Below are 109,273 nucleotides of genomic sequence, written 5' to 3'. Positions count from 1 at the left end.
AAACAGCGGAATCCGTTAACGGATTCCGCTGTTTCCCATAGACTTGTATGGGTGACGGATTGTACCAAAAGGACCTGCGTTGCTTCCACTGGGCGACGCTCCGTTGCTTCCGCCTAGCGGGAGGAACGCAGCATGTAACGTTATTTTGAGCAGCGGAATCCTCTGGATTCCACTGCGCGTGCTCTTTTTTTTTTTAAATCAAAGTTTATTTTGGCTCGCGGTGGCCGAACAATCAGCTGAGCGCCCGGCCGTCGGAAGCGACAGCGCTCAGCTGAGCGACCGGCCACCGGCATGCCCGGCCGCTGGCAAGTCACAGCGCTCAGCTGAGCGCCCGCCCGCTGGCATGCCCGGGCGCCGGCAAGTGACAGCGCTCAGCTGATCACCCAGCGGCCGGCTGCAGGGAGCGATCAGCTGATCACCCGGCGGCCGGCAGCGATCAGCTGATCACCCGGCGGCCGGCTACTGGGAGCGATCAGCTGATCACCCGGCGGCCGGCTACTGGGAGCGATCAGCTGATCACCCGGCGGCCGGCTGCAGGGAGCGATCAGCTGATCACCCGGTGGCCGGCTGCAGGGAGCGATCAGCTGATCACCCGGCGGCCGGCTGCAGGGAGCGATCAGCTGATCACCCGGCGGCCGGCTACTGGGAGCGATCAGCTGATCACCCGGCGGCCGGCTACTGGGAGCGATCAGCTGATCACCCGGCGGCCGGCTGCAGGGAGCGATCAGCTGATCACCCGGCGGCCGGCTACTGGGAGCGATCAGCTGATCGTTTACAATAGTCTGCCGCTGGTAAAACTGTAAAAAAAAAAAAAAATCAAAACGAATTGCGTTGTTTTGCAGCATCCGTTACACAACGCAATGCAACGGATACCGTTCAACGCAAGTGTGAAAGTACCCTAAGAAACCCCTCAAACAAGTAGACCTGTCTAATGCAGTGAATCTAAAGCTGGTGTCACACATAACGACGACGACAACGACGTCGCTGCTACGTCACCATTTTCTGTGACGTTGCAGCGACGTCCCGTCGCTGTCGCTGTGTGTGACATCCAGCAACGACCTGGCCCCTGCTGTGAGGTCGCCGGTCGTTGCTGAATGTCCAGCTTCATTTTTTGGTCGTCACTCTCCCGCTGTGACACACACATCGCTGTGTGTGACAGCGAGAGAGCGACGAAATGAAGCGATCAGGAGCCGGCACTGGCAGCTGCGGTAAGCTGTAACCAGCGTAAACATCGGGTAACCAAGGGAAGACCTTTCCCTGGTTACCCGATGTTTACGCTGGTTACCAGCCTCCGCTCTTGCTGCCAGTGCCGGCTCCTGCACTGTGACATGTGGCTGCAGTACGCATCGGGTAATTAACCCGATGTATACTGTAGCAAGGAGAGCAAGGAGCCAGCGCTAAGCAGTGTACGCGGCTCCCTGCTCTCTGCACTGTGACATGTAGCTGCAGCACACATCGGGTTAATTAACCCGATGTGTGCTGCAGGAGAGCAAGGAGCCAGCGCTAAGCGCGGCTCCCTGCTCTCTGAACTGTGACATGTAGCTGCAGCACACATCGGGTTAATTAACCCGATGTGTGCTGCAGGAGAGCAAGGAGCCAGCGCTAAGCGCGGCTCCCTGCTCTCTGCACATGTAGCACAGCGACGTTATGATCGCTGCTTCTGCTGTGTTTGACAGCTAAGCAGCGATCATAACAGCGACTTACAAGGTCGCTGTTACGTCACCGAAAATGGTGACGTAACAGCGACGTCGTTGTCGCTGTCGTTTAGTGTGACACCAGCTTAAGCCAGACCATGACATTGGAGCAGTGTTCCCTTGAACTATTTGGTACATACTACTATCCTAAGTAGATAAGTGCATAAAGGTGTTCTCTCCCCTACAGCAAATGGATGTCATAGATGAACCAGAGCAGATAGTTACTGCAAGCAGCTCCCATTCTTGAAGACTTGCAACCATGTATACACAAAACACTATTCTTTAACCCCTTCACGACCGGCCGATTTTTCGCTTTCCGTTTTTTTTTTTTCGTCATTCTTTGTCTGAGCGACGTAACTTTTTTATTTTTCAGTCAATATGGTCATGTGAGGGCTCATTTTTTGCGGAACGAGCTGTACTTTTAAATGAAACCATAAGTTTTACCATATAGTGTACTGGAAAACGGCAAAAAAAATTCCAAATGCAGAAAAATTGCAAAAAAAGTGCGATAGCACTATTGTTTTTGAGATATTTTATTCACTGTGTTCACTATATGGTAAAACTGATGTGTGGGTGTGATGCCTCAGGTCAGTGCGAGCTCGTAGACAGCAAAATGTATAGGTTTACTTTTATATAAGGGGTTAAAAAAAATCGGAAGTTTGACCGAAAAAAGTGGCGCACATTTTACGCCATATTCCGTGACCCGTAGCGTTCTCATTTTTCGGGATCTATGGCTCAGTGGCGGCTTATTTTTTGTGTCTCGAGCTGACGTTTTTAACGGTACCATTTTTGCGCAGATGCTATGTTTTGATCGCCTCATAGCATTTTGCGCAAAAGTTGTGGCGACAAAAAAGTCGTTTTGGCGTTTGGAATTTTTTTGCTGTTACGCCGTATACTGATCAGATTAATTGATTTTATATTTTGATAGATTGGGCGTTTCTGAACGCGGCGGTACCAAATGTGTGTATATTTTTTATTTTTTTAACCCTTTAATTTTCAATGGGGCGAATGGGGGGTGATTTGAACTTTTTAGGTTTTTTTGTTTTTTTTTTTTAAACTTTTCTTTTTAACTTTTTTTTTTATTTTACTAGTCCCCCTAGGGGGCTATTGCGATCAGCATTCCGATCGCTCTGCACTATCTGCTGATCACAGCTATACAACTGTAAATAGCAGATACGCTCTCTTTCTCTTTTGCTGTGCCGCTCGCACAGCGAAAGTGAAAGCAATTCATGTGTAGTACAGGAGTCATCACATGACCCTGTGCTACCATGACAACTAACGGAAATCACGTGATCGCGTCACGTGACTTCCGGTATCGGGCGGTAAGTAAAGGTTTACCGCGATCGCGCTTATAATGGCGCTGTCACATATTGACAGCGCCATTTAAGGGGTTAAACGGTACGAGCAGATAACGATTCTGCTTGTGCCTAGCAGGCACACATCTCAGCTGTGAAAATCAGCTGAGATGTGTGCCGATCGCGGCATGCTGCCGCCAGCAGACCGCGGGCAGTAACATTATGACCGCTAGGACGTAATTTTACGGCCAGCGGTCGTTAAGGGGTTAAGCCGCGCTCACACTTAATTATAAAAAATAGGTCCCGTGCTCATGCAGAAAAGGTGGATGAGTGAAATCCGGTATTCTTTGTTGTTTGAGTGTGTGATTGATTTTTTTTTCCTCTCCTAGCATCTATATGCCATCCGTATGACATCCATTTTTTTTCTCAGCATCTATTATTGTAGTCATTTACAGGACCATTTATAGTGTTCTATGCAACAGAATGGTGATGTATCCATAGAAATTGGATGCCAATAAGATGGTCCGTGTGCCGTTCGTAATTTTTCTAGCACCCATTGACTCTAGTCTGGTTTATGCGTCCATTCGGAGCATACTGCAATTTTTTCCTCAGGTAGAATACAACTGAGGAAAAACTCACAGATCAGCACTGCCTCATTGAATAACATTGGTGCGAGTGGAATCTGATTTTTTTATTGGATTGCACTCGGCGTATTTATACACGGCGTTTACTGTATATACAAGTGTGAGCAAACCGTTAGGAGAGTATGAAATACACAGTGCGCATCTTTTTTTACAATATTTTCTTGTCTTTTTTTTCCTACAAATTTGTTTACAATGCAGTTAGAATAGAAATTGCCAAACGATGACCTAGATACCTGTAGCAATTAGATATGCACCAAATACATAATTTAATTACTTAAGAACATTAAGGGATGGGTGAAGGATTCATATAAATATTGATATGCTTGTATCTACATATTATCACCGCATTTGTATTTAATTTGCTATTTTTTGTCTTCACATTTATTGGCCTTGTAATCTTTATATGGATTTTATTTTCTAGTATCTGTAACTACAATTAATAGTTAGACAAAATGATTATCTATGTGCTGCCACATTCCCATTGATCAGATGAAAATCAGAACCCACAGCGAAATGTAACATGACATACCAAACTTTTTAATTTTGAGAAATCCTCCATAAAATGTTTATATTTATATACTATATATTATATACACACACACACACACACACACACACACACAGTATGTATGTATGAGTATATGTATATTTATATATACAGTGCCGAGCAAAAGTTTGGACACACCTCATTCAAAGAGTTTTCTTATTTTCATAACTCTGAAAATTGTAGATTTACTTTGAAGGCATCAAAACTATGAATTAACACATGTGAAATGAAATACTTAACAAAAAAGTGTGAAACAACTGAAAATATGCCTTATATCCTAGGTTCTTCAAAGTAGCCACCTTTTGCTTTGATTACTGCTTTGCACACTCTTTGCATTCTCTTAATGAGCTTCAAGAGGTAGTCACCGGAAATGGTTGTCACTTCAGAGGTGTGCCCTGTCAGGTTTAATAAGTGGGATTTCTTGCCTTATAAATGGGGTTAGGACCATCAGTTGTGTTGTGCAGAAGTCTGGTGGATACACAGCTGATAGTCCTACTGAATAGACTGTTAGAATTTGTATTATGGCAAGAAAATAGCAGCTAAGTAAAGAAAAATGAGTGGCCATCATTACTTTAAGAAATGAAAGTCAATCGGTCCGAAAAATTGGGAAATGTTTGAAAGTGTCCCCAAGTGCAGTGGCAAAAACCATCAAACGCTACAAAAAAACTGGCTCACATGAGGACCGCCCCAGGAAAGGAAGACCAAGAGTCACCTCTGCTGCGGAGGATAAGTTTATCCGAGTTACCAGACTCAGAAATCGCAGGTTAACAGTAGCTCAGATTAGAGACCAGGTCAATGCCACACAGAGTTCTAGATTCAGACACATCTCTAGAACAACTGTTAAGAGGGGCTGCACCTCAATGGGGAAGGTGCAGCTGTGCTGGGGGAGAAAATGGTCAGACGGATGGAGGAGCTTTTAAACTAGGATCGGGGGGGAGGGAGGGTAGTGGAGCAAAAAAGGGGATATATAGAGCAGATAGAGACAGTGAGACGGTAGGGGTCAATGAAGGATTAGGGGGGGATGGGACATACAAGGAACGTAGGGAGGCTAGGAGTAATAAAGGTGTTAATAGGATTAAATGTCTACTGGCAAATGCAAGAAGTCTTGCAAACAAAATGAATGAATTGGAGACTCTTATGTCAACCATGGATTATGATGTGGTGGGCATTACGGAAACCTGGCTGGATGAAAGCCATGACTGGGTGACAAACATACAGGGTTATAGTACATTTAGGAAGGACAGGAAAGGCCAAAAAGGTGGTGGGGTGTGTATATTTATCAAATCTAACCTAAAACCTGTGTTGTATGATGACATTGAGGGGAACAGCAACAATGTAGAGTCAGTATGGGTAAATGTACATGGGGAGGGGAATAATGGAAAAATGCTAGTTGGAGTTTGCTATAAGCCTCCTAACATACCTGAACAAATAGAGGGTGAAATGCTGGAACAAATTGAAAAGGCAGCTAATAATAATAATCGGGTTCTTATTATGGGGGATTTCAACTATCCAGACATACAGTGGGACATACAGCTTTTAGCAGAACCAGAAGATTCTAAGTTCTTATCTACCATTCAAGACCATTTCCTCTCTCAGATGGTAGGTGAACCGACCAGGGGAGATAATTTGCTAGATCTGGTCCTGTCAAATAGACCGGATACAATTTCAGATCTACAGGTCCGGGAGCACTTGGGCACCAGCGATCATAATATGGTAAGCTTCGACATAATTTTCAATAGAACATTTCAAAGGGGGAATGCTAAAACCTGGAATTTTAGGAAAGCTGATTTCAACAAATTAAGGGAAGAGCTTAAATGTGTAGATTGGGACAGAGTCATGGTAACTGGGGATACCGAACATAAATGGGGTAAGTTTAAGGATATACTACTAGAGTCCTGTAAAAAACGTATACCCTCTGGTAATAAAATGTCCAGGAATAAAAAGAAACCACTATGGATAAATAAGACTGTACAAAGTATAATAAAACAAAAACAAAGGGCGTTTAAAATCTTAAAGGCTGAGAATACAGAAATAGCATTGCAGGAGTATAAAGATATCAATAGGCAATGCAAAAAAGAAATCAAACAAGCAAAACTAGCTACTGAAACAAAAATCGCCAATGACATTAAAATAAATCCCAAAATCTTTTATAAATACATTAATGCCAAAAGGAAAACAAAGGATAGTATCGGACCCTTAAAATATAATAACAAGTTAGTTATAGAGGACAAACAAAAGACTGAGATATTAAATAGGCATTTCTCATCTGTATTCACCAAGGAACTGACTGTACCAGGGATCATTCAACAAGTGAAAAATCAAAGTCCACCACCCGATATAATTAAATTAACACAAGATGAAGTACGCCTACGTCTGAGTAAATTAAACATTGACAAATCCCCAGGGCCAGATGGCATTCATCCACGAATATTGAGGGAATTGAGCTCCGTAATCGACAGACCGCTGTATCTCATCTTTTTAGACTCACTTGTAACAGGGTTGGTGCCTCAGGATTGGAGGATTGCTGATGTGGTACCGATATTTAAGAAAGGTAAGAGGGTAGATCCAGGCAACTACCGTCCAGTAAGCCTGACATCAGTAGTATGCAAAGTTTTTGAGGGCATTTTAAGGGATGACATGCAAAAATATATTGCAGAAAATAATATGATAACTGACAAACAGCATGGATTCATAAAAGATAAGTCGTGTCTAACCAACCTGTTGGGGTTCTATGAGGGGGTAAGTTCAAACCTGGATATTGGTAATGCAGCTGATGTGATTTATTTGGACTTTGCAAAGGCATTTGATACTGTACCACATAATAGCCTTATACTAAAGCTCCAGAAGCAAGGACTAGGGGACACAATATGCAACTGGGTAAGGAATTGGCTAAAAGATAGGAAACAAAGAGTAGTCATAAATGGTACATTTTCTAAATGGGCTATAGTCAGCAGTGGGGTGCCGCAGGGATCTGTGCTTGGACCGATTCTTTTTACTCTCTTTATTAATGACCTTGTGGATGGGATTGATAGTACAGTGTCAGTCTTTGCCGATGACCCCAAACTATGTAGGATATTAAAAACTGACCTGGATAGTACAATATTACAAAAAGATCTGGATAAGATGTCAGAATGGGCAGATACTTGGCAAATGAGATTTAATGTTGATAAATGTAAAGTAATGCACCTAGGACGGAGTAATCCTATAGCTGCGTATACATTAAATGGAAGTAAACTCGGGACTGCAGAACAGGAGAAGGACTTGGGTATTCTCATTACAAATAAGCTGAGCAGCAGCACTCAATGTCAAGCAGCAGCTGCAAAAGCAAACAAGATTTTAGGGTGTATAAAAAGAGAGATTAGATCCCGTGATCCCAACGTATTGTTACCCCTCTATAAATCACTTGTAAGGCCACATCTGGAATACGGGATCCAGTTTTGGGCTCCACATTTTAAAAAGGACATTCAGAAGTTAGAGTCAGTTCAAAGGCGGGCAACTAGACTATTACAAGGAATGGAAGGCCTCCCATATGATGGCAGGTTGAAAAAGTTAGATATGTTTAGCTTAGAAAAAAGACGTCTCAGAGGAGATCTCATTTATATGTATAAATACATGTGTGGTCAATATAAAGGACTGGCACATAACTTATTTCTTCCGAAAACAATACTAAGGACCAGGGGGCACTCACTGCGAGTGGAAGAAAAGCGATTCCGACACCTAAATAGGAAAGGGTTCTTTACAGTTAGAGCGGTCAGACTGTGGAATACACTACCACAAGAGGTAGTAATGGCAGATACTATAACAGCTTTTAAAAAAGGGCTGGATGATTTCCTCAGTACACAAAACATTGTTGGTTATAAATGACTTAGTGACTAAATGTAGAACTGGTGGAGGAAGGTTGAACTAGATGGACCTAGGTCTTTTTTCAACCTAAGTAACTATGTAACTATGTAACTATGTAAGAGGAGACTTTGTGCAGCAGGCTTTGATGGTAAAATAGCTGCTAGGAAACCAATGCTAAGGACGGGCAACAAGCAGAAGAGACTTGTTTGGGCTAAAGAACACAAGGAATTGACATTAGACTAGTGGAAATCTGTGCTTTGGTCTGGTGAGTCCAAATCTGAGATCTTTGGATTCAACCACAATGTCTTTGTGCGACACAGAAAAGGTGAACGGATGGACTCTACATGCCTGGTTCCCACCGTGAAGCATGGTGGGGGAGGTGTGATAGTGTGGGGGTGCTTTGCTGGTGACACTGTTGGCGATTTATTCAAAATTGAAGGCATACTGAACCAGAATGGCTACCACAGCATCTTGCAGCAGCATGCTATGCCATCCGGTTTGCGTTTAGTTCGACCATCATTTATTTTTCAACAGGACAATGACCGCAAACACACCTCCAGGCTGTGTAAGGGCTATTTGATGTAGAAGGAGAGTGATGGGGTGCTACGCCAGATGATCTGGCCTCCACAGTCACCAGACCTGAACCCAATCGAGATGGTTTGGGGTGAGCTGGACCGCAGAGTGAAGGCAAAAGGGCCAACAAGTGCTAAGCATCTCTGGGAACTCCTTCAAGACTGTTGGAAGACCATTTCTGGTGACTACCTCTTGAAGCTCATCAAGAGAATGCCAAGAGTGTGCAAAGCAGTAATCAAAGCAAAAGGTTCTTCATTTTTAGTAAGTCATCAAATTATTGCGTATATACAGTACATATCCTGTGTAATTCCGCAATAAATATCAATGTTTCCAGTATCTCTTGTGTTTCCAAATATACAGGCTCAATAATAGGTCAATTTCACACATACATATATAAAAAAAAATGTATTAAGTTACAAGATCAATTACAATTTCCTTTGTTCAAGAATTGCACTGTATCTGTAAAAATCGGAATCTATATGGTGGCTCTGTATTGAGTCCAATTTTTTTGTGCAAGGATGAGTCTCTTCCGACACGCAGAAACTAGTGCATGCTGTGATTTTCACATGCAGATTTGGTCAGTGAACTATATATATAGTATCACTTATTCACACTGCCCCATTGAAGAAAATTTCTCCTAATGACATCTTTGTGATGTCCATTTTTTATGGACAGCAGTGCACTTGGTCCAAAAATATGGTTGTGTGAACAATTGCTTATTCATATGAAAGAAAAAATAAATATGGTTTATGATAAGCTTATCTTAGACCTGGGCTACAAAGTGACTTTCTGTAATGTTACTGATTGATTTTATTCACTATGTAACAGGTGATGACCACAGAAATACATACAACTTAATGTGTTTCTTGGACAATTTCTCATGTAGCAGTAGTCTATTGTTCAACAAAACCAAATTGGTTTCACTGTGAATTGCAGTGATTGAACAAAAAAAGAAAACCAAGGAAGTTTATTTTGCAAAAGATCTGCAAGCAATAGTCACAGTAAAAAAAGAGCAATAATTAAAAAAACAAAATGCACATTATTAGCCAGTACCCAGCCTTTGAACTGCCGCTTTGGGCCTTATTTAGATGTCCGTTTTCCATGTTCTGTCCATGGCGAATATATAATATATTACATTATAAATAATATTTATTCACTTAAATAGTTATCTTAATTTCACAACACTTTACATACATCAGCAACACTGTACCCATTGGGATTACAATCAAAATGCCCTATCTGTATGTCTTTAGAGTATTACATAGGTAAGGATGATTGACCTTAGGGAGATCAACATCCAGCACTGCGGAGACACCATCACGTGTTTCTCAACGCAGTGATTCTAGAGCAATGCCCCCTGGGAAATATGCAAAACAAGGAAGCCGCGGAGACACCATCACATGTTTCTCAACGCTGGCAGGAAACTAGCCAGGTCTTTCACCGGGAAGGAAAAACCACGGGACGGGCAGTCTCCAGTCAAGGAAACCACCTATGCCAAACATGGTATCCATCTACAGACAGCTGTTTCAGGGTATTTGCCCTGGACTCACAAATAGCAATTTCTCCAGATTAACGCAATGCTAATATCCTAAGCCTATGAGCCAGACCATAATAATCGTTCACTCATCCAAAGTGGTGCCCAAGGAAAATGTTCTAATTTATCCATACTGGGTTTATCTATATAACTGTTTAATACCCCTTATCTATACATACTCTTGTCTTGGAGTAATTACTATATGGGAGTTTTTTTCTATAGAGTTCCCACTTTTAGGGGCCCTTTGCACACTACGACATCGCAAGCCAATGCTGCGATGCCGAGCGCGATAGTCCCCGCCCCCGTCGCACATGCGATACCATGGTGATAGCTGTCGTAGCGAACATTATCGCTACGGCAGCTTCACATGCACTCACCTGCCCTGCAACGTCGCTGTGGCCGGCAAACCGCCTCCTTCCTAAGGGGGCAGGTCGTGCGGCATCATAGCGGCGTCACATGGCAGGCGGCCAAAAGAAGCAGAGGGGCGGAGATGAGCAGGACGTAAACATCCCGCCCACCTCCGCATAGCCGGCTGGGACGCAGGTAGGAGATGTACCTCGCTCCTGCGGCTTCACACAGAGCGATGCTACACCGATGATACGATTACGACGCTTTAGTGCTCGTTAATCGTATCAAAAATGCTTTACACACTACGATGACGACAGCGACGCCGGATGTGCGTCACTTTCAATTTGACCCGACCGACATTGCACCTGCGATATCGTAGTGTGCAATGTGCCCCTTAGCATATGGCTGTTTTGTAATGTATGGAAACAATGCTGTATAAACATGTCTAGAGGTTTTATATTTTAGTAATCTAAATTATCCTTACTGGGTTTACCCATATAATTATTTAATACTGTTCATTTATACATACTCTCGCCACATGTGGGGTGTGGGCCCTATGTGATTTGCAATCAGTCACACTCATTAAAAGCCTGATAAATTGTTATTTGATTCTTTGACTCTTGTTTTGGTATGTCACTTCTTGTAATTGAATTATGTAATAAACACTTTTTATATTTTTGCAAATAGTTGTTTTGATTTGTCTTTGACTATTTGGTCACGTATAGGACCACGACTACGTTACCCCTTAGTTTTCTTGTTATACAAATTATTGTTTAGGGTGTAGTCTCTACAAATGTTGAATATGGTGTCATATTCTGCCCTCATCCATGTAATTTAAACTCCTTGCAGATGTTGTCCTTGGTGGGATTTGAACCCAGGACCCCAGCGCTGCAAGACTGTATTGCTAACCACCAGTTCCATACATTATAATGGGTACATGTTCTGTAATTTTTTGCTGACCATAGAAAAATCATGAATACATTGTCGTTATTTGATCCCGTCACGGATCATAATTGACAACACATCTATGAATTGGTAAGAATCAGGCAGCACCAGTGTGCAGTCTATGTGCTATATGTATTTAACATTGCAATGCAAAACCTAAAAAGGTTTTAAGTTTTTTATTCATTGCATCATATGTGTACATCATTGATGGTAAAAAATTGAGACATTTACCAAATACTGAGGAAAATTGGATGAAAAACGCTGATGACACTTGGACCGTTTTTTTGCATACAAGAAAAATAACTGATGTCTGAATGAGGCTGTAGTTTGTTAAAATCAATCAATAGCACTACAAAAAGTCCTATCGTAATCCATGCCTAAATATGTAACCTTAAGGCATCCTTTAAACGTCCGTGTTTCTGGTATGCATGACGCGTCCTACGTTATACACCCTCTCCAGCATTAAGGTCCTGCGCAGGCTCACTTTAATCTCCCCTGAGCAGGGCAGATTAAAGTATTCTAGTGCGCCTGCACGGGACCTCAATACCGGCCTATGTGCATGACTTAGGACGCGTCATGCACCCAGGCTTCAGAAGAAGGATGACTAAGATGACCGAAAAAGGAGGTGCCGGTCCCGGGGAACAGCTCCACCCATCAGACCAGTTTGCAACACACCGACCCCCTAGGTGAGTATTATAAAGTGTTTTTTATGTTCTACACAGCGGCCTGGGTTCTTATATACGGCATGTTAGAATGCTGTATATAAGAGCCCACTGGTGGTGGCCGAAGCTTATAGGGCCCAAATCTGCTGACAGGTTCCATTCAACAAAATAAATAATAATAAAAAAAATTACGTGGGGTTCCCCCATTTTTCATAACCAGCAAACATTTTGTTCTTGGAATCCTCCCTGGATTACGTCGGACCAGCTGCGAATTTCTTTTTATATTGAATAAAGTGGTGAATGAGGGTAAGGGTACGACCGCACTTTGCATTCACCTACATGCAGTTCAAAACGCACCTTTTTGCCTTAATTGATTTGACCAAAGTTGCCTTTTCCAGAAATTTAGCGCTGAAAACGCATGCGTATTTTCCGCGTTTTACATGCGTTTTCAGCGCTTTTTGCCTGCTTTTTCACTTGCGTTTTGATGGATGCATTTTAAAGAAGACACAGTCAAATAAAGTTGCATTAGTCAAAATAAATGAAAAAATAGAAAAAAATGGTTTAAATAAGCATTTATTAAAACTATAATAAAAATGTTAATTTTTAATAAAATTATAGCGGTTAAACACAATTTTATGGTAAAATATGTATATTTTATTAATATAAATCATTTAAATTGTCGGGTTTTGTGTGTGTGTGTGTAAAGGAACATTATAATCCTTTAATTTTATGGTTGAAAAGCATGCATTTTTGGTCTCCAAAACGCTATGGAAAAGCAGGTAAAACGCAGGAATTTGGATTTTGGGTGCATTTTGCCATTTCTCATTGACTCCAATGTTAGCAAAACTGACCGAAAATGGCAAAAACAATTGACATGTTGCTTCTTTGAACGCATGGTTTTTGCCACAAAATATGCAAATTTTAACTAGCGTTTAGAAACGCAAAGTGCGGTTGGGAAAACTACTTTTGCCATTGGTTTTAATGGAAAATGGAAACGCATGCATTTTGGCATGAAAAAGGTGCTTCTGTAAACACAACCAAAAAGCAATGGAAACGCAGTTGGAAACGCAAAGCGCGGTCGTACCCTTAGTGTGTTGTTTTATTTCTCTGTCTTTGTATGTTTGTGAGGTTTTTTTTTTCTTCAGAAATGCTTTTTTGGGCTAGGATGGCTTTGGTGGAATACGGTGGATTCCCTGGACTACAGCAGCACTGCATAGGTTTTCCTTTTTAATAAAATTGCAAAAAAAGGGAAAGTTTTGGGTAGTGATTATTGAAATAAAACATTTTATGATGTGTTGGTGTCTGTGTTTGTTTTTTTTATTACTGGTTTAGTAATGAGGGTCTCTGATAGACACCCTCCATTACTAACCCCTGGTTTGGATGCCAAATGACATTACACAGCTGACATCAACCCCATAAATTATTACCCTGATTGCCAATGCACCAGGGCAACCTGGAAGAGCCAAGGCGAGGCAGAAGAATTGGAACATCCAATGTGATGTGTCACTTCTTGGGCGGCTGCAGAATGGTATTTTTCGGCTGGAAGGGCCCAATAACCATTGATTTTCCCAGTCTGATAATATCAGCCCGCAGCCATCTGCTTTACCATTGTTGCTTATAAAAACTAGGGGGGACCCCACATCATTTTTGGCTAATAGACTACAGATTGCTAAAAAATTTATATCTTTGAACTTCTTTAACTTCTTTAACACATAAAAAAATAATAATTTCAGAATTTATCGTTCCATAGGATCTGTGGGATGGGTAATAACGCCTTGATTGGTGAGGTACCGACTATTGGGACCAGCACCTATTGTGAGTACTGGGAACATTTATGGTCCCTTTATGCTAAGAGTGGGATCTGTTTTTCAAAGATGGGGAAAATAAAAAGAAAAAGTTTCTCCACATGAATGGCAGATCGCCATCTGATTATTGAAAGCAAATCATGCATGCAAAACAAAACAAAAAAAACCCGCCAAAAAACCAACACAATTTGCACTGCTTCATTGAATAACCATGGTCCAAGTGAAATCTGAATTTTTGATGCAGACCACTTGGACCGAAAATATGGTTGTCTGCATAAGCCCTTAGAATGAAGCTGCAAAATACATACTCTATCAGCACTCCATACATTCTCTATTAGGCTGCACATCTTTTTCTAGCAGCCTTAGGCCAGAGTTCCACTTGTGAGTGACTTGCGCCAGTCTTGCATCGCATCACCCGGCCCGGCCTGTGGATCCCCGGAGAGGAACATCTCAGCTGCATAGAAATACATAGAGCTGACCCACTTCTGTCTGGAGAGCCACAGACTGGGCCAAGTGATATGATGTGAGACTCGTGTGAGCCACTCGAAAGTGTGACTCTGGCCTTATAGAGAATGAATGGAATGGATGGCGGGCGTATTACAAGAAAAAAAGTTTGTGCAGATAAGTGATAGTGTTTTAATTGACAATCCCTTTAATACTTCACACAGATTTATGTAACCCATTTTTGGGCTTTAAAAAAAAACAAAACAAAAAAAACCCCATGAATTAATGTGCACTTTTTGGGTGTTTTTTTTAAGTCAAATAGAGAAGACTATGCAAAATTTGTGATGAAAAACCATACCTGCAGCATATGTTTGTAAAACAGATACCAAATACAGAATTCGATACAAAATTGAAAAAAATGCACAACAAATATAAAATATTGGTAGAAATAAAAAATAAAGACTGTTAATCTTTGAATATTTGCTTTCAGAGTACATCTGGCCATAGCATTTTTTTTTTAATAATTTGATTAAAAAAAATAGTGCAAACAAAAAAAAATCTTCGTTAAAAACAAACAAACCTGGAATTAAAATGTTTTCCCTAAAACACCAGATGAGAAGACTAGTGTTGAGCGGACCCGGATCTGAAAAATCCGGATCCGCACGGTTCGAGGTTCCGATCCGAGTCCGACCAGTACCCGGGATCCGTGGTACACGATCCGGATCCGTTTTTTTTCTCTCTCTCTCTCTCTCGTCCCGGATCCGACTCCCCATTCATTTACATAGCCGCGGATCAGATCCGGACTTCAGCGGCAACCCGATCCGGATCCGTCGGACCCGGATTATAGCCGATCCGCTCAACTCTAGAGAAGACACCTAAAGTGTATGTGCAGTTGTGTATGCGACATCTTTTTCAGGCAAAATCTGCCTGAAAAAGCCCAAGAAAAAAATGAACAAATGTCAAAACGACACATGTACAGTCTTTTGTCACTTCTTTTAGCCCATTCAGGATTAAGAATCCGTAAAAGAAGTAGCACAGTCCTTCTTCAAGTGGATTCCACTAGGAAACTGCTTGCTAGTTATACACCGTTTGCAGAATTATTAGGCAAATGAGTATTTTGATCACATAATAATTTTTATACATGATGTCCTACTCCAAGCTGTATAGGCGTGAGAGCCAACTACCAATTAAGTAAATCAGGTGATGTGCATCTCTGTAATGAGGAGAGGTGTGGTGTAATGACATCAACACCCTATATAAGGTGTGCTCAATTATTAGGCAACTTCCTTTCCTTTGGCTAAATGGGTCAGAAGAGAGATTTGACGGGCTCTGAAAAATCCAAAATTGTGAGATGTCTTGCAGAGGGATGCAGCAGTCTTGAAATTGCTAAACGTTTGAAGAGTGATCACCGAACAATCAAGCGTTTCATGGCAAACAGCCAACAGGGTCGCAAGAAGCGTGTTGGGCAAAAAAGGCGCAAAATAACTGCCCATGAATTGAGGAAACTCAAGCGTGAAGCTGCCAAGATGCCATTTGCCACCAGTTTGGCCATATTTCAGAGCTGCAACGTTACTGGAGTATCAAAAAGCACAAGGTGTGCCATACTCATGGACATGGCCAAGGTAAGGAAGGCTGAAAAACGACCACCTTTGAACAAGAAACATAAGAAGATAAAATGTCAAGACTGGGCCAAGAAATATCTTAAGACTGATTTTTAAAGGTTTTATGGACTGATGAAATGAGAGTGACTCTTGATGGGCCAGAGGCTGGATCAGTAAAGGGCAGAGAGCTCTACTCCGACTCAGTGCCAGCAAGGTGGAGGTGGGGTACTGGTATGGGCTGGTATCATCAAAGATGAACTTGTGGGACCTGCACAAACAGATATCCCCCTAAGATAGCCAAATCTAAAAAAAAAAACAACACTCCAACTTCAAAAAATATTAAGCTTTAATATTTGAGTCTTTTGGGTTTATGGAGAACATAGTTGTTGATCAATAATAAAAATTCTCTAAAATACAGCTTGACTAATAATTCTGCACACAGTGTAGTTTACAATATAGAAAAAAGTTATCACAACTGTAAGAAAAAGTGCTACAGGATTTTAAAAATGTAGAATGTAAAATAATGCAAAATACATATATAAACGGTGCAAGCCTCCTGGACCAACAATCCCATAATCCATAAATATAAAAGAGGCAGCACTCCATAAATAAATAAAATGTGGACTTTATTAGTCCATGTGCCGACGTTTCAGTCCTAACACAGAACTTTTCTCAAGCAAGTGAATACAAACCTCAAGTGCCTAGAAGTATAGTGGATAATTAATGGTTTACATTAAAGTTTCAAATCTCACATACAATTCCATTATAATACATTGAGGTTATCTACCATAGAAAACAAGTGACCTAGCAGGCCTGCGAGGCCCCAGGTATGCGTTCTAGGGTTAAATACTGTAACCCCTTACATTATGAAATACCCACCTCAAATCCATTTTTTACATAGTGTATATTTATGATACAGTGGTTTTAATAATACAGGTCATATATTGATTATTAACTAATGACTCACTCAGAAAAGTAAACATAGACTCCAAAGATTAAAGGTAAACCACGCAAACTGTGTTTTCAATTAGTTAGTAGACATGTCTGTGTTTCTCCGGTCATTAAGTACAGTGGAACCTCGCTCAACGAGTAACCCACTTAACGAGAATTTCGCTTATCAAGCAAAGCTTTCTGTAAATTTGTAACTCAGTTTACGAGAAAGCTTTGCTGTACGAGCAAAATACTCACTGCACACACTTCCGGTTCTGTACATCCACCGCACTCTGACCCGCTCTTGCAGTACACACACACACACACATGTCGTGGGCGGAGGAGGGGACGCTGCGCTCTCCCTCTGCTCGGGTCCGGCTGCCGCTGCTGCTGCGCCCTCTGCTGCTCGGTGGCTCGAGCGATGTGCCGGATCCCGGGGACTCGAGTGGCGCTCCTCGCCTGTGAGTGAAAAGGGGATTGGTTTTGGGGATTTATTGTTGTCCGTGACGCCACCCATGGTTGTGGTGATTGCGTGGACACCACCGCTGCTCTGTATAGGGATCCTGGGAGCGGTGACAGAGAGCAGCTTTGTTGTTATTCCTCCCCTCCGTGGGTAGGGGGTTGATTGTCCCGGGGCCCGATGATGGGGTAGGGATGGATGGCAGGCCGGGTGCGGAGCCTGGTGAGGTGCAGGGTCGCGGGGGCAGCGCTGTGCCGCACGGCACGGTGGTACTCACTCAGCCTGAGACATTGACACAGTTCTCGGTAAAACACACGGCTGGAAAGACGGTTCCCACGGACGGCTGCTGTTGCTTTTCCCCGGTAGTTGGCGGTGACGGTCTCTGTCCCTGCACCTAGTGTAATGTTGGTAGCGATGGGTTCCCACCGGTAACCCGCTCCCCGACTTGGATATGGGCCGGAGGAGCCCCTCTTTGCCCGCAGGCGCTGGCCCTGAGAAACTGGTGCCTTGGCGGTGGCGGTGTCTCTCTCCTACGGTTGGACTGTTGCCTTCAATCGGGACTTAGTTGTTGGGAGATCCGGAGGTACCCTTCACTGACGGATTTGGCAAATTCACGGCGACTCCTAGCCTTGCCGGGATCCGAAAGGCCCCTGCCAATGGTGCTGGCTTCTCCTTGTATACCGGTCCGGTACCGCCGGGCCACCACCCATCTACGGTCCTTTCTGCAACCTCCGATCAGCCTCTCCTGCAGACGGTCACCACCGTCTGCTAACCTTGCTGTCTCAGTCCGGGGCACACACCCGGACTAACTTCAGGCTCTCAAACTGTCACTTTTTCTCCTTCCACTTGCTCCTCTACCACTCAACTCCTCTCACTTCCTCCTCCAACACTAATCTGCCTGTGTTTTCCTTCCTCCAGGACTGAACTCCTTGGTGGGTGGAGGCCAACTGCCTGGCTCCACCCCCTGGTGTGGACATCAGCCCCTGGGGAAGGCAACAAGGATTTCTGGTCTAGCTTAGGTGTACCTAGCCGGGGTGTAGGGTGTGGTGGTGTCATTACCTGTGACCCCTGGCTTGCCCAGGGTGTCACATTCCCCCTTAGCAAAATGTAGACCGTCCGCGGGCTGCCCGTCCAACACCGGTTTTATTTTTCTGAAAAAGATAAAAACATAATACAAATAAAATAACATCATCCCACAACGGGAGGCACTTTTCTTAAACGTTGCAGTAACGGTTTTAACGGTTGCGGCTGCCGCTCTCTCCCACCCAAGTAACCTGGCCCTGATGCTGCCCCTAAGAAACAGGCAGCACCCCTTGACCCCAGTCCTGAACCAAGTCACCCGAGCGGGATCTGTCCTTCCCCTCCAGAGGGTAGCCACCGGTTCCGGTGGTGGCTGGGCCCCAGCCTGCTCCACTGCGGGCCCTCCCTCCAATCTGCCTCTCCGGAGGCGGTAACAGTAAGCTGCAACAACAACATTATTTACAAGCCACTAACGTTTGTGGTTGCCCTGCAAGTTCACGGGCTTGTCCGTAAGGAGTCCCTTACGCAACTTTAAGCGGTCCCCACGGGGACAACGGTGCCGGCAACGGCCGGTTTCAAATCACAGTAGCAGGTTAATCAGATGAGGCTTCGGTAATCATTTTCATCACTTTTCAAACTTTCAAAACTTTTTTTAAACAGTGCTTTCAACACACATAGTGGTCCCAACGGGGACTGTGACAATGGCATTCCGCTGCCCTTACTGTGCACTTTCGTCCTCCCCGCCCAGTTCTGGGTGGAAGAACACGGGCACCAGCCCCTCCAGCGCATAGCAAGTACGACAGGGAAGGGCCGCCCGATACCCGTTATTTCCACTCCGGGGGATGTATGTAGCCTCCATGCCATGCAGAGCGACCACTCCTTCATCTTCTTACGAAACGGGCTCGGTGTCAGGCCCGGAATCACTATCGTCTGTCCCTGCGCCAGGCGGGTTGCCGCCAGCTGCCGCAGCTTCCAGGCTCGCCACTCTCTCGGCCACTGTTACGAAGGGGTGTACGCCCGACGGGCCAGGCGCAGCGCGGTGCACGGGCAAGGAGGACGGAGGCGGCATGGGGGCCAGGGGTAGACCGGGTCCCTCAGCCGCAACGGCCGGTCCCTCGGGGACACAGGGGCGTGGGTCACTCACCAGCTCCTCCATCATGGTCTCCATTCCATACACCCGTGTAACTGCAGCTACCTCCTCCACCTCCGCGGTCCACTGCTCCATCAGTCTACAGATCTGGCTCCGCTAGTGTCGGCAGATCCCCGCCGTTCGGGCCCTCAGCCATGCCGCTGTCCCGGGCACCGGCTCTGTAGCCTCCGCATAGCTAGGTGGAGCGGACATTCTTTGCAGGGGTCAGCGGGTCGTGGGGTCCCGGCATCCCTATCTGTATAGCCGCGGTTACATGCGACCAGTCGCCATTTCGTCCCCCTTAGCCTCTTTCCGGCCCTTCCTCTCTCGGGGCGGGGTCTTGGCCTTCGCGCCTCCACTACTCGAGGAGACGCTCGAGCGGGAACTTTTCGCGCCAAAGATGGCGGCTTCCGAAATTTTCTGGCCGGACACCTCCGGCGGTAACAAAGCGCACCTCTACCAGACGGCAGAGCGGTAAGATCCTGTTCGTGATGCCAAGTTGTCGCGGGCGGAGGAGGGGACGCTGCGCTCTCCCTCTGCTCGGGTCCGGCTGCCGCTGCTGCTGCGGCCTCTGCTGCTCGGTGGCTCGAGCGATGTGCCGGATCCCGGGGACTCGAGCGGTGCTCCTCGCCCGTGAGTGAAAAGGGGATTGGTTTTGGGGATTTATTGTTATCCGTGACGCCACCCATGGTTGTGGTGATTGTGTGGACACCACCGCTGCTCTGTATAGGGATCCTGGGAGCGGTGACAGAGAGCAGCTTTGTTGTTATTCCTCCCCTCCGTGGGTAGGGGGTTGGTTGTCCCGGGGCCCGATGATGGGGTAGGGATGGATGGCAGGCCGGGTGCGGGGCCTGGTGAGGTGCAGGGTCGCGGGGGCAGCGCTGTGCCGCACGGCACGGTGGTACTCACTCAGCCTGAGACATTGACACAGTTCTCGGTAAAACACGGCTGGAAAGACGGTTCCCACGGACGGCTGCTGTTGCTTTTCCCCGGTAGTTGGCGGTGACCGTCTCTGTCCCTGCACCTAGTGTAATGTTGGTAGCGATGGGTTCCCACCGGTAACCCGCTCCCCGACTTGGATATGGGCCGGAGGAGCCCCTCTTTGCCCGCAGGCGCTGGCCCTGAGAAACTGGTGCCTTGGCGGTGGCGGTGTCTCTCTCCTACGGTTGGACTGTTGCCTTCAATCGGGACTTAGTTGTTGGGAGACCCGGAGGTCCCCTTCACTGACGGATTTGGCAAATTCACGGCGACTCCTAGCCTTGCCGGGATCCGAAAGGCCCCTGCCAATGGTGCTGGCTTCTCCTTGTATACCGGTCCGGTACCACCGGGCCACCACCCGTCTACGGTCCTTTCGGCAACCTCCGATCAGCCTCTCCTGCAGACGGTCACCACCGTCTGCTAACCTTGCTGTCTCAGTCCGGGGCACACACCCGGACTAACTTCAGGCTCTCAAACTGTCACTTTTTCTCCTTCCACTTGCTCCTCTACCACTCAACTCCTCTCACTTCCTCCTCCAACACTAATCTGCCTGTGTTTTCCTTCCTCCAGGACTGAACTCCTTGGTGGGTGGAGACCAACCGCCTGGCTCCACCCCCTGGTGTGGACATCAGCCCCTCGGGAAGGCAACAAGGATTTCTGGTCTAGCTTAGGTGTACCTAGCCGGGGTGTAGGGTGTGGTGGTGTCATTACCTGTGACCCCTGGCTTGCCCAGGGCATCACACACGCACACGCACACGCACGCACACACATACAGTATTATGCTCACCTTACCTTCCGTTCCATCGCCGGCCTCATGGTGCTTGTAGTCCGCCGGTACATCGCGACTAGGGAGGAATCCTCGCGGCGAACTACAAGACCCAGGAGGCCGGCAATGGAACGGAAGGTAAGGCGAGCATAATATGTGTACCTTCCGTTCCATCGCTGGCCTCCTGAGTCCTGTAATCCATCGCTCCAGGATGTGCATCGGCAACCATAGCGAAGAGGCAGGAACTTCCTCTGTCACCGCTACTCAAAGGCAGCGCGCTGGCCAATCAGAGGCAAGCGGCTCCTGCCTTTGACGTCAGCGCTCTGGCATCGGAAGTTCCTACCTCGTCGTGATGGTAACCCGATACACAGCCCGTACTAGCGAACAGCAAGTCCCAGGACACCGGCGATGGAACGGAAGGTAAGGTGAGCAAAATATGTGCATGTGTGCTTGTGTGTGTTTGTACGTGTGTGGAATGGCACAATAGGGGACCAGGATGGGAAATTTAACAAGTTGTGGAACGAATTGTCTGCATTGCAATGATTTCCTATGGGAAATCTTGCTTTGCTGAACGAGTAACTTGGTCAACAAGCACACTCCCAGGACGGATTTTTCTCGTTAACCAAGGTTCCACTATAATACGAATTAAATCAATGGTGCTTCTGGAGCATGCTTTCTAACTTTGGAACTCACGTCTGCCATTGTAGGAAAACGTCCCTTGCAATATAATAGTGTGCATGCTAATAAATACAAAAATCCCTATATGTAAAAAAATCTGCGAAAAACCAAAAACCATCTATATTTGGATTATGATTAGTATTTTATTTTCCACTCACAAATAAAAATATTATTTTTATTTGTAGTGGAAAATAAAATACTAATCATAATCAAAATATAGATGTCTTTTGGTTCAGCGCAGATTTTTTACATATAGGAATTTATTTCTATATACATAATTCTTCTCATTTTAACCTAGGCAATAAGGTTTTTTTTGCCTTAGAAATCTAGCTGCAGAACCATTAAAACATTGGGTTTTAGCGCTGACCCTTTTTTCATACGGATTTTAATAAATACCAAAGCCATCATGTTTGTTATGGGAAACTTTGGGATCAAGCCCTTAATAGTATCACCAGTATAAACATACAGCTTAAAAATGTAGGCCTCACATCTCATAGTATACATTATATATTCTACTCACAAGGAGATAATCCTTATCAAAAACACAATCTCGTGGTCGTGCATCTCAGTCAATAATCCATATAAATCACTCCGGTGACCATTTCAAAACATATAATTGATCTTTATTAACATGATTAAAAAAACATATACACAAAAGACAATTTAGTACATAATTAAAAGGTAGATGAGGTGTAAAACGGAGGGTCTGTCAAAATAATCACTAATCAAGGTTATAATATGAAACCATACAGCTCCATGAGGCACACCATTGATCCTCAAGTGTATTACACATAAGGTGATTTCGTTCAGCTAAGCCCATCAGGGGTCAATATATGGTGGTTTTCATAGAGCTTTTAGGTAAAAAACATCAGTCAGATTAACAAACAGGAGAATCAAATGGAGAGATACATTTGATTTGAATACTATTAAATGCAATGCACATATCATAAGTGCATCAATCCATATAAAGCTAATATTCACCAATTTGTTAGGGTATAATACCACTAGTCAATGTTAGCATATGAGACCATACAGCTCCATGAGGCACACCATTGATCCTCAAGTGTGTTACACATAAGGTGATTTTATTCAGCTGAGCCCATCAGGGGTTAATGTATGGTGGTTTTTATAGAGCTTTTAGGTGAAAAAGCATCAATCAGATATAACAACCAGGAAAATCACATGGAGAGATACATTTGGATTAAACACTATTAAATGCAATGCACATATCATCAGTGCATCAATCCATGTAAAGCTGATATTTACCAATTTGTTGGGGTATATTACCTGGTAAAGACAGACCCCCCACACCACTCCAACGATCGTTTCACGTAGCTTCGTCAGGGAGTGATGTGAGGGGATGTTAGGGCACTTAATATAGCTCCCACACAGCTGAAATATCAATTCAATTAAGCGCTTTGCTTACCGGACGCTGCTGACACGCGTGCCATGGCGTCCCTCCCCCACCACGAGACGCAGGCGCGTCAGGAGAGGCGACACAGTCGCCCGTGATGACGCATCGGCAATCTGAGGTAGGGGGAGGAAAAGCCACGCACGCGCACAGCAGCGTCAGCACTCATGATGCTGTGCATAGAGGGAGTGAGCGCCATTTTATTGAATACTTCAGGGAATCTTCCCAAAAATGGCAGCCATTACATAAGCTTTACAAACTTTAGTAGATAAGTATTTATCATATCAATTATAAGAAAAAAATTCACAAAGTCATGATGTGCCCGGCTATGTGTAGAAAGAAGGAATAATAAAAAGACAAACACACAATCACTCCCTCTATGCACAGCATCATGAGTGCTGACGCTGCTGTGCGCGTGTGTGGATTTTCCTCCCCCTACCTCAGATTGCTGATGCGTCATCACGGGCGACTGTGTCGCCTCTCCTGACGCGCCTGCGTCTCGTGGTGGGGGAGGGACGCCATGGCACGCGTGTCAGCAGCGTCCGGTAAGCAAAGCGCTTAATTGAATTGATATTTCAGCTGTGTGGGAGCTATATTAAGTGCCCTAACATCCCCTCACATCACTCCCTGACGAAGCTACGTGAAACGATCGTTGGAGTGGTGTGGGGGGTCTGTCTTTACCAGGTAATATACCCCAACAAATTGGTAAATATCAGCTTTACATGGATTGATGCACTGATGATATGTGCATTGCATTTAATAGTGTTTAATCCAAATGTATCTCTCCATGTGATTTTCCTGGTTGTTATATCTGATTGATGCTTTTTCACCTAAAAGCTCTATGAAAACCACCATACATTAACCCCTGATGGGCTCAGCTGAATAAAATCACCTTATGTGTAACACACTTGAGGATCAATGGTGTGCCTCATGGAGCTGTATGGTCTCATATGCTAACATTGACTAGTGGTATTATACCCTAACAAATTGGTGAATATTAGCTTTATATGGATTGATGCACTTATGATATGTGCATTGCATTTAATAGTATTCAAATCAAATGTATCTCTCCATGTGATTCTCCTGTTTGTTATATCTGACTGATGTTTTTTACCTAAAAGCTCTATGAAAACCACCATATATTGACCCCTGATGGGCTTAGCTGAACGAAATCACCTTATGTGTAATACACTTGAGGATCAATGGTGTGCCTCATGGAGCTGTATGGTTTCATATTATAACCTTGATTAGTGATTATTTTGACAGACCCTCCGTTTTACACCTCATCTACCTTTTAATTAATTACTAAATTGTCTTTTGTGTATATGTTTTTTTAATCATGTTAATAAAGATCAATTATATGTTTTGAAATGGTCACTGGAGTGATTTATATGGATTATTACATTATATATTCATCTGATTTAATTTGTGATGGCAATCTTAAAGCAACTGGATCACTTTTCTTGTACAGCAAGTAGTATATCAGGAGCACAGTAGAATGACCCCGATAGACCCACAAAACTACAGTTGAAGGATTCGATGGGAGTCATGATGTTGTGCAGATCACGTCCTTCCATCATATCACAGCGGATTGTCATAGATATATAATAAAGGCGTACAATTCGACAAAGTACCCAATGATGAGCATTATTAAGGTGGCATAAAGTATTGGTTTCCACATGAATTACTCCAGGAGAAAAACATGAAAGATTTACAAAAAAACCCCTTTAATAATATTTCAAAGCTGCGTTCTTGTTACATTGTGTTTTAAAGTCTCCTGTGATTGATCTGTGAAAAAAAACAAAAGAATATTAAAATTAAAATATCCAAGATCACGTGAATATAATTGATCTAAATATACCAGTTATAAGTGAAAATCCTGCAACAGGTAAGGGCAAACATATACTGCTATACTATAACATTGATCTTAAACATTCAACCATTAGATTTTAGAATACTGGGTTTGTGAATCCAAATATTTCTATGTACTATGTCTACCATGTCCCTATTCTACTTTTGTCTTGTAGTGTCTCTTCCAATGCTGTTCGTAATTCCTTTATATAGATTGTAACCGTCTCTTTAAATTTTTCCACTCTTCTTGTTTTGAAATGTTCAATAATTTTGGATCGATAATACTAGAAGAAAGTTTTCATATTTTTTCTTGAAGATATTTTATATGAAGCATAATGTTTATTGCATATTTATTGGAAAAAGTATGCAGTCTGCTTGAACATTTAAAAGCAGGTTTCACAAAAAAAATGACTAAAAATCATAAATAAAAGACACTGCCAGCCTGACTGTTTCTAGCCACACTTGCGATTGGAAAAATATCTCTGATATATAAAAATAAGGTATACAGATAGGGGAATGTAGTTTAAAGTATTTTAGCAGTCTTTTGTGATTATAAAATCGAACCTAAAGTAAGATCTAGTCACTTTATTTTTTTAGCTTTTTCCCCTAATATGGACAACATATCTATCTATATATATATATATATATATATATATATATATATATATATATATATATATACACACACACACACACACACATGAAATGAAAATAAAAATTAAGCCCCAGGAATCTTGACAAAAGGGGCAAATATTATTTGAATACCCGAATGAGTAAAAATCTTACATCAGTTAAAAGCACATTTGTGATAAAACCTGAAAATGTGTCTCATCAGGAAGGAGGGTAAATAGCAGATCATGGACTTTTTAAAAAGCATCAAAAAACAAGCAAAAAAGTGCCAAAACATCATAAAAAATCTTATGTCTTTGTAAAACAGTGCAAAAAACACTTGTGTTTCTAAAGGCCCCGTTACACATAGCTATGTCGTTAGAGAGATCGCTGAAATGTCACAGGTTTTGTGATGCAACAGCGACCTCGCTAGCGATATCGCTACATGTGACACATAGCAGCGACCGGCCCCTCGCTGCAATATCGCCGATCGTACCTGAACGTTCTGGTTCATTTTTTGATTGTTGGTGTCCCGCTGGGCAGCATGCATCTCTGTGTTTGACGCCATAACAATGACAAGCGACCTTGTTGGCACGCCTGGGTGGAAACACTACGCCTCTATCGAGGTCTGAGTCATCAGAATAGCTGCTGTGTGACAGGGTTCCAACGACCGCCGAGGTCGTTATATGGATCGCCGTATCATTGCTGCGTCGTTAATTAGATCTGCCTGTTTGCCAGCTCACTAGCGATCATGTAGCGACGTACCAGCGATCCTGACCAGGTCGCATCGTTGACGGGATCACTGGAACGTCGCTCGTGTAACGGGACCCTAAGAAGTGTTTTTTTTTTTATGTGGATTATTTATTCCCTGTGAGCACGCTGCATTTTTTGCCCCGTTTTTGGTGCAGTTTGTGGCCAAAAACTGCACGTATTTCCTTCTCCAGCAAAGTCTATGATATTTGCTGTGCGCACGTTGCTTTGTTTTGTCTGCAGTTTTTGTGTGTTCATTATGTGTTTTTGTCCTTCATTTTTTAGTTGCATTTTCTACCTGAAGGTGCAGTTTTGCTGTAACAAAAAAACTGCAGCGTGCGGACATAGTCTTAAGCCTGAAAAATCCATGTTAAAAAAACCTCTGTGATTATACCCAAAGGGTCTGGTATTATGGTATATGTAGGATCCAATAGAAGTGGCATTCTGTGTTATGAGTAATAGCAGTCCTAAGTAAGGCTCGGTTTAAATTTCATTCACAGTTTAAATGTTGGAGTGTCCTTTTGGTCTCTGTAGGGCGAGTGTGTTTTCCTTTTTCTGCAGTTTGGGTTAGCGGAGTAAAAACCTATGGAGCACGAATAATTATTTTTCAATGGGTGTCTATTAGCATTGTATCATGCTATGTACCCATATAGTGATATGTTCCAGTGGGACAAGGCCTAACTATATCCATATAATAAAGAACCATGGTACTTACCAGCATACTGCAAATAGGTTTCAGTATGTGTGATTAAAGGGGGCAATACAGGGTAATATTGTGGTACCGTGTTAGCCAGAAAATCATTTGTAATTTGCCTGAAGAAGGAGCCTTTGTGCTCTGAAAGCTTGCTAATATAATTTTTCTGGTTAGCCTATAAAGGTATCACTCCTAATATACTTTTGTCATTCTTGGGACATAGTATTTCATGTGATTAAAGGGGAAAGATAGGGCTGCTGGTCTGATTGTGATATTTTATGTAGATACTGTACTTCATTAAAAATCTACCCCAATATATTTGTCTTTTTTTCTAAGGTGTAACCAAGGTCAGCTGCTCATCAGATGATTATTTATAACATGCAAGGAAATAAAGCATGTTGTAATAAGTGAGGCTTATAACGTGTGTCTTTCAGCAGTGTTTTCCCTGTGTTCCGGATATGTCTAGACTTCATGCAAAACCAGTTTGTTGCATATTTGACTGAGCTGCGCCATGGCCTTTGTTTCTCTTTTACCTCTGGCCGCCTGTGTTTGCCTTTGTGTCTGTGTTTGCCTACCAGCTTGTCATTCTTTATTTGTCCTCCTGTTTTGTCCTGTCCACTAGGACCTTTGTTGCTATTCTAGAATGTCGGTCATTGTATCCAGAGACTGCGCCCATCTGTTTAGGATTAATCCCCATGGGTTGGATGAACTGTGTGTGCTAGCTTTTTCCTGTTACCTCTGCAATTCTGTATTTTTATTTATCAGGCTATGTCATAGTTGGTGTCTTGTCTGTCTTGCTTACTTGTTATCTTTCGTCTTCTGCTTGTATCTCTATTACTCATCGGCTTGGTCAGAGCATCTGCCTGTATGTCATCCTGAGATAGGAGAGGGCAGACAAAGACACCCCAACAGGACAAAGGGACACTGACACATTCTGAGAGACAGTGTAAATTGGGGAAGAGGCAGACACAAAGGGCAAGAAAAAAATAAAAAAAAATAAGGCCATGTATAAGGGCACATTATCAAATTAGACAGACATAAGCCTAGGATTAGACAATGATTCAGTTCGCCGTATAGACTGGCTGAGCTGACAATAAGCAGACAGTTCTCTCATGTTACCCACACATGCCTGTCTGCGTTTTTACTATGAGGTTTAGGATTTCCAGGTAAACGTTAGTCATTTGGTGAGATATATGTTGCCGTAAAATACTAAGCACATACATGACATTCCTTTCCATTTGATTTATTTCACACTGTTTGGACAGTCGCCATTACCTGAAGCTTCCAAATCCCTGTTCTCTAGTTTATAGGAATTCTCTGGTTATTAACACTAGAAGTCCCAGAGAGGGGTCATTTAACATTTCTACCTTTGGAACCCAGAGATGGGTCGAATGACCTGAAGGATTTTAGCGAACATCCTATAATCACCGTCTTTTGTTCTGTAATTAAGGCCATTACTGTCGCACCATAGGAGGTTGTTGTTTTCGATTGAGTTTAGCCATTCAAGGCCCCGTCACACACAACGAGATCGCTGCTGCGTCACCATTTCCGCGCTGCAGCAGCGATCTCGTTATGTGTGACATGTACCAGCGATCAGGCCCCTGCTGTGAGATTGCTAGTCGTTGCTGAATGGTTGGGACCATTTTCTTCAAAGGCGATGTCCTGCTGGGTAGGACGCATTGCTGTGTTTGACACCCACCAACGACCTCCTAACATGGTCCTAATGGCCGCCGAGATCGTTATACAGGTCGCTGATCGTTACTCCATCGTTGGTAACGTCTGACTGTGTGACATCTCACCAGCGACTTACCAGCGATCCTTATCAGGTCACAACGTTTTCGGGATCGCTGGTAAGTCGTTAAATGTGACGGGGGCTTCAATTTCTAGTTAGTTCTATTCAGTTTGGACTAAGGGTCATTTGACCCTCTTTCGGGACTTCGGGGGAGCTCGAAATTTCTGGGACTTCTAGTGTTAAAAGCATGAATAACTCAGTGAATGTTTTTCTTTTAAGATGAGTGAAATATGCTTAAAATTAACTGCTGGAGAAAAATATAATAGGAAAGTACTGAAAAAAGTTCAATCTCAGAATATGCATAGGATGATAATACTGTACATTACAGGCAAGATCAGCTGCCCGACTGGTATTTGAGACCAATTATTTAGAGGAAGCAGACTAAAACAAAAACATGTATGCTATCCCCTAGAACAGACTTAAGCGGGCTTTACACGCTGCGACATCGCTAATGCGGAGTCGTTGGGGTCACGGATTTTGTGACGCACATCCGGCCGCATTAGCGATGCCGTTGCGTGTGACACCGATAAGCGATTTTGCATCGTTGCAAAACAGTGCAAAATCGCTAATCGGCGACACGGGGGTCCATTCCCAATTATCGTTACTTCAGCAGTAACGAGTTTGTTCGTCGTTCCTGCGGCAGCACACATCGCTCCGTGTGACGCCGCAGGAGCGAGGAAGCTCTCCCTACCTGCCTCCCGGCCGCTATGCGGAAGGAAGGAGGTAGGCGGGATGTTACGTCCCGCTCATCTCCGCCCCTCCGCTGCGATTGGGCGGCGGTTCAGTGACGTTTCAGTGACATCGCTGTGACGCCGCACGGACCGCCCCCTTAGAAAGGAGGCGGTTCGCCGGTCACAGCGACGTCGCCGGACAGGTAAGTATGTGTGACGGCTCTGGGCGATGTTGTGCGGCACGGGCAGCGATATGCCCGTGTCGCGCAACAGATGGGGGCGGATACCCACACTAGCGATATCGGGACCGATATCGCAGTGTGTAAAGTAGCCTTTAGGCTGCAGCCGCAGACATTACATCTGTGAGTATTTTATAGCTGGTGGTAAAACTGCAGCCAAAGGTTTCTACCATGATTGTTCCCCAAGTAAATGGACAAAATCAGCATGTCTAGTGCGTATTGACCCCAAGTGAGGGAGATCTATACCTGGGAATAAATAGTTTGATGAAAACTGAAATTGATATTTGGGTTATTGAATTCCCCATCAAAGGGGATGTTCAGACAATGTATTTGTCAGGCAGACTCCATCTGGAACCCACCTGAAAAAGCGCAGCAATCCGCCAAGAAAATGATCATAGTATGCAGCAATTGATAAACTGTGTTCCATCATTCACTACTTACTTCTGTCTGCTTAGGGTTCTGAAACCGTTAAAAGAAGTAAGAAGTTCACTTTGCGGGTTCACCGCTATAGTGGAAAGTATAGAAAGCAGCAGCCGCAAAAGGGAAAAGACCACCAGCATTTTCATTAAGTGGCTATGGCTATAAAAACTTAGAAAGGAAACCCATTGTGTGCATGTATCCTGAGATCAGTTTCAACAGTGTCTGGCTGTTCCCTTTAAGAACTATACATTTTATGTTTCCTTAGATGTAGACATGAATAGTGCTTCCAAACCTGATGCAAATGTAGTGCCCCTGAACTGCATCCTGTCACAGGGACCTGGAAGCTCAGTGCCAGTACCAATCAAAACACATAACATCCCCAGTTCCCTCATCCAGACAGGGATAACTGATTACTTGGGGACCCAATGGATGGCCACCTAGGGGTGGAGCCGATGCAGTCCACTAGCCAACAACCCGGGAGGAGGAGAGGGACAGTAGTGAGTAGGAGAGTTGATTCTGACAAGTTGAGGAGACGGTCGTGTCTCAAGACGGTGTCGTGTAACGGTGACCTGACTGGTACAGAAGAGTGGTTGCCAGGGAGGGTACGATGAGGTACCCCTGGAACCAAGGCACCGACGGGGCACAATTCCCTAGGTTAGGTGAACGCTGCAAGCTGCCTGACAAATACCTGTACATTGAGGGGACCTTCATGGACCCAAGAATCCAGGGGTACCAGCAGTAACGATTGAACCAGGGACCAGAACAGAACACCGACCCTACAGGGTTCACACTGCCAGCCGTACGGTCCAGAGCCTGACGACTAACAGGAGGGGACTCCCAGATGTTCCAAGCTATGGGGTTCCACAAAACGACAGAGGTGTGCAGGGGAAAGAAGCCATCAGGGTACCACACCGGCATTGGGATTACAGGGACCGGAGGTCTGAACCAGCCGTCCAGCGTCACCATCTGCTGTGAGTAAAACCAAAGTTGCACTGCATTCCCATCGTGTGGTCTCCGCTCTTTCCACGCCGCAACCCATCATCTACACCCTGGGGCTCAGCCCTACTTGCAGAGGGCCCAACATCCCAGCTGCCATCACCACCAGCCCCAGTGAACATAAACTGTGCAGTGGCGGCTCCAACTACTTAGCCGCAACCTGCAAGTGGCATCACGACATAAACTTTTTCATCTCCCCTGTATATATCCCCCTTTTAAAAGCTACCCCCAGGGTCACGGAAACGGGCAACGGCCATTGCACACCTGTAACACAGCATCTCCTTACATCTTGCATATACGGCCCGGGACCGAGTACTCCATAGCCCTGGGGCGCCACACAAACCTAGGCGAATTCTGTGGATTTTAGATAGCTGTTTTCTTGTAGTACACAATTCTGACACCAAAAACAAAAAAAAACACAGCTTCCTTACAGTCAAGAGATCAGGTTTTGCTGCCCCCCCAAACAAAAACACCCTGTGTGAAATTAAACCCTTTGAAGTTACCACCACCTGTGTGTACAGGCCCATTGCTGGATTCCCACACCTATCATGCACAGACTGTTCACAGGGCTCCTGACATCCTTAGGCTATGTTCACACACAGCGTTTTTTACCTGCGTTTTTGGTCCGTTTTTGCTGCAGAAATTTCTTGAGAAATTCTTGTAACCTTTCTGCAGACATTCCCCAGCAAAACCTATGGCAAAAAAAATTAGCTGTGCGCACACTGCGTTTTTCTTAAGAAAATTCTTTCAGTAGATTTTCTTAAGAAAAAGAATGAGCATGTCACTTCTTTTCTGCAGCTAACTGCGTTATTTGCAATAGATAATTGGCACAATAACGCAGGGAGCACCCAGCGGTAAAAACGCACCGAAAACGCACCAAAAACGCACCCAAAACGCGGCAAAAGCGCAGGTGCATTTTTGGTGCGTTTTTTAACGCAGGTGCACTAATCCTTCACTCTTAAGAAATTTCTTAAGAAAAATCATTTTTCTAGTGTGAACATAGCCTTAAGGTCCCTTTACACACTGCAACATCGCTTTAACGTCACCGGTTTTGTGACGTAATAGCGACCTCCCCAGCGACATTGCAGTGTGTGAAACGCATCAGCAACCTGGCCCCCGCTGTGAGGTTGCTGATCGCTACAAATCTTTCAGGACCATTTTTCAGTTATTTCCTGCTGCGCAGCATGCATCTGTGTTTGACACCGTTACAACGACTTAGTTAGCGACTTCCCTTTCAAACAGCTGCTTTGGCACGTCCCCAATGACCAGCGAGGTCGTTCTGCAGGTCCGTATCACTGCTGCGTCGTTGGCAAGGTATGCTTGTTTGACAGCTCACCAGAGACTTTGTAGCGATCCCGGCCAGGTCAGGATCGCTGGTGGGATTGCTAGAAAGTCTGTGTGTAAAGGGGCCTTTATATAGGGATCTGAGGCCACAGTTAGGCGATGTGCGCACGTAGCGTTCTGTCCCTGCAGACATTTCTGCAGCGATTTGAACAGCACACGTGTGCTTCAAATCGCTGCAGAACGAGTCCGTAGTGAAAAAAAAAAAAGCCGATTTCATGCGCTCTGAGTGCAGCCCCTCCCATAGATAGAGCGGGGGGATGCATGCAGAGCGTACGGAATAAGTGACATGTCACTTCTTAGAACGCGCGCTTCGGGCCACGTGCGCACGTCTCCTGCATAATCTTCATAGATTATGCTGGGGACGCAGGACGCATGCAGTTACGCTGTGGTGCAGATCGCAGCGTAACTGCATGCAAATACGCAACGTGTGCACATAGCCTTAGGCTACATGCGCACGCTGCAGTTTTTTCTGCACTCAGAGAGCGCCTGGAAATGTAAAAAAAGCTTGTAATGTAGGTGCGTCTTTGGTGCATTTCCAATGCTTTTTTGGTGCCTAAAAAAGCACCAAAACCGCAACAATTTGATAGCATGCGTTTTTCCTTGCGTTTTCATGACAAATGTTGACAAAAACCGAAGAAGAATGAACATGCTGCTTTTTTTTTGCCACAAACTTTTGTCAGAAAAAACTGCTGACATATAAACTGCAATGTGCGCACACAAATTTGACTTCTCATAGACTTTGCTGAGAGGTCAAATGTCAAAGTTCTGACAACAAAACTGCACCAAAAAAGTGACAAAAAACGCAGCGTGCGCATGTAGCCTTAGGATTGGGGGTACTTGCAGTCAGTCTGTTCATCCTGGACTGTGGCACACTACCAAACTGGTACTAAGAGCTGTCTCTCTTCTGTGAGGGATGGGACGCAGCACCCCTGAGAGGCGGTTGTGGTCTCTGAATGGCTCCCACGGGTGTAAAATGATGGCGCGCGGCTGCCCATGTGACCGACACCCCGCCCGGAATGTGCCGTCATTGGCTAGCTGGAGGTGGGTGGTGATTTTACCATTAATATTATGTGCACCTGCCCACTGTGCACACTGTCTGCTGAGCCAGAAGCAGTGCAGTGGCCCGACAACACAGCACGGTACGTGCCCCATGGCGCTGCCCACAAGCAAGGGTGACTATGGCCCCATCACACCTGGGACACTTGCCTAATTTTCTATGGGATTATAAGGCTATGTACATGTAAGGGGTGGGCAGACCCCTTACAATGAGGTACAGTTTTCCCGGAATGTTGATGTTATCTAATAAAAATGTTTTATTGTTATTGCACTGTTTTAGTGGGATCCCCTAGTGGCCGGGTGGGACGGCTGTCCCCGTAGGAACAGGGTAGAGGAAAGGAGGAGCCGGCAGCAGAAAGGGGAGGGAGAAGGAGAGTTGTTCAGAAAAGATTAGAACCAGAGGCAGTCGAGTCCGGGACGGGAGAGAAGAAGCAGAAGGGGCAGAGTGTGGGAGCTGGGTGAATAGGAAAGCCGGAGAAAAGAGGAGAAGGAGTAGCCTCAAGTGCGAAGCAATACTGGTGTGGGTCCAGTATGTGTTAGCCGGAGTGGGAGCCAGGTGAAGTGGATTAGCCGGGCACATCCCTACTGGAGGAGACGTCAGGAACAGGTTTTTTCCCCTCAGCAAAAAGTGTGAAGTCACCTGAAGTGTTGTGCCTCTGTGAAGAAGTCTTTAATAAAAATGCCTGCTGGTTCAATTGATCCATGTCTGCAGAGTCTCTGTACAACTGACGACGGCGTCTGCACCACCACACTCTGCCCCACCAAGTCATCTCCTGTCCCCAAAGTGACGGCGGCACCAGGGGTAAGCCTAGCAGAAGGGGCCACGACTACAATCCCCGAGGCACCCCTGGCACCCAGTTACATGTGGCGTAGTCGGCAGGATCCGGATTGTATGCAAGGGGTCCCGACCCAAGAAGATGGAGACCAAGTGGTGCCTAGGGCACAGGATCCGGATTATTGGAGAAGAGTCCCGATCCCTTGGTGGGAAGAACAAGTGGTGCCCAAGGCGTTGGACCGGGCACAAGATGGCGGCAAGATGGCCGTCGTCTTTATGGACACAGTGAGAGCGCGAAGAATTGGCGCCAAAAGAAAAGCCTTGGGCTGGCCAGTGAAGAAAAAGAAGTGCGGAGTGCGCCGCTTAAAGAGGGGAGGTGCTGGCCCCAGGATGTCGAGAAAAACATGTGAAGTGGGCGGTGTTGCGGCAAGAAAGAAGAGCCGCCTTGGCCGGGTCGACGTGATGTGCGAGACTGGGGGTGGAGCGTACCCAAGAGCGGGATAAGAAGGCCCGCCTCCACCTTCCCCAGCATCTCCACTGTCCCCGACGCCATTACAAGAAGCGACTGCTCAGAAAGTGACGTCGAGCAAGATGGAGAACTCAGAAAAACAGCAAGCTGCGGTGGCTGCGTTGGTCGTGACTAGCCTAGACAGAGGTCACCCGAAGCAGACTGCGGCTGCGGAAGGACTCACCCCTAACTTACCGGCTGTGCCCGGAGGACCGGAGCGGCCCACGAAGGTTACCTGGGTTACTACCTGGGACGCCGCGACCGGAGAGACCACGACCGAGGTCCGAGCTACTTACACGGCACAGCTGCCGTCGGGAAACAGACTCCTGGGAACTCCCTACCGGTGCCCGGAGGTACCCCCGCCGGTCGCGGTGGGATCTTCAACCCACGCAACAGTTCCGGCCCCGGAAGAACCACACGCCCGGGAGCTAGAAAAGGACGAGTGGGGGTTCTTCTGGGATCCAGTGAAGCCGTCGTCCCAGACTCGGCGGAAGTCCCCATCACCTGAACCCGACCCGGTACAGGAGAGGTTGCTGGCCGAGACCGTGGCCCGCGAAATGATGGCCGGTCCCCGGAGTGATGAGTTCGAACGACAGTGTACCGTCGGTACCGTAGTAAAGTTAAACCAGAAAGAGGGCTATGGTTTCATCGAGGATGAAGAGACCGGTGACCATTTCTTCAACAACCGGGTGAACCTGAACACTGAGGGCCTACCACAACGCCTTCATACCTTATACCCGGGAGAGAAGGTGAGGCTCATGAGAGAGGTGGGATGCCGGGGCCTATTTGCGGTAGGAGTGACCCGGATGCCCACGACCCAAGAGGCTGCCCAGTGGCAGCAAGAAATTGAGTGGGAAGAGTGCCAATACCGGCGGCGTGCACAGCAAAGACCGGTATTGGCTGAGATTTCCCGCCCGAGAAGCACACTGGCAGTAGCACCTGAAGTCATGACCGGACCGAACGCTGACCCAGAGAAGGGGACCCCGGCGGTGCTGGCTATTCAACAGAGCCTGGTTACTCACCCGGTAATCGTCATGGGCAGCCCCCAGCCGTCCCGTGCGGCGACCCCATCACCCCCGTCGGGGGTTGAGGAGACGAGACCGGAGATCGAGACACCGGAGCCAACCATCAACTATGAACCCTTCCGGAGGCTGCGCCGCTTGCCAGGTCAGTCCCTGTCTGATTACGTGAGGGCTCAGCGGGCTGAATGGCAACGTGCTTATCACCCTGAGTGAACTGTCATGACCGGAAGATGAGTGACCTGTTTGTATTGATTACCGGTATTGTTGAAGAGCCGGAAAAGTTCTATCGTTTTCAACCTGTTCAAGCTACGGAGCCCGGAAGGAGCCTGACGCTGGACTGAGCCAGGGGTTCCCTCCGTGTGGTTAAAGGAAACTTTGCTATTTTGTGTTCCTGCCGTCTAAGACCGGGAGTGCTGCAAAAGCCTCCGGGCAGAAGACCTGCAAAGACCGGGAGTGCTTGCTGAAGGCCTCCGGGCACGTTACCTACTAAGACCGGGAGCTCCCAGGAGGGACTCCGGGCGCCGGACTTGTGCGCCCCTTGCGTGGGCCCGAAGGTGGACATGTCTGTAGTTTTATTAAAATGACTTTATTACTTAAATGTGGTTTTTAGGTTTGTGCCTTGCCGGGAGGCTTAGGCTTAAAGAGGGGAGGTATGTAAGGGGTGGGCAGACCCCTTACAATGAGGTACAGTTTTCCCGGAATGTTGATGTTATCTAATAAAAATGTTTTATTGTTATTGCACTGTTTTAGTGGGATCCCCTAGTGGCTGGTTGGGACGGCTGTCCCCATAGGAACAGGGTAGAGGAAAGGAGGAGCCGGCAGCAGAAAGGGGAGGGAGGAGAGTTGTTCAGAAAAGATTAGAACCAGAGGCAGTCGAGTCCGGGACGGGAGAGAAGAAGCAGAAGGGGCAGAGTGTGGGAGCTGGGTGAATAGGAAAGCCGGAGAAAAGAAGAGGAGTAGCCTCAAGTGCGAAGCAATACTGGTGTGGGTCCAGTATGTGTTAGCCGGAGTGGGAGCCAGGTGAAGTGGATTAGCCGGGCACATCCCCACTGGAGGAGACGTCAGGAACAGGTTTTTTCCCCTCAGCAAAAAGTGTGAAGTCACCTGAAGTGTTGTGCCTCTGTGAAGAAGTGTTTAATAAAAAATGCCTGCTGGCTCGATTGATCCATGTCTGCAGAGTCTCTGTACAACTGACGACGGCGTCTGCACCACCACACTCTGCCCCACCAAGTCATCTCCTGTCCCCAAAGTGACGGCGGCACCAGGGGTAAGCCTAGCAGAAGGGGCCACGACTACAATCCCCGAGGCACCCCTGGCACCCCGTTACATACATACAGTGCATTTTTTTTTTATGCGTTTCTGGGTGCAGTTTTGTCCCAAATCTGCATGTCTATCCTTATGACAGCCAATCCTGAAGTTTCTGAATGCTTTTTTTTCCTTGCAGATTTGGTGCAGAAATAAATCTGTGGCATACCCATTTTTTAAGCGTTTTTGCAGCATATCTCCACACATATTCTCCATGAAATCTGCATTGAAAAAAAACGCATGCAAAAAAATGCATCAAATGCACTGAAAGGCCCTGTGCATAAGCGGTTTTTTGCAGCGTTTTTGGCGAGAGGGTGTGATTTTTTTTCTTTTATGAAAAAATTAAAACTGCAGCGTGCGCATGTAGTGGGTGAGCATACCCCCTACAAAGAGAGTCAGTTAACCGGAGTTATTGTTAATAAAAATGTTTTACTTATATTGTGTTAGGGCATCCCCTAGTGGCCGGGTGGGACGGCTGTCGCCACAGTGAGAGGAGGAGCCGGCAGAAACCAGAGGGGAGAGTGTGTGTATGTGTGAGAGAGAGTTAGTTGGATCCGGGACGTGAAAGAGCGAAGATCAAGGGGCACAGTGTGGGGGCTGAATTAAGAGGGGACGCCGGAGAGAGCGGGAGTGGACGGAACCTCGGAGAGTGAAGCAACCGGTGTGGGTCCGGTGTGTGTGTAACCGCCAGTGGGAGCCCGGTGAAGTGGAGTAATCAGGGCACAGCCCCACGCGAGGGTTCGTTAGGGCAGGTTGTCCCCCAGCCCAGGAAGTGTTTTTTTCTGTCTGCAACAGCCGGATTGAGACTACGTGTGTCAATAAATATGTCTTTTGTTTGCATCACATCTTGCCTGAAGACTGTTTGTACCACTACCGACGACGACACCACCACACTCTGCCCTACCAAGTTAGTTCCCGACCTTGAAGTAGTGATGGCGCCAGGGGAGAGCCTTGAATCTACAAAGGCCACGACTACAGAGCCAGAGGCCCCCCTGGCACCTCTTTACATGTGGCGTAGTCGGCAGGATGTGAATTCCCTGCCAGGGACCCAAGAAGCCGGAGACCAAGTGGTGCCTAGGGCACAGGATCCGGACTATGCGAGAAGATTTCCAGTCCCATGGTGGGAAGAAGAAACAGTGCCTGCAGCGTTGGACCGGGCACAAGATGGCGGCAAGGTGGCCGTCGTCTGTGAAGAAACAGAAAGCGCGCGAAAAAGTGGCGCCAAAGGAAGAGCCTGGGGCTGGCCGGTGCCGAAAAAGAAGTTCGGAGTACTCCGCCCAAAGAGGGGAGGTGCCGGTCCCAGGGCACGAACAAAGACATGTACAGTGGGCGGTGTTGTGAGAAGAAAGAAGTGCCGCCGCGGAGGGGTTGATTTGTGGTGTGGGACCAAGGGTGGAGCATCTTCAAGAGCGGGAAAAGTGAGCCCGCCTCCACTTCCTGTAGTCTCGCCACTGACCCTGACGCACGTACTGAAGCCTTGTGCTGCCAGAAAAATGGAGAGCCTGGACGAGAACCGCCAGAAGCAGTTGATGTCCGCGGAGGGATTCCCCGCCTACTTGCCGGCCGTACCCGGAGGACCGGGATGAGCCACCAGGGTGACCTGGCTCACGACATGGGATGCGGAGACCGGTGCGACCACCACAGAGGTCCGGGCGACCTACGCCGCCCAGATACCGTCAGGGAGCCGGCTGCTGGGAGCCCCATATCCCTGCCCAGAGAGACCCCCGCCAGCCGTGGTGGAGTCTGAAGCGCCTGGTCCAACTCGAATTCCGGCGGAGGTATACGCCCAGAAGCTGGAGCGAGATGACTGGGGTTTCTATTGGGATCCGGTGCTGCCGTCTCCCCTACCAACCCGAAGAGCCCCGTCACCTGAGCCGGACCCAGTGCGAGAACGACTGCTGGCTGAAACCGTCGCTCGGGAGATAATGGCCGGTCCTCATGGCGAAGAATTCGAATACCAGTATACCACTGGGATAGTCGTCAAGTTAAACCAGAGGGAAGGATATGGCTTTATCCGGGACGGAGAGACCGGCGATGATTATTTTTATAATCGCGTCCACCTCGATACAGAGGGCCTTCCCCAGCGGCTGCATACCCTGTACCCTGGGGAAAAGGTCCGATTCCTGAGAGAAGTGGGCTGCCGGGGCTTGTTTGCGGTGGGGGTGCATCGTACGCCCACTGAACAGGAGGCTGCCCAATGGCAACAGGAGGTAGAGTGGGAAGAGCACCAGGCCCGGCGCCAAGTACAACAAAGACCGGTGCTGGCTGAAGCCTCCCGACTCCGACATACCGCAGCTGTAGCTCCGGCCGTCATGTCTGTGCCAAGTACCGACCCGGAGAAGGGAGCCTCGCCGGTGCTGGCAATTAACCAGCACATTACGACCCATCCAATGATCGTTATGGGTAGCCCGCCTCCGTCCCGGGCAGCGACCCCCTCACCTCCATCAGAGACTGAGGAGTTCAAGCCGGAGGCCGAAGCGGCGGAACAACTCACCCGTCCTGAGCCTTTCCGGCGGCTGCGCCGACTACCTGGGCAGTCACTGTCGGAATACATCCAGGCGCAGAGGGCCGAGTGGCAACGGGCCTACCACCCAGAATAGGCCTCTAAACCGGGAGATGACGGGCCTGTTTTGTTGGATGCCGGCGTGTTTGAGCCGGAGAAAGCTTTGTGTTCCAGTTGTTGATTCCGGAGAAAGCCTGCTTGCTGGACTGAGCCAGGGGCTCCTCTGCGTTAGTAAGGAAGAAGTTGCTGTGTTCCTGCGCTGACCACCAAAGACCGGGAGCGCTGTTGAGCCTCCGGGCACATCGAAGACCGGGAGCGCTGCTAAGCCTCCGGGCATACACCAAAGACCGGGAGCGCTGCTAAGCCTCCGGGCGCGGGACAGGTTCGCAGTTGATTGCACATGTTTTATATAGTTTTAAAAGTTGTAATTTTAGAATGGAGCCTTGCCGGGAGGCTCGGGTTTTAAGAGGGGAGGTGTGTAGTGGGTGAGCATACCCCCTACAAAGAGAGTCAGTTAACCGGAGTTATTGTTAATAAAAATGTTTTACTTATATTGTGTTAGGGCATCCCCTAGTGGCCGGGTGGGATGGCTGTCGCCACAGTGAGAGGAGGAGCCGGCAGAAACCAGAGGGGAGAGTGTGTGTATGTGTGAGAGAGAGTTAGTTGGATCCGGGACGTGAAAGAGCGAAGATCAAGGGGCACAGTGTGGGGGCTGAATTAAGAGGGGACGCCGGAGAGAGCGGGAGTGGACGGAACCTTGGAGAGTGAAGCAACCGGTGTGGGTCCGGTGTGTGTGTAACCGCCAGTGGGAGCCCGGTGAAGTGGAGTAATCAGGGCACAGCCCCACGCGAGGGTTCGTTAGGGCAGGTTGTCCCCCAGCCCAGGAAGTGTTTTTTTCTGTCTGCAACAGCCGGATTGAGACTACGTGTGTCAATAAATATGTCTTTTGTTTGCATCACATCTTGCCTGAAGACTGTTTGTACCACTACCGACGACGACACCACACTCTGCCCCACCAAGTTAGTTCCCGACCTTGAAGTAGTGATGGCGCCAGGGGAGAGCCTTGAATCTACAAAGGCCACGACTACAGAGCCAGAGGCCCCCCTGGCACCTCTTTACACGCACATAGCCAAACTGGCAAAAAAACCAAACCGCAGATTTATGAAATACTCCAGGTGCGCATATAGCAAACAGTGAGGTGAAGTAACCGCATCCACCTAAAAAGCTGACAAGTGTGCACCAGGCTATACCATGCTACCTCTGGGCCGCTGTGAGGCAGCCATGCCGCCCGGTGCTCCCCACACACGGTGAGAGCAGTGGGGCAGACGTGGGCGCCAGTGGTGAGTGAGAGGACGCGCCCACACGTCTGCTCCTTCCCAGCGGCACCTGACACATTCACGAGCAGTGAGACGTACACACACGTCACGTGACCAGCGCGTCTGCCCTCTGCTCACCCGCTCGCCCCCGCTCCTCCCCCTCCCAGTGACGTCACCATTTCCTGCGCCCCGCAGACTGAGCCGACAGACGGCATGAGGGAGGTGGCTCGTGTGCAGCGGTGACGTCACGCCCCGTAGCCCGGGGAGGGAGGAGGAGGAGGGTGGCTGCCTGACTGACACCGAGCCAGAACGGGAATGGCACCGGAGCAAGAACTGGACCGCCGGAGCTGCCAAGGTAACGCGGTTCGGAGCCGGGCTGCGCTCGGGTGGTGGGAGGTCAGTGCTGTCAGTCAGTGGGACACCTGGTGTCAGTGTGGCCCCGGAGCACAGGCTGGCACACTGCCGTGCCAGGGATGGTGCTGCCTCAGGCGCTGTCCGTGCACTGTGGCATAGAGGAGCCTTGTGGGGGTGCCCCATGCCACCCTGCCTGTACCTCACCCGTCACTGACCTCCCAGGGGCACAATGCACGGCCATGGGGAGATGGGCCACTACTGGGACTAGTCCCGCGTCTCCTCTCACCCCAGGATAGGCTTGTGGGGTGCTGGGTTAATGGGCCAGCTGTATGCTCCATGTGGCTAGCAGCGCTGCTCTGTGGCCACTGGCTGCCATCAGTCATTGATTTGTCTGCCGCCTCTTCGGTGTGGGGATTCCCTCTCCTATTGTCTTCTCCCTGTTCCATTAATGACCTGATGATGCACCGTCCGCCTGGCAGAAGCGTGGGATTATTGGGATTAGCTGTACATTGGTTCTGTGCATTGTTTGCCCTGGTTATGTAAGCCGTCTGCGGGCACTGACCTCCAGCATTGTGCCCTCACATGATTACCCGCTCCTACAGATAGAAATGGCCGTAATCTGTCGCTATTGTGCGTTGCTTTCCTTGTCTAGGTATTTTTCGGTCTCTTCACCGTGTGCGGTCAGTGCTGCTCTGATTATTTTATTTTAACTTATCGTCATCTTTCATCTGTAAATATTTCATTACTGTATTCTCATCCTGTGATTGTTACTGTATAGAGAATCCAGTTTGTGCTGCCTGTGTTCCCAGTCCCTGGATGCTCAGGGTTAAATGCCTGGGGGCAGCGTAGCGCTGGGTGATGTTTGCGGGCGAGGATAGATGGGAGCCGCTCATTCCTGGGGTCCTGCCATCAGCATCTCAGCCTCCTGCCGGACTGCGGTGAACTGTAAGCTGGCTACATAGGATTATCACATGACAGTCTTCGGGGAGATTTCTGTTCCTTTTTTTTTTTTTCCTTCCCACTCATTGGGTTTAACCAAGTATTTCCATGTGTTTTAGGCTCGCCGTCACGTTCCTGTTCCACGGCTTGTCATTAAACGGGTCTTTATTGTGTGTTTGAAATACAGCTTGCAGCACCTCCAGCAATGTGAGCACGGCGCGTAGATCAGAGAAAGCGAGGCTTGGCACGCCGATTGATATGCCTGAGATTTACAAAGCCAACACAAAGGATAATCGTGGTGACCTTCTGGTACATACCGGTGCATCCACACGATATACCTCCTCACCTACCCAGCAGATTACAGGGTCCGACGGGGGCATCTTCATACGACGTAGTACATAAAGATGTCATACATATGGAATAATGCTTGTGCACATTTTCTGAATTTGACCTTGACAGTGTAAAGGAACACATTTTTTCTTTCTCCCCATTTTTCTTTTCTAGATAAAACCGCACCGTATTGAAATAAACCACCACCACCACCACCACCACCAGCAGAAGACGACGACGACGACTCTTTGTTCTTGTATGTGTGCAGAAATAACTCATATTAACTGGATCCTAGAAAACCCCACGCTGGAGGCTGTCGCCATTAGATCTCCATCTCACAAACTGACTTCACTCTCCTCTATGTTGGAACGGGAATGAAATTTTCTTGCGTGAATTTGACCAAATAGAAGATTTAAAAAAAGCCATTTAATATACATTAACTGTACCCAGGCACTTTGTAAAATCTGTTGCACTTGTGATTTAACGATCAATTGGAAAGCTTCAATTCTGATTTTATTTATTTTCTCACTAGGGCGGAGGTGACATTTTATGCTGTTTCTGTGCAGCTTTTTCTAGATATTTATAAATAATGTAGCATTGATGATCTCTGGAAAAAAGTAACTTGCGCTTCAGTTTTGGATGCAATGTTGGTGTCGAGAGTTTAAACTCCTAACGTCTTGCTGTTTGAGCTTTGGTATCTGAAGCAACTGCAGATATGGGGGAAGACGGAAGTCCCCCATTAAAAAAACTGGCGAAGGAGGTTGATCGTGTAGATGTTCCAAACGTTGCAAAAAAAGTTCTAGCTATAAAGATGGAGATGGATGACTTCAAAGACATGGGAGAGGGGAGTAAAGAGGGCGTTTCCAAGTCTGCCAGTGTATCACTCAGCGGGTCATCTGAACTGAACCCTGGACTCAAGCACACTTTGGCACAGTTCAATCTAAGTAGTCGGAGTTCCCTCGGTGGTCCTGCTGCATTCTCTGCTCGATTTTCTCAAGAAAACATGTCGCCAACAGTGTTCTTGCCTCTTCCTTCCCCACAAATCCATCCCGGCCCGCTCCTCATTCCACCTGACAGCTCCACTGAGCTCACCCAGACAGAGCTGGAAGGAGAATCGATTTCTTGCTTTATGGTGGGAGGTGAGAAAAGACTCTGCCTTCCCCAAGTCCTAAATTCCGTTTTACGAGACTTCTCACTCCAGCAGATTAATATTGTGTGTGACGAAATGTATATATACTGCTCGCGCTGTACATCAGACCAGCTTCACATATTGAAAGTTTTGGGAATTCTTCCATTTAATGCCCCTTCTTGTGGACTGATCACTTTGACAGATGCTCAGAGACTATGCAATGCTCTTCTGCGGCCACATACCTACCCACAAAATGGAAGCCTACTCCCTGCGAAAAACTCTTTGGCTCAGTTAAAGGAAACAGGTAGTGCCTTTGAGGTTGAACATGATTGTTTAGGGAAGTGCCAGGGTTTGTTTGCACCTCACCTTTATGCCCAGCCGGATGCCCCCTGCATTCAGTGCTTGGAGTGCTATGGGATGTTCTCCACACAGACTTTTGTCATGCACTCCCACCGATCACCAGATAAGAGGACCTGCCACTGGGGCTTTGATTCTTCCAAGTGGCATTGTTATCTTCACCTGAGCCCAAAGTATCAGCATAATCCCGACCTCAAAAAAATCAAGGGTCTCTTTGACGAGATGAAAGAAAAGTTCAGCAAAAAGAATCAACCCAAAAGAATACAACCCAAAGTAAGTCTGGATTTGTTTTATCTTGACCTGAAAGATGGACATAAGGCATGCTTGATGTATGGTCCAGAACCAGCCACACATGTCACTGGTACTGGAAGCAATTAAGACAGAACTTGTAGTAAACTGTTGATTGAGTGCTCATTATGTCTTGGGCTATCTTTTCTATAGATGAAGAACTGTTATTTTGCAGATATGAAGGGATACGTTTCTTGCCTATGCTTTGCCTGCTGATCCGTAGAGATCAATGGTGTTGCTTGTGCTGTAATAAAACAGCAGGTCTTTGAAGATGGGTACTAAGGAGCAGCAGAGAATACATTCTCATTGAATTCTATAGCCTTTGTAATTCTGCTTTCCTCAGATGTGTATAAATAATTGGATGTCGACTTCTCCTTTAAAGCAAAAAGCAGTTTGACTTTTATTAAAGGGGTTGTCCGAAAAAAGTTCTTTAGCTTTTGTCAATAAGTATAATTGTAACTTTTTTTTAATTTAGGCTCCTGTCCCTGAACTTTCATTTACACATTTGTTCTGACATGGGCAAAGAGCTGTCTGCCTCCTTCCTTGTCAGTGAGGTGATAAAGGGGCTGTCCTGTCTGGTGCAAGTCATTAGCTGAGCCAGCCCCCTGCCCTGCAGGAGCCATGAAAAGGGGGCTTGTTTAGCTAATGACCTGAGCCAGACAGCCCACCCTCTCATCGCCCCTCCCTGGCCATGTCAAAATGGGACATACAGGAGGGTCTGTGATCAGGTCAACAGGGCAGGAGTTGGTATACTTTTTATGTTACTGAGACTGGTTACATACCAGGAAAATTGGACCCCAATGTAAGGAAGATTTCACTGTTTTTGTGTTGGGATCGTACCCAAAGACATATTACCATAGGGTTTTTTCCATTGTAGGATATATTGTACATTGTATCACTCCATGTATATAAACAGTAATTGTAAAGATTTGGCACTAGCTGATAAATATTATGAAAATCCTTCTGCTTAGTGAGTAGATTTATGTAAGTCAGAGCATATTCTAGAAAAATACATGTCAAAGAATTGCAGTATGCTGGGGTCTGGAGGGGCAAGGGGCTGTGCGTGAGGCTGGGGTCTGGAGGGGCAAGGGGCTGTGCGTGAGGCTGGGGTCTGGAGGGGCAAGGGGCTGTGCGTGAGGCTGGGGTCTGAAGGCAAGGGGCTGTGCGTGAGGCTGGGGTCTGGAGGCAATGGGCTGTTGCTGTGCGTGAGGCTGGGGTCTGGAGGCAAGGGGCTGTTGCTGTGCGTGAGGCTGGGGTCTGGAGGCAAGGGGCTGTTGCTGTGCGTGAGGCTGGAGGCAAGGGGCTGTTGCTGTGCGTGAGGCTGGGGTCTGGAGGCAAGGGGCTGTGCTGTGCGTGAGGCTGGGGTCTGGAGGCAAGGGGCTGTGCTGTGCGTGAGGGTGGGCTCTGGAGGCAAGGGGCTGTTGCTGTGCGTGAGGCTGGGGTCTGGAGGCAAGGGGCTGTTGCTGTGCGTGCGGCTGGGGTCTGGACACAAGGGGCTGTTGCTGTGCGTGCGGCTGGGGTCTGGACACAAGGGGCTGTTGCTGTGCGTGCGGCTGGGGTCTGGACACAAGGGGCTGTTGCTGTGCGTGAGGCTGGGGGCTGGAGGCAAGGGGCTGTTGCTGTGCGTGAGGCTGGGGTCTGGAGAGGCAAGGGGCTGTTGCTGTGCGTGAGGCTGGGGTCTGGAGGGGCAAGGGGCTGTGCGTGAGGCTGGGGTCTGGAGGGGCAAGGGGCTGTGCGTGAGGCTGGGGTCTGGAGGGGCAAGGGGCTGGGGTCTGGAGGCAAGGGGCTGTTGCTGTGCGTGAGGCTGGAGGCAAGGGGCTGTTGCTGTGCGTGAGGCTGGGGTCTGGAGGCAAGGGGCTGTTGCTGTGCGTGAGGCTGGGGTCTGGAGGCAAGGGGCTGTTGCTGTGCGTGAGGCTGGGGTCTGGAGGCAAGGGGCTGTTGCTGTGCGTGAGGCTGGGGTCTGGAGGCAAGGGGCTGTTGCTGTGCGTGAGGCTGGAGGCAAGGGGCTATTGCTGTGCGTGAGGCTGGGGTCTGGAGGCAAGGGGCTGTTGCTGTGCGTGAGGCTGGGGCCTGGAGGCAAGGGGCTGTTGCTGTGCGTGAGGCTGGGGCCTGGAGGCAAGGGGCTGTTGCTGTGCGTGAGGCTGGGGCCTGGAGGCAAGGGGCTGTGCTGTGCGTTGGGCTGGGGCCTGGAGGCAAGGGGCTGTGCTGTGCGGGAGGCTGGGGTCTGGAGGCAAGGGGCTGTTGCTGTGCGTGAGGCTGGGGGCTGGAGGCAAGGGGCTGTTGCTGTGCGTGAGGCTGGGGTCTGGAAGCTGGGGTCTGGAGGCAAGGGGCTGTTGCTGTGCGTGAGGCTGGAGGCAAGGGGCTGTTGCTGTGCGTGAGGCTGGAGGCAAGGGGCTGTTGCTGTGCGTGAGGCTGGAGGCAAGGGGCTGTTGCTGTGCGTGAGGCTGGGGTCTGGAGGCAAGGGGCTGTTGCTGTGCGTGAGGCTGGGGTCTGGAGGCAAGGGGCTGTTGCTGTGCGTGAGGCTGGAGGCAAGGGGCTGTTGCTGTGCGTGAGGCTGGGGTCTGGAGGCAAGGGGCTGTTGCTGTGCGTGAGGCTGGGGCCTGGAGGCAAGGGGCTGTTGCTGTGCATGAGGCTGGGGGCTGGAGGCAAGGGGCTGTTGCTGTGCGTGAGGCTGGGGTCTGGAGGCAAGGGGCTGTTGCTGTGCGTGAGGCTGGAGGCAAGGGGCTGTTGCTGTGCATGAGGCTGGGGGCTGGAGGCAAGGGGCTGTTGCTGTGCGTGAGGCTGGGGTCTGGAGGCAAGGGGCTGTTGCTGTGCGTGAGGCTGGAGGCAAGGGGCTGTTGCTGTGCGTGAGGCTGGGGTCTGGAGGCAAGGGGCTGTTGCTGTGCGTGAGGCTGGGGTCTGGAGGCAAGGGGCTGTTGCTGTGCGTGAGGCTGGGGTCTGGAGGCAAGGGGCTGTTGCTGTGCGTGAGGCTGGGGTCTGGACACAAGGGGCTGTTGCTGTGCGTGAGGCTGGGGTCTGGAGGCAAGGGGCTGTTGCTGTGCGTGAGGCTGGGGTCTGGACACAAGGGGCTGTTGCTGTGCGTGAGGCTGGGGGCTGGAGGCAAGGGGCTGTTGCTGTGCGTGAGGCTGGGGGCTGGAGGCTGGAGGCAAGGGGCTGTTGCTGTGCGTGAGGCTGGGGGCTGGAGGCAAGGGGCTGTGCTGTGCGTGAGGCTGGGCTCTGGAGGCAATGGGCTGTGCTGTGCGTGAGGCTGGGCTCTGGAGGCAATGGGCTGTTGCTGTGCGTGAGGCTGGGGTCTGGAGGCAATGGGCTGTTGCTGTGCGTGAGGCTGGGGTCTGGAGGCAAGGGGCTGTTGCTGTGCGGGAGGCTGGGCTCTGGAGGCAAGGGGCTGTTGCTGTGCGGGAGGCTGGGCTCTGGAGGCAAGGGGCTGTTGCTGTGCGTGAGGCTGGGCTCTGGAGGCAAGGGGCTGTTGCTGTGCGTGAGGCTGGGCTCTGGAGGCAAGGGGCTGTTGCTGTGCGTGAGGCTGGGCTCTGGAGGCAAGGGGCTGTTGCTGTGCGTGAGGCTGGGCTCTGGAGGCAAGGGGCTGTTGCTGTGCGTGAGGCTGGGGTCTGGAGGCAAGGGGCTGTTGCTGTGCGTGAGGCTGGGGTCTGGAGGCAAGGGGCTGTTGCTGTGCGTGAGGCTGGGGTCTGGAGGCAAGGGGCTGTTGCTGTGCGTGAGGCTGGGGTCTGGAGGCAAGGGGCTGTTGCTGTGCGTGAGGCTGGAGGCAAGGGGCTGTTGCTGTGCGTGAGGCTGGGGTCTGGAGGCAAGGGGCTGTTGCTGTGCGTGAGGCTGGAGGCAAGGGGCTGTTGCTGTGCGTGAGGCTGAAGGCAAGGGGCTGTTGCTGTGCGTGAGGCTGGGGTCTGGAGGCAAGGGGCTGTTGCTGTGCGTGAGGCTGTTGTCTGGAGGCAAGGGGCTGTTGCTGTGCGTGAGGCTGGGGTCTGGAGGCAAGGGGCTGTTGCTGTGCGTGAGGCTGGGGTCTGGAGGCAAGGGGCTGTTGCTGTGCGTGAGGCTGGGGTCTGGACACAAGGGGCTGTTGCTGTGCGTGAGGCTGGGGGCTGGAGGCAAGGTGCTGTTGCTGTGCGTGAGGCTGGGGGCTGGAGGCAAGGGGCTGTTGCTGTGCGTGAGGCTGGGGGCTGGAGGCAAGGGGCTGTTGCTGTGCGTGAGGCTGGGGTCTGGACACAAGGGGCTGTTGCTGTGCGTGAGGCTGGGGGCTGGAGGCAAGGTGCTGTTGCTGTGCGTGAGGCTGGGGGCTGGAGGCAAGGGGCTGTTGCTGTGCGTGAGGCTGGAGGCAAGGGGCTGTGCTGTGCGTGAGGCTGGGCTCTGGAGGCAAGGTGCTGTTGCTGTGCGTGAGGCTGGAGGCTGGAGGCAAGGGGCTGTTACTGTGCGTGAGGCTGGGGGCTGGAGGCAAGGTGCTGTTGCTGTGCGTGAGGCTGGGGGCTGGAGGCTGGAGGCAAGGGGCTGTTGCTGTGCGTGAGGCTGGAGGCAAGGGGCTGTGCTGTGCGTGAGGCTGGGCTCTGGAGGCAAGGGGCTGTTGCTGTGCGTGAGGCTGGGCTCTGGAGACAAGGGGCTGTGCTGTGCGTGAGGCTGGGCTCTGGAGGCAAGGGGCTGTTGCTGTGCGTGAGGCTGGGGTCTGGAGGCAAGGGGCTGTTGCTGTGCGTGAGGCTGGGGTCTGGAGGCAAGGGGCTGTTGCTGTGCGTGAGGCTGGGGTCTGGAGGCAAGGGGCTGTTGCTGTGCGTGAGGCTGGGGTCTGGAGGCAAGGGGCTGTGCTGTGCGTGAGGCTGGGGGCTGTGTGAAGCTGAGGTCTAAGAGGGGTGCTGTGCATGATTCCGGGGGCTGTGTGAAGTTGAGGTCTAAGAGGGGTGCTGTGCATGATTCTGGGGTTTGAGAAGGTGCAGGCTGTGCATGACGCTGGGGTGTGAAAGGAATTCTTCTATCCCGTTATTGATGCCCTAATCAAGCATTTCCCAGTGGGGGAGATTTATTATTATCCTGAAGTTAGACAGGATAAACCTAAGCCAGACAGTCGGAGACTGTGCCAAATTTGTCACACTGGCTCATGCTGTATGATAAATTTAATGCGACTTTACCAGACATTTCAGACATTTCTCCTTGCAAGACCTTTTGGCTGGCTTACTGTACACCAGTATTTAGCCTTAAAAAAAACAAACCCCTGCCTGCAGTCTGGTGCATTTCAGGCTGGGTACACTGCTCAGCAGGGCTTTTGTGACTTCAGACAGGCCCCTGATGGATTTGACATTCATTACATTGAGACATGGACTGTTAGGGTATGTGCGCACGTTGCTTTTTACCTGCTTTTTACCTGCTTTTTTGCTGCTTTTTCTTCTGCGCTGTTTAATGCCAAAATGGTTGTGTTCTTCTATTCAAGCAAAGTCTATGGGAATTTGGGTTTCTTGTTCACACTATGTTGTTCAAAATGCAGCCTTTTTGTGGCAGAACTTTGGTCAAAAACTCAGCTTTGCAGTGCAAAACCCAAATGGCAAAAACAATTGACATGTTGCTTCTTTGAGGCTGTGTGCACACGATGCGTTTTTTACCGCGGAAACGCTGCGTTTTGAACCGCAGCGTTTCAGTGGCAAATTGCATGCGTTCAGCTTTCCCAGCAAAGTGTATGGGAAAGCTGAAAAATCAGTGCACATGCTGCGTTTCTTTCCGCAGCGTTTTGGATGCCAAAAATCGGTGCGGAAAGAAAAGCAGCATGTCACTTCTTTTGTGCGTTGTGGCTGCGTTCTCTCCCCCATTGAAATCAATGATGTGGGGTCAGAACGCAGCCACAACGCATGGACCTGCTTTTTTGTTGCGGTCCGCGGCCTTTGTCGGCATGCCAGAACGCAGGCATTTACCTGGAAGTGAGGTCAAGAGGCTTCCTGTTGACCTCACTTCCTGGCAAAGCCCCCGGTGTCGCCAAAGTGCCCGCCCCGACCCCCGAGTCCCCGACCCCCCTCCCGAAAATCCAACATGGCCGCGCGCACAGTAGCGCACCGGCCGCCCTGCTCCTATGATTTCTGTCGCATGTGCAATAACACATGCGACAGAAAACTGTTCCCCAGGCCCTGCCCGTTCACCCCCTATTCCCCCCGGTGTCATACATACCTGTCCGGTCGCAGCGCTGATCCCCCGCGGCTCCCTCCTCCTTCACAGTGCACGCCGGCCGGTCACATGTGCAGAGCAGCTGACAGCCAGCACAGTGTTCAGAGAGCTGTGCTGGCTGCTCGCACTCTGCAGCTGTGACCCGGGGAGAGTGGGTGCAGATTTTTGCACCCACTCTCCTCAAATGGAGGGTCTGCCCTCCTAGAAAATGGGGGATACGTTTCCTGAACGTGCCCCCATATTCTAGAAGGTCCAGAGGCGACGTGGGACATCCATATGGATTTCTGCGGACCCATTTTTTTTTATTAAATTGGAGAACAAGGGAATGATTTGGGGAGTGTTTTTTCTAATAAAACATTTTTTGTTGTCTTTTTTTGCTTTTGTTTACTGTCAATTAGTTATGTCTGGTATCTGATAGACGCCGTGACATCACTAATTGCTGGGCTTGATGCCAGGTGACATTACACATCTGGTATCAACCCCATTTATTACCCCGTTAGCCAACGCACCAGGGCGCGGGATGAGTTGGGGCGAAGCGCCAGGATTGGCGCATCTAATGGATGCGCCACTTCTGGGGCGGCTGCGGCCTGCTATTTTTAGGCTGGGAAGAGTCCAATAACCATGGCTCTTCCCACCCTGAGAATACCAGACCCCAGCTGTCAGCTTCACCTTGGCTGGTGATCTAATTTGGGGGGACCCCACGTTATTTTTTTTTTGTTCTTTATTTATAAATAAAAAAAAAAACATGGGGAGCCCTCCAAATTGATCACCAGCCAAGATGAAGATGCCAGCTGTGGTTTGCAGGCTACAGCTGTCTGCTTTACCCTGACTGGCTATCAAAAATAGGGGGGACCCCACGCCATTTTTTTCATTTTTTTTTTTTTTTTTTTTTTTTTTTTATTGGATAAATACTAAGCTAGGCACCCTTTAGTGCCACATGAAAGGTACTAAAGGTGCCAGCTTAGAATATGCAGGCGGGGGTAGGACGTTCTATATATTTGACATCCCTTCATCCATTGACGCTTTTTAGGCTGTGTGTCCACAATCAGGGTTTGCAGCGTTATGGGCGCTGAGTGTTTTCCCTGCGTCCATAACGCTGCGTTGTGCAGTAGAAGCACAGTGGAAGGATTTTTGGAGATCCCATGCCCACTGTGCTTCTTTTCTCCGCAGCATAAACTGACCGGTAGCGTGGCTTCCCGAGCCTCAGCATGTCAATTTATGCTGCGGAGACGAGAGTGTTTTCTGCAGGTAGCATAGAGCTCCACAGCAGCCTGAACCCAAATCGTGGGCATGGGCAGCTGCAGGAAGGCTGGCACTGTGTACTAGACGCCGTGTTGCTGGATCATGGCCACATAGCCTTAGGCCCCTTTCACACGTCAGTGATTCTGGGACGTTTGTGCTTTTTTTTAAACGTACCAGGATCACTGACATACGCAGACCCATTATAATGAATGGGTCTGCTCACACGTCAGTGATTTTTCACTGCACGTGTCTCCATGCGGCGTACCCGCGTGCGCGTGATTGCCGCACGGAGACATGTCCATTTTTTTCTGGCATCACTGATGTCCCACGGACCACGCAGTGGTGTGATCCGTGAAACACGTGCCAGAAAAAAACGTGCTTTTAAAATAAAAAACATTTTAACTCACCCGGCTCCAGCGATGTCCTCTGCAGCCCGTCCTCCCTGTTCCTTCTGTGCCGGCTCATTATTGTCGCGCATATTCATGATGCACGACACAGCCGACCCGGAAGCAGCTGCTGCGGGGGTCAGCGGCGGCCGGATGCTGCACCGCGGGAGCGATCAGCACCATGGAGAGCGGGTGCAGGTGAGTTAATCTCTAAGTGCAATCACGGGCCACGGAGAACGGAGCCCGGATTGCACTTAGACAACCCACGTGTGCCGTGATTCACGGCACACGGAGGGACATGTGCGTGTTTTACACGCCAGTGAAAAACGTCAGTGTTTTTCACTGACATGTGAAGCGGGCCTAAAAGTGAGAATATTGTTGCTACAGCAACATTTTGGGTGAAGTAGCTGTGGATTCAAAATGCTTAATATACTCCTGAATAAAATCCTTGATGGGTGCAGATTCCAAAATGGGGTCACTTGTGGGGGTTTTCTGACGTATAGGTACCTAAGGGGCTTGGTGACCGAAGTTTATTTCAACTTTTCCAAAATTCAAATGGTGCTCCTTCCATTCCAAGCCCTCCCATTTATCCAAACAGAATGTGGAGAAGGAAATGACATCACAGGTTTTTTTTTCCAAAGGTCTGTGTTCAACCAACTTTATTATCACTGACAAGTCTTAAAAAACGCACCTAAAAAAACGCATGAAAAACGCATGAAAAACGCATGCGTTTTCAATGCGTTGTTTCTCAAAAAGCATTGTTTACAATTCTCCCCTCTGCCAGAGGGTGCGTTTTTTTCCGCGCGGAAAAAAAAGCAACGTGTGCACATACCCTGAAAAGCTGAGTTTTTGACCAAAGTTCTGCCACAAAAAGGCTGCATTTTGAACAACATAGTGTGAACAAGAAACCCAAATTCCCATAGACTTTGCTTGAATAGAAGAACACATCCATTTTGGCATTAAACAGCGCAGAAGAAAAAGCAGCAAAAAAGCAGGTAAAAAGCAGGTAAAAAGCAACGTGCGCACATACCCTTAGTGCTCCTTTTTGGTGAGGGGTTTTTTTTTTTTTTGTTTGTTTGTTTTTTTTGGGCACAAGAGCAGAGTCTGCTTACACTTATCTGACAATGCCCTCTTCTCTAGTCACTTTTTAAAAAGTATCTAGTGAGGCATGAACTGTCTAAAACACTCAATAAGTTTAGCACAAGACATGCCCTTCACTTTTTTGGCACATTTTCTTCCAGAGTTCTGGTGTATTGCTTGGTATCAGTGATGAGCGAGCTCTACTGTGTCCGGTACTCATTAAGAGCAGTTAGGTGCTCGGCTCAAGTGCTGAGTATAATGGAAGTCAATAGGGGACTTCAGCAATTTTTTTTTTTTTTTTTAAAGGAAATCTTCCGGAAAAATGCTAGTCCCGTATTGACTTCCATTATACCTGGGTACTCGAGTCACGTCCATCCGAGCATCTAACTGCTCTTAATGAATACCGAACACTCGAGCATGGTAGATCTCGCTCATCACTACTTAGGATATCTCGGTATGAGTTTTCCAGGAGCGTTTCTTTAGGGCCTCAAGTGCATGGCCTTATTACTTCTCCTTGCTAGTTAACGGGTGTGGAGACACGGGGCTCAGTGGGTGCTCTCGTCCACTAAAACCCGCTGCCTTTAGAAAGACAGCGTGGCTCAGGGCTCATCCCAACTGAACGCCGGCCTCCTTAACCGTGGGCGTAACACTACTCAGACAACACAGGGTGAGGGAACCACAATAATTAGACTTTATTGGATCCCCAAACAATTAACGGCACATAACACATAACCAGCAAAACACACAAATGTAACAGGCAACAGAGTCTCACCCTTCCGCTGGCTCACCAGGGATTTAGAATGTCCATGCCTCACAGGTTCCAAGCTGTCTGAGGTCTGCAAAGTCTGTAACAGGTGACTGAACTGTCCCAACCTGAGTGTCCTCCTTAGGTAGTCCTGGTATGATGATACAATCCTGGCAGGCGGGGTCGAAATCCCTAGGCTGTGGATATGGTCTCCAACCGGAATCGGAGTCCCTAGATTGAAGCCATAAGATATCCTGATCCTCTAGTCAGCTCCAAAGAGCTTAGACTGGATCCATCAGCATCCATCAACCTTCATCAACCCTGGTAGCTTAAAGAAGTCCCTTTTATAGCCATAACCTTCCCTTAGGATACACTGCGTCCTCATCGATTGGTTGGACAAGATTGCTTCTCCCATTGGATGAATTTCAAGCTGCTTGGATAATGTTCATTTAAATGATGTGCATAGAAAGACTCACTATATCTACATGGAGTCGGCAAGTCACCGACTAGACAATGGTACTAAGGTAATTACATTATCAATTCACAACTATAATACAATGAATGCTCCGCAGAGTCTGGTCCCAAACAATAGTTAAGCAAACATGAGTTAGCACACATAAGAACAATAGTCTGGCTGAATGTTAAGAAACTTTATCCCATGAGAGGCATTGGGTGTCCATGTCGGGCACCCACATGACTCTACTAGGGTACTATTGTACCATAAACAAATCCATATGGAGACAATGATCTTGTCTCGTCTCCCCTAGAGATATAACTGTTGCCTACCCCGTGTGTTAATCAGAAATTATGTAGTGTTGTGCAGTGATTTGCAGGACCTCAATGGTACTCGGTGGCAGACAGATACAGCTTCTTGACCTTTTTTACTACCTGTCGGCTTTCTGGTGGTTAGGTTGTAATGATCATGCTTGGTATCTTCGGCACCTCTCCCAATAAGCTGGCTGCAATCAGGTAGTTGGACATTTGCAGGGCTCTGGTCCAGCTGCCATGAAGTATCAATGTGGCAGTTGGACCAGGGTCCTGTGGAATGCTTTGCTCATCTCTATTGTTACGTCTTAGAAGAGTTTCCTCTGGACAGGAGTACCCTTGTTACTGCCACGTGGAGTGACCAGATGACGGCACACGCAGACATGCATGCACACAATGGTCCCTGCTCTGTCTACGTGAGGCCTACCAAGTAATGCACATGGCTGCATTTTTCTGTACATTTTCACACACACACACGCACACGCGCACACACGCGCACACACACACACACACACACACACACACACACACACACACACACACACACACACAGACACAGTTTTAGAAACCCATCTACATGTGAAGTAGTGTAAGTTGTTGCTTTGTGGGGGGTTATGTACTGATTTGTTTTAGCTTTGCTCATATTCTGGTGGGCTTATTCCATGTGAGCGGAGGCATCGTGCCCATGTACTACCCCCCCTTTGACCTCAGTTACTACACTTTTTTTTTTGTCTACCTGTCATCTGAGCCACTAGATTAATAGCTTCGTTGTGCTAATTATCAGCCTCTTTAGGATTTCGTCCGTAAGTATGATGGATATGTCTGTCGCAGGTGCTCCATTGTCTGATCTAGCTACTGAAAGTATTGTTTGTGGAAACGATTCCCAATGAATCTATTAAAGGGCTTTTCTCTTTCTGCGACAAAGATGTGATTACACTGTGGACCGGGGTAATGTACAAATATTTATTGGCTGAAAATGACTGTTTAGTAGAGAAATAATGGGACACAACTAAAATCTTCTGTGATTAAATATGGATGTGACTGCCTTTCATTTATTATACATGTACGCTGAGCTGGAGATTAAGCATTTGTCAACATGAATAATTTGACTGTAGGCTTAACACATGACCACTTCAATCACTAATATTTGGGAATGGCAGAAATATCAGTTGGTTAATATATAAGGGTATTGTATGAAGCAGATGCAATGTCGTAACACCCTACAGGGAGGCCGTGTAGAATAAATCTTGGATGCAGGCACTGCACACCAGAGAGGGATAGTATTAGTAATTTCACTGATCGTTAATACGTTTGTCTGCATTCTGAGGACAGTAGTCCCCCATATTGGACAATGCTCAAAGTCTTATATAGACAATTAGTCATTTATGAATTTTAAGTAAATGTTTTGGGGTTTTTTTTTACTCCATCAATAGGATCCAAATGTAAAAATGTAGTCTACTTATTGTCAAAATCTGATGTCTCCAGGTCACATTGATTCTTTGGTGCACTTTCATATTAAGCTAACATATAAGCTCAAACCCTTGTTTAAATGAACGTTTTATTAATATTCTTTAAAATCCCAAATTTACCACAAAAATTCAAAAATGAAATACTGGATCAGGTAAACCTTGTAATTACTCAAATTAGGGCTAAAAATAATTTGAGTAATTACAAGGTTTACCTGATCCAGTATTTAATTTTTGTGTTTTTGTGGTAAATTTGGGATTTTAATGAATATTAATAAAATGTACATTTAAACAAGGGTTTGAGGTTATATGTTAGCTCCTTAAGTACTCTAGCCATTACATATATTCCTTTGTTAGACACACTTTCATATTAGCATTATATGGGCATGTGAAGAAGACACGGTAGAGGACCATCGCCCTGGTTCAGCTGGATCTACACAGTTGGGATTTTACATCAATTGGAGACTTATCGTTAAAGGGAACATGACACTGGATTCATGCTGCCATAGCCACAGGCAGTATGTATCCGGATCCTGCCACTGGATTCATGCTGCCATAGCCACAGGCAGTATGTATCCGGATCCTGCCACTGGATTCATGCTGCCATAGCCACAGGCAGTATGTATCCGGATCCTGCCACTGGATTCATGCTACCATAGCCACAGGCAGTATGTATCCGGATCCTGCCACTGGATTCATGCTGCCATAGCCACAGGCAGTATGTATCCGGATCCTGCCACTGGATTCATGCTACCATAGCCACGGGCAGCATGTATCGGATGCTGCCACTGGATTCATGCTGCCATAAGCACGGGCAGCATGTATCGGATGCTGCCATTGGATTCATGCAGCCATAGCCACAAGCAGTATGTATCCGGATGCTGCCATTGGATTCATGCAGCCATAGCCACAAGCAGTATGTATCCGGATGCTGCCATTGGATTCATGCTGCCATAGCCACGGGCAGTATGTATCCGGATGCTGCCACTGGATTCATGCTGCCATAGCCACGGGCAGTATGTATCCGGATGCTGCCACTGGATTCATGCTGCCATAGCCACGGGCAGTATGTATCCGGATGCTGCCACTGGATTCATGCTGCCATAGCCACGGGCAGTATGTATCCGGATCCTGCCACTGGATTCATGCTGCTATGGCCACGGGCAGTATGTATCCGGATGCTGCCGTTGGATTCATGCTGCCATAGCCGCGGGCAGTATGTATCCGGATGCTGCCGTTGGATTCATGCTGCCATAGCCGTGGGCAGTATGTATCCGGATGCTGCTGTAGAATTGATGCTGCCACAGTGGAGATCAGGAGAATGGCCTCTTTGGGGTCCAATCAGTGCCTTTAAACTCTGTGGCTCTACTTTACTATATTTTTCTCATTGACAACATGAAAATATTTTGAGGGGTTTTTGCCACTTGTGGTTATATACTGACATCTTGTGGTAGACATTGAAATTGCAGGGTGTTTATTTTTCAGGTGTTCCCCCACCACCCCTCCCCCCCGTGATGCCTCTATATACTAATACTGTTTGTGTATTTCATTGTGATGTTTTTTTTTTTTTTCTTTTCTTCTGATAACAGTTGTTCATATGGTTACATGTTTGATGTCTTGTAAATAATGCCCTTTTTTATTTTATTTTTTTTTTTCATTTGTGGGGTTCCTTGGCCAACACGTGCAGCTATAAGACATACAGCTACATATCATGACTTTTCATTATAGCTCTGCATTGGGAAAGGTTCCTTTTCACGTGTGGAATATAATACATTAGGAGATCCACCTTGTCAGTGCAGCGTGTGCTAGCTATGGGTAGCCATACAGTGTGTGCATGGCATTACTGCTATATAAGGAGCCCCTTGTGTTGCTTCCACTTGCAGGTGCCAATAAAGTAAATGATAATGGGACACAGCAGGCTTCATACCCAGGTGTCTGTACGTGATCATTACCTGCACTTGTACCGTCTTTGTTGAGCATTATTATTATACTTGATGGTTGTGAAAAAAACAATGATATTCAGAGGATGAATATTATTTGATAAAAGCCTCCTGCTGCGGGGGCAGAGTGTTGTAAAAGTAAGCTGGATACTGCAGGCCGTACAGTCATTATTGGCTTTCTTCACTAGTATTATCTCGTCCTGTACTGCAGTTGTAGTGTAATATATAATTATTTTGGAGCAGACTTATAGCCAGATTGGATTTTTCTCTATATTCTCAATGATCGCCCCGAGCAGCCGGTATTCCCGAAACCTTTATGTCCCAATTGCTGCCTCCGCTATGTCACCATCACCCATTGTGAATGAGACCAAAGATTAGTTGCTATGGTCTTCTCTTATTCAGAGATGTATAACTCCCTGGAAGGCCTATGGATATCATCTGTCAGAGCACACATTCACTGGTCTGCTGTAATGAACATTGCCTCAGAGATGGAGGCCACTAGAAAAGCAGACTAAATATGAAGACTGGAAGTCATCGGTGGCATGCTAGCTGGCACGATGAGCCATTGTTAGGACTTGTGCACCAGATCTTTCTTTTCTGTGCATCATACCATGATCAATGGTTTGTATACCTTAGTGTATTGGAGTGACTTGAGCACCTGTATCCGAAGCCTATAGATGGGATGCCCGTGCTTGTGAGTAGGTTTCTCCTGTGACTAGTGCTTGCAGCCCATCTCAGGCGGCTGTATAAACCCTTCTTCTAATCCAGATCTCCTGTAGGTATCCCTGCTGCAAGATGTTAGCAGTGAGCACTGAGTGCAGGTTACACACTACTTAATAGCCTGTAGAATATCTGATTTTACTATTTTTTGCCATTAAGTGAAGATGGCTGTAGCCGTTGATAGTGATAGAAATTGGCTATAAAGTTGGTCACAAATGGCAAAAACAAAACCCTGCCTTTTTTTTTTTTTGCATTTCAATATGGTTTTCTGATATGTTGGGACTGAGGTTGGTTTTGCTCTGATGAAATTATGGTGACAAAAGCGTATTTTTTTTTTTTTTATTCATTTTTTTTTCTTCTTCAAACTTCTGAAATGTTTTTTTTTTCACCACTTAGATAAAAGTAAAACAATACATGTGGTATCTGCAAACTGGTACTGACATGTGGAATCTTATTGCTAGGCCAGTTTTGCGTTATTGTGCATATGGTAAATCACTCCCTTCCCCCCCCCCCCCCCCCCCCCCAGAAAAAAAAAATAGTTGTGAAATTTCACTGCACTTAGAATTTTTGTTTTACAGTACAATATGGGGCAAAATGAATGGTGTGGTTCAAAAGTACAAGAAACAAGCCCTCGTATGGGTATATTGATAAAAAAAAATAAGTTAAGTCTCTTGGAAGAAGGGGAGGGCAAAACTGAAAATCGCCAGGGGGTGAAGAGGTTTTTTGACTTCTGTAAATGCTAGTGTTCCAGATAGGAGGGGGAAGGCTCTATTGGTGGAATACGGAGAGGCTACTACTGATCAGTGTGAAAAATAATGTGGCCGTCGGGAGATACTAGACCAAAATGGCTGGACCGTTGGTGGTCTGGAATGTTTTTTTTTTTTTTTTGTTGGATTTTATATAGGACACTTCAGCAGCTAAGAAGGTGTCTGGCAGTGGTGACAAGTAGTCTAGGAGCCTCTTATATTACTATCCCATATAAAAATTACATTGTCTGTTATTCCAAGTGGACACCTTTTTTAAGTTTTCAGGATTGGAGGACAATTGGCTACATGGGGAAATGTCGGTATCAAACCCATAAGAGGCATTAATCACCGGATGCAGTAAATCCTCCCACTGCTGTAGTGTTCTGTGCTGGTCTAGAGGTCCCCATACGTATTGGAGAATCAGTCAAACCTGAATTTAAACGTTCCCTGCTGCGGTCTGGCAGCGGCTTTCTTTACTTTCCCCAATAAAGCACATGATTTATTGGCCAAGCTGAATGTTCTTGTGTGTGAAGTTGGGAGAGATGGCTTGGTGACCGCCACAGTCTACAGGAGGATAACATTGAAGCCGGTAACTGGATGCAGCAATCATTAGCTAAGCAGATCAGGAGCAAGGTAGATGTCGAACTGTTCCTGCGCTGCTGAAGATATGACCTAAATCCAGTAAAGTTGAATGAAGGTGGTTTTATTCAACGCATTTCGAAGTGTCACCCCACTTCATCAGGAAATTCACTGATTTCCTGATGAATTGGGGAGACACTTTGAAACGCGTTGAATAAAGCCACCTTCATTCAACTTTCCTGCATTTTTCATATCTTCAGTAGCGCAGTAACAGTTTTACATCTACTTTGCTCCTGATCTGCTTCGGCTTTTTTAGCATGTGGACTCTGCAGCAGTTGACTACATGCTTTAATGCTGGTTGTGTGACACACAAATCCATAAGGTGAGCACATTCCCTCATTACTCTTATGTCCATTGGGTAAGACCCTATTGCACATTTTCCCTTCAGCTATTACCTGAGCAGGGCAGATCAAAGTGCGCTTGTGCAGGGCCACAATGTTGGCCTGTGTGGATGATATAGGACACGTCATCCATACTGGGCTGGGTAGAAGGACGACGGCAATCGCAGCAGAGAGGAGGTGCCAGACCGGAGAGTTTGGTTGTTCTACAGAGAATAACCTTCACAATGCGCAGAATACCTTATAATATACATGATATAATTAATTAGCAGTAAATCTACAAAATCATTATTTCAATAAGTGGTGTTTTCTAAAGAACACGTCCTAGCATCAATGGCTGGAATAGTCTCTCTTCCAGTGTAGAGCTTCTGAGCATCTAATCCGACTATTGCAGTAATACACACAAAATGCAGTGTTTGTAAGAGTGATTTTCAAAAATTCCTAACCCTCTTGGGATTAATAGCAATTATTCTCTCCATGAGATTTCTTCCATGTTTTATTCATTGTTTGAACTAGGCTGATAAAATCAGATATGAAGTGTCCTCAGCAATATTCAGCGCTGCATTCTCCTAATGATACAGACTAGACTCCCCCTAAGCAGTTACTGCCATTTACCATGATATTTAAGCTCTGTTATTAGGTTACATTTTAGCTTTGATACAGAAATGTAATCTACCTACCATATGGGCAGGTGACCATATAAAGGCTACATTGGAGTTATGTTCTGCAGTGCACTTTATCGGACGAGTGGGCGAATGCTAGAACATATTGCAGCCTGATCTCTGGGTCCCTGCGGCTCTATAACTTTACATCATACCTGGTATGTTCTGAGTGATTTTCACAGATTATTTTGCCCTTCGAAATGTTACAGATTCTGCTTGAATTTGTTGCAAAATTTGCAGCTGAAGATGTTAGCTCATATCATGGATGAATGGCAGCCATACTGCAGGCGTGGTTGCACGAAGTACAGGAGCCACAGATGTATCTGAAAGGGGTATTCCTAGCTTATGAAGCGATAGCGTATTACTTCTAGTGGTGGTCTAATTTCTGCAAACCCCACCCATCCTGAGAATGAAAACATTTTTTTTTTGCCATTGACAGTGTGGCTGCACCCACCTAGGTACAGGAGACTGCAGTGTGTCCTTTAGTGGCATGGAGCTATAGTGCAGCTCCTATATTCCCAAACATTGACCCTCTGCTAAGCCTAAAGTGATGGTATGCCCTAGATATGTGCCATTCCTTTGCATTGTATTGTATTGTATTACCCTTTAGTAAATTGTTTACAAGGAGATTTAAGTAAGCAAGATTCCTCTACGTGTAATTGGCCAATATGTCAAAACTTGCATTGCGAACGAGCATGTTCCCTTGCATCATGTTTATATACCAAGATGCTAGCGCTGTGCCTGGTCAGAAGTCCACTTTAGGGTAATGTCACATGGGATAGTTTTGTTTCAGAAATTTCTGCAACTGAAAATCCGATGAATTAATTTGGGTTTGACTTAGTACAAATTTCTGCAGCCAACCTATTATCTGCTGCGTGTGAATCCACCCCTACAGCAGTTACTCAGCAACAGTGAAATTGTGTCATGGTGACAACGCATCTAATTAATTGCAGTAAGTCGCGACACTATCGGCAGTCGCACATGTTTCTAATTTTTCTGTGTCTCATCACAAGTTGCACACAACTATCTTTCCATGAAATTTGCGTGCAAGCTTTCTGATTTGGCGGTTATATATATATACTGCAAAATTGCAGCTCTAAAATGGTGAAGCAACAAGTTGCAAAGATGTCCTTGGACTTGGGACTTGTCTGAGTATTACATTGACCTGTACAGACTGCAGAGGGCGCACAATTTGTTTATAGGCGGAGTTTAATTTCTTACAACCATGTGGGCACACTCTAAAACTCCATGGTCCAAACTGAAGAAGCACTGGCACTGCCTGTAATAGTGATAATCACCAGAATATACTCTTCTTGGACATACTGCTCGTAGGAGAGGTGTTCATAAAAAACAAATAGTCTCTTCAGGGAGGAAGAAGACTAACTCTGGTGCCACCTATTGGAGGTAGCAATGCTAGAAGTCAAAGTGACCCTCCGAGTATGACTTAGGATTTATGCCAGATCAGAACCTCAATTTGCAGGCACGGTGTTTCAGGGTGGTTGTCCCTCGTCAGTGTAAAGTATGGTATCATCCCGAAACACTGTCTGCAAATTGAGGTTCTGATCTAGTCCAAAATGATGTGCCATTGACCTAACACCTCAGAGTACAGGACACTGTAGCACACAGAACAGACTAGCTTGAGGCACGTGACAGGTGTGTGTGTGTGTGTGTGTGTGTGTGTGTGTTTTATGTGACTTTGGTGATGGAAACTGATAACTGTGAGTCTCTGTAAAACCTCCATGAGTTGACTTGTTTGTATTCTGTTGGCTGAAGATACTTAACATTTTCTGTCTTTTTTTTCTTAGACTGAACATGTACAGACCTTGGAATTGCCTTCTTGGTACCCAGTCATCAAGCAGGAAGATGATGGCGCCAGCCGACCACATTTGCTGCATCCAAGGTAAAGGCTGCATAAACAAGTGTGGTGAAATAATGATCATAAGCTTTAGTCTCTCCCTTGGCCATAAGGTGGGCATTGTAAATTCGGTCTGCGGGGTTTGAGCTCACCTACTCTCTGCTCATTACCTTTTATCCTACAACTATGATTCTCAGCAAGCAGAATATTGCATGGACGACCCATGGTGATATAACACGTGGGAGTCCCACATCGGCACGGTCCTGGGAGATTCTGCCTTTCAGCTTTCTTGGTCTAATGTTCCTTCTCTGACGTCTGTCTTTGCAAGGTCGGAATACAAGATATTGTCTAGCAAAAGCTATTTTTATTTTTTTTAAACACAATGCTACACACACTCATTATGTACAAATTACAGGCAATCACTGTGGGTAAGGCTATTCTGCGTATCCAACGTTAAGAAATAATTAGTTACATACTATGTGTGTGATGCCTCCGTAGTTTCACTTTTGAAACCCTTCAATATACTACAGAATAGCATAACTATCTCTTAGACCAGATGTAAATGCATTATTTGTAGAGATTTTCACACTTGCATTTGTTTGTATGCCAACAATAGGAGGTCTGTATTATACACAATGGACCCAATTCATCATTGGTGTTTCTCCAGTTTACTGGATTATTTTGCCCCTTATTTTGTATTTGCACATTATTTGCTACACATTTTGTCCAAGTTAAGATTCATAAAATGCATCTAGTACCTAATGTTGCGGGTTTGGTTTTTTTTTTTTTTCTTTTCTCCCCCATTTTCACCACTGGACTGGTATGACTAGTGCATGTCCCCTGCCCCTAGTAAAATACCTACCAGGCTCCAACTTTTGCTCTTCCCAGTCCTGTTCCAGTCTGGTGTAACCACAGCTTCTGACTGGATGAATGGATAAAATTGGGAAAATATGCTATGATTATCTGATGGGTGTAGACTTCATAGATTTGATAGGTCCCAGGACTACCCTTTCTGGGATAAGTGCCCCTAATTTTACCCCAGCATTTCAGAGCGAAGACTACCATGCCTTTTGCTCTCTGGATTGTGTTAACACCTTAGCAGATCACAGCTCCCATGGACTAAAATAATGAGGCCCACGTGGATTACCCAGGGGACACCATTTTCCGGATATGTGAAGCCAAGGATGGTTGAGCAGGTCACCATTGGTAATTACACATCTCTGTTCCTGAGGTGTGGACCACTCCTCCTCTTAACATACAAACTACGTGAGCAGCCACATAAATACAATCAAGTCTATAAACAGATTGGGTCTGCACAGGATGGCATTGTGGCTATTGGGCCATTTAGCCTAAAACCAGAAGGACGTTGGTGCCAAAGTCGAGGTGCACTTAGTTGTGAATGTGCCTCTGTGGTGCCCCTGACCTGGTCAGGCGCCACTGAGTACTGCACCCATGCTGGGTGAGTGCAAACAGGTAATCCTAAAGGCTGAATAGGGTGTTTAAGCACAGGCACATAGTGACCTGGTCTCACACACACCATTGAGGGGACCCCTGGGCAGACCCAGGAGGGGGTGTGGCCTCCACATCCAATCAAGGGGTGCGGTAGAGAGGCTGGAAACTAGGTGGCAGTCAGTCAGAGAAAGGAGTAGGAGAGGAGCAAGCAGAGTCTGAAGTGGAGACGCAGGAGGGTGGACACTAGTTAGACCCTGCACGTGTAGTGGCTGTTGGCGGGGGAGAACGGCCACCAGAAGTTGGACAGAAAGACGCTTAGGAAGAGAATTCAGCTGGTCGTGTACGGAGACTTCTGGATGGCTAGGCACGCACGGGGAACAGGTCCCTAAAGCCAGACATCCATTTAGGGGTCTGCTAAACCTGCCGGTGGGGTGGACAACAACTCCCACACCACGCAACACAGAGTCTGAGCATCAGCAGCAATGAGGGATTGAGCCTGAAGCTATCCACCTTGGTCCACGCTGCCAGCAAACGGGCCAGAAAGGGGAGAAAAGGCAGTTGCAACTTCCATGGATGAATCCCATGGTACTTTAAGTCCGAAACAAGAAGTGCTAGGAAGGCGAGCCAACAGTTACCCCTATATCAGCATGCAGGTTCTCTCTTGGTGTATCTCAGCATCGCTCGGGTACCACTTGAAGCACGTGAAAGTGAGTAAAAAGCAGTTGCAAGGCACTTTAGACTGAGACTGAATTATTCTGCGACCTGTCGTTCTACACCAGAGCCCCTGAGGCCCGTCTCACTCTCGGAAGGCCACACCATCCGACTGCAGATTCCATCAGCCAGTGGCGGTCACCCCTAGCCCTGACCGCAAACCGAGTGTGGCGTAACGACGCAGAGGTAAATAACTGGACGCACCTGTTGCCAGCGGTAGTCAAGTGGAGCCCCTGTGGCCTCCTACAAGTTGGAGTGACGTCCCTGAGGCGACCGCTACAGGTGAGCGACACACCTCCACTATATAGTTCTTGCCGTTCTGGTTGTCCAGCAGAAACCTCGGCGTTCAGTGTCAGGGCATTTTGGCTAATGCTGTACAGCGGCCTTCAGTCCAGTGGTTTTCCTGCGAAACAACTTGGAAGGGTTACACCACATTAATTTAAAATGGTAAGGGATGTGACAAGTGTCTGAACTTCATTATACGCTGACATCACACCTTCATTTTGTAACTGCTGTGCTTGCTCTGTTAATCTCTCCTCTTTCTACAATATTTAGATCAAGCATTAAAATTCATTAGGGAGCTAAACCGAGCCCTGTCAGAGCTGATAGACAGAGCGGCTGCTACTCAATCACTGTCTGCAGCGCCGTCTCATGCACATCCTATTCAATTAAGCCAATAAAGGTTTGGAGTCCTTGTCAGTCTGGCATGTTTGTAAAATGACATGGCTTAAAGGGGTCTTCTCACTTTTTTTTTTTTTTTCTTTTCATGTTTGGACAACATTATTTTGTGGCACTGACTAATGTATGTGTTGCGTGGTAGTACAGCCTTTTTCACAGACTGTCCTGCCCTCCTGTCTACAATATGACGGCTATTGGCTGAGCATGTGACCAGACCTATAGAAAAGCAGCTGTCCCCTGACTAGTCTCATGCTCCTCCTCCGGCAACCAATGTATGATACAGCTGGACTAACAAGTGCAGGGGAAGGGCCACAATCATGTCCCTAACACATTAACTCATAAAACAGGCTCTTTACATTAACTTAAACTTGATTAGTAGTTCTGCATTATTGATGTGCTTATTTAGGAGAGGATTAGGTGCTGTTTGCAGACAGCCTGTATGCCGATGTTAGTTGATAGGACACTGTAAATTGAACACGAATATATTTATGTGAATGTATATAGCCCAACTGTAGCTTTCTCAATGATTAGATATGGGGCCCTCTGCATGTATTCGGTTGGGAATATTTCACAATAGACAAACCTTATTTTCACTGGCCTATTGTTTGCAGGAACAATACTATTAAGGATTTTTTTTCATGACTCCCAAAGTTATCCATCTCGCCATGACACTTCGAAGTGCTATGATTACACCTACTTGTTAGTATGTAAATTATCCAACCAGCAGGGAGCGAGCAGCACGTCAGTCAGGGGCATTGCAGTCGTCACACAATTGGACAACTGGCTAGTCGTACCTCTCCAGACATTACATGTGCCTGTGCACAGTGATTTATTAAATCTGGGAGTTTTTAGGTTTTAGACAAGTTAAACAATTCTTGAGTAACCGTACAATCTCTGGTTGTTGCCTTTTGTTCCCCCTAATATCGTGGCTCTGCCTTTCAGATCTATGCCTTTAGTGGTGGAAATGTGTCAAAGATATCTATGGACAAAATGTTTAATTTGGCTCCAAAGTGGTATAGAAGGGTCAAGGCCTCTTTGATTTCTGAATCAATGCAGGTCCGAGCTTGTGATCTGCCAACAATATGTCACTGATGTATCCGAGGCGGCTGATGAAAGCCATCCTTCCTGAGCTGCTCAGTCTGGTCTGAAATGCCACTTCTTACACATGTAGAGTTTTCCATCTTGTTCTTTTCCCCCTACTTTTTTTTCTTTCCTTTTTAGGGTACTTTCACACCTCCGGTTTTTCTTCTGCGGCACAATCCGGCACTTTGCAGGAAAATCGCAACCGGTTTTTTTTGCTGCCGGTTGCGATTTTCCTGCATAGACTTTAATTAGTGCCGCATTGTGCCGCATGGCCTTGCGTTCCATCCGGTTTTTGCCGCATGCGGCAGATTTAGCCGATGCGGCGGCCGGATGGAACGTTGCCTGGCACGTTTTTTCGTGCGGCAAAAAAAACCGCATCGCGACGCATTCGGCCGATGCGGCGCATCTCTCAATGCATGCCTATGGCGGCCGGATGCGGCGCGATGCGGCAAATACCGCATTCGGCCGCCGCATGCGGTTTTTGCCACTGCGCATGCTCAGTAGCATGCCGCAAGCGGCAAAAACCGGGCGGGCCGCATGGGAAAAACTTATGCAAAGGATGCGGTGTTTTCACCGCATCCGTTGCATAGCTTGCACAGCCGGATTGAGCCGCAGGGCTCAAGCCGGATGTGTGAAAGTAGCCTTAGTGATCTTATTTTCCTTTCCTCTTTCACATTCTTTTTTCTTTTATCGCTCTTTTTTTCAGTTTTCATTCTCTTCTACTCTTTTTCATGTGTTCTACATTTTCTATATCTTCCTTTCCTTCATTTTGCCCCTTTCTTATTGTTTGCTAGCTTTCATTTGAGATAAAAAGTGTGTGTGTGTGTGTGTGTGTGTATGTGTGTGTGTATGTGTGTGTGTGTGTATATATATATATATATATATATATATATATATATATATATATATATATATATATATATATATATATATATATATATATATATATATATATATATAAGCATTTTTTTTTTGAAGACTGCAAAATATGATTGTGTGTGTGTGTGTATGTATGTATGTATGTGTGTGTGCATACTGCATAACATATATATTATATCACATGACACACATAATTATGCACACACACATATATATATATATATATATACACACACACAATTTTATATATATAATATATAGACATGCATATATATATATTACACACACGCACACTAATATATATATATTTGTATGTGTGTGTGTGTGTGTATATATAATATATATGTGTGTGCATAATGTGTCATGTGATATAATATATATGTTATGCAGTATGCACACACACATACATACATACATACATACACACACACACACACACACACACACACACACACACACACAATCATATTTTGCAGTCTTCAAAAAAAATGCTTTTTTAGTACGAGAGATGGAAAATTGCTATTTTGTTAGAGACTGATCCCCCATTATTTTGGTTACAAGAAGAAAATTTGGCGATTTGTCTTGAATCTTAGGCCTATGCATCCTCCCATCCAGCCTGTATGGGTTAACTTTCCATGCTGGCTACCCGCAGTGAGACAAATGCATAGTATAAATATTAATGGATTAAATGAAGTCTGAATTGAATTACACTTTGAAAGGCAGTGAATGCCGATGATTGAACAGATATTCTTCATCAATAGTGAAGGGAAAACAAAGATGTTATTTCATTTATGTCCTTGTAAACGTATCGGAGCGTAGTCATGTGAATCGTGAGCCATATTTCCTCCAAAAGGAAGTTGTTTAGTTCATTATGGGGTTTTACTAATTGCACACAACTTTCTAATCTCAGCATTTCTATTCATTCAGGATCTCTGCTTGCTGTTAGTGGGTGAAAATATTGGTTGGATGGTTTTTACCAATGGGTCAGTGCTCAGAATATGGTAATTATGCAGAGCAGCCTGAAGATAAAATAAACTAAATAAAAAGGCCATGTATCTAAAACCATATGGCTTTTTTAATTTAAAGAAAGAAAAAAAAATAAAAAATAAGCTCAATCTCAGGAATAGTGGTGGGTTTAAAAAAAATAAATATGCTTGAGAGATAGGGGAAAAACTGGCCACTTTTGATGTGTTGACAGATCTTGAGATGAATGTTTTTATTGTGCCAATTTCTATGGTATTTAAAGCATGGTGTATCTCACAAGGTAATAAATGCAGAGCAGCCTAAAGACATCCCCATAGGGTCCTGTGAGCCACACCCTTTTGGTAAAGGCCATAATTTTTTTTTTCTTTTGAAAGTAAGAAAAAAAACATACTGTACTCTATGGGAATGAAATAAGAAGAAAAACTAGTCACTTTTAACCTAATGACTGGTTCTTTTTAAAGGGAACCTGTCAGATGCAATATGCACCCAGAACCACGAGCAGTTCTGGGTGCATATTGCTAAACCGTGCCTAACAGTCCCTGTATACACTGGCATAGATAGAGATCTTTAAAAAAAAAAAAATATTTCTAAAGATATTTTATCATATGCTAATGAGGCCAGGGACTAGTGACAAGGGCGTTAGTTCCCTTGGCTAGTTAGCCCCCTTAGCATGTAAGTACACCCCTGTGGGCGTGCTAACATTCTAATGAATGTGTAGCGTCAGAGATATAGTCGATCTCACCGGGCTCTGCTGCTACCGCGCCAGAAGCTGGATTTCGGCTCATTGCGCATGATCAGAAGTCCTGGACTTTCAGTCATGCGTCCTATGAAGCCGGGTGTACGCGTCCCGGCTTCAAACTGGTGTAGTGCGCATGACCGGACGTCCTCCGGGGACGTCCCCTATCGTGCACACTGAGCCGAAAACCAACAGTGGCAGCAGAGGTGAGCCCGACCGTGCTTCTGATGCTGCGCATTCATTAGCATGTTAGCACGTCCATGTGGGCATGCTAAGGGGGCTGACTAGCCAAGGGAAGTAACGCCCTTGGTACTAGTCTCTGGCCTCATATGCATATTATAAAGAATCTTTAGAAATACTTATTCTATAGATCTCTTTATCTATGCTACTTGATACAGGGACAGTTAGGCAGGGATTAGCAATATGCATCCAGAACTTTTCGTGGTTCTAGGTGCAGATTTCACCTGACAGGTTCACTTTTACGACCTTGTCTAATTATTGACAACAAGTGATCTTAATCTTAAGTGTATATGTATAAATGTATGCAAATATATAGCTATCAGATTTTTCTGAATTTATTTACTTTTTTTTTTTCCCCTTTTCTTTCCAGTTACTATCTCTATATGTACGATAAAGTGGTGGCACCGCCAAATGTGTCCCTTTCTGCTGCTGTATCGCAAAGTAAGGATTCCAAACCCATAAGAAAAGAAATGGAAACGAACAAGCAGTCAGTAGCACAGTCTGAAAACCAGGCCCGGAGCACAAAGCATAAATCTACTACCTCATACCCTGACCTCTCCATGGAGGAACAGGAGAGCGTAGATCTGAAGCCGGATAAAGAGTCCAGTAATAGACAACGTAAGTAAAGCATGTGAACAGCACAAGCCGTGCTCCTCCAAGGAATATTGCAAGATGCCCTGATTAACAGCTTAGTTTTCTGTTGATACCTGGAATTATCTCCCTGATTGTTTTGCTGTCCCTGAGGGATGTGACATAATGTGATAAGACATGGAAACTGGCGTTCAGCTGTACAGGAGACACGATAGCAGAGAGATGCTGAATGATGATCATCAGTCAGTACATAATACACTGAAGATGATTTACTATATTGAAATACATCCCTTTTTTTGCTGAAAAAGCTTTTTTGCACAACGGCGCATATGAGTAATCTGCCACACTTAAGAAAATATTGTTTAGGTGCCAACTATAATGGTGTTCACAGCAAGTGCCATATGCCTGATCAAAGTCTACTCTCTTCTGAACGCATCCTACCAGCTCTGACTTGTCCCCTGCGTAGATAGAAAGCCATTAGGGAGAGCTAAAAGCGTATGTTATCAGTCTCTCCTGCCCTATGTGAGGATGACATAGTATGTGTACACCGCTCTGAGGCGGTTGAGCATCCACCCCCAAGGCTCCATTCTTTTTAACTTTGACTGCTTCAGTTAGCAAAGCACTGTGCTCTCCTATTTTCGGCAGTCCCACTGAAAATTAATGGAACCTTGAGGTGCATGCCTGACATCCTCCTGATAAGGGGATAACTTCAAATCTTGAGACACACACTTTAAAGGGAACCAATCACCAGGATTTTCGTATATAACATAGTGCCAGGATAGCACTGGTTTTATCAGGCTGATTCTATACATACCATTAGTGGTCAGCTCAGGTGTTTAGGTTTTGAAATCCAAGAAAGTGAAGTTTGTAAAATGAGCAGCTTCTTGAGTGACAGTTGCACTGGAGTAGCGAATATATTCATAGTTACCATATTTTTCGCTTTATAAGACGCACTTTTGTTCCCCCAAATTTTGGGGGAAAGTAGGGGGTGCGTCTTATAAACCGAATATACAGATTATATACTGCAGGGTCCAGGGGAGGTGGAGGCCGCTCTGGAGTAGTGCTGGGGGGGTTGATAGAGGCTTGTGAAGCTGCGGGCGGCAGCCTTTGATCTCCTGCACCCGCTCATATAATATGCACAGCCGCTGTCCACCACCATGGTGCTGAAACTGCACCGCGGCGATGGGCTGGGGGAGCTGTGCATATTATCTGCCTGTGCTTACCTTTGATCGCACATGCCGCCTCCCCCTGTGTTAGCTATGGCCCCCATGCTGCTGCCCATAGTAAAATAATAAACTCTTTACTCACCTCCTCCAGCGTGTCTGCCCGGTCTCCCTCCTGCTGCTGTGATCTTGCACGCAGAGATTTCTCTCTCTGCTGTCCCGATCACATGACCGCACCGAGAACCAGGTAGTAGGAAGTGCAGGAGACACTGGAGGAGCTCAACCCCGAGGAGGGTGACACCAGACAGGACACTGCTGCAGAAGGTAAGGAGTTTATTTTACTAAAAGCAGCAACATGGGGGCGATATCTAACAGTGGGCCTGTGCGCCTGCAAACAGTGGGCCTGTGCGCCTGCAAACAGTGGGCCTGTGCGCCTGCAAACAGTGGGCCTGTGCGCCTGCAAACAGTGGGCCTGTGCGCCTGCAAACAGTGGGCCTGTGCGCCTGCAAACAGTGGGCCTGTGCGCCTGCAAACAGTGGGCCTGCGCGCCTTACTGGGGGACGTGTTCAATATAAGGTGGCCATATCCAGATTAAGGTGGCTAATTTTAGGATGAGGGGGCTATGAGGGACATATACCCTATATTATTTGTTAGACGGACACTGGCATTATAAGACGGACCCCATTTATTAAAAAATTCTCTATTCCTTCACCAAATTTGGGGGTGCGTCTTATAATCAGGTGCGTCTTCTAAAGCAAAAAATACGGTATCTCCTTCCTTTGTTAGAATTGGCATAAGCATTACACAAACGACTTGCTGTGTCTAGCAGGACCTGTGGTGAGGTCATACCCATGTACCTGGTATATAGCTTTGGTGGCTGAGGCCCCGCCCCTTCTGGTCACATGGGTATGACCTCACCACAGGTCCTGCTAGACAGTGATTCGTTTGTATAATTCTTATGCTAATTCTAACAGAGGGAGGAGATAACTATGAATATATGATCTGCTCCAGTGCAACTGTCACTCAAGAAGCTGCTCATTCTACAAACTTCACTTTCTTGGATTTCAAAACCTAAACATCCGAACTGACCACTACAAGTATGTAGATAAGCAGCCCGATAGTGCCAGTATAGCACTGGCTTTAGGTTATCTACGAAAATCCTGGTGATTGGTTCCCTTTTAAAAGAGTTGGCCCATACCTAACAACTCCAGCTTAATCAATTCAGTACCTAACTTAAAACCAAACTGTGTATACTCCCCTCCAACAGCAGCAGTTTTCCTGCCACTCGTCCGCTGCAACTTATCCATATTCGATCAGAGCGGACATCCACGCTGATGAAATGGTAAAAGCTGGATGCAGCCAGTATGTGACAGTGTATACACTGGCTTTTTATTTTAAAGGCATTGTCCTCTACTTGGACAACCTCCTTCTCAATCTGGATGTTTGCCCCCCACATTAAATAAACACTTAGAATTATTGCCGTCGCTGCTCCAGCAGTGTTGGCACTCGCTCACAGGAAGTTGTTACAGTTACGTCATGCAAGGCCTGCGCATGAGCCCCAGGAGTGCAAGTGCTGGAACAACAGCGGTATCAGAGCATATGAGCATATGTGGGTTTTCTTGTGGTTAATTTTTTTGTTTTTTTTTTGCGGTAAACACTCAGATTGAGAAGTGGTTGTCCCTATAGTGGATAGGTGATTGTGCCCCCCATTTGGCATTTATAACTGTCCATAAACTCGGTCATCTACTTTATTCTGCATAAGATTTTATCCCCCCCCCCCTTTCGACACACCACTTGGTTTCTACTCCTTAAATAGTATTTGGTGGGATTAGTCTATTCCTGGTGTGTATACTTTTAATGTTTTAGTTTGATTCTGTTACTCCTCTAATGGAGTATTGACACAAGGCGTCCATCTATATATTTGCCGATTGTCAGCTATTTAATAGACATTCAGACAGGCTGCGTACACCTCTGATGTTCACAGATCGTAGATTGTTCAGTGCACATACTCGTTATTCTCAGCAGTGCATGTCCTGTTTACATAGGATGTGTTGCTGAGAATATTCAATTTTAAGCCAGATTAAAAATTTTCACCCAACAAGCTTTTTTTTTTTTTTTTTGTTGTCTTTCGGGGGATCTGCAGCCTGTTTACACTTCCCAATGATCAGCAATAATTCCTATGAACACTGGTTCCTAATAATCCTCTGGTGTAAACTTGTTCTAAAGGATTGGAATCCAGTTGATTTGAGATCACCAGGTAATGGATGAAATATACATGAATCCTTTTTGAGTAGTTTGCAGAGATTATTTGTGATGGCTGCTTCGTGGAGATCTATTTATAGGCTCGCCTTGTGAATCTCATGACACTGCTCACATTATCTCTAGCCTGTTATACTTGGCTAAGGTGAAGGATAAGCCACATGCATTGTACTTTTTTCTGCTGCTTATGGACAGAGGCAAATGGCTGAAAACGATTTATTAACTAATCACAGGCTATAAAGGATGCAGAGAACCTAATGTTCTTTCGTTACTGCCTTCCCAATATCTTTGTGCAATGGGGGCCACCTTTTAGTCTTTGTATTTTTTTTAATGTATTTTATTTCAATGCTCTTTTTCCAACCTACAGATATGATATAACATATTGATCTATTACTGGATTGTCTTTGATTAAACAAGAAATAGTCATACAAATACAGAAGTCTTAAGGAAATCTGTGTTGGGCACAAAGTATTTTTGCTGTTGCCAGGGCCTGATGAGGTAGAATACGAGGAGGCAGCGCGTAATCTGTCCAGCGATGTTTTTTCCTGTGGCATTTAAAGTAAAACTCCTTACTAGTGCCTGACCCAGGGCCGTAGGGTACCCGGTCCCCGGCTTTTAGTTTTCAGGGGATTGTCACAGGTGGCTGTGCCCGGTCCCATGACCCTGGTGACAGTTAAAAGAAGTCTGAAAAAAATAGTAAAAATAAAATAAGTGTCTTGTGACGCCACCTACGGTTCCCGGTAATATTACCGGTGCTGCTTGCAGACCTCCGGGTGATGATAAAGCAGCTAGTTTATCACGCTCCCCGTAGATGTAGCGATGTCCCCGGGGCCTTTGGGAAGGATCAAGATTTTACACACAGGGAGGCAGCTTACCACACGAGTCTTTATACCGGTTTCTTTAAGGCCACTGATGTGCAGCTCCCCATGTTCAGACAAACGAAGTCCATAGTGAGATTTGTACCTTTTGATAACAATAACTATCTCACACACACACACACGGTCTTTCTTTCTGTACCTTTACTGATGTTGTTGGCAAAGTTAAGTCCTGGGTACAATCCGGGTGGTCAGGTGGCAGGTAGGTTTTCCACATTTGTGAGTTATGAGTAGTGTTGAGCGGACCCGGATCTGAAAAATTCGGATCCGCACAGTTCGAGGTTCCGATCAGAGTCCGACCAGTACCCGGGTTCCGGGGTGCACGATCTGGATCCGTTTTTTTTTATTATTATTTTTTTTATTTCTATATTTTTTTTTTTTCTCTCCTCTCCTCTCCTCTCCTCTTTTCTCTCTGATTTATAGCCGATCCGCTCAACTCTAGTTATGAGGCCTCCTTGTTACTGTATGTTTGTTTAAGCCCTGGGCTGTCTAAAACCTAGCCCTGACCTCTCCTTTATCTCTTACTTGTATAGCAGGTGATGAGAACCGTTCTCCTGGGTACCACTAACTCCGCTGTGGTCCCTGGCTCTATTAATGGCGGTGCTACAAGTGTTTCTGCGCGAAGAGACTGAAGTCCCCTTCGCTCTCCGATCTTTTCTGCTGGGCCTGACTGAACCCATGCAGACTCGGACTCCGGTATCTGGGTTGCTTCTTCTGGGTTGAACCGAACTGGTCCCTCCGCCCCCTTTCTGTCTCGCCTCACCTCCGACCCTCACACTGGATCTCTCTCACTTCACTCGACTCGACTGACTCTACCAACTGTCTCTTTTGACTTGCCCTGACTGGAGATAACCGGCTCTGACTGGAAGTAACTGGCTTCCCGCCCACTCACCTCAGACACCTCACCCACTAAGGTCCACCCCCAGGCTGGTGTCATGGACAGTGCCCACCACCATACAAGTTCAGCTGCACTAGACTCTAACCACTAGTGATGGGCAGTCCGGCTCTTTTTGATGAGCCGGCTCATTCGGCTCGGCTCACCAAAAAGAATCGGCTCTTTCGGCTCAAAAAACGGCTCTTTTTTAAAAAAAAACCCCTCTGCTCCACCTTGTGATGATACAGAACCTCACCTGTACATTGGGAACCTCATTCTACACCCTTGTATGTATCTAGTGAAGCAGTAAAAACAGTTTTTAGCATTATTGTTTCCGTTTCCTCAGATTGTCAGCTCTTCTGGACAGGGCCCTCGCTCCTCTTTTATGTGGTGTTTTTTGTACATGTCCTTTCTACATTAGTCAGTGCTCTGATATGTGTCGCTCCTACAAAAGATTATAATTCCTGAAAATAAAGGCGAGTTGCAGTTACTGTGCTGCCTGTCACTATATGTGCAACACACACACACACACACTGTACATACTGAACACAAAGGACACACATACATACACATTGTACACACATACTGTACATACTGAACACAAAGGACACACATACACACACATTGTACACACATACTGTACATACTGAACACAAAGGACACACATACATACACACATTGTACACACATACTGTACATACTGAACACAAAGGACACACATACATACACACATTGTACACACATACTGTACATACTGAACACAAAGGACACACATACATACACACATTGTACACACACACTGTACATACTGAACACAAAGGACACACATACACACACATTGTACACACATACTGTACATACTGAACACAAAGGACACACATACATACACACATTGTACACACATACTGTACATACTGAACACAAAGGACACACATACATACACACATTGTACACACATACTGTACATACTGAACACAAAGGACACACATACATACACACATTGTACACACATACTGTACATACTGAACACAAAGGACACACATACACACACATTGTACACACATACTGTACATACTGAACACAAAGGACACACATACATACACACATTGTACACACATACTGTACATACTGAACACAAAGGACACACATACATACACACATTGTACACACACACTGTACATACTGAACACAAAGGACACACATACATACACACATTGTACACACATACTGTACATACTGAACACAAAGGACACACATACATACACACATTGTACACACACACTGTACATACTGAACACAAAGGACACACATTGTACACACACACTGTACATACTGAACACAAAGGACACACATACACACACATTGTACACACATACTGTACATACTGAACACAAAGGACACACATACATACACACATTGTACACACACACTGTACATACTGAACACAAAGGACACACATACATACACACATTGTACACACATACTGTACATACTGAACACAAAGGACACACATACATACACACATTGTACACACACACTGTACATACTGAACACAAAGGACACACATACATACACACATTGTACACACATACTGTACATACTGAACACAAAGGACACACATACATACACACATTGTACACACACACTGTACATACTGAACACAAAGGACACACATTGTACACACACACTGTACATACTGAACACAAAGGACACACATACACACACATTGTACACACATACTGTACATACTGAACACAAAGGACACACATACATACACACATTGTACACACACACTGTACATACTGAACACAAAGGACACACATACATACACACATTGTACACACATACTGTACATACTGAACACAAAGGACACACATACACACATTGTACACACATACTGTACATACTGAACACAAAGGACACACATACACACATTGTACACACATACTGTACATACTGAACACAAAGGACACACATACACACATTGTACACACATACTGTACATACTGAACACAAAGGACACACATACATACACACATTGTACACACATACTGTACGCACACCAACATATGGAAGCATAGGATACTGAATAGCAAAATCAGTTTATTACAACACAACCTGGAACAGAAATGTTTAAATGCTAACATAGCATGGGTCCAACTTCTGCTGGTGGTGCACAGCACTACAAGTCCCAGCAAGTGGAACACAATATGGCAATGCAACACTAGTTACATACCAACTTTTTTAACAGTTAAGTGACAATAAATGTCATTGAGGTAGTATTGCACATAAAACAAATGTATAGAGGTTGTCCTGACTAACATTGATGGTCTGGCCTTACTATAGGTAATCAATGTGTGATGGCTGGAGGGCGGATGTGCGGTATCTAGCCGCTGTCACTACATACAAGATGGAGCACCTTCATAACAGCAAATCTGGCCAACATTAAGAACAGCTGATCATCCGAGGTGTCGGGTGCGGCCCTACAGCAATCACACATTGATCAACTAAAGCAGAGGTGAGGAACTCCAGGTCTGGAGGGTTGCAGGTCATGTGTCCAGGATTTCCTTATGGTACTGTCACACTGGTGGAGGATCGCCTCTGAACATGCCTGTAGTCCAGGCGAGGCAGGGAGCTATACTTTGTATGGCTCCCGTCATGTGTCAGAACACTATTGCTGCGTCACACGCGGCAATGTGTTCAGATCGCCTGCTCCTCATCGCCAGGTTTCCCAGCAGTGCTAGGCAACCTCCGAATTCAGGAGATGAGCGGTGGCAGCGGGAAATTGCCCTGTCACACGAGGCGACACACTGGCGATGTCATTGTAACTTGACCATGCCTACTAAGTTGCAGCAACATCGCCAGTGATACCTCCCTGTCTGACGGGGTCTTTAGTATTGCACAGTTGATAATTGAATCATCTACACTGTGTGTGGCACTCAAGACCTGAAGTTTCCCATCTCTGAATTAAAGTAAGGGCCCTGTCACACATGTCAATGTGGTGGGCAACGTCGCTGATGACCGTGTGACCCCGCCCACCGCATCAACGTCACGGGTGAGATGTCATATGTGACGATCTCACCTGCGACTTCTCCTGCAATGTCGCTGTGTGATGCCATAGCATCACACCAGTGTCTCCAGGAGCTATAGTGCAGCTCCTGAAGTCGCTGGTGTGAAGGTGTCACATGCAGCGATGTCGCTAGATTGCAGTTGCGTGGTTTTCGGTCCGGACCGAAAACTTCGCGACTGTGACCAGCGATAAATTGTGGGGCGATTTTGCCGGGTCACACGTGGCGATGCACTCACGATATCGCCACAGTGACATCGCTGTGGCGATATCGTGAGTCACATTAGGCTGCGGGGAAACCAGGAGAGGTAAGTACAGATTTATTTTTTAATGAGTACACGCTCGCCAGAGGATTATGGGGGAGGAGGGGGGTGCATTATAGTCTATGGCGAGTTGTGAGGCTGCATTATGCTATGTGGAAGGCTGTGAGGCTGCATTATACTATATGGAGGGCTGTGAGGCAGTATTATACTATATGGAGGATAATGGGGGTGCATTATTATAATTGGATGACTATGGGGGACTATGGGATGCATTATAATATATAAATGACTATGAGGGTGCATTGTGATATATGGAGGAATATGGGGATGCGTTATAATAATTGTATGACTATGGTGGTGGGAGGGGAACACCATATATACCAGGATAAGGGACATATATACACGGGGCCCATACATATGATCTGACTAACATGTGTGCGCACGGAGTGTGACAGGTGGGGGAGTGCCCAGGTCTACATTTCACACTGTGGCTCACCAGACTCTAGTTACGCCACTGATAATTAGGAAGCGATACAAAAAAAAGTGTTTTATAGATGTGTGCAGATGTCAGATCTATTTACATCTAAAAATGCCAGGATTTGTTAACAGAAATAGAAAAAAAGTCTTAACTGCGAGAATTGTGACACCGCAACGCCACAGACACATGCATATAGAGGCTAATGAATATGTTGTATGTAGTCACCAAACTAGTAAAAAAATATCAATTGTGGTCACAAAAAAAAATACACACACACACACACACACTCATACACACACACTCTCACACACACTCTCACACACACATGCACATACACACACACACACACACACACACACACACTCTCTCACACACACACACACACACACACACACACACACACACACACACACACACACACAGCAGCTTCCACTAAACATTGAAGGAATGGAGACATGGCTTATTATCAATAATTTTCTCTCTTTTATGCCAGAAAGAAAACCTTACAGGTTTAAATGAACATGTCAGGGGTCCATTGTTATCAGCAAACAAGCTGAGCCCCTCTCCTCCTACACATTACCATATGTGCCAGTCGAGGTCAGAAAACTAAACCCTAGCACATCATTCCCTGATACTCAATTGTGCCCACTGAACTAAGGAAGAACCACTATGTGTGTATAGCTTTAAGTGTCAGCTCCTGCCCAGAGCTTGTGTTTACTTTACTCTTCTCCTTATCTCCTGCTTCCCCCTGAAGCAGAGAAAAAAAAAAAAAAGCGCTCTTTATGGCTCGTTCACTTTGATGATTCGGCTCATATCGTTCACTTCAAAGAGCCGGCTCAAAGAATCGGCTCGTTCGCGAACGACACATCACTACTAACCACGGTTTAGTGGAGTGTTGTGATGAGTCCGGTCTGTGTGCGTGTCTCATGTGAATTCTCCTAATGTGGAAATCCCTTCCTGCACCTACCAGGTGTTACTGTGGCTACTTAACCATAGGATGCCACACTAGTGATGAGTGAGCACTACAGTACTCTGTACTCATTAAGATCAATTAGTGCTTGGATGGATGCGAGTTCCATTTTACTCTGGTTCCCAAGCCATGCCCATCCAAGCATCATCTGATCTCAACAAGTAACAAGCACCTGACCATGAGGACTTTACTGATAAGAATTGGAGCTGGAAATTGTGATCACATTGTTCTAGAATTACTTAGTGTGTATTTAGAGGAGTTTCTTTTTATGTTACTTTGTTGGCATTTTATTGCAATTGTGATAAATAAAATGGCTCCAGCAGCCACATGGTCCATAGGTAACTGTCTGTAAAATGCTCCAGCTTGTGGCAAGGTACTGTCACACATAACGAGATCGCTAGCGAGATCGCAGCTGAGTCACGGTTTCTATGACGCAGTAGCGATCCCGTTAGCGATCTCGTTATGTGTGACACCTACCAGCGATCAGGCCCCTGCTGTGAGATCTCTAGTACTTGCAGAATGGTCCAGGCCATTTTCTTCAAAGGCGATGTTCTGCTGGGCAGGACACATCGCTGTATTTGACACTGTGTGACAGGGTCCCAGTGACTGCCGAGATCATTATACAGGTCGCTACTGCGACCTGTATTGTTCCTGCATCGCTGGTAAGATCTGACTGTGTGACATCTCACCTGCGACCTCCCAGCGACTTACCAGTGATCCCTATCAGGTCGCATCGTTTTCGGGATCGCTGGTAAGTCGTTGTGTGTGACTGGGCCTTAAGAGTTCACTTCCATTGGCCACACTAGTAGTTTATAGCCACTATTAAAGCACTATCAACCCCCTTGATTAGTAGACATGATATGGGCATTGAATCACAACAATTATTTCCAGCCAAGCCTACAAATCAAAAGTGGTGCCTGAGTTTCCTGCACGTAGAATGTTCTCAAGGTTCTGGTTGATGGGCACACACTACCAATATTTGACTATTTTTGTTACCTGTGCAGAGGTCATTGTGCAGAGAGGTAGAGCAGATTGACAAAGTTAATCACTTATCGGTACATAATTATATGGGTTGACAAAAGGCATAGGTCCATCAAGATCAACCTTTCTCCCAAAGTTATAAATAATTTAGCAATATAAAATGTAAAACCCAGAATGTCATTTGTTGTCAGAAAAGTATCTAGGCCTTTTTTGAATGCTGTTTGTATTTACCATTATTACCTATTGTGGTAAGGCATTCAAGTTTGACTGCCTGAACTGAAAAGAACCTTTTCCTGTTTAGCTGCCGAAGTCTCATCTTCTTCTTTTCTTTGCGAGTAATAAATACACCCCCCCCGTTCAATTAAATGAAATATAATATAAATATATATAAATTTATATATTTTTTTCATACCTGTACACTGTCAGTTTGGCTACATCCCTCATGCTGCAGTGACTGAAATATATGGCACGTTGTGCGGACTGAGTGGACATTGTATTTGCCTTATCCTACTAAGGCTGCTTTCACACATCCGATTTTAGCAGTGCGGCTAAATCCGGCTCTAAAACCTATGCAACTGATGCGGCGAAAAAAAACCGCATCCTTTGCATACGTTTTTACATGCGGCCCATCCGTTTTTTGCCGGTTGCGGTTCGCTACTGAGCATGCGCAGTGCAAAAAACAGCATGCGACGGCCGGATGTGTTTTTTGCCGCATCCGGCGTCCATAGGCATGCATTGGAAAAAGCGCCGCATCGGCCGGATGCGGCGCAATGCGTTTTTTTTCGCCGCACAAAAAAACGTGCCAGGCAATGTTCCATCCGGTTGCCGCATGGGCTAAATATGCCGCATCCGGCAAAACCGGACCCGAACGCCAGGCTTGCGGCACAATCCGGCACTAATGAAAGTCTATGCGGAAAAAACGCAACCAGCGGCAAAAAAAAAAACGGTTGCATTTTTTCTGCAAAGAGCCGGATTGTGCCGCACAGGAAAAACCGGATGTGTGAAAGCAGCCTAATCAGCTTTTGGTCACAGAATGCAGTGCGCTGGAATGCCAGGAGACTTTGGCTGCGTGCACACAGTGCGTTTTTGGTGCAGATTCTTCACAAATCTGCATGCCTATCTTCATGCCAGCGAAGACCATGAGAATTGTGAAGTGCTGTGTACACATTGCTTATTTTGTCCTTGCAGGATTGCTGCAGAAAAACTGCAGCATGTAAAGTGTTAATGCATTTTTGCCTGCGCTTTTAAGGCTCTGTTGATACTAGAAAAAGGATTTTTCTCGAAATTTCTTGAGTCTGAAAGATTAGCGCACTTGCGGTCATAAACCGCACCAATAACTCACTGAAAACCGCATGCGTTTTTACCATGGCTTTGTGCGTTTTTGGTGCGTTTTTTTATGCGTTTTTTCCGCAGGTTGGTCCCTGCGGCTTTTTACCATTTATCTATGGCAAAAAACGTGGGTACCTGCAGAAAAGAAGTGACATGCACGTTTCTGCAGAGAGAATGTTCTTGAGAAAAAAGCGCAGTGTGCGCACAGCTATTTTATTTTTTCCATAAGTTTTGCTGGGGAATGTTTGCAGAAAGATGACAACCATTTTCTTGAGAAATTTATGCAGCAAAACCGCAAAAAAACAGCAGTTAAAACCTCAGTGTGTGAACAAGGCCTTAGCCCTTTCACCCATTGACTGTATTAAGAAAATAGTATGGCACAAAACCACTTTTCTTTCTTTTTTTTTTTTTTTTTTCTTGTGCCTTTCTGTCAGAAGGTAGACTTGATGTAGAACATTTCTGCACCAAATACGCAGCATGCGCATATAGCCTTTAAAACGCGAGCTATAGTTATGTATTTTTATTTATTTTTCTTCATTTTTTACGAAAACTATTAAGATAGATGAGCTCTGAGCTGGCCATTGTGTATATGTAAACAGAGTTTTCACCATGCCTAACCATATAACATTTTCTTGTGGGATCTTTTAGATGAGGCCATTAAGATCACAAAGGCATGTCGCTGCCCTGGTTTTCCGCTGTCCTCTTTTCTCCAATTTTAGTATGTATATTAATCATGTACGCTTCTATCTGTAGAAGCCAGCAATGGGGAGAAAGACCCTCCAGTCTGTAATAAAGACGATATATGTGAGGATGACAAGGGTCACATTATGGAAGAAGTTGTCAAGACCTTCCTTAAACAGCAAGAAAAATTAAATTACATTTTACAGAAAAAGCACCAAATCCAGATGGTAAGTGCAGGACTATTGTGACTTGCGGAAGCTTGGAATTGTTGATATTGTCTGTACCTGGACATTCTTTGTCTTTGATTTATTTTTCTCCATGGTATATCTTTTAATGTCCAATAGCAACTGATAATGCATTGAATTCCAATGTACTGTGCTGATATAAAATGGTCTGTATGCAAATCATAATCTGCTTCTACAAGATTGTTGAATCCGTGATATGCAAATCTGAACCGCATAGAAAACCTGCATTACTCGTCACTGTCACATTCATAAAATGTAAGGGCATAATTAGAGTAAGATGCAATAAGGCTGTATATTCCTCTTTGTTCATCAAGGTATTCTGTGATCTTCATGTTGGAAAATCTTTTATAAGGGTGCATTCAGACATTGGTGTATGACGGTCAGAGTACGGCCCATCATGATGTATGGACTGCCTGCGGGGCGCCCAACCTAAACTCTGCAGTCTCACCTACGCCTATGAAACTTTGTAGTTTTCATCCTGGTCACTGTACCACATAATAGCTGGACATGTCCCATTTTAAGTTTTCTGCGAATTAGATTTCAGTGCACAGGAGCCGGACTGGAGTCTCCTCCTCCCTGTCTGTGATTTCCCCAGTCCCTTCAGCCTGTGAATGACAAGTCACTGCTATTAAAATTGTCTCTCCAGAAAGGAAAGCAACAGACTCTAGCGCCATCTATTGGAATTAGCAATCCTACAATTCACTGCTAAAAATTCAGACTGGAGGCAGGCAGAGGGGGACGGGGAATTGGACAGGGAGAATACCCAGAGTACAGTCTGACCCCGTGTACTGAAATCTAGTTATCCATAAACTTGAGTGGTGATTAAAAAAAAACCAAAAAAAAACCAAAATGGATATCTTCACCAAAGATATCAGTATTACAGTGCCTTAATAGCTGTGTTTTTACTATAAATTATAAAAGCTTGCTGACCAGTTCTCTTTAAAGGGAACCAATTGCCAGGATTTTTGTATATAACCTAGTGCCAGTATAGCACTGGCTTTATCAGGCTGATTCTATACATACCTGTAGTGGTCAGCTCAAATGGTTAGGTTTTGAAATCCAAGAAAGTAAAGTTTATAAAATCGGCAGCTTCTTGAGTGACAACAGCAGAGGAGAAGATAATATCTGGCGGAATATTCAGAGTTATCCCCTCCCCCTGTTAGAATTAGCATAAGTATTATACAATCAATGTAACTTTCTTTTTCGCTCTATTGGGAGACCCAGACAATTGGGTGTATAGGCTATGCCTCCGGAGGCCGCACAAAGTACTACACTTAAAAGTGTTAGGCCCCTCCCCTTCTGCCAATACACCCCCCGTGCTCCCACGGGCTGCTCAGTTTTTTGCTTTGTGCGAAGGAGGCAGACATGCAAGCACAGCTCCACAGATTAGTCAGCAGCAGCTGCTGACTAGGTCGGATGGAAGAAAAGTGGGCCCATATAGGGCCCCCAGCATGCTCCCTTCTCACCCCACTTTTGTCGGCGGTGTTGTTAAGGTTGAGGTATCCATTGCGGGTACGGAGGCTGGAGCCCACATGCTGTTTTTCCTTCCCCATCCCCCTTAGGGCTCTGGGTGAAGTGGGATCTTATCGGTCTCCAGGCACTGAGACCGGGCTTCATCCACAACTCCTGTGGAGCCTGATGGATAGGAGCCGATACCGTTCAGGGACATGGCCCTGCATCTTGGAGGTACTCTGTATCCCTATGGGGACCGTGCACGGCATCACCTCAGCTTTGCTGGGTGTGCTAGTGCACCGGGGACCGCGGCGCTGACCGGGTCTATATGTGCCATTACACACTCAGCGTCGCTGAGTGTGTTTATATGTAAGGGCTACCGCACTGACCGCCGTTGCCACGGGACACTGCGGCGCGGCTGGGACTTGTAGTTCGCCGGGGACTTTCACGCGACCGCGCTTTTACGGCGGCCGCGTTTATTACTACGGTCCCCGGCTTCATTGCGGCCTAGTTTCCTTTTTTCTCTCCCGCCCTCAGCCCTGACAGGCAGGGGAAGGGCGGGACGCTGCACGGAGCGAGCAGCAATGAGGGCTGGAGTATGATTTACATGCTCCACTCCCCTCACCGTGCACAGTGTGAGCGCCCGTTTCGCGCTCTTTCCAGGCCACGCCCACAGCTTCCTCAGCTCGTCAGGACGCCGCAGCCATTCCTGTCAGCTCCACCGACGCTGCAGAGAGGGACATATTCATGGGAGACCCAGACACGGTCTCTGGTGGCCTCACAACCGCTTAGGCGGCTGGTAAGCAGCACATGTGGTGCTAGCCCCATGGTGCTGTATTGTATTGGTACATTATTTGTGTACTGTATATAATTTACACTGTATGAGCACAGTTCTTTCTGGCTATATACCCTATTGTGTTACTCAGGGAAAACTATAGCATGGCGCCCACAAAAGGCAGGGGTGCCAAAACACAGGCTTATTATGTTGCCTGCGCCGCATGTAAGACCCAGCTACCGGCAGGTTCCACTGACCCTCATTGTGTACAGTGTTTGACCCCTGTGACACTTCCTCAGCCGGATCCTCTGCTAAGAGGGGCCCAGGGGGAGCCACCTATTGACAATGTCCAGGTGACGGGGACTGAGTTTGCAGCCTTTAAGGATCAACTCTCTGAGACTATGGCTAAGATACTAGAAGCCTTGCAGTCCAGACCGGTATCTCAGCAAAGGGACTCTGTTGAATCATTGTTCCCTGCCCCCCCTCAGTTGGACCAACAATGTCCTCACGGGGTATCTCATACCTCCCAGACGGAGGGTTCGGACTTAGAACCTAGCCCCAGATCGTCTAAGCGGGCCCGCTTAGAATTTCCCTCGACATCATATTGTTTAGGGTCTCAGCGGGGGGATTCTCTGGTTGATGATGCGGAGACAGCTGATCAGGATTCTGATCCTGGGAGCGCTCTCAATCTTAATTCTCCAGACGGGGACGCCATAGTGAATGATCTTATTGCATCCATTCATCAGCTGCTGGATTTTCTTCCCTCAGCCCCTCCGGCGGAGGAGTCAGATTCTCAGCAGGAGAAATTTCGCTTCAGGTTCCCCAAGCGTACACAGAGTATGTTTCTAGACCACTCTGATTTCAGAGAGGCAATCCAGAATCACCATGCTTGTCCGGATAAGCGTTTCTCTAAGCGCCTTAAGGATACACGTTATCCTTTTCCCCCGGAAGTGGTTAAAGGTTGGATTCAATGTCCCAAAGTGGATCCTCCAATCTCCAGACTGGCGGCTAGATCCATACTTGCAGTGGAAGATGGGGCCTCGCTTAAAGATGCCACTGACAGGCAGATGGAGCTCTGGATGAAATCCATCTATGAAGCTATCGGAGCTTCTTTTGCCCCAGCATTCGCAGCCGTATGGGCGCTACAAGCTATATCAGCAGGTCAAGCGAAAATTGAAGCGGCTGCGCCACAAGTGGCTTCCATTACCTCCCAGACCTCGGCAATTGCGTCTTACGCTATGAATGCCGTCCTGGACTCTGTGAGCCGTACGGCAGTTGCGACCGCCAATTCGGTAGTAGTCCACAGGGCCTTGTGGCTACGGGAGTGGAAGGCAGATTCCGCTTCCAAAAAGCGTTTAACCGGTTTGCCAATTTCTGGCGACAGGCTCTTTGGCGAGCGCCTGGATGAAATCATCAAACAATCCAAGGGAAAGGATACATCCTTACCCCAGCCCAAGCAGAACCTCTCCCAACAGAGGAGAGGGCAGTCGAGGTTTCGGTCCTTTCGGGGCGCGGGCCGGTCCCAATTCTCCTTGTCCAAAAGGCCTCAGAAAGAACAAAGGAACTCTGATGCATGGCGGTCTAAGTCACGTCCTAAAAAGGCCATTGGGAGCACCGCTAACAAAGCGGCTGCCTCATGACTTTCTACCTCCTCTAGTAGCATCCTCGGTCGGTGGCAGGCTCTCCCGCTTTTGCGACACCTGGCTGCCACAAATAAAAGACCGCTGGGTGAGAGACATTCTCTCTCACGGTTACAAGATAGAGTTCATCTCTCGTCCCCCGACTCGATTCTTCCGGTCCTCTCCGCCTCCCGAGCGAGCCGAGGCTCTTCGGCAGGCGCTGGGCACCCTGAAGGCAGAAGGAGTGGTGGTCCCTGTTCCTCTTCAGCAACAGGGCCACGGTTTTTACTCCAACTTGTTTGTGGTCCCAAAGAAGGACGGGTCCTTCCGTCCTGTCCTGGACCTGAAACTTCTCAACAAACACGTAAAGACCAGGCGGTTCCGGATGGAATCCCTCCGTTCCGTCATCGCCTCAATGTCCCAGGGAGATTTCCTTGCATCGATCGATATCAAAGATGCTTATCTCCACGTTCCGATTGCCCCAGAGCACCAACGCTTCTTGCGCTTCGCCATGGAAAACGAACACCTCCAGTTCGTGGCACTACCATTCGGCCTGGCAACAGCCCCACGGGTTTTCACCAAGGTTATGGCTACTGTAGTAGCGGTCCTCCATTCTCAGGGTCATTCTGTGATCCCGTACTTGGACGATCTGTTGATCAAGGCACCCTCTCAAGAGGCATGCCAACACAGCCTCGACGCTACCCTGGAGACTCTCCAGAGTTTCGGGTGGATCATCAATTTTCCAAAGTCAAATCTGACACCGGCCCAATCGCTGACGTACCTTGGCATGGAGTTTCATACCCTCTCAGCGATAGTGAAGCTTCCGCTGATCAAACAGCAGTCACTACAGCAAGGGGTACAGTCTCTCCTTCAAGGCCAGTCACACCCCTTGAGGCGCCTCATGCACTTCTTGGGGAAGATGGTGGCAGCAATGGAAGCAGTCCCTTTCGCGCAGTTTCACCTGCGTCCCCTTCAATGGGACATCCTACGCAAATGGGACAGGAAGCCGACGTCCCTCGACAGGAACGTCTCCCTCTCTCAGGCGACCAAAGCCTCCCTTCGGTGGTGGCTTCTTCCCACTTCATTATCGAAGGGGAAATCATTCCTTTCCCCATCTTGGGAAGTAGTTACGACAGACGCGAGTCTGTCAGGATGGGGAGCGGTTTTTCTCCACCACAGGACTCAGGGTACGTGGACCCGGCAAGAGTCCTCGCTTCAGATCAATGTTCTGGAAATTCGGGCAGTGTATCTTGCCCTGAAAGCGTTCCAGCAGTGGCTGGCAGGCAAGCAGATCCGAATTCAGTCGGACAACTCCACAGCGGTGGCATACATCAATCACCAAGGCGGCACACGCAGTCGTCAAGCCTTCCAGGAAGTCCGGCGGATCTTGATGTGGGTGGAAGCCACGTCCTCCACCATATCCGCAGTTCACATCCCAGGCGTGGAAAACTGGGAAGCAGATTATCTCAGTCGCCAGGGCATGGACGCAGGGGAATGGTCCCTTCACCCGGACGTGTTTCAGGAGATCTGTTGCCGCTGGGGGGTGCCGGACGTCGACCTCATGGCGTCCCGGCACAACAACAAGGTACCAATGTTCATGGCACGGTCTCAAGACCCCAGAGCTCTGGCGGCAGACGCCTTAGTTCAGGATTGGTCGCAGTTTCAGCTCCCGTATGTGTTTCCTCCGCTGGCACTGTTGCCCAGAGTTTTACGCAAGATCAGGGCCGACTGCCGCCGCGCCATCCTCGTCGCTCCAGACTGGCCGAGGAGGTCGTGGTACCCGGATCTGTGGCATCTCACGGTCGGCCAACCGTGGGCACTACCAGACCGAACAGACTTGCTGTCTCAAGGGCCGTTTTTCCATCTGAATTCTGCGGCCCTCAACCTGACTGCGTGGCCATTGAGTCCTGGATCCTAGCGTCTTCAGGATTATCACAGGATGTCATTGCCACTATGAGACAGGCTAGGAAACCAACGTCCGCCAAGATCTATCACAGGACGTGGAAAATTTTTCTGTCATGGTGCTCTGCTCAGGGTTTTTCTCCCTGGCCATTTGCATTACCTACTTTTCTGTCCTTCCTTCAATCTGGACTGGAAAAGGGTTTGTCGCTTGGCTCCCTTAAGGGACAAGTTTCTGCGCTCTCGGTGTTTTTCCAGAAGCGCCTAGCTAGACTTCCACAGGTACGCACGTTCCTGCAGGGAGTTTGTCACATCGTTCCACCTTACAAGCGGCCGTTAGAACCCTGGGATCTGAACAGGGTGCTGATGGTTCTTCAGAAACCACCATTCGAGCCAATGAGAGATATCTCTCTCTCACGCCTTTCGCAGAAGGTGGTCTTCCTAGTAGCAGTCACCTCTCTTCGGAGAGTGTCTGAGCTAGCAGCGTTTTCATGCAAAGCCCCTTTTCTGGTGTTTCACCAGGACAAGGTGGTTCTACGTCCGGTTCCGGAATTTCTCCCTAAGGTTGTATCCCCCTTTCATCTCAATCAGGATATCTCCTTACCTTCTTTTTATCCTCATCCAGTTCACCAATGTGAAAAGGATTTGCACTTGTTAGATCTGGTGAGAGCACTCAGATACTACATTTCTCGTACGGCGCCCCTGCGCCGCTCGGATGCACTCTTTGTCCTTGTCGCTGGCCAGCGTAAAGGGTCACAGGCTTCCAAATCAACCCTGGCTCGGTGGATCAAGGAGCCAATTATCGAAGCTTACCGTTCGGCTGGGCTTCCGGTTCCCTCAGGGCTGAAGGCCCATTCTACCAGAGCCGTGGGCGCGTCCTGGGCTTTGAGGCACCAGGCTACGGCTCAGCAGGTGTGTCAGGCGGCTACCTGGTCGAGCCTGCACACTTTCACGAAACACTATCAGGTGCATACCTATGCTGCGGCGGATGCCAGCCTAGGTAGACGAGTCCTTCAGGCGGCGGTTGCCCACCTGTAGGAAAGGGCCGTTTTACGGCTCTCTTACGAGGTATTATTTTACCCACCCAGGGACTGCTTTTGGACGTCCCAATTGTCTGGGTCTCCCAATAGAGCGAAAAAGAAGGGAATTTTGTTTACTTACCGTAAATTCCTTTTCTTCTAGCTCTAATTGGGAGACCCAGCACCCGCCCCTGTTTTTTTGTGTACACATGTTGTTCATGTTGAATGGTTTCAGTTCTCCGAGTTTCCTTCGGATTGAAGTTACTTTAAACCAGTTTATTATTATTTTTTCCTCCTTCTTGCTTTTGCACCAAAACTGAGCAGCCCGTGGGAGCACGGGGGGTGTATTGGCAGAAGGGGAGGGGCCTAACACTTTTAAGTGTAGTACTTTGTGCGGCCTCCGGAGGCATAGCCTATACACCCAATTGTCTGGGTCTCCCAATTAGAGCTAGAAGAAAAGGAATTTACGGTAAGTAAACAAAATTCCCTTCTTTCACTTCCAGGACTTGTGTGAGGTCATACCCATGTGACCAGACGGGGCGGGGTTTCAGCCAATAGGAAAATGTTGCTTTCTGATATCAGCTTTGTTGGCTGAGGCCCCGCCTCTTCTGGTCACATGGGTATGACCTCACACAAGTCCTGGAAGTGAAAAGTTACATCGATTGTATAATACTTATGCTAATTCTAACAGGGGGAGTAGATAACTATGAATTACCCCCCAGATATTATCTTCTCCTCTGCTGCTGTCGCTCAAAAAGCTGCCAATTTTGTAAACTTTACTTTCTTGGATTTCAAAACCTAAACATCCGAACTGATCACTAAAGGTATGTATAGAATCAGCCTGATAGTGCCAGTATAGCACTGGCTTTAGGTTATATACGAAAATCCTGGTGTTTGGTTCCCTTTAAGGAACACTAAATATATATAATGCACAAAATGAAAAAAACATTTTTTTTTTTAATTTTTCCCTTTCATTTGTATCTTTTTTTTGTCTCGTGTTGCAATTTTAAAATAAGAAATCTTTCCTGAGTGTCCCAGTAAATCAGCCATTTTTCCCTTCTTCCTAAGGACAATCTTGTCTGGCTGTAAGACAACTGGCTACAGCAGGAGCCTCCTCCTTTTTCTGTCTGCAGTAGAACACAGATTTAGGGGTACTTCACACACAACGAGATCGCTACTGAGATCGCTGCTGAGTCACGGTTTTTGTGACCTCATTAGCGATCTCGCTGTGTGTGACACTGAGCAGCGATCTGGCCCCTGCTGTTAGATCGCTGCTCGTTACACACAGTGCTGGTTCGTTTTTTTATTGTTGCTCTCCCGCTGATAAGCACACATCGCTATGTGTGACAGCGAGAGAGCAACAATCCTGAATGTGCAGGGAGCAGGAGCCGGCGTCTGACAGCCTGCGGTAAGCTGTAACCAAGGTAAACATCGGGTAACCAAGGTGGTTACCCGATATTTACCTTCGTTACCAGCCTCTGCAGCTCTCACGCTGCCAGTGCCGGCTCCTGCTCCCTGCACACGCTAAGCTAAGCGGTGTGCGCTGGTAACTAATGTAAACATCGGGTAACCATACCCGATGTTTACCTTAGTTACCAGTGTCCGCAGCTTCCAGACGACTGCTCCGTGCAAGCGCAGCGTCGCTTGCACGTCGCTGCTGGCTGGGGGCTGGTCACTGGTCGCTGGTGAGATCTGCCTGTTTGACAGCTCACCAGCGACCATGTAGCGACGCAGCAATGATCCTGACCAGGTCAGATCGCTGGTGGGATCGCTGCTGCATCGCTAAAGTGTGACGGTACCCTAAGACACAAATCCTTGGTTAAACCCTGTTCCCTGAGCAATCAGATCAGCAGGAAATTACCCATGTGTTCTCTGCAGGATTTTTACTAGACTGCATGATCTTCTACATTTACCTGAAACATTCAAACGGACAGTAGTGAACAGTACATAACCTATACTAGTCCACAATATGGACCTGATACAACAAGACTGACAAAAAACACTTACTGCATCTGGAGCAATGGACAAGTGGCTTGTACATCGTCACAAATCCTGCTTCCGTCATTACTAGTGTAAGGTTTGTGGTGTGGCCGTGAATGCTACCGCACATCAAGCCCCTGTCCTGCCTCAGCTCTGCCAACTTTGGCAAAAAATGTGCAACTTTCCAAAACTTTTTAATTGCCGAATAATTTTCCCGAAAAATGTGTATCTTTTGTGAATACCTTGCTTTGCATATCTTTTATTGATCTCGAGTTACAGCTTGTATTGTAGTCTGGACCTGCATTGCCAAGTCGTTAGGCTTCAAAGCTGAAATCTTATAAGCCTTTCTGTGGGCTCAATGTTTTCGCAGAAGCAGAACTTGTTTTTGGTGATTTTGCATTTTGGGAATGGTATTAATTACACAAGCACTGTACATTATTCAGACACTGTCCCACTGCCCCATAGGAGCCCAGCACAGCTACTAAGGGTATGTTGGCTGCTTTCATCAACAAGCAGCAGATCTATAAAATGCAGTTCTGTGATATGATACAGCAGATATGGCCTGTATTTACCAGATCTGTAAGCAGCATAATGTAGAGAAAGAGACCCTGATTCCAGAGATGTGTCACTTTACTGAGCTGTTTGCTGCCATTTTGATAAAATCAATGTTTTCTCTGCTGCAGATCTAGGAGTTATACAGAGCTCATGAATATGCTGGACTACCTGGTAGCACGCCAAGTAGTCCTCTAATGATAAAATCACTGAATTTAATCAGCAGTAGATTATTAAAATGACACTATGTAGCCTAGTAAGTGAAATACTGCTGGAATCAGGATCTCTGCGCCTACTATCTGCTGCTCTCAGATTAGGTGGCAAAAACCTGTTGACAGATTCCCTTTAATTCTATCGCCAATAAAGAAAAGGCTTTTAATAGACTGTAGCTTGCGTTTATCTTTGGCCTTATATGAAGGTTTCTCTCTGATAGGAGGTTGAGATGCTGAGTAGCTCGAAAGCTATGAAAGAACTGACAGTGGAGCAGCAGAACCTGCAGAAAGAGTTTGAATGTTTACAGACAGAGCACATGCAGAAGATGGAAGAGTTGTATGACGAGCAGCGAGACCTGGAGGAGAAGCTCAAACAAGTTAAGAAGCAGAAATGTTCCTGTGATTCTAATGCAGAGCGGGACAAGGAGACACAGTATGCAAACCAGGTGAGCAGACACCCCATAGACTCCCATCTTGGGGCAGCTTACTTCCCTTCAATGACGCAGAGCTGTAATACCAGACACAACCCATGGCACAGTTTCTGGTAGAAATAAGCCACAAATCTTGCACAAACCTTTTGTCACCCCCCCTCCCCTCACCTACAACCACCACTAATTCTAAGAATGACTGGCACCTGTCACCAGATTTTTACCTATTAAACTAAAAAATCTCCTTCTGCATCTCCTGGGCTGCATTCTATGAAGGTGCACCTTGGCCCTGACTCCCCTTTCAGACCCCAAAAATAACTTATAAATCTTGACCGTTAGGTATTCTAATTACCTTGGTTGGCCAGATGGGCGGGCTCATTTTCTGTTCCTTTATCCCCCTCCTGCTGCTGATCGCCGTCCTCCTTCCTTGATTCACGGGATGACGTCCTCAGTCATCCTCCTCGTTGCATTTACAAATCTCGCGCCTGTGCAGTTAGGCCGGCTCGCGCAGGCGCAGGTCGCTCTGCATATTGCGGGCAGAGCAGAAAACAGTTGCCCTCACTCGTGCCGGAGCATTTTTTTTTTCTTTTTGCAAACTCTATGCTGGCTGTCATATGTCTTGCACTGAGGAGAGGCTTCTGTTGGGCCACTCTGCCATAAACTAAAAAAATAAACAAAAAGAAACTTTCAGCTCACTGATCACAGGAGTCCCAATTCAGTCGGAAGGCAGAGGTAGCCACTAGTAAGGCTGAAAATTGATTGAGAAATTCAGCGCAATCCCATAATAATCTTTACAAATTCCTGCTTTATTTAGTTATATCCATAAAATGCAAGAGTGGGACATCCAACTGAAATACGTGCCAGGGTAAGAGTGACTCATTTCGACAAAGTGTCTTAGTCATGGTCTGAGCCAGAAGAGTTCTGGTGGTGCCAAACTTCTTCCATTTAAGGATTATAGTACCTTGAGTACTGCAGAAATTATTTTGTAACCTTGGCCAAATCTGTGCCTTGCCACAATTCTGTCTGAGCTCCTTGGGCAGTTCTTTGACCTCATGATTCTCAATTGGTCTGACATGCACTGTGAACTGTGAGGTGTTACATAGACAGGTGTGTGACTTTCCAAATCAAGTCTTATCAGTTTAATTAGACACAGCTGGACTCCAATGAAGGAGTAGAAGAATCTCAAGGAGGAACACAAGGAAATGGACAGCATGTGACTTGAATGAGTGTCTGAGAAAAGTGTCTGAATACTTGTGACCATGTGATATTTCAGGTGTTTTTTTTTACTAAATTTAAAAAAAATTCTACATTTCTGGTTTGTTTTTGTGTTTCTTTTTGTCAAGATGGGTGCAGAGTGTACATTAATGAGGAGAAAAATGAACTTTTTTTGAATTTACCAAATGGCTGCAATGAAAGAGTAAAAAATGTAAAGGGGTCTGAATACTTTCCGTACCCACTGTATGCTTTGCAGCTTTTATTAATCTGAAAACATTTTTTTTATAAACATAACCGGTGTTGAGTGAAACCTATCCAAAAAATAGATCCCTTTCTAGTTACAAAGGGGAGCAATACTTGGACATCAGATGAATATTATAATATGGCACCCCTGTGAATGTCCAAGGATTGCTCCCCTTTGTATCTTTGGGATATTTTTTTTTATATATAAACTAGTGGGCAGTTTGTCTCAAGGTCCTCAACAGTGATTGCAATGTATATGCATGTACTATTTTTGTTTTTTCACAGACCATGACGTTGGCTCTGGTCCTATGCTACAGGCCCTGTTAAGGCTATGACTCTGATTCATGAGGGCCTTTTATTTTCTGGCAGTTCTTGATGATGGGGCATGGTAAAGGCAGAGGCTCCTGATTCATGAAGAGGTGCAGAGTGGTCTGTAAACCGCCAGAAATATTGCTCCAGTCATGTGTTGGAGTGAGGTTTCTGCTGTTGGGAGCACCATATCCTGTGAAACAGTAGATGATTTGGGGCGTCACGCCAGCATCCCACTCGAGCTCCATTTTTAGTAGAGCTGGGAAAAACTAAACTTCACCAAAATTTGGAGGCTTTTAGCAAAGTTGCACCTACATTTTGGAACGCTCCAAAAACGTTGGCGTATTTATGAATTGTACCACCATTTGAGGGCTTTAATTTTATTTTTATTTTTTTTTTGTGTGTAAAAGCTTTAATTTATCAGGTCCATTGTGACAACAGTAAATGCTTGATTTCTGTATTGAAGTAGAGAGCTGTATTCATATCTCTGCAGATGTCGAACGAGCAAAACAATTGGTCATTGGGTGCAATGATTTTTAATGATTCCTTTTACACATAAAGATTGAGGCCAATAAATGAATGTCGATTGCCAATCAATTATTAAATCGCCAATTGTTTAATGGCCTCTTTTTAGACCAATGGACAAATATTCTGTGCTCATAGAATATCATATCAGCTGCACAACGTTACACAAGATGTGCTGCCTATAATCCCTTCTAAGACCACTTACAGTGAACCTGTCAGGTGCAATATGCACCCAGACCCACAAGCAGTTCTGGATGCATATTGCTAATCCGACTGTATACACTAGCATAGATGGAGATCTTTAGAAAAAAAGTATTTCTAAAGATCTTTATCTTATGCTAATGAGCGCGGAACTAGTCCCCTGCTTGTTCCCCGGCCAGTCGCCCCTCATTAGCATGTTAGTACGCCCCTGTGGGTGTGCTAACATGCTAGTGAATACGCAGCGTCACAGGATGATCTCACTCACCTCTCTACCGCCATCGCTGGATTTCGGCTCAGTGCACATGACCCCGGAGTTTGGGTCATGCGCATTACTTCAGTTTGAAGCCAGGACAGGCTTCATAGTGCGCATGACCCAAACTCTGGGGTCATGTGCACTGAGCCGAAATCCAGCGATGGCGACTGGGAGATGAGTGAGATCATCCTGTGACGCTGCGTATTCATTAGCAAGATAGCACACCCACAGGGACGTACTAACATGCTAATGAGGGGTGACTGGCCGGGGAACTAACTCCCAGGGGACTAGTGCCCACGCTCATTAGCATACGATATTCTAGTGTATACAGGGACAGTTAGGCAGGAATTACTAATATACACCCAGAACTGCTCGGGGTTCTGGGTGAATATTGGACCTGACAGGTTCCCCTTCAGTAACCTCTCCTGACCACTGGTTGTTCTTCTTTGCCGGGTAATTGTTGGCTCATTTAGACAGCCAGATATTTGGGAGCAAGTGTTCCTATTGGTCATAAGCCAGCTTTAAAATCATTGGCAGCACATGGCCCTGTATAAAAATATTCTGTGGGCACAGAACAAATCATTAACAGTTGTTCTAGGGATATAGAATGCTCACCGCCCTGTCAAAGGGCAGAGATTGACCTCCATTCCACTTCTATATCATTTAGCTGCCTGGATCGGCTCATCTAAAACGGCCATAGCTTGCATCCTTTAGGAATAAAGATCTGGACATGTTAAAATTAAAGGAGTATTTCCATCTCAAAGATCCTATCCCACTATAAAGTATGTGTAATAATGGCAAACATTTCCAATTAGAAATGTAGTATAGTTCTCCTGATTTAGCTATGTTGCTATACCTCATGTGCAGGGCATGGCAATAGGTTTTGTATCCATGGTTACAACCACTAGCAACAAATTCTCACTGAGTGGTTGTAACCATGGATACCTAAGGTGCAATACCCTGCACATGAGTTAAGAGACTTGGTGAATTAGGAGACATATACTACGTTTCTCATTGAAGGTATTTGCTAATATTATACCTACTGCAATTCGGGATAGGATCTTGGAGATGGGAATACCCCTTTTAATCTTGGGCAATCTCACATTCCTGTGACCTGTTGAGGCGATGTTAAGTGACTACTATACACTTTACAAAACTGACTAATTTCAGTAAGGTAGTTGGTTTGAGTGACATTGAAGAATTGAATGGCTTCTGTGATTCCCTTTAATATGAATATGATCCAGAATTATGGATGTGATGCGTTTTCTATTTTCCTGCAGTTGACAGAACTACGACAAAGATTGGATCAGGCAGAGGCCGACCGAAGAGAACTGCAGGATGAACTGAGGAAAGAGCGTGAAGCCAGGGAAAAGTTGGAGTTGATGATAAAGGAGCTGAAGCTTCAGATATTGAAGTCTGCGAAGAATGTTAACGGGGACTAAGAAGATGCAGCTCACTGTCCAGCCATGACACTTAAAACAGGGTTTATATGGCGATCTGGACTGAATTGTGAGTGGGTTAAAGTGCTGCATACATGGGCAGGGACAAGATTTTCCGGGAAGTATGAAATGCTTGATTACACATGCGAAACTTGGAATAATGTCACAGCTGGGATATCTGCCTGCCTAACAAGTACTTGCCCAGCTAAGGTTTTCCCGCCAGTTTTGACCCCTGTAAAATGCAGTAAACTTTTCATCAAGTTGTTTCCCAGATGTCCCTGGTAAGACTCTTCGGAGCCCTTTTGGTGGCCATGGCTCATTTGTGTTTTGAGAGATTTTTGATCTCCATATTCTCCAGCATTACATCATAACTGCACTTTCTGTCCCCATATGTGTGGCAGCTGCTGGACATCTACTAGGTTATCCATACAAAATGCTGCTACTTGTTTTATCTTGGACTGTGTTACCGGGTGTTATAAATGTTCTCCATTTTTGAGTCGTCCCATAACCACGTCCAGCCCTCTGGGTACATTGATGGTAACCTAAGACGTCATGATGTTTCACCATCAGTAAAATTCTTCTATGCATTCATTGACATTCAGTGATCATCTTCCAGCATTCATAATGTTTAATGTCGCCATTTTTAATCCTCGATAAGCTACAATGTCTTTCACCCATGCACCTATTTCCTTTGCTGAGACTTCAGCACCCTAATATGACAAAGGCTGCTGCACCCATGCAATAGGTTAGACTTTTTCATGTCGTATTTAATCCTTTTCACCTGGATTTCCTTTCTATATGACTTCCTGTCTTTCAGTTTCAGGATTGAGTGTGTAATCTACTAGATGCTCAAATACACTTCATGGATGTATAAATTATAGACGAATACTTGCCTGTAGCTAATCATTAATGCTCCTCTGGCATAAGCAATATCGCCCTTTTTGATATCACTTCCTTTAGGTTTCAGAGTACTGCGGTGGACAAAAAATAATACTTTTTGCTAAAGTCTATATACTGAATTTAGTTGGCCTCCTGTATCAATCCTGGTCAGAGCAAAACAGGCCTTACAGCAATACAATGTGAAGTCGCGTTCCCAGTACAGATTGGTTTCTCTGGCTAATTTAGACCATTTTTTTCTTTAGACTATTTTAATATATTGAGGCCTCATTCTCAATTCAGTTTAGATGTATTACAAAGAGGTGGTAGATTGGCAAGAAGACCAAGCCTGGATCTTTCCATGTATTTCTAGTTAACTTTAAGGCCCCCATACACATTGGACTGTCATACGGTACCACTGATATTGATGGTTCTCTGCCAACAGTCTGATGGGTATGTAAATCTCCCAACTCTTCTCCCATGCTCCCAACAGGTGCGGTTGGCCGATATAAGGATCTACATTGTCCCTTTTTGGACTTAGGCTATGTTCCCACGTAACTTTGTACCTACGGATATATCCACAGGTACGTCCGCAGATTTACTGCAGCTGCTCCCCGGAAACCGCAGCTATTCATAGCTGCGGGATTCCAGCAAAATAGCTGCGGTAAACCTGCGGATATTCATGCGGCTTCCTGCGGTAGTCCCGGCCTCTATCTCCATAGTGGAGGGCCGATAATTCCACAGGTATTTCCGCATGAATAATTGACATGCAATTACGTGCGGCTGTGGGACATCCGCAACATGGACCCAGCACTCCCCATGTACCATATGATAACATGGGGAGTGTCTGTACTTGCTAAAACCTGCGGGTTTTATACAGAAAATCCAGATAAATCCGCAGGTTTTCCGTGGCAAATTCGGTGGGTACAGAGTCTTGTGGGCATATCTCCTTACAATCCTTTTGTTCTCCAGGAGATAAGCTGCTTCTATTGGAATCTGGCAGCAGACAGAAGGGCTCGGAAGAGCAAATGCTCCCATGTATGGAGTCCGAGAGACACTGCCGGCTGAACAACCAACGGCCACCAGCTGCCTATTGTGTATACGGCCTTCAGTTACTTAGGTCTAACTTGGGTCCCAAATTTGATATTGGTGCTTTTTTGAAAAGGCCCTAGCTCTTTGTAAATTGTTCATTTTTTACTCAACTCTATTTATGTAGTCAAGTCAGAATTTAAGTCTCAAACTCCTAGGAAAATGTCTCAGTGCAGTATCGCATGGTTTTTTTTATTTCGTTTTGTTTTTTTTTTATTTTCCATATATAAACATTTCCAAGGTTCACTTGTAGTGGTTTCTAATGTGATTTTATTTTTTTTTATGTATTTTTTTATTTTTTTAAATGGGCACCACAAGATCTTGACCAGCTCAGAACTGTCCTACATTTGTGATGTGCCAGCATTTGATTGACAATGTTTTCTCCTAGACTAAGGGGTGGGTTCTACATCAGTCTACTCATAATAATAGCTCCCATTTTGAAAGGTGTATTCACAGCTGAGAGTGACACCGGACATATGAGCGCTGAGCAACCTGCAAAGCTGTAATGCTTTTTTTAATTTTGAGAGAGGAGAAAGCAGATTAGATTCCTTTAGTAGCAACTTGTCTTCCCTGAACAGAAAAGAACCCTCCTCTCCCTCGACATCATGGGGGAAGTCAGGTGACCTCCATACACATCAATGACTTGCTGGTCCTGCCAGCTTTCAGCTAATGTATATTAGGCAGAATTGTAGAATCTTTCACATGTACAGAAATAGGTATATATTTACTGGATAGAAATCTTGTGTTTTATTTTGTTTAAACAGTTTTTTATTAATTGTAATAGAGTTCTATCTAGTGACACCTGGCATCACATACATTGATGGCCTGTAGCCAAGGCATTGTGGTTAACCCACCTACAGACTTCAAGTTCATTATGGCTGGAAATTCATGATCACCTTAAGGACACCGGGCAGATTGTCCAACGACTGGGACATCATTTCAGCTCTAGGAGTGTTAAACGACAAGGTGCCGCACCACTACTCTAGATTCACCTTTCTATAATCAACTTGGCCTATATGTTTAATGGTACATCCACTCTGGATTATGATACGGCAGATTTCATTGTGGATTTGTAGCATTCTTCCCTTTTTGTAGGTTATAATGGAATGGGCTGGACTCAATTCTGTTGCAATCTACAGCATATTCTATACTTGTGAACATGCTCTAATGGTGCATGGTATGACGGCTGCAAATCTGCTTTGCCAACCGGTTGGTTGGTAATGATGGACAGCCTAAGCTCCCATTCACATGGCATTATGGTTTTGTATTGTACAGAGATGAGATGGTGTTGCCGTAGAAGTCCATGGGGCTGTTGTCATACCTCCCTATTCAATAGTCTTGAATGAATAATCCTTAAAGCATGAGACCCAAACTATTTGATTTCTTAAACAATAGTTGCTCCCACTTTTTTTTTTGTCTGGCCCACTCACCCTTATTACTATGCTGTAATAATACTCTATATATTCTATTATGTATATTTTGTTTTTATTGCAAATAACACTTTTTTGGTTTTTATTTATTATCGTCTGTTGTGTAAATACACCTTTTATTTAAGGTAGAATATTTTTGGGCATATAAAATGATATAAATTCATGATCTTCTTTTCTACAGATTCTGAATGATCGTTGACATTTTATTTTGTGCTAGTGGCTTTTCTTTTACTGTATATAGTGTAAAGATTTTGCTGAATCAACATCACCTTGCTCCGAAAGCTTCACAGAACATACATTGATTGCTTATGTATGTAGGCCCCCAAGCCACCTGTAAAGACGATATACTCTGTATTGTCACGTGGTGTATTTGATACAGCATGCTTTTTTTGTATAATTGTGTAAAGTGTTTCGCTTTTGATACTGATGCACAATTCCTAATACATTGACTTTTTTTTTAAGACTTTAAAAATTAATATAAAAGATTGATTTGCCAAGCCCAGCTTATAAAAAGGCTTAAAATGTCATTAGTTTTTATTTTTTAATATTTTTTTTTTTAAGCAGGTGTATAGGCTGGAAAAGGAAACATCATTAATTTTGATACTGGTAATATCTGTAAGAATTCTATAATTGTAAAATATGCGATGCAAACATGCCAATGTTTGTGATTTGAGATATTGTGTTTAAAAAAAAAAAGAAGAAAAAATAGCAATCATCTTCATTAACACAGGGGACTTTTTATGGGGTCCAGATCGACATGTTTATTATTTGATATTTGAGCTTTAATTTAAAATCTCATAGCAATAGATATTACATATGTACACTGGCATGATTAATCCTTAACCAGGGCTCTATTGGAGTAAGAATAAAATAAGTGTCAAGTCCTCAGCTATAAATGTTTAAGGTTTGTCATTAATGGGAATTTGTCTGTAGGTTTTTGCCATGTAATCCAAGAGCATAATAGTGTAGGGACAGAGCCTGATTCCAATGATGGATCACTTGTGTGGTTGCTTGGTGCAGTTATGATTTCCTGATTCTTTTTGTGTGCTCTAAATATACCAGTACAAAGGTATATGGAAACTCTGGCACACAGGCATATAGAAAAAAATTGAAACATACAGAAACTGCTTGCAGTGAAATATTTTAATGTCTTCTTTTTCGCAACCTGTTGGAGGGACTATAATATCTGTTTATCAAAAAGAACACATTAAAATATTTCACTGCAAGCAGTTTCTGTACTTTTCAATTTTTTACATGCCTGTGTGCCAGAGTTTCCATATACAGTGGAACCTTGGTTAACAAGAACAATCCGTTCTGGGACTGTGCTTGTTAACCAAGTTACTCGTTCAGCAAAGCAAGATTTCTCACAGGAAATCATTGCAATGCAGACAATTCATTCCACAACTTGTTAAATGTCCCATCGTGGTCCCTTGTTGTGCCATTCCACACATGCACAAACACACACGCACATATTATATGCTCACCTTCCTTCCGTTCCATCGCCGGCCTGCTGGGACTTGCTATTTGCTAGCACAGGCTGTGTATTGGGTAACCATGACTACGAGGGAGGAACTTCCGCACTCAGAGCACTGACGTCAAAGGCAGGAGCCTCTGATTGGTCAGCGCACTGCCTTTGAGTAGCGTCTGACAACGGAAGTTCCTGCTTCGTTGACAATGGTTACCGATACACATCCTGGAGTGGCGAATTACAGGACCCAGGAGGCCGGCGATGGAACGGAAGGTACATATTATATTATGCTCACCTTATCTTCCGTTCCATCGTCAGCCTCCTGGGTCTTGTAGTTCGCCGCGAGGATAACTCCCTCGTCGCGATGCATCGGCAAACTACAAGAACCATGAGGCCGGCGATGGAATGGAAGGTAAGATGAGCATAATACTGTATGTGTCTGCATGCGTGCGTGTTTGTGTGTGTTTTGTGCATGCTTGTGTGTGTTTGTGTGGACTGTAAGAGCGGGTCAGAGCGCAGTGGATGTACGGAACCGGAAGTGTGTGCGGTGAGTATTTTGCTTGTACAGCAAAGCTTTCTCGTAAACAGAGTTACAAATTTACAGAAAGCTTTGCTTGTTAAGCGAAATTCTCGTTAACTGGATTACTCGTTAAGCGAGGCTCCACTGTACCTTTGTACTATTTGACTCTAGAGCACCACCAACAAGGTAGTAGAGCCAGACTTCCTCAATGTTTGTAAAAATACCAGTAGTCGGAATTCAGAAGCGTGTGTAATCCCACCACTGATTAGCAGCTTGCTGTTGCTGACAAATTTGTAGTGCACACAGGAACCTGCCAATCAGTGGTGGGGTTATACAGATTAGCTTTACTGACGGACACGCAAGACCTAGTCCTCTAATGAGGTCCTGCTGATAACCATGCAGAAACCACAGCACTCAACCAGCCCAGTAAGTGACGCGTACCTGGAGTTGGGCTCTTTGCTCCACAATATGCTTTTCTCAGAATAAATGGCAAAAACTTGCTGACAGAGTCCCTTTTAAGGCATATAGAATATGTAATATATCTCCATTAGTGATCGGGGCAATAATATGCTGCAATGAGCACAGTACATGAAGACTGACTTATTACTCAGGGAAGCAGTAGTTAAATGTTTTAGGGTGTCCTGCTAAATGTCTACTTAAGACACTTATAGCGTGAAATATTGTTGTCTGCTGCACATTTTGACATTTTTGGTCCCCAATAGTTTAATATTGATCTATGTAGCTATTAAAAATGCTTCACCTATATTATAGCCATTTTATTCTTTCTAGTAAAAAAAACCCCCACTCACAATATACTGAGAATAGGAATATTCATTTTGAAGCCTAAAAAAGTAACATGGGAAACTAGCCATGAAGATTATTTGCCATGATGATGATGATTTAGGCCTTGGCTACAATGACTTTTAATAGCGCAGTTAATGTTCATCCAGTTGCATACAATAAAATGTATTGCTTGGACTGTGTGGTTAATATGAATCCATACTGCTATAATAAGTTGCAGTGCTACGGCAATATGCTTCTCTGCATGTAGATTAGTTGTATAAAAGCGTGTTTTGTTTTTTTTTTGTTTGTTTTTTTTTAATTTGTGTAAAGTGCAGGTTTCTGTTGGTCATGTAAAGATCTGCACATGTTTTGGATCGGTGTGCGCATGCGAGCTGCCACTGTGTAAATGGGTTTAGAAATGGATGGCTTTTGCTAATGACAAGAATGTGTTTTTCAGAACCTTTAAACTTTGCAGAATGGGTACAAGGCAAGTATCCTCCTTGTTGTGCCTGTTGGAGGACAAAATGTTGGGCATCTTGGCTTTGTTCGTGACACTTGGTTTCTTATTATACAGGGAAATATAACGGGAGAAGCCCACTTTGTTGGAAAACTGAAAGCGATGTTCTTAGAAATGCCACAAAATGTAATCATATGAAATTGACTTTATGTATGTGTTATAGTCACTCCCTGAATCAATACCCACAGAGAAGCAGTGGCTGCTACCCCCAAACTTGATAGGTGTTTAATAACACGTCACACAATTGAATCTATGCGCACTGTAAAGAATGGGTGATGAAAGAACGAAGTATTTTTTTCTGTGGATTGTGTTCCCCTTTTTAGAGCAAACTATTAGTTTGAAATGAACTAGAGGCTACTGCTCTATTAATATATGGAAGCTTTGTATTTGTTTAGGTAATTGAGTTGCCCATGAGACCCCAATAGCCATTTACTTATGACTTTGCATATATGTAAATGTGCATGGTTTGAACTTGTCTTTTTTTAGCTATCTAAACTGTGGTTTTGTCATTGGAACCAGTCCTTGAAGCATCTTAATAGCAAAGGTTAGCAACCTGCAGCGCTTCAGCTGTTGTGACACTACAATTCCTAGCATGCCCAGACCGCAATCTGACACGTGGCTATTGGCGCATGCGTGAAGTTCTGAAGTAGCTGGATTGCTGCAGGTTGAGGGCCACTGATCTAGATAATGGATGAGCAGTGTATGTTCAGCCTGGCACTGTTCATAGCCACATGTCAGATCACAGTTGTAGAGAAAGTAATAATCAAACAGTTGCTTAACTTTTACCGCACATGTAGAATATTTGCTCGTCCCAGTAAGTGACAGGGGAATGTCCTGAATATGAAGATTGTGCTGAACACTAGTTTCAATCTAATGATGCCAGATAACTGATGTGATTACATCAGTAACTATCAGGTCATCTGCAAAGCATTATTAAAGTGAACTTGTTTTACTCTGAAACGCGCCAGTGTCTTGGATGACTAGTCCGTGGCATGTTCTTGGTGGCTTCTCCCAGTGCAGTTTCCCTAGACTTACGGGTTTCTCCTTACATATGTTTGTGTATGGGTAGAGATTTATGAGTCTAGTGGAGCCGGGTGGGGAGAAATTGCCGCAGATCAGTCTCTTTAACAGTCATGACAGACACACAGGCCCCATTTTGGTTTCTCAAAGTATGTAGTCTTCTGAAATGTGACTGCAAAACATGGCTGCGATAATGTAACCAGTGTGTATTTCGGCTTCCTGCGGTTTGGGCAGCATGAATCAACACACAGGTTCCCTTAAGGGTCGTTTCACACATCTGGCATTTCGCCGGATTGACGGATCCGGCGCACTCCAGTTCAGTGTTAATACTGAACAATGGCATAGCGGCAAGCTCCGGTCACGTGACAGCATGTGACCAGAGGTTGCTGCTATGCCACTGTACTGTATACACAGTACTGGAGTGTGCTGGATCCATCAATCCGGCGAAATGACGGATGTGTGAAATGGCCCTTAGTCAACTTGGGCTAGTCTCCTGCAGTCTATCGAAATATATCAAGTTGCCCAGAAGTTGTGTATGCAGTTGTGATGTCCTTTTTCATATGACTGTTTAGCGCATTTGTCAGGAAGTATGCAAGTTGCATGAAAGTTTCTCTGGAAGCTTTCACATATTACCACGATTACATTTGAGTCCGGTTCCAGAGATTTTTTTTTAACGACTCCCCAAATGTTCATTATCTGTTAACCCGGACCAAAAAGCTACATATGACCTGTTTCAGGTAGCTGTTTTCATGAGGTTGGGGGTCGCCCTGAAAGAAGGGTCTGTGTGGCTAGAACCACAGAATGTTACAATCCTACACGTTATTTATTTATTTATTTTTTTTTGCTATATACAGGAAACTTGGCTTTGTATATTCTCCTTTCTCCCATTATATAATTAGGAATATTTATCAATCATTTACCAGTTTATTAAATAATTTTCCTGCACTGCCAAATATGACATGTAAGAGAGATTGTAGAGATAACTTATGGATCTTTCCATGCTGCTAACGGTAGACAAGAGTATATGTAGCTTGCATAGATTTTCCATTCTTGCCGATGTATGAAGATATATTTAATATTCGAAAAATTATTTATCTTTTTATCTAGCTCTTTTCTTTCTTGCCTAAAACATTCATCCAGTCATGTAATTGGTTGCAAATGGATATTCAGTGCAATAAACGCCTCAGTATGTATGTAGGAAGATGGGCTTTTCTGTATCTAAACTATGTTGACATTACGATAGAGGCCATAACATTTTTTGGGTAACATTACAAATTTTAAGATAAGTAAAGAGATACTGTTATATTTTCTATAAAGTCGTGAGCTGAAAGACCAATGTGTTCCCTGCATTGTGCGGTTCTGTTATTCCTTTGGGAAATTTGTATCATACACATTATTGAAATGGTGTGCCCTTTCACAATATTGCTTACTCTGCACTGATATGACACTGAGAAACCACCGCATTGACAAGGGCATTAATAGTTGTCTGTTTATGCAATCATTTTCCAAAGGAATAACCATATTAGCGCAAAGTGTGTCGCGGATTGCAAGTAAAAGTTACAAAGCCTGTAGAAAAGCATGGTCTTGCTGCTCTCTTCCTCCACAGCAAAATCTGCTTTTGGTGCACACCACTATTATATCCAGGAGCTAATCCCTTGTAACTTACTATCTACTTGCATTCAATGGGGGAAGCGGTTCCATCTTTGTGGCTGCACCATAGGTGCTGGAGCTTCTTTCCCCCCTTATTTTTCATGGCATTGTTCTTACCATTGCCTAATGGCTTGCCTGCTCTTAACGGAGTCTGCCTCTGTTATGCCTTTATGTAGCATGACAGACAGCAGGATAGGATTAGAAACAAATCCACGTCGTATAATGCATCTGATTGTTTCTGCTGATGGAAGCTAGTCGCACTTCACGACAATTAGTAAACAGCAATTTAGAGTAAAGAGACACACATATATATAGTGGCTGGCACAATATCAAATGAAGAATGTTGTGTTTAGAGGCCAAATATTCTGCCAGTGTCCTGTATTAATTATATATAATGATATACAAGACATTTCTGCTAAAACAAATTGTTTATCCAGGGCTCTGTAGCTATTGAGTCCAAAGGGAGGCTTCTAACATCAACGGGTTTTCTAGTAATATTGTGTTGTGCAGCTGGCGTGCTGGTACAGAGGTTTGATCCCTAAGAATATTCCTCGCTACTTTTGACATCGTATATGCAACAGATTAGCCGCTTTCTTCATTACTATGTGGTTGTTTCTCAAGATATGGCCCTGTATATTAGTACTGATACTAAGGCTACCAATGTAGTCACATTTTTGCAATGTTTCCTATTTGACAGACTAGAAAATGTGTTTTGTTTTTTTTTGTTTTTTTACCCCTTTTTATTGGAACTTAAGAGATGCAAAGTGTCCTAAAGTTAAAGCCATAATGCAAAACCTAGCATGATAAATTATTTATGATGACTTTCCCTCTGAACCCATGTTTTGTAATCTACATGTTCTTGTATCTATCTCGTGTGATTTTGCTAAATTACTCCTTTATAACAAAATAAATGCATAGTTCTGATTTATCTGATAGTAATGTAGAGATGGGAATTTCCTGTGCACCGACCGACATATGCAATATGCATACAAGCCCATATATTCCCATTTTGGCCTGGTATTTTTTGAATTGAAGTTGACTCTGCTGCTGCTTCCTTGCATTGAAGGTCCCACTGAATTTGCAATTTAATGCACATTTGCACAAGTCCGCACTACTGCATTAGATAACGCACACACATGGGAACTCATCATGTATTATTTTGTGTATGCCTTTTAGGAAAAGAGATCTATTTGAGGATGAAGAAAGATGTTATTTTTCAGTAAAGCTATATTACGTTCTCATGCATACTCTTCAGAAGCTGTTTATGTTGCATGATAACCTATGTAAAATGTGAATTATTGAATAAAGAGCATGTATAATACATTGCTTTGTTACAAGTGATATCTGTAAAATGTCTGAAGCGAAGAAAGTGGCTGTCAGACAGCACAGCTCTCCGCTTTAGGATATTTGCCAATGATGTATATACAGATCATGCTTTAAGTAACTGTGATTGTGAATTACATGAATCAAAACTGTCCTCTACCTCACAAGAAACTAACAGGTGTTTTATATGGTTCGAAACAATACAAAATGCATTTATCTGGTCAATCAGTTTACAAAATGTGGGAAAATCTATATTGCAACATTGCATACTGTGCTTTCTGCTTATACCTCAAAATGTATTTTTGTGCTGGTCTCCATCGTCATTCCTTGTAAATATGAAATGCCACTGTTGGATTCAGATCTTAATAAAACATGATGTGGTGACTTTCTATTGTTGCACTTGTTTTAATTTGGAAGCTGGGTATCCATATTATGCAGCAAATGGAAAAATCTTGGTAAAAAGGAGCACCAGTTTCCATGCAATGGACAAAACAATCTGAATACTAAAATATAAAGCTCTTGCACATTAATATCTATCTGACATTGAACGTATCTGTATGTCATATTTTGCAGTGCGTTCCTGCAAATGGACATACTGGTATCCTGAAAATTGTACTCAAAGTAACACCCCCTATAGCAATAATGGACATATTT

General features: G+C 45.8%; 1 protein-coding gene across 1 annotated transcript; it reads left to right on the top strand.

Annotated features, from left to right (window-relative positions):
- The first annotated feature begins 41,428 nt into the window (after positions 1 to 41,428).
- Positions 41,429 to 99,700, top strand: SKIL (SKI like proto-oncogene). Its single transcript, XM_075340635.1, has 7 exons — positions 41,429 to 41,513; positions 42,956 to 44,540; positions 63,234 to 63,328; positions 70,417 to 70,664; positions 83,650 to 83,804; positions 93,552 to 93,776; positions 97,785 to 99,700. Exons 2-7 carry the CDS (start codon positions 43,497 to 43,499, stop codon positions 97,944 to 97,946), a joined length of 1,929 nt encoding a protein of 642 aa, XP_075196750.1. The 5' UTR covers positions 41,429 to 41,513; positions 42,956 to 43,496; the 3' UTR covers positions 97,947 to 99,700.
- Positions 99,701 to 109,273: the final 9,573 nt, after the last annotated feature.

This window comes from Anomaloglossus baeobatrachus, chromosome 3, assembly GCF_048569485.1.
Source record: "Anomaloglossus baeobatrachus isolate aAnoBae1 chromosome 3, aAnoBae1.hap1, whole genome shotgun sequence".
NCBI lineage: Eukaryota > Metazoa > Chordata > Amphibia > Anura > Aromobatidae > Anomaloglossus > Anomaloglossus baeobatrachus.
This window is presented reverse-complemented; position numbering and strand designations above follow the sequence as displayed.

Excerpts from the sequence above, each read along its gene's own strand:
- SKIL (XM_075340635.1), top strand. The coding sequence starts at position 43,497 with ATGGGGGAAGACGGAAGTCCCCCATTAAAAAAACTGGCGAAGGAGGTT. Across the intron at positions 44,541-63,233 it reads CCAAAAGAATACAACCCAAA|ACTGAACATGTACAGACCTT; the intron begins GTAAGTCTGGAT and ends TTTTTTTCTTAG. Across the intron at positions 93,777-97,784 it reads AGACACAGTATGCAAACCAG|TTGACAGAACTACGACAAAG; the intron begins GTGAGCAGACAC and ends ATTTTCCTGCAG.